Source organism: Mirounga angustirostris, unplaced genomic scaffold, assembly GCF_029215605.1.
Source record: "Mirounga angustirostris isolate CCGP_5_RB_7025 unplaced genomic scaffold, mMirAng1.0.hap1 SCAF_7, whole genome shotgun sequence".
Lineage (NCBI taxonomy): Eukaryota > Metazoa > Chordata > Mammalia > Carnivora > Phocidae > Mirounga > Mirounga angustirostris.
Window position 1 is genome coordinate 27,001,698 of NW_026991715.1, and position 141,174 is coordinate 27,142,871.

General features: G+C 49.1%; 3 protein-coding genes and 1 long non-coding RNA gene across 23 annotated transcripts; 2 read left to right on the forward strand and 2 right to left on the reverse strand.

The window, feature by feature from the left end:
- The first annotated feature begins 1,821 nt into the window (after window positions 1-1,821).
- Window positions 1,822-26,943, forward strand: SLC22A5 (solute carrier family 22 member 5). Its single transcript, XM_045892375.3, has 10 exons — window positions 1,822-2,379; window positions 9,279-9,382; window positions 15,661-15,815; window positions 16,764-16,935; window positions 18,104-18,230; window positions 20,142-20,242; window positions 21,951-22,165; window positions 23,624-23,806; window positions 25,074-25,209; window positions 25,539-26,943. Exons 1-10 carry the CDS (start codon window positions 1,987-1,989, stop codon window positions 25,624-25,626), a joined length of 1,674 nt encoding a protein of 557 aa, XP_045748331.1. The 5' UTR covers window positions 1,822-1,986; the 3' UTR covers window positions 25,627-26,943.
- LOC129046303 (uncharacterized) lies at window positions 9,918-40,124 on the reverse strand. 2 transcript variants are annotated; one of them, XR_008507342.2, is made up of 3 exons: window positions 39,801-40,124; window positions 14,713-17,051; window positions 9,918-10,234 (listed from the first exon to the last, which is right to left on the reverse strand). It is a non-coding gene; the product is annotated as an uncharacterized LOC129046303 (long non-coding RNA). The 2 variants fall into 2 exon arrangements; XR_010413008.1 differs by lacking the exon at window positions 9,918-10,234 and adding an exon at window positions 11,187-13,511.
- On the forward strand, window positions 38,567-93,522 carry LOC123854150 (uncharacterized). Of its 13 annotated transcripts, none has more exons than XR_010413006.1 (5): window positions 38,568-39,437; window positions 53,690-53,784; window positions 69,815-70,002; window positions 81,784-81,884; window positions 87,932-93,522. XR_010413006.1 is itself a non-coding variant. In XM_064595892.1 (5 exons), exons 1-4 carry the CDS (start codon window positions 39,318-39,320, stop codon window positions 81,837-81,839), a joined length of 366 nt encoding a protein of 121 aa, XP_064451962.1. In that variant the 5' UTR covers window positions 38,569-39,317; the 3' UTR covers window positions 81,840-81,884; window positions 87,932-93,522. The 13 variants fall into 13 exon arrangements, 6 of the variants coding, with proteins under 6 accessions (XP_064451962.1, XP_054366616.2, XP_064451958.1 ...); XR_010413007.1 differs by having other exon boundaries at window positions 81,784-81,824; XM_064595892.1 differs by lacking the exon at window positions 69,815-70,002 and adding an exon at window positions 63,472-63,566 and having other exon boundaries at window positions 38,569-39,437.
- An 18,803-nt stretch (window positions 93,523-112,325) lies between these two features.
- IRF1 (interferon regulatory factor 1) lies at window positions 112,326-119,782 on the reverse strand. Of its 7 annotated transcripts, none has more exons than XM_045892389.3 (10): window positions 119,529-119,782; window positions 118,413-118,504; window positions 117,016-117,115; window positions 116,042-116,218; window positions 115,879-115,928; window positions 115,639-115,771; window positions 115,327-115,449; window positions 114,891-114,940; window positions 113,640-113,775; window positions 112,326-113,319 (listed from the first exon to the last, which is right to left on the reverse strand). In XM_045892389.3, the coding sequence occupies exons 2-10, from the start codon at window positions 118,497-118,499 to the stop codon at window positions 113,207-113,209; spliced, it is 969 nt and encodes a 322-aa protein (XP_045748345.1). In that variant the 5' UTR covers window positions 118,500-118,504; window positions 119,529-119,782; the 3' UTR covers window positions 112,326-113,206. The 7 variants fall into 7 exon arrangements, 6 of the variants coding, with proteins under 6 accessions (XP_045748345.1, XP_064451953.1, XP_064451955.1 ...); XM_064595883.1 differs by lacking the exon at window positions 119,529-119,782 and adding an exon at window positions 119,045-119,517; XM_064595885.1 differs by lacking the exon at window positions 119,529-119,782 and adding an exon at window positions 118,998-119,026.
- Between the last annotated feature and the right edge of the window lie 21,392 nt (window positions 119,783-141,174).

The window sequence follows — 141,174 nt, forward strand, 5'->3', positions numbered from 1 at the left end:
GTTACTTGAGATAAGATGTTAGAAAGGATTAAGTGTATTTCTGAAGGCATAGTCAGCCATCTTCTGACGGCAGGAATACTGAACAGTAAGTATAAACAAAGTGACTAATACCTGTGTTAAGATTTTTATCTTAATTTTTAAAAAATTCTATTATGTTTTAAGGAAATGTTTGTATTTCCCCGCATAAAACATGCTGGCTTGCCCTTCTTTATTTTTATTTTCAATTTAGAATATAATCACTATTAAATAGTATTTATCCAATAGATCACATTTAAAAATGTACATTTAGTTCTCCATCACTAAGCCACTGTTGTTACAAAGAGGAATATGCTGCAATGTTCAATTTGGCAGCCCTCATTCTTTTTTTTTTTTTTTTTTTTTGACAGAGAGAAAGACAGCCAGAGAGGGAACACAAGCAGGGGGAGTGGGAGAGGGAGAGGCAGGCTTCCCGAGGAGCAGGCAGCCTGATGCGGGGCTGGATCCCAGGACTCTGGGATCAGGACCTGAGCTGAAGGCAGATGCTTAACGACTGAGCCACCCAGGCGCCCCGCCCTCATTCTTGAAGGCTTTATAACAGTGCTGTCCAATAATATAGCCACTAAAGCTACATGCGGCTACAGAGCACTTAAAATGTGGTTAATACAAACTGAAATGCGCTATAAAATACAAGCTGGATTCTTAAGATTAGTGGAAATGAAAAGGATATAAGACTAATGATTTTTTACATTAGAATGTAAAGTATCTCAAAAATTTCTATATTGATTACATGATGAAATGATAATGTTGGATATATTGGATTAAATATATTAACATTAATTTCATCCATTCCTCTTTACTTTCTTAATATGTAGGGTTTTGCCAGATAAAAATACAGGACACCCAGTTACATCTGAATGTCCTATGTCCCTGCTTATATTTTAATACAACAAAATTATTCCTTAACTGAAATTCACATTTTAACTGGGTTTTTTTATATTTTTATATTTTTATTTGCTAAATCTGGTAACTTTATCAATATGACTACTAGAAAAAATTAAATTACAAATGTATTCTCTTGGACAGTGAGGCTTTAGAATTATCTAGTTTTTTTGTTTTGTTTTTGTTTTACCAACTATTGAGTTAACTGTGCCGAAATGCATAATCTGAGGGAAACATTTAATCCTAGACTGGAATCGACAATGCTCTTGAGGTTAAATTTTTACCTTTGTTTTAACAAGTTAAAGGCCAACAAAGGGGATTTGTCGCAGACCAAAGTATGGAAAGCGCATTTGGATTAGAATTAAAAAATCAATGCTCCCAGCTTCTCCATTGGGGTAGTTAACGGTTCCGGTTTCAAAATAATCCCTGCCACTCTCACAAGGATGGGTGGTGTCGAGGGCAGCTAATTGGCAGGGAGACTCTGGGCCAGTCACAGCCTCTCAGTAAAAAGTTGGTGGGGGGGTGGGGGGACGGTATTTTTAATACTTGAGCCTCGCGCCCCGCTCTTCCACACCTCCCCTCCCCTGGCTCCGCGCTCGGCCAGCGACCTTGGTCTCAGACGCCGGGGCTCCGAGTCTCCCTGCCTTCCTTAGCCGAGCCAGGGCTACCTGGGCTGCAAGCTGGAGGCTGGGCTCGCCGAGGATCGTCCCGAGCCGGCCAGATCCCCCGCCAGCTGCCCCGCGCGAGTCCCAGGTGCGCGCGGCGGCCCGGCGCCCCCCCCCCCCGCCCGCCGTCACGCACAGCCCCAGCCCCGCCCCCCCGCCCGCGCTGCACAGCCCAGTCCCAGAGCCCGCCCCGGCCTTGAGCTCTATGTAAGGCCGGTCGCTGGGGCGGCGGGAGCTCGCGAGCCTGCTCTAAAGATCTTTCGGCGGGTCCTGCGTTCGGTCGCGAGGCGAGGGCCCGGCGCGCACGCGCACGCGCACGCGCACACCCTGCCTCTGCCCCCGCCCCCGCGCGGCGCCGCGTCCTTCGACCTCGGGCGGCGCGCCGCGGGCCGCTGCAGGCGGCATGCGGGACTACGACGAGGTGACCACGTTCCTGGGCGAGTGGGGGCCCTTCCAGCGCCTCATCTTCTTCCTGCTCAGCGCCAGCATCATCCCCAACGGCTTCAATGGAATGTCAGTCGTGTTCCTGGCCGCCACCCCGGAGCACCGCTGCCGGGTGCCGGACACGGCGAACCTGAGCGGCGCGTGGCGCAACCACAGTATCCCGCTGCGGCTGCAGGACGGCCGCGAGGTGCCTCACAGCTGCCGGCGCTACCGGCTCGCGGCGATCGCCAACTTCTCGGCGCTCGGGCTGGAGCCGGGGCGCGATGTGGACCTGGAGCAGCTGGAGCAGGAGGGCTGCGTGGACGGCTGGGAGTTCAGCCGGGACATCTACCTGTCCACCATCGTGACCGAGGTGGGTGTCAGTCCCCGCCCGGGGACCGGAACGTGGGGAGGACCTTCGCACTCCACCCCACAAGGTGCACGCTGGATGCTGCCCCTCTCTCCCCCAACACACTACCCACCTCCGAGTGGGCGTCCTGCAGGCACCACTTTGCGAAGTGACTTCTAACCAGACCGTGCCCCTCATAGCACGGGTGTCCTGCTGGCCACCTTGAAGAGGGAGTCAAAAAGGCCGTCGTGGCCCCTGGTAGCTATTCTACGACTCTGAATAGTCAGACTTTCTAGATGGAGGTGGGAGTGTTGAATGGAGCAGAGCCAGAGCTTGGGCCACCGGGCTGTCAGTTTTTCCTCTAGTCTCTTGGCATCTGTTCAGAGAGGGCAACACTCCTCTTCTTTCTTGAAGAACTTTTAAAGCTAAAGGAAGCATGTGTATAAAATTGTCACGGGCTCCCTTCTCCACTTACTCTTTCCTCACCCACCCCCACCCCAAAATGGCAATCTGGTCATACCCTATCAGGAATTGTTTACCTTTTGCTAATGGTTAATCATCAGAATTTTAGGGCCCATGCATCTGAAGAGCCATTCAGGGTGACTTGTTGGCCTGGGATGTTTTAGAGTATTCGAAGGCAGTGTCGTTGGTCAGATTTACTTAAAGCATACAACTTTTTTCATAGGAATTGTGTGTGTGGGGGGGAACTTCTCATTTCGCAACCCCTTGGATTTTCCTTTTTGGGTGGCTTTGTCTGTCCCCTGGTGACCCTGCAGCCATTGGAGCTACATGTATGGCTTATACATGTGCTTTGCATCTTACTCAGATGCTGGAACTCTCACTCTCTGGAGTCTCAGCAGAAATGAGCTAGCAGAACAGTGAAAAGAGTCCTCTACAGGCACCACTTTCTCGGAGTTCAGGATCAGAGATTCACGGATTGGGAAAGCTTCCTGGAGGTGGCAGCCTGTCTGAGTCTGGGGTGTTTAGCTCTTCAGATGCAAAGACGGGAGCAGCAGGCAACAACCTAGAAGGAGGGAAAGGGCTAACAGGTAGGGCACGCAGGTCCTGGTATGGCATCAAACCCTCCTGGAGACAGGGGTCCTGAGGCCCCTCTTATGTTTCTTCTGGGGGTGTCACCCTTCAGGAGAATCTCATCACTGCTCCAAGACTCGTGTGTGTGTGTGTGTGTGTGCACGTGCGCACACACGTGCATGCACACGTGCTCTCTCTCTGTGTGTTTGGACTAGCATGTGTCCCACACATACATGTAGTAGGAGTGTGATATGAGTCCCACTGGGATCTTTCAGCTGGTGACATCATTCCTGTGTCCTTAGGCATTGTTTTGCCTCACAAGCAAGTCTGTCACACTCCTGGAAGCCAGTGAGAGTTGTGGAAACAGAGACTGTCCCTCAGGTTGCTGGCAGAGGCCACCAAGGAGAAGTCATACTTCATGACACAGGAGTCCCTGCAAATTCTGCTTCCGGCTGCCCATGGAAGGGGAAGACAGTGAAGTCAGAAGAAGCTCATGGCATCTTTTTGGGTTTTACCCTGACTTCTAGGTTCCCTTGGCTTACCCTAGTCATTTGCTCTTGCTTCACCGCCCCCGTGCTGTCTTGGGCTGAGGCTGGTGGTGGCACTGATGAGCTCCTAGAGGTCGGCTCTAATGGAAGGGTCCTTGAGCAGTGACGACGTTGCTGCTAATGTCAGTGTTTCCTTTTTTGCATTTAGCCTATTTATTTAGCTGTCTTAGCAGTTTCATAAGAGCTGTGTGCCCTTTTACCTACTTATAGATTGTCAGCCTTTGCAGGGAGGCGAGGTTAATACATTACTTAGGCTTTTGTTTTGGGATGCCGGAATGCCTGACTCTTAAAAGTTCGAGGCTGCTTGTTCCTCCCAGGTGAATGGTCACCGTTGGAAGTTACTGCATTAACATTCTGATTTTCTTTCAACCCGGACCTGGCCCGCTGACCACTGCAGCTAGTCCTGTGTCTGCTGAATGTTCAAGCCTGCCTTCTGCTCCGGATCATAAATAGAGGTGTTTATAAGTACATTGGTATTGAATTCTTCTTTGTTTTTCAACAGAAGATGAAAACTATAGGTCTCCTGTTTGATTTATTTTTCTCTTTGTTGAAGTATGTACGTGTAGTACTAAACTTTGTGGTAGTTTTACGTCTTGGCATCTCCCTGACATCATGCCGGATAAAGACGGGGTTACCTAGGGAAATTTTTGTTGAATGTATTAATGAACAATTTAAGAAATGTTGTCTGAAGTTTGAGAGCTAAAGAAGGAAAGGACAGTTTAATTCATAGAAAAGAAACTTGGGCCTGGTCAAAAAGCATCGACTGAAATATTTTAAAGAAAATGTAACCACCCAGCCCACAAACTGTGCCTTGCCCCTAAATGGATCTGCAACAAGGTGTTGGGATTGGCGGAGAGGAGGTGACACTATGAGGTGAAAGGGAATGTTTTGGGAATAGTTTGGTGGTCCCCGTGCTTCTAGGCTGGCCTCTTCCCCAGCCCCTCATTCATGCCTGGAGTACTAGAGAATCAGCCATGCCACCTGGCTCCAATCCCTGAATGCTTCTTGGCCCAGGACTGTCCCCTCTTCAGAAACCTGGGTGATTTCTCAGGCTGCCTGGGCTGCCTGGTTTTAGGTGTCTCCCTCGCCCAGCTTGCAGCCAGAAAGATTCTTTTAAAAACTTAAAGCTCTTCTGGCACCCATGAGTTGGGGTCCCTTCATCTAAGACCTGGCAGTTGTCTGTGTCCCTTGCTTCTCTCCTTTCTATCCTTCTCTGAAGCCTCCTCCCCCAGCCCATAGCAATATTCTTACTCACTCCTTGTCCTGGAAAGCCTCTTTCTCTGGACTGTCTTTTCTGTCAGTCTTCTCTCATGTACAGATAATCTTGGAAGATAGGAGAGCTCCCACTGTGATTTCAAGCCCTCATGAAGGAACGTGGGAGGCAGGGCTGGGCTGACTTCTTGTGGAAAGACCTGGAGCTTGTGCCTCACTGTTAAGTCTTTGCTGACTGTCTCACCTAAGGGAAATGCAGACCCTTAAGGCCTTGCCTTTGGAGCTCATGGCAAGCCAGAGAAATCACTTGCGGGGTCCCTGAGGCCCCTGTGCACACACGGTCATAGCAGGCACATCTGGCCATGAATGGTCTGGCTAGCTGAGAACCAACGCCCTGGGTCAAGGTTCTTAGAGCTGACACAGGGAAGAGGGTGAAGGAGCAAAAAAATTAACAAATAAATAAAATCTATCCTAGAGATTGAAGTTCAGGGTTCATCTGTGTTTTGAGCAGCCAAGCCTAAGGTCCAAGCCCAAAGGATACTATAGTATTGAAAGTTAACAGCCCTTTTATTCATCTTTTCCCTCACTCACCTATGTACCAAACAGCCTCTCCTCTGCAGGGCTCTGCCAGGCATTCTAGAGGATATAGCAGCAAATTCTTTGTCTCCTTGCCCTGACCACCTTGGGGCAAGGATCTGCCATTAACTGCAGCAGCGGGCAGGACAAAATGTGGGTAGGAAGACATGGTATTCAGTCACAGCTGGTGCTTATCAGGGTGTTCGACCATCGATGCGGTCAGGCCAGGTACATCTCTGGGAAGAGCTTCTGCCCTATGGGCACAGACCCTATCTTTTTTCCTTCCAGCCAGTTCACAAGGAAGAACATTTAGTCCCAGGGAACTACATCATCTCTCTCCATCTCATAACTGAGAAGCAGCTCTAATTAGATAGCGTGTACAAGAGACACAATTCTCTCTCTTCTTAAAAATGTTAACAGTTTTATTGAGGTGTAACTGACATAAAATAAATGGCCCAGAAGTGAAGTGTACAATTTGAAAAGCTTTGAGAGAGAGAGAGAGAGAGAGTTCCATGAAATCATCACCACTAGAGAGGCACATTTCTGACCAGGAAGGATGGCAAGTAGAGGTTCCTTGCCAGAGTGGCTCCCAGATTTTTTTCAGGTTGTGCCCACTCTCAAAGCTCACCCAGCTGAGGGGTCACAATGCTAGACTCATGACTTGAATCCTAAACCCATATGTTTAGTTCTAACTCTGAGACTTGTTATCATCAGCCAGTACAGCCCACATAGTGAGTGGAAGCATCAGTGAGCTAGTCTGTAGCTGCTTTAGTCCTGTCTGGGGAGCCAGGAGCTCAGTGGAGGAACACTAGATTCCTTTGCCTATGCAGCAAGCCTTGGGTGCATAGCTTGGACTCCATGGGCTTCTCATCCTACCCCAAATCCTGGCCCCACTGCAATCCATTCGGTGGTTGACAGTAAATGAGTGTCTTGGCTGGGTAGGATGGTCTGTGCCTGCACTCATGTTCATTTTTTGAGACCTATTATCTCTCCTGGCCCTACCCACAGGCTCCCTGTGGCCAGTGGGAATGAAGTGTTAACTCACGTTGCTTTTGGAGGTCCCAAAACCAGGTCCTGAGGATTGTTAAGAATCACCAGTGGTGAGGGCACCTGAGTGGCTCCGTTGGTTAAGTGTCCGACTCTTGATTTCTACTGAGGTCATGATCTCAGGGTCATGAGATCAAGCCCCACGTTGGGCTCCACACTGGGCGTGGAGCCTGCTTAAGTTTCACTCCTTCCCTCTCCCTTTGCCCCTCCCTTTCAAAAACAAACAGACAAACAAAAAAACCCAATTGTCAGTGGTGGATAGAGAGCCCGGGTTACTCCAGAGAGTTACACGTTTGCCCAGACTAAGGACCGGCTGGACCCAGTGGCGGGATTGAGGCTGCCAGCCCTGGGGAGAGGCTCTGAAACCTACCCCAAGATGAGCGTGGCAGAGACCTTGTCTGCTGCAGAGCATAGTCTGTCCCGGTTTCAGGTAGCACCTGGCCTTGTCAGCCCAGAATTCCCTACCAGCCTGTACTGGGGGACCTGACGTCAGGGGAGGGGACTGTAGAAGCCCCTGTGGGTTTGTAGTCCGGCTGAGCTACATGAGTCCCCAGCCCTCGTGAGAGTCCTGATGAGAAGCTGGCCAATGAGAAGCAGCTACTGACCCTTTCTTCAGTTTTTCATCTCTGTTGCTACAAAAATTAATGCATGCTGGCTGGAAGTGGGTCTCCTCATAGTAGCTGTGGTAGCTGTAATCTGGCCCCGAAAGTTCTGCCTAACCCTCTACCTAACACCAGAGGCCGATAACCCCATCACCACGTCCTCCAGCTCTGACTCCCTGGCCACTCCCATCCTGACTTTATTTATTTATTTATTTATTTATTTGACAGAGAGGGAACACAAGCAGGGGGGAGGGGCAGAGGGAGAAGCAGGCTCCCCACTGAGCAGGGAGCCCGATGTGGGGCTCGATCCCAGGACCGTGGGATCATGACCTGAGCTGGAGGCAGACGCTTAACCCACTGAGCAACCCAGGCGTCCATCCCATCCTGACTCTAGCAGCCATGTCTGTATGGGGGCTGCCCTAGGAGCACTCACCCTTCTAGAAGGGAGTTGGTGTCTTCTTGCTAGCACCACCGAGGCTGCAGGGGGGGGGCGGCTGTAGCCTGAGTACTCAGGCATTGGTGCTCCAATGTTCTTGCCTCCTGCTAATCTGAACTTTCTCTAGATTTGAGTTTGAGATCTCTACCTCTTCCTTGTGGAGATTCTCAGCCCATCCAAGGTTTATTCCAGAGTGAAGAGCCAGCTGTGTGGCTAAGTGATCCTTACCGTTAGCTGCAGGGATTCTTCATGTCCACCCTGGGGACTGCTTCCCACCCCTCTGAGGTGCCCGGAGGCTCTGTGCGCATACCGCCCAGCAGGGAAGCAGATTTGTTTTTCTCTCTGTCACTGGCCTGGAAGAAATGCTTTCTTGGAAGCCACACATTCCCCCTGCCTCTGTGACTGGGGAGCCAGTAGGCTCCACAGAGTGTAGGCCAGCAGCCTGGCACCAGGCAGGCCAGGGTCTGAACTCTCTGGAGGGCAGCCTTCTTCGTGATTACTGAGCACCATCTCTCTGTTCTGGGAAACATTTTTCTGGGAACCACCAAGCTTCTTGTTTTGGCTTTTCTTCCCTTTTTTGGCTCCTTGTTAGGCTGGGGTGACCCAGCATCTGAATGTTCAGCTGCTTCCCCCCGCCTGCAGACCTCTTTTCATGGGAATTGCACATTGAGAGCTGGAAACTCGAGCAGTGCAGCCTGTTCCATACCCGCATCCCTGTTTTATACTTGGGGGAAAAGGCAAAATGGGGGGGAAATCTTGTCTGACGTTGGATAACCAGTTAACAGTGGAGTAGAAGCTAAACCCAGTTTCTTGACTCCAGCTCAGAGCTCTTGGCTGTAACTGGGCCTAGTGTTGTGGTCACAGCATCAGTGATCCCAGCTGTAAATGTCACCTGAGTGTCCCACGGCTCATTGGCTCAGAGTGGGGGCCCAAACAGAACCGCAAGAACAGATCCAGATGGTGCATCCCAGGCCCTCTGGCCTCAGTCCCTTGCTGGATGCCTGGACTCTTAGAGTCCCAGAGCCCTGCTCTAGAACCATTCCTGTACCATTCCTGTCAATGGTCTGAAGCCCACTGAAAGGGTACCCTGCCCCGTCCACAGCCCTGGGCTCCCCCTGGATTCTTAGAAGCAACCATGAAAGGCCTCACCTTCTCTTCTCCTGGATTGACAGATGGGCACTGTCCTTGCTCTCTACCTATCCTCCCTTCTCCAACTGGTAGCAAAACAATGGAGCTGAAAGCTATGAAAATCAGGATGGGAGGGGGCCCACTCTCCCTGTGAGGGGGAGAGCTCTCTGCTTTGCTGTCCACACAAGCCTTTCCCTGCCTGCATGAGCGCATGTACCCATGCGATAATATAAACAGAGCCTGCAGGGATATAGGATATTCTCATTTCATTTTCCAAGAGGCCATAAATTTAAAACATTTAACAAAAGAAGTGAGTGATACGTCTCTTTGCTCCCCTTACAGTGGAACCTGGTGTGTGAGGACGACTGGAAGGCCCCACTCACGGTCTCCTTGTTTTTCGTGGGTGTGCTGGTGGGCTCCCTCGTTTCGGGGCAGCTCTCGGACAGGTAAGGTGGGTGTCTCTCTGCTGCAGCTGCAGGGGACCACAGCACCAAGCACGGAGCACGTATGTGCCTGACTCTTGGCTTTAGATGGTAGTGCTCTCTCAGCATGGGGCCTTGTGTTTTAGAAGAAGAGGAAGCGGTGTCTATAGTGTAGATTCCATACCAAGTAAAGAGAGCCAACAACTTTTTCTCCCTCATTCTTGCTGAGCAGAACAACCTGAGCTAAGTGTATCCATCATCCAGTTGACCAGGAAATATATCATGATTCACTTCTTGTACCAGCCTGTTGGCCTTCCCTAGGTGACTCTTTCATGGGAGAGGTAGACACCACACACACGCAGATGAACTTTGTTGACGATCTTAAGGCCTCCCGTGAATGGCCACCTCTGTATTCCCCAAACCGTCATTCTCTCTGCATGATGAGAGGGGATCTTACTGGCCAGTAGTAGTGTAATGGGCAGAACTCTTGTGTTCACAGGGCTGCTGCCCCTTAGCTTACAGCTTGTAGCACCTACTTGACAGCAAGCAAGACATGTACTGTTTTGACTTATAAGCAGGTTATTTATATAATTCCAAGGCTTTTAACTCAAAAGTTCCTTTCATGGCTTAAGGAGTTCATCTACTCTTGAAATTATATGCAAAATTTTAGAGATTGTATATGAACATTTTTTTTTCTGGAGAAAGGTCCATAGTTTCCGTGAAGTTCTCAGAGGGGTCCATTATGTGGTATCTTCCTACCCCAGGGCTCCAGGGTCTGTTGGAGAAGCCCACGGTGAGAAGAGTAGCCTTCACCAAGGTCCTTGGCCGTACTGGATCACCCAGTGGAGTCCCAGCATCCTCCTAGCTGGTTGGGGTCTAATAGAGAAGTTCAGGATGAGAATGTCATCCTACTTTAAGAACAAACTTATATTATCCCGGAGCACAAACTCAGGTGATGTCCTGGCATGTTTATCTCTATAGATTATTGTCTTTACCTGAGAATCCATTCCTCATGAGAAATATATGCATTTCTCACTAGATTTGTGTTTCCCAAGTATCGTCTAGCCATTAGAAAAGTGACAAATTCTTGCAGTCACCAGTGAGCATTTAAGAGTCAAGTAGGCCATGACCACTGATTGACAGTTCTAGACAAGCCTGAGCCACGTGCCCTTTCAGGGGAAAGACCTTTGCTTCCCGAGATCCTTAATCTAGCAGCAAGCATCAGTTGATTACTTATATTTATCTAACAAACATATAGCACCTAACATATGCCAGCCACCCTCAATAAGCACTGTACAAATTTAAAAGAAAGAAAAATAATCCCATCATAACCCTATGAAGTAGGAAGTATTATTACTCTCATTTTACAGGTGGGGAAAATGAAACCCGGAGGAGTTAAATGACTTGCACAGTCCCAAAGCCAGCAAGTGGCAGAGGTAGGATTTAGGCCCAAAGAGTCTTGACCCTCTGTTCTCGGGCCATGCTCTCCTAGAACTTGCCTTCTAGCAAGGCAGAATGTATTAAACAACTAATTGAGGGGTATACTTGTCCTTCGTGGTGTATGCAATACAGAGAAGAAGTACAGGATGCTAAGAGAGGGTCTGATGGAGGAGGCCTGGAGAAGCCGCCATGAGAAGGTGAAGTATGTGCTGGGAGTGGAAAGAGGAATAGAAGTCAGCCAACAATAAAGGGGTAGAGAGAGGAAGAAGCATTGTGGGCAAAAAAAGCTGTACTTAAGTAAGCCTCAACTCAAGAAGAGGCAGCTCACTTTAGAAACTGGGAAAAAGTCCTCTGGGGTGGAGGTGTGGAGAGTGATAGAGAGGAAGCAGGTGAGGCAGGTGGAGGCCCAAGCAGAAGAGCAGGCCAGGCTTAGCTGATGATACGTAGGAGTCTGTGGTTTAGTCACAGAGCAGTGGGGAGCTACTGAGAGTTTTATAAAGCAGGAGTACAGCGTAATCAGATTTATATATTTTTAATGATTATCTGATAACTTTGCAGAGAAAGGATTAAAAGGGAGAAAGAGGGGTTGTGGAGAGACCAATTAAGAGGCTGTCACAATAATTTATGTGGGAAATGATGATGGTTTGGACTAGGCTGACAGTGGTAGAAATGGAGAAGAGAGGTAGGAGATCCAACCAACAGGACTTGGCTGTGGGTTGGATGTGGGAAGTGAGGGGAAATTTTGGGCCTATACAGCGGAGCTGATGACGATGCCATTCTCTAAGACAAGGAACTCTGGAAGAAGATCATGTTTGTAGGAGAAGATGCAGAGCTCAGTTTGAATGTACTGAATTTGGGGTGACTAAGAGTCCTAAATGGATGAAGTGAGCCTGCAGTTGGATGTGTGGCCCTGGTGTTCCATGAAAGGTGTAGGCTGGAGAAATACATTTGGGAATTGTCAGCTCCATAGGACCCTCAACAAAGCATCCGGAGCGTGGAAGAGATTGCCCAGAGCGAGTGTAGAATGGGAAGAGGGGCTGCCCAGGATGGAGCTTTGAGACCTTCCAGGTGGGCTGCTGGGAGATCCCTGTCACAGGGTTGAGTGGCAGCTGAAAGAGGAATTTCCTTGATGTGAAAATCAAGGAGGAGGTGCCCCAAGTTCAAAGTTGAAACTCAGTGCATTTTTCTGGGTCACCTCTGTCATGGGTTAAGCAGACCTTCGTGGGCTAGCCTGAGAACCTGATTACCATGAACACGGTGATTGTATGAGGAAAGTGTTTCATTTCCACAGATCTGATCCCAGGGAAACACTAGAAGCAAAATTAATGAGTATGTTGAGGACCACCTTAGTCTTCTGAAGGACAAGTACAGTGTTTTACAAACCCTCTAGAAATCTCATCAGCAGACTTCTTTTTTTTTTTTTTAAAGATATTATTTATTTATTTGAGAGAGAGAGAATGAGAGCACGAGAGGGAAGAGGGCAGAGGGAGAAGCAGACCCCCTGCTGAGCAGGGAGCCCGATGCGGGACTCGATCCCAGGACTCCAGGATCATGACCTGAGCCGAAGGCAGTCGCTTAACCAACTGAGCCACCCAGGCGCCCGCAGACTTCTTTTAAGTAGGGCATCTAAGTCAAGTAAATGAAGTAGCTAAAAGTGTGGCTGTTCTGGCTGAGGCCCTCCCTTCAGCTCCCAGCATCACCCCACAAGCTTGGCGACACCCCCTTGGAAGGCGCCGGGCTCCGTGGGATGGACAGTTTCTGATCTCATTATTTCTAAGTAAGCTGGCTCAAAAACCTAGGCCAAACAAATGACCTCAGCAGTAGATTCATACCTCAGCTTGTCTGGGATATCCACAGTCACTTTTCGTTTAGGGCAAAGATCAATAAGCCTGAAATTCAAGAGCGGTGAAAATAATCCTGGGCGGTCACCACATTTTATCTGACCTTACTGAATTGCCGTTTTGTGCATGAATTACAAGAGGAGCACAGCCCTGGGAAGAGGTAGACTGGTACTTACTGTTTTTGTAAGCACATGTGTGGTTGACATTTTGTTGACAGACTTTAAAAGTGAGCATTTCTGAGCCCAACCCCAGACTGGGTTGCTAAGGACTGTGCTCTGTAAGGATTTGCTGGGTCTTTCTCTTCCTTACCGTCCATCCCAGGGAGCCCGTGGGAAGGGAAGGCATGGGGAGCGGTCACGCCTGTCTCCCCTGTGGGAAGGGACCTTCCCTTGGCTGGCGTGTTGGGCGTGCTTGTTATAGAATAATGCAGGGCAACTTGGTCTCTTTCTGGACAGGGTTGCTCGGCCTTGGCACCGTGGACATTTTGAGCCAGAGAATTCTGTGTTACGGGACGCTATCCTGGACATTTTAGGATGTTTAGAACATCTCCAGCCTCTACCTGCTAGATGCTAGTAGCACCAAAAACAAGCGAAAAACCTGTTTCAGGGGAGAGAAGCACCAGACTCTTTAACATGGCAACAGGGCCTTCTGCAGCTTGGTCCCCACCCAACCCCTGCGGTCTCATGTTGAACGCCTGACGCCAGTGATGCCGGCTGCTATCTGCGCATGTCTTCATGCCCCCTCCAGCCGCGCTTGTGTGTGCTCTTCCCGGCATTCCCCAACCACTCCCGTGACCTTCCTTGACCGTGAAGGCCAACTCAGGGTCCCCGGTTTATATTGCCCTGCTTCCTTGTGCCTTTTCTTCGTAGCACCTGTCAGAAATTGGTAAATAAGAGGTGTTACCATAGGTAATGTTGGTCCCCTCCACTATACAGCGAATATCATCAGAAGCTTTGTCCCTATCGCCTACTCCCCCTCCTCAATAATGACTTCTTCTTTGGGCCTTATCTCAGTGTCTGGCCATCAGGGAGACCTTCCCTGAATGCCCACGTCCCCAGCCCCTACTCCCAGGCCAGGGTAGGTTCCTTGGTCGTGTCTCTTGTGAACCTGGGCACTGGTCCTCCAGTGTGCTTGTGTCAATGTGTGATTGCACGTTCAGTAGTCTGGTGGCTTGATGACAATATGATTCCTGTCTTACCACCTGTAGGCTCTAAGCCCCTTGTGGATAGAAACAAGAGTTTTGGTCTGTGTTTTATAATTCACCTGTATCCCTAGTGCCTAGTATATAACTGAGGTTCATATATACATTCATTGAGTGAAAATGGGTGTCAGCCAGCCCAGGCCACAGTAAGGCGGAACCTGCTGGGTTGAATGAAGTACATTGACTTGTTTCTCCCTATGACACTATCTTTAAAACAGATGAAACCCACAAAAAAGCCAACATTTGTTTTTTTTAAAGATTTGTATTTATTTCTTTGACAGAGAGAGATACAGCGAGAGAGGGAACACAGCATGGGGAGTGGGAGAGGGAGAAGCAGGCTTCCCGCGGAGCAGGGAGCCCAACGTGGGGCTCGATCCCAGGACCCTGGGATCATGACCTGAGCCGAAGGCAGACACTTAACGACTGAGCCACCCAGGTGCCCCAAAAACCAACATTTAAAAAAAATTTTTTTAGGGGCGCCTGGGTGGCTCAGTCGTTAAGCGTCTGCCTTCGGCTCAGGTCATGATCCCAGGGTCCTGGGATCGAGCCCCGCATCGGGCTCCCTGCTCCGCGGGAAGCCTGCTTCTCCCTCTCCCACTCTCCCTGTTTGTGTTCCCTCTCTCGCTGTGTCTCTCTGTCAAATAAATAAAATCTTTAAAAAAAAAAATTTTTAATGAACACATATAGAAAACCACACAGAACAAATGTGTGGGTTGATGAATTATTCCAGGGAAATAACCTTGTAACTACCACCAAGTCATGAAAAAGAACCTTGCTGGCCACCAAGGAGCCCTGTGCACATGTCCCATTCCAGGTACCACAGCCTTCCCTGCCCCCCCCCCCCCCCCCCCCGCCCATAATTAACCACCAACCTGGCTGTTACAGTAATCACTTGTGGGGTTTTTGCAGCTTTATTATCCAGATGTGTATCTTTAAACACAAGTTTAGTCTTGCCCACTTAAAAATTTTTGATAAGTTTTTGTGGGATTGATGAAGGGATTCTTCCTCCATCCTTTTCTTTGCCAGACACTTTATCTTTTGCACCCAGGGCTGTTCCACTGCAGAATTTCCCAGGCTGGATTTTGCTGGTTGCATACTCATGGTGCAGTTCAGTATCTTCCTCCTTTCTCTTCGTTTCCTGCAAATTGGTGGCTGGATCTGGAGATTTCATCAGATCCAGGCTCATACCCCTTAGCAAGACTAGGAATCATGTTAATTCAGTTGTCTCTTCAAGAAAAGACTGTTAGCAATCACTGAAACATAATGCCCCAACATAATGCCCATTTATTGAGGAATATAAAATGTTGATATTCTAATTTTATCACTTCTTTTTCATTTAATAGTTGGAATACTTTTATAAAATGATATTTTCCCTCATCCATTATTGGTTCCTGTTCAGATACTTTACATAGGAATTTCAGGACAAGTGTTTCTTTCCCTCTATTTACCAGTCTTCATTTAAAATGACTTGTTTCTTTATCATCCTCCAAAATAAACCAGTCCTTTAAAAAAAAAAACCATTATGAATATATGGATTTAAGTATAGTGAATGCATTTCGATGCCTTGCAGTCATTATCGTAATTCTGGCACTGTCATGAGGGCATCCTAGTGCCTGGGCTGCACACTGATCCTGGGGATGGCAGGGTGGGGGGGCGAGTAACAGGCCCAGTACTGGGGACGGGTACTGTCCGTGCCATGTGCCCTGGCAGCATCGTCCATGACTCCTCCCTGGATGGCTCTGGGGAAAATCCCTCTTGGTGGGGCCCATTTCTGCCACCTTCTCCCAGCTGGATCTCTGTCACTCTCTTTTCCTTCCCAGGTTTGGTCGGAAGAACGTGCTCTTTGTGACCATGGGCATGCAGACGGGCTTCAGCTTTCTGCAGGTCTTCTCGAAGAACTTTGAGATGTTTACTGTGCTGTTTGTCCTTGTGGGCATGGGCCAGATCTCCAACTACGTGGCAGCATTTGTCCTGGGTATGGCCAACAAGTTGGAGTTGAGTACTTGATCCTGTGTTTCACCGTCACCCCACCATCCACTCTCTAGAGATGGCCGTGGTATCCCTCAAGGGGAAGTGGTCGTTAGCAACACCAACCAGGGCTGTGTGGTGAACCCAGTTTGCCCAGCCTTGAGTCCCCAGGAGCACAACAGCCTGAGTTCCAGATCTTTTCTGGTCCCGTTAGTATTCAATAGCCATTTTACTAGAATTCACCCAAGATCATCAATGAAAAAACAGGACCTTCCCAGGGCTGAGGTTGTTAAGGAAAGATAAAGACATGATATGAGGAACAGGGACCACGAATGGCAGGCTCGTCAAGGAAGAAAGCTGCCTCTTCTGCAAAGCATTGTGTTCTCTGAAACTGGCAAGAATGAATTGATACGAATGGACTTGAGTCTCAAGACCTTAAGAGTTTTAATTCCGAGTACACACTGTGGGGCTTTGGCTTATTCTCACTCAACAGTCACCAGTCTCACTGTTTGGAGGAGTCTCACTCTAGCTTATTGGTCTTTGGGTTCCTTGGGTTGTATGTTGAAAGGACTATTTCTTTCTCTTCACATCCAGTAGAATAATCTTTTTAAAAGAATATTTCCTTGAGCCCGCATGTGTGTCCTTCATGATGGCTTCCCCTTTCATAAATTCTTCCTCACGTGAGGATTACACTTTGAGGCCTCACATGGCATCTTTAGCATATGGCTTGGGGAAAGTGATGAAATTTGCAAGGCGGAACCGTCCCTGGGAAGCCTAAGAGGTCCCAGGGGGGCACCCCCAGCAGGTGTTCAGCCTGCAGCAGGTTCAGAATCCCATCCCTCCCTAGGGCGGGGCTGCTCCCTTTCCTGTATGTTGAGAATCATACAAGAGAAGATGAGTGAGGAAATGACCTAAACGAAAGGACTAACATGCCTCCTCCCTTGTTTTCGAACAGGAACAGAAATTCTTGGCAAGCCGGTTCGTATTCTATTCTCCACGCTAGGAGTGTGCATATTTTACGCGTTTGGCTACATGCTGCTGCCGCTGTTTGCTTACTTCATCCGAGACTGGCGGATGCTGCTGCTGGCGCTCACGGCGCCCGGGGTGCTGTGTGTGGCCCTCTGGTGGTGAGTGTCGCCTGCGCCCAGCCGTGCCCAGCCGCGCCCACCAGCAGGTGTCTTCTGTTCGGCCTTCACTGGGGGGGCAGCAGCAAGCCGCAGAGCCGTACCCGGGCCTCCAGAGCCTGGAAGTAGAAATTCTTTGTAAGTCACTTCGGAACGCTGTCTCCACACTCAGAAGAGCCGAAAAGAAAACAGCACGCAATCCCCAGACATCAGCAGACTTGTTCTCAGGCCTGTGCTGGGCCGATCGACGTGCAGGGAGGGGAAGAAGTAGCAGCCGAGAGCTGATGGGGTCTAGCCTGACCTTCAGGAAGCTATGGGACTGACAAGACAGCTTAGGCCCCGGTTCTGGTTGTGTGTTCCTGAGGCCCCAGGCCACAGGTGCTGAGAGAAGAGGGAGAGCACTGGAAGTGAGAGTCCTCTGGCTAGCTTCACAGAGGAAGCCAGGCTCCACAGGGGCCTCCAAGATAGAGGAGTTAGGCAGGCAGAGAGGAGGCCTTCCTTACCAAGAGAGGGAACACAGCAGAGGGGCTGAGGTGGGAATCACACCTTGCAGGTGGGGTTGTTGAAATCACAGCTCCCCTCAGAGCTGAGAGCATTTCAGAGCATAATGGGAGAGGACACAGAGCACAGCATGGGTCCTGGTCATGACCAAAGGGCAGGGGCCATCGAGTGAAGTAGAAAATAAAGATCCACAAAGTCTCTAAGTCCCAGGGGCTTTGATAAACATATGTAGGGGGTCTGACAAGTCACTTGGGTGGATCCGGGATCGGGGAGTGAGGAAAAACTACAGGCTAAGAGGCCAGTGCAGAAGCTTCTGTGGATGCTGGGGCCAAGCAGGAGAGTACAGCGGGGCAAGAGAATGGGCTGGCCTCCACCCACCGCAGAAGCCAGGCGTCAGGAGCCCAGCTTGTGCCTGTCTCTTCAGAGTCCAGCAGGTGGCACCACCACTCTTCAGAAATGGAGGTGGCCAGCCTGAAGAGGAATCCCAACCTGGTGTACAGGCCCCTCTAAATTTTGTGCACTCCAGGGTACTCAGAAACTCACACGTTGGATCATTAGTGGGTATGGTGTGAACCATCTCTTTGTTTGGACATTCCCCAAACCCATGTTTGGTTCTAAAACCCCATTTCCCACCTCCACATAGGCTACACCTGGCTCCTTGTACTTCCAGGTTCATCCCTGAGTCCCCCCGATGGCTCATCTCTCAGGGACGACTTAAAGAGGCAGAGGTGATCATCCGCAACGCTGCCAAAATGAACGGGATTGTTGCACCCTCAACTATCTTCGAGTCAAGTGAGGTAAGCACTGCAAGGGAGCTGGTGGGAGGGTCTCAGTGACGATGATTTTAGGACAGCACCATGCAGGAGCCCAGCCCTCTCCATGCCCAAGCCCCAGCTGCCCCCGAGCAGGCCCTGTTAAAATTCACAAGTTGGGAAGAAGGCACCAACTGTCTAACTCTTCACCTTTCCCGTGGGTTTTAAGTTGTCATACTTTATGTAATTCTTTTTTTTTTTTTTTAAGATTTTATTTATTTGAGAGAGAAGGAACAAGAGACAGAGAGCACGAGAGGGAGGAGGGTCAGAGGGAGGAGCAGACTCCCTGCCGAGCAGGGAGCCCGATGTGGGACTCGATCCCGGGACTCCAGGATCATGACCTGAGCCGAAGGCAGTCGCTTAACCGACTGAGCCACCCAGGCGCCCTATGTAATTCTTTTCTAGGCAATCTTATTATAGTTTAACAATTAATTTGAATAACACTCTTTCTGAGTAATAGGCCTTTCGTGAAGTTGGCATTGTGGGAAATCACTGTTTCTTATGTCTTATGTGGTTTCTCATCTTAAAGAAAGAGAGTACGTAAAATATGAAGCAGAAATAGATTTGGGGTTAGAAATGTTCAGTCTCCTTCCACTCACCAATCGTTAATCATTGCATATGCTCTTGAAACCAGGTCCTTCTGATATCTGCCCCTTCCCCCACCCCATGCCTCTTGCAAACCCTGTTCTCATGCACCATGAGTAATTTCCTGGCTCTGCCTGATTCCTGGGTCTTGCTTCTCCTTCCTGTTCCCTCTCCCTCCACCCGCTACAGGAGGCAGTTTTCCTTAGTCTCCTGACTACCACAGGAGGTTAGAAGTTGTAATTGCTGGCTGATGGGCCTTTGGAATGTGTCTCTGATCTGATGGGAAGACAAGGGACCGGCTGTGAGAACGGCCACCAGCCGTCGTACTGAAGTATGTGTGCAGAAGGAACATGAGAGATGCTTGGGACTCGGGATGCAGACCCAGGGCGTAGGAGAGGGAGCCCAGTTACTAGAGGCATCAGAGAAGCTGTGGCTTGGGCCCTGCTGGCCTCACAGTTAAGTGCTGGCTCGGCAACAGCTCCCACTCAGCATGTCCTGGAAGGGGCTTTAAAGCACAGACATCAGGGTGAGGAGGAGGTAGCAGGGAGGGCTTTTAAGTGTGGTGGCCTTGGTGGCTTTTCAGTGGGGGGTCAGTCTGGGTGAACCCAGAACCCCACTGGCGTCTTTGAGGAAATGAGGCTATTTCAGGGACTCCATTAAGTCAAAAGGTGACCTCCTGTTGAACTGCTAACTCGAGAAAAACAAACTCCAAAGCTGGGTTTGCTTAAGAAAGCAACATCAGTGTGTTTAGACGTGTGGTTTATTAATGTTCTTGGCTGTGCCAGATTTCATAGGAAGTTACTCTGGGTGAAGCTGAGGTCAATTTTCCTGTTTTTCTATCTGAAATTTTTTTCCTTGGAAGTAGACCAGTAACTACATGGTATGAGGACTCAAAACATAAATTCTTTTAAAATATCAGATCAATAAACTACACAGCCAGTTTCTCTCTCTGACCCAGAGGGCAGGGAGCCAGCCTTGGGAAGGAATGCTCAGAGGCCTCCCTGGAATGTGGACACTGATGGAGGCTGGAGGTGGGGCCGAGAGGGAGCTGTCGGCTTGGGCCTGCATCCACCTTGGCTGCCTCCCCTGAGGGACTGGTCACCTACTTTTCCTCCTTATTCTCGTTCACTAATGGGTCATTGACATGTCCTGGGGAAGCCTTCCGCAGCTCAAGATACACTCACCGTACTTTTCTTTTCAAGAAAGAAACAAAACACTCGCCAACTCGGAGACGCAGGGTTTTGGGTATATTATGGGATCCCCGAGTCTCCAACCTCTCCCTCCCATGCCCTTGTCATATCGTTCGTGCAGCTGCAAGACCTGAGTTCTGAGAAGCAGCCGTCCCACAGCATTCTGGATCTGCTCCGAACCCGGAATATCCGAATGGTCACCGTCATGTCCATAATTCTGTGGTGCGTAAGTGAGACCTACCTGAAGCTTCCAGACAAAGCATCTGGCAGTGGCTGCCAGGCCTCTCCTTTGCAGATGTGTCTCAGACCAAAACTGAGAGCGTGTGTCATCAAAAAGTAGAAAGGATCTTCCTTGCAGTGAAAGAAGTGGGCATATCATAATCTGAGCTAGTTGGAATCTCAGAAAAGGAGTATGAAATCTGTTGGATTTGGGGGAAGCTATGGAGTCTTTGGGGAATCCTTCCAGGTCCCGAGGCAGATCCTTGGTCACTGTGGGCCCTAGTTTGTTTCTGTCCCCTGTTCCTCAGACAGTGACTGAAGAAGACAGGGAGGCTTTTAAGAAGGATCTAAGTGAAGCCATTATGTCCTTTCCACTACAGAGACTGCTAAGTACTGTCTGGAAATGTGGAAGCAGGACATCCTCCCTCTGGGATGTTCACAGACTGTCCTGGAGGCAGGGCCATGGCCTAGACGTCCTCCTCAGGCTCCTTCTAATGAGGCATTTTGCCAAGTGTGTCAGGAGGACGCTTGTGAGTTACCAGAGAGAGGGGACAGAGCCTAGTGCCTCAGTAGCATTTGCTCAGTGGCCAGACCCTTGGGATTCTACAAGAATACCTGAGCCTGCTGGGTGACAAAAGCAGATTTCATCTCCGAGTCCTTATTACTAGAGTCATCCAGCTTTGGGGCAGCCAGCTCTTTGTCTCACCGGGGGATACTGTGAGTCACCCATTTCTAAGGAATGGCCCAGGATCCCTCCGGGCAGTGCATCACCCTTGCGTTGCCCTCAGACAGGACCAGCATTCAGCCTGCACCACAGACTGGCAAGCCTGCGATGAGTCACCTGTTCTGTGGTTCACCCAGGTGCTCCTCCAGCTCTGGATTCCCCAGGGACTCCTGGACATTCCCTTTCCCCTGATGGTACCAGCTGTGGTTTCAATGTGCAGATGAACTCAAAGCCTTCTAATCCATAAAGGTCTGGTTTGCCAAAGAGGGCTGGTCATCAGCAGAGAGAATGCCTGGTAGGGACAGGGTCCAGGCCTGGGACGCCGGGAAGCATGCAGATGAGAGATGACATGTCCCCACCATTGGGAGCCCCTCCTCTTCTTCACGAGTACAGTGGGGTTGGGGTCCGCCGCCTCTGTCCAGCCTCCTCCTGGCTGGTTGCCACAGACTGAAGGTCTGCTGGGGGGGTCTTTCTTCAAATGTTTGACCTAATTACTGTTCCTTATTTTATCCTATGCCTCCAGTCCTGTCACACTCCACTCGATACCGGCCTCTGCGCTCATTCCCTCCCTCCTTCTGCAGTTGCTGGATTTGGGGAGGGTCAGAGGGTAGGGAAGTAGCTTTTGTAGGTGCTTCAGTTAGGGTTTTTAAAGCCAGAAGGCAGGTTGGAGGCTGTTACTGGGCTTGCGGGGTGGTTTTCAACAAAGTAAATCTGTCTGAACTATATAAGCCTTTTTGCTGGGACACTGTGTTGGGAATGCTCTGATACTGCTCTGGCCCAGAGTTAACATGGGGTTGGGAGGAAATTCTCAAGAAGACTTCTTGAGAAACTCTCAAGAAGTCTTCCCAAGAAGACTCGGGGTTAAATCTGCTCTCCTCCTGGTAAGGATAGTTTTGAATTTCCTGCAGTAATTGTATTTTAAAAGTTGTTCCGGTTGGGAGGCACAGGGCTGCCGCCTCTCCAGCTTCTCCCTGTGCTCTCTTTCAGGATGACCATATCAGTGGGCTATTTCGGGCTCTCCCTCGACACTCCGAACTTGCACGGGGACATCTACGTGAACTGCTTCCTTTTGGCAGTGGTTGAGGTCCCTGCGTACGTGCTGGCCTGGTTGCTGCTGCAGCACCTGCCCCGGCGCTACTCCATGGCCACGGCCCTCTTCCTGGGCGGCAGCGTTCTCCTCTCCGTGCAGCTGGTGCCCCCAGGTAGGCACGCTGTGCATCTGCGGCCTGGGGCTTTCGCGAGCCCCTCATCCTCTACCAGGCCGTCTCCCCCAATTCATAAAGAAAATAAAATCATGCTATGACAGCTCACTTGCATATCTGCATCCCTCACCCCCAAAAAATAAATAAATAAAATAATCAAGAGAAAGTGTCTCCTGGGACCAGACACAGGTCATGGTCAGGGCTTTGGGGGAGTGGGGAGAGCAACCATATAGGGCTGGTGGTTAATGTTACTCTCTGCCCAAGTTAATGAGTGTGTACGTGTTTTTCTCTGCAGGGGAAGGGGGAAGAAAGAGAGCCAAAGCCATGGCATTTTAACCTGGCCCTACTTTAGTCATGTATATATTCAGCGAGTAGCTCCAGAGTGCCTCTCTGGGCTAGGCACTGTGCTTGGGGCATGAAGTAATGACGCAGAAGTAAACAAGTCGGGCAGAACCCCAGGCCCTCCTGGAGCTCACACTCTAGTTGAGAAGACAACAGACAAGTAAATAAAATGCTTAATATGGTGCAGACTGGGTCACCTTTTATCATACCAGTAAAGGAAGTTTATATAGAGCGGTCACGGACAGTGGCCCTGAAGAGGGGGCAGCGGAGCAGAAACATAGATGAAATAAGGGGGAAAGCCACGAAAGGTCTCCAAGTAGAACGTTTCAGGCCGAAGAAACAGCAGAAGCAGAGAGCCTGAGGAGGAAGTGTCTGGCGTGTCTAAGGAGGAAGAGGGAGCAGGAAGAGATGAAGGAAGGGAGAAGGGAGGGGCCGGGAACAGCATGGTTCTCACAGGCCACAGATGGGTGGGAGGTGGCCCTTTTCCACAGTTCATAGGACAGCGGGTGGACCCTCCTATTCCATCATGGTGCCCAGAGCTGTCGTACACATGGGTTTGGGGGTGATCGTGTGTGGGCCCCTGAGCCTGGCAGCCCTGTGCCTGGGAACAGCCCCCACTGCAGCCTGGCAGGGGAGTCCATCAGGGTACACACAGAGAGGTTCACCCCAGAGCAGGGCAGCTCGGAGGATCGTTCCTGGGGATCTGCTGGCCTATGACTTGTTGAGGTCTGAGTAGAGGGAAACTCCCATTCATCCACAGGTCCTTCATTAATTCCACAGTGCATGCAGAGTGCGGTTCTGGGATGCCACCTGACCCCTTGACAGGCATGTCTTTAATGACTTGGGGCCTGGGACAGCTTTACTTGGGCTGTTGAGGGCTCACCTTGGTGGTCTGTAGGCTGAGGAGAAGGACGTGTCCTCACATAGCTGCGGGTCCCAGCCTCCTCTCAGTAATCAACTTGGAGGGACATCTTGGCTACAGCCACTTATCCCACAGTAGGACATCAGACTGTCCCCCACATCCCAGAAAGGAGAAAGTATGTTTGCTTCGGGCACCCCCTGGTAGCAGCGTAGCGTGAGTTGGTGCCTTCTACTCTCTTCCCTTTTCCTCTCCAGATTTGTATTACTTGGCCACCGTCCTGGTGATGTTGGGCAAGTTTGGAGTCACTGCTGCCTTTTCCATGGTGTACGTGTACACGGCTGAGCTGTACCCCACCGTGGTGAGAAACATGGGCGTGGGGGTCAGCTCCACCGCGTCCCGCCTGGGCAGCATCCTGTCTCCCTACTTCGTTTACTTCGGTGAGTGTTGGGGGCTGAGGGCACATAGGAGGGTGAGGTGCAAGCACTGAAGGCCCTTACTGTGAGCCATGGGGGCCCGTTACCAGCAAAGCCGGCACCCACAGCAAACGGGACCCGTCTGGGACCAAATCTGTGCCTGGAGAGGCACGTGTCCAGGCACACTGTGGAGGACGCACTCACTTGGACGTGGAACACAACTTACAGACCAGCTGGAAATGGAGGAGATAAGCAAGCAGAGAGTTGCGTTTCCGTTTTAGCCATCCCAGGCCTTCCGCCAGAGGATTTGGTTTCTTTATCCTAAGAAACTGCATGGTGGTATCGGGAGCCCGTGTACTTAATTGGAGAAATTTCTTCTTGGAATCAGAGTATAAAAGGAACACGGAGGGAAAGATGGCTACTCAAGAGGTCTAATGGGCTGAGGATTATTGTCATTTGGAGCACTTTGGTTTTATACTGTGTATAAATCCACCTTGTGCCCTTTTTTTTGAAGATTTTATTTATTTATTTATTTATTTATTTATTTATTTATTTATTTATTTATTTATTTGAGAGTGAGAGAGGGCAAGAGTGCAAAGCAGGGGGAGTGGCAGGCAGAGGGAGAGGGAGAAGCAGACTCCCTGCTGAGCAGGGAGCCCGATGTGGGGCTCGATCCCAGGATCCTTGGATCATGACCTGAGCCGAAGGCAGACGCTTAACAGACTGAGCCACCCGAGCACCCCTGCCTTGTGCCATTTTTATTCTTACTTGAAATTGTTTCCTTGTGGCAGCTGATGTTCCTGGCACGTCCCTCGCCAGCACATCTTTGGGGTGGGCTGGCAGCCACCTTGAGAGTACCCAGAGTGTGTTGTGAACATATTACATGGATCTGACAAGCAGAAACACCATATCTGGCCTAAAGGCAAATTGAGCAGGTTGTGACCCAGCTGGAGAGGTGGAGGAGTTATTCCTGTCCCTGGATGAGAACCTTGAGTTCCGTGGAAACCCAGCATTGGGAAATAGGAATAGTAATCACAGCTCAGCCCCATCCCCCCCAGTCTGCACCCCTTCCCTGCACCGTGAGGCGCTGCCTGACCTCTGGGCACCTCTGTGCCAGGTCTGTTCTGAGACCTGTCCTGGTGCCAGAGTCCAGTCTGGCAGCTCGGACTGTGGGAGAAGCCAAGGCCTAGGAGGCACGTGGTCTCTTTAGAGTCCTGGGAGCACGGAGGGAGGGAGGGAGACCAAGTCTGACTGCATCCCTGGCGGGGTGGTTCTGTCTACTTTGCCATAGGTGCCTACGACCGCTTCCTGCCCTACATTCTCATGGGGAGTCTGACCATCCTGACAGCCATTCTCACCTTGTTCCTCCCAGAGAGCTTCAGCACTCCCCTCCCGGACACCATTGACCAGATGCTAAGGGTCAAAGGGTAAGGTCGCTCTGGGTCGCAGTGTTGACGCCCGGGGTCCGGGCCTGGCTGAGGATTCCCCACAAACTCACAGACATCGGTCAGGAATGGCAAGGTGCTTACAGACTGTCCCGTCTGGTCTGACGCAGGCCACCGTGTCAGGGTGAACCTCACAACCACTACACCTGCTCTCGGGTGGGAGAGACCAGGAGAAGCCTTTCAGAATCTGCTCCAAGATGTTTTTTTCCCTTAGTGAGATAACCTCAGGTCTGGGTTTTGTTTGTCTGTTTAGAGACTGGTAGACATCTTTAAAGATTTGTTACTAACATTGGTTTTGCTTGTTTTTATAGCATAAAATACAGGCAAACTCCAGGCCACACAAGGATGTTAAGAGATGATGAAGAAAGCTCCACAGTCCTTAAAAGCACAGCCTTATAACACAACCTCCAGTGGGTGGGGTGAGGAGGGAAGACTGTCCTGTCAAGAAGCAGTTGTGTAGACACTGAGTCCTTCAGCAGGGGGTGCGGAGGGGGGGTCTCTGCTGTTCATTATGTTGCCCCTGTGTCTGACTTGCTCCTGGCTGGACAGCCGGACTCGGGCCGCCTCTACTCCTGGAACACAACCTTCCCTCCAGACTGACAACTTGAGATACACCCTGACGTACGGACTTGGTGAACGGTGGATGGGCGCTTCCTAAGAAGTTAACTGTTCACCAGGACCTGTGGGGCCTGGAAGAATAGGAGAGGCACCTGCTAAACTTACATGTTAATTTCAGACCTCCTGAGAAGACTGGAGGTCTCAGCTCCCACCTAACCTCCTCCTTTTTCCCTCTCGTGGTGCACTTTAGAGGAAAAGACAGAATCGCACAGGGAATGTGATTTCTCACCCTTTCTTAGTCACAGGGCACATTAACTGGGATTGTTGCTTCCCCAGGCAGGAGAGCACAGATCTGCGGAAACCTAAAGGTAATTACTGTGGAGGGAACCGAGCAGATTCAGAACAAGGGCAAGTGCATTGATTTGTGAGCTCTTGGACCACTCAGTGTGACTGCTGGGTAGACTTGTTTACATCTGATCCAAGCACTGGGCTTGTTCAGGCCCAAACAGATGCATCACCAAGTCTCCTCTTCTCGTTTTCCACCGTGGTGTAAATCCCATCATCTAGCTACTGTGGTTTCTGATGTATGGCTGAAGGAAGTCTGTCAGTGAGAAAGGGAGACAAGCAAACTCATCTCTTTTCTCAAAACTATAACGTAGAATCTACTGTGTTTTGTTTGTTTGTTTGTTATGTCTTTTTCTGCTTAAGTTATTTGCCCTTCAGAATAGATTTAGGAAGGGCTGGTTCCCAGCCTCCTGGTCTGTGTCTTTGTGTTTTTGTGTTTTTCAACCCAGGATCCCTCTGGCGAAGGTGTGCGCTTGCTGTTCGTGCAAGGCCTTATCAGCCTCAGCCGCTAGCACCTTCTCTGAGTGCCAACAATGCCGTCATTTTCTGTGCTTCTTTTGTGATACCTAATCATGGGGAAAAATTACAGAGAAGAAAGTCAAACTGTGTTCACAGTCTTTCAGCGCTGCTCACTTCAGTCGCGTCACGTTGGGAGATATTTTGTGTTCGGTGTAACTGTCTTTTATGATTATGTTACCATGGTACTCCTAAAGCATATGCCTCACCAGGATAAAAACCGTATTTTGTGAAAGCTCCTGAAGTGCCTTGGGAAATGAAGATGTTTTCATAAATAAAATGATTTTTTAAATAATAGCAACTGCCTACCACCTTTATTTCCACAATTTGGTGAGTCAGGCCGCACCATCGCCTGACTTTGGTCTGTGTCAGCTTGGGCTAATTCTAGCCGGGATTGGTGCTTAGTGCCTAAGGCTCAGATTTAATCCCCGTGTGCTAGAAACCTTCGCTCTGTGAATCGACTATGGACAGAGCCAGCCTTCTTACACAAGTGTCTTAGCCTGGGTTCCCCCGAAAGCAGGGCCTCAGGCCAGCGCTTCTGTGCAGGTAGGTAGTATATTTGGGAACAGGATTCCAGGGAGCAGGAATAAGGATGGGGGGAGCAGGAGAGAGGGAGACCCAACCCGAGGATGCACTATCAGTGCTATGGGCACTGCTCCAGCCAGCCAGAACCTCCGAGGAGCCTTCTGCAATGTATCTCAAAACTGATCTGCCTCCTGGGTAAAAGGGGAAGCATTTATATGTTGTCCCCGCCTTCCCCATCCATCAAAGGCAGCCCCACAGGCGTCCGCTCCCCACATTTCCAGGTTGCCCCTGTGTGAGTTCCGAGCCAGGTCTTCCCTCTGGGTAGAAAGCAGGAGGTGCTCTATCGCAGACCAGAGGTGAGGCCCTGTCAGGTTGCGCATCAGGGAACATGGTCAAAGCTTGTGTGAACTGGGTCACTGCAGCAGCGGCTGGAGTAAGTGGTGGAACTGGGAAGACTGTGGTTTGGACACAGTCCACAAAAGATGTATATATAAAATGTGCCACAGGGCAATTTGAGGTAGAACATACAGATGGACCCGGGTAAACAGCTCCAGTGTCGGACAGATAAGTCAAAAGGCCTGTTGCATAATATAACACGCAGCGTCTAACTCAGGTGGGAAGGAAGGAAGCTCATCTTCTGTAACCCTGTTGGCTTCTCCACTCTCCTCCAACCTGGTTCTGTGCCAGGTTCCCGATTAACTGCCTTCACGGTGACTCCAGAATATAAATTACCATCCTGCCTGCCCTTTCTCCTGTTGCATGAATGAACAGTTTCTGAGTTTTCTCTCTTATTCTCAGTGCTACTGATGTCAATCATTTGTGGCCTTCTGGGGGCCAAAATCATAACTACCTGAACACTGAGAGCTCTTCTTTTGGCAAGGCAATAGCCCATGTCACTGCTTCTGGGGCTGAACCAAGTAGCTGAAAACGCATGCCCTCTGTCTGGACCTGCTGGGCCTGTTTCTAGCAGAGCCATGGCTTTGGGAAGACTAACCAAGTTATCCTGACCAGGGATCTCCTCTCAGGGAGAGAGGGGTGAATAACCTGTAGTCACAGGGGTCACTTGTGCTCAGTTAATACCCTTCAGAATTAGAAACCAGGCTACCCACAGAAATACAAAGGGCAAAGCAAATGAAGTGAAGGAACAATTCAGATTTAAAAAATATTAAGTGTTCTGCCACAGATAAAGATGAAAGCAAGAGTATACCCTCTGATCTTTTCCTTTTCCTGGCAACTAGCTCCTCTCTCCCTCAGAGTTCTCTGAACACTCTCATGAATTTCCAGAAGGGCTGGTATTTGCCAAAGAGAATTATTCTACTTAACACCTAGTTTAAGTGATGGTGAATGAGTTGGGTGGAGAGCCCTGTTTTCTGTCAAGTAGTAAGTCGCCCAACAAATCTTTCCCCTGGGTGTTTTATCATCTAATTGCTTTTCCTAAAGGGCTTTTAGGCTGACAGAGGCTGGAAGCAACACAATATTAGCAATACCTTATGTTGTGTGTGCCATTGCTGTACAAGTAATTTGGAAAAATACAGGCCTAACTTGTTTCATTGCACTTCACTTTGTTGTGCTTTTTACCAGTTGAAGGTTCAAGATGTTAGCAGAGGAAGTGATGGAGGATGTGGTGCATCATGTGGTGCAAAGAGCAAGAGAACTAGACTTAGGCGTGGAACCCGAAGGTGTGACTCAATCACTCCCAACTCATGGTAGAACTTGAATGGATGAGGAGCTGCTTCCTGTGGACGAGTAGAGAACGTGGTTTCTCAAGACAGAAGCTACTCCTGGTGGAGAGGCTGTGACAGTTGTTGAAATGACAACAAAAGGATTTAGAATAGGATTTAAACTTAGTTGATTAAGCAGCAGCAGAGTTTGAGAGGATTGACTCTAATTTCAAAAGACGTTCTACTGTGGGCAAAATGATATCAAATAGCCTCACATGCTACAGAGAGAGAATATGGGAAGGAAGAGGCATTCAATGCGGCAGACTTCATTGTTGTCCTATTTTAAGAAATTGCCACAGCCCCCCAGCCTACGGCAACCTCCACACTGATCAACATCTGTCATCAATAGCAAAAAGATTGCCACTAGCTGAAAGCTCAAAGGATGTTTAGCATTTTGTAGTGACAAAGTGTTTTTATTTATTTTTTTTTATTATTTTTTTTAAAGATTTTATTTATTTATTTGAGAGAGAGAGAATGAGAGAGAGCACATGAGAGGGGGGAGGGTCAGAGGGAGAAGCAGACCCCCTGCCGAGCAGGGAGCCCGATGCGGGACTCGATCCCGGGACTCCAGGATCATGACCTGAGCTGAAGGCAGTTGCTTAACCAACTGAGCCACCCAGGCGCCCCGACAAAGTGTTTTTAAATTAAGGTGTATACATTGGTTTTTTTACATATAATTCTATTGCACACTTAATAGACTATAGTGTAAACATAACTTTTTTTAAAGATTTTATTTATTTATTTGACAGAGAGCGATAACGAGAGAGAGTACAAGTAGGGGGAGTGGCAGGCAGAGGCAGAGGGAGAAGCAGACTCCCTGCCGAGCAGGGAGCCCAACGCGGGGCTCGATCCCAGGACCCTGGGATCATGACCTGAGCCGAAGGCAGACGCTTAACCAACTGAGCCACCCAGGTGCCCCTAAACATAACTTTTATATGCACCAAGAAACCAAAAAGTTCATTTGACTTGCTTTTTTTGTGTGATATTTGCTTTATTGCAGGGGTCTGGACCGAACCTGCAGTATCTCCAATGTATGCCTATTCCCCTGTTTGTTCGTTTGATCCTTATACAAATCCTATGAGATTGATAAACGATGCCCAGGATGACAAAGTCAGAGGTTCCTCAGCAGAAGGCGCATGTCTTCCTGGAGTCTCAGAAGGACCCACCCTGAAAGGTCTCACCTTGGGAGGAAGAGGTTTAACTCAAGAACGGTTGTGCAAGAAGTTGCCAGAGACACTGGAACATCATCTTTCTGATGGGCCAGCCAGGGGGCAGCAGTCAGGCACCTGATACAGAAGAAGTCTCACATGAGAAACTCTTCTCATGACTGTGTAGAGGTGTGGGCATAGACTGTACACATCAAGGACAGGTGCTAAGTGCATGCAGGGGTATGAGTATTTCACAGAGCCAGTCTCCTGAGGAGATCTGAAATATTTAATTATCATGTAACCTTCGATCAGTTTTGAAAATTCCAAATGTCCTCATAGAACGACACTCCCTTATACCAATCAAATGAGTATTAAAAAAGTACAAACCTATAAAATGTTTTCACCAACATCAATCAAACAAGCAAGCAGCATGATGTAAAACATACACTTCAAAAATTGGTGAGGGGTGCCTGGGTGGCTCAGTTGTTAAGCGTCTGCCTTCAGCTCAGGTCATCTGGGATCGAGTCCCACATCGGGCTTCTTGCTCGGCAGGGAGTCTGTCTCTCCCTCTACCTGCTGCTCCCCCTGCTTGTACTCACTTTCTCTCTCCCTCCCTCTTTCTCTCTGTCAAATAAATAAAATCTTGAAAAAATTAAAAATAAAAATTGGTGAAAGGAAAGAGAAGATTCTAACTGTATTTAGAACATTCTATGTACATTCTAGCAATGTAATACAACCTAATAACTCCTAAACTCCTTAGCCATAATAAAAAGTCATCAATATCTGGAACAATCTCCCTAATACTCCCAAATCTGGGTGACAGCAGACTAGATGAAGGCTTCTATTTACTTCCCTCTTCAAAGATTTTTGGAAACTACTATAGAAAACAAATACATGCAATGGAGAAAAAGGACAATGGGGCTAATCACTGAAAGAAGTGAGACCTGTCCTATAAGAAATGTTCAAGGGAGTCCTTCAGGCTGAAATGAAAGGATACTAGACAGCAACCCAACTCCGCATGAAGGAATAAAGCACATGGATAAAGGGAACAACCTAAATAAATATAAAAGAATTAATGAAAGTGAGGAAATTATTGCCAACCTTACAGAAATAATAAGGATTATAAGAGAACACTATAAACAATTGTGTGCCAACAAATTAGACAACCTAGAAGAACTGGACAAATTCCTAGAAACACAACAATTACCAAAACTGACTCAGGAAGAAACAGAAAATCGGAATAGACTTAAGTAGAGAGATTGAATTAATAATCAAACACCTCCCAAAAAAGAAAAGCCCAGAACCAGATGACTACACTGGTGAATTCTACCAAACATTTAAAGAAGAATTAATACCAGTCTGTCTAAATTCTTTACACAAATAAAAGAGGAGAAAACACTTCCTGACTCATTCTGTGAGGCCAGCATTACCCTGAGACCAAATCCAGACAAAGACATCAAAAGGAAACCATAGATCAATATCTCTTATAAACATAGATGTGAAGTATTCCATAAAATACTAGCAACCCAAATCCAGGAGCATACTGAGAGGATTATATATTGTGACCTAGCAGGATTTATCCCAGGAACACAAATGTAGTTCAGTTTGAAAATATTAAAAATGTAATACAACACATGAATCGAATGAGTTTAAATACAGATTCTATCAATTGATGCAGAAAATCATTTGACAATATTCAACACATTCTCATGATAAAAAACATTCAGTAAACTAGAAATAGAAGGGAACTTCCTCAACATGATAAATGACATCTATGAAAACACCACAGCTAACATTATACTCAATGTTGAAACTGAAACTCACTCCCTAAGATCAGTAACAAGACAAGGATACCACTTGCCACTTCTGGGACTATGCTGGAAGTTCTGGCCATAGCAATTAGGCAAGAAAAAGAAATAAAAGATATCCAAGTTGAGAATTAAGAAGTAAAGCTACAGTAATCAAAACAGTGCAGTACTGGGGCGCCTGGGTGGCTCAGTCGTTAAGCATCTGCCTTCGGCTCAGGTCATGATCTCAGGGTTCTGGGATCGAGCCCCGCATCGGGCTCCCTGCTCGGCAGGAAGCCTGCTTCTCCCTCTCCCACTCCCCCTGCTTGTGTTCCCTCTCTGGCTGTCTCTCTCTCTCTGTCAAATAAATAAAATCTTAAAAAAATAAAAAACAGTGCAGTACTGGCAGAATGACAGATAAAAAGATCAATGAAAGAGAATAGAGTCCAGAAGTAAACATTCACAGATATGGTCAAAAAAGGTGATTTTCAAAAAAGGTGCCAAGACCATTCAAGGGGAAAGGACGGTCTTTTCATCAAATGAGGCTTGGAAAACTGGATGTCCACATGCAAAATAATGAAGGTGGACCCTTATACCATATGCAAAAATTAACTCAGTATAGATCAAAAACTAAACATAAGAGCTAAAATCCTAATACTTTTTAGAAGAAAACAGAGGGGAGAAAGTTTCATTGGATTTAGCAGTCATTTCTTGGATATGACACCAAAAGCACAAGCAAAAAGAGAAAAAAAATTGGACTTCATCAAAATTAAAAACTTTTGTTATATGTCAATTATATATCAATAAAGCTGGGGGAAAATGAAAAACTTTTGTGCATCAAAGGACACTATCGAGAGTGAAGAGGCAACCCAGAAAATGGGAGGAATCATGTATCTACTAAGGTGTTAATATCCAAAATATATAAAGAATTCCTACAGCCCAACAATGTAAGAAAAAATGGGCAAAGGATTTAAGTAGACTCTATAGTAGCTCTATAACTTTAGGCAAGTCACTTAATCTTTCTGAGACTCAGTTCCCTCATCTATAAAATAAATCACATATCTCACTGGGGTATTAAAGATTTTATTTTTTAAGTAATCTCTACACCCGGCGTGGAGCTCAAACACACAACCCTGAGATCAAGAGTCACACACTCCACTGACTGAGCCAGCCAGCCACTCCTCAATGGCGTTTTAAAAGGATTAAATTAGGGGCGCCTGGGTGGCTCAGTCAGTTAAGCGTCCGCCTTCGGCTCAGGTCATGATCCTGGAGTCCCGGGATCGAGTCCCGCATCAGGCTCCCTGCTCAGCGGGGAGTCTGCTTCTCCCTCTGACCCTCCCCTCTCTCATTCTCTCTCTCAAATAAATAAATAAAAATCTTTAAAAAAAAAAAAAAGGATTAAATTAGCATGTAAAGTCCTTAACAGTACTAAATTTGTGTTGACAATAATATTGCTATCCCTCCGGACCTCCCTAAGGCAATTATTAACTCTACAAATAATTAGTCCTTATTATGTTCTGTTTGGTTCCATCAGGGAAATTATAGCTACCTTTGGGAGAAATCTTTTTACTCATTCATCCCTTAATGAAAGCCAGAGCCCTCAGGAAAACATCCTTCCTGATGTCCACACATGCTCCTTTCTCTTTTTAGTCCAAGCAGGCTAATGGGATCTAGACTTCTTGTAAACTCACCTACTGTCAGCCTCCACACTTCACAGGGAGATGGGTATGGACTGTCTGGGGTCTGCAACTAGTGAAAGAAATGTTGTTTGACTTATGAGAGAGGTCAGTGTTCAAATAGTAGTCATGACGTGTCTCCAAGCCTGATTTAGGAGGATGAACCACTGTTGGACTTGAACATATCTGTCCTCTCACAGGTGATTCACTCAGACAGGCTCCTGGGGACTGCGATCTTCATGACAGGGCCCTCCTCTGCCAGCCTCTCAAAGGACACCTTGCTCAGGGAGACACACATCAAAGCAAGAGTGCCTTTTGGAGTACTAGCTTCTTTCCCCCACAGAAAGACAGATTTCCATCTGTGTTGCCAAATATGTAAGTCTTTTCCTTTAGGAACACTTATGAGAGACTACTCCTTTTCACAGGAAACCAAGACCACCCAAAGCAAAATTACTTTCCTTTGTTCAAGAACAATTGCTCACTCATTTTCTATTTGTTTACTTTTTCTTCCCCCTTAAGAAAGTTAAAGGATATTTTTGCTATTGATAGGTTGTATTTTTCTAGAAGCAAAGAGTTTTAGTTTTGAGTTCTAAACTGAGGTTTGGAGATTGTCCATGGAACAAACACTTTACAAAGAAGACCAGGCCCTAGCTCACACAGAGGACATAGTTGATAGTTTAGCAGTAAAGCACAAACACATCTTATGAGCGGGAAAGTGAACATGAGATTCCCTGCCCACCTGACATCTCACCCAAAATGTGTAGAATCAAAACCCCGCAAAATGTGATCCTCTCCCCAAATTCTCCAGCTCACGGAAGGGTAGCATTGTGTCAGTCTGGGTCCTCTTTGAGCATATGCCAAGATGGAATTCAACATGCAAGAGCTTCTTGAGGAAAATGCTCATGAAGGCTAAAGGGGAGAAGGAGCTAGAATAGGCAGAGAGAGACTCAGATTATGACGCAGGTCTGTCCCCTCTGGAAAGGGAGAGGGAAGGGAAGAGAACTGGGCAGGAAGAGCTTCAGACTGCAGATTAGTTCTGAGAAATTGTTGACCACACCGTTGGGAAGCTCCACAGTACTGATTGCCTGTTAGATGAGTCCCAGCTTGGGCAGAAATGACCTGGCTCTGGTACCCCCACTGAGTTCATTCACTGTCTGGGAGCAGCCAGAGAGTACGCAGCCTTGTCCGTTTGCTACAGCAAATCTAAAGGGGCGGCAGCTGGGGGCTCTCAGCTCTGTTCTCTGTAGAAGATTCTCTTGAAGAATGATCTGAGTTGCTATACGTCTGCCACAATCGTTCATCCAATTATGCAGCCTGGGAGTCATGCCTGATATCTTCTTTTCCCTTATCTTTAAGACCCAGTCCACTGGCAAGATCCTAACCATTTCACCTCCTAAATATCTCTCACATCTGTCTGTTTTTCTTATCTCCACCACTACCACCATCATCTTGCTCCTAACTGACGACCATCTTTCCATCTATTCACCACACAACATGTAGAGCAGGCTTTTTATCTTTTTTTTTTTTTAAGATTTTATTTATTTATTTGACAGAGAGAGACACAGCGAGAGAGGGAACACAAGCAGGGGAAGTGGGAGAGGGAGAAGCAGGCTCCCCGCAGAGCAGGGAGCCCGATGCGGGACTTGATCCCAGGACCCTGGGATCATGACCTGAGCTGAAGGCAGTCGCTTAACCAACTGAGCCACCCAGGCGCCTGCAGGCTTTTTATCTTTAAAAAAAAATTTAAGATTTTAAGTTATCTCCACACCTGACGTGGGGCTCAAACTTATCACCCTGAGGTCAAGAGTCACAGGCTCTACTGACTGAGCCAGCCAGGGGCCCCAGAGCCATCTTTTTTTAAAACACAAGTCAGATCTGCTTAAACAACATCAGAGCTCATAGGTTAAGGATCTTGAAGGTCCTCAGCATGACCTTCAAGGCTCTGCCTGTTGTGACTTTTGCCTTATTCTCCAGTCTTCTGTGGACTTGGGTTGTCCTTACTCTCTCTGCTCCATTGACCCTCTGAGCATCAGGTAGATAATGGTTCAAATCTAGCCTCCTTCCAGTTCCCCAAATGCTCTAAGTTCTTTGCTGCCTCAGGACCCTTGCACATGTTGTTCCCTCTACCAATTATCTCTTCTCCAATCCCATGCCCCTTTACCCAGTTAACTAACCCTCATTCCTTAGCTACCAATTCAAATATCATTTCTTCAGGGAAGCCTTCTCTGACCCTCACACAAGTTTGAATCCTTTGTAATTCCGTCTTATAGTGAATTAAATGCACTCTGTAGCATTTAGGATGATATTCTGTATTTGACTAATTATCTGATTGACTGCTATTGTATATTGACACTATACAATGTGTTTCCTGATGGCAGAGACTATATCCATTTTTGCTCATTACTGCATCTCAAGCATTAGCAGAGTGGCTGCATTTTGTAGTTGCAACAAAATATTTGTTGAATAAAGGAAGTATCTGAAAGGGGTATTTGATATTTTTTTTCCTTTTTATTTGAGTCACACTCCAAATGTTTTCTTTTCTAACCAATGAATTGTATTTCTTTCTATTTATATTGTTCTCCAGCAGCATGATCTCCCCTCCCACCCTTCACCCATGGTAAAATCTGTGAGGGCTGGCCTTGGACTTGGGATTTTTCGAGCCTTCCTTGACGAGCACAAGATTTTATTCTAGAGTTAGAAGGTCAGGGAGGTAGGAAGGAAAAGAAAGTGAGTTGCCTCCAAAGAGTTGGGATACAAAGTTGATCTTTGAAAGTTAAATTAGAAATCAAACCAATCAGAGCAAAGATAGGCAACATGCCTCCTTAAAGAGCAATAAGGACTCCAGGACCTACAAGGCTCAACGGTACTGTTACTCAGTAAGGCCTGGCTCTATCTAAAAAAGAAATGTGTTCATCTGAGGAGGGACAGCCCTGGTACATTAATAAGGAGAACCTAGGTAACAGAGAGTGTCCACCGGCCACCAACCCCAAGAGAAGGGTTGGCCAGGACAGCAGGAATGAGTGGCCAATCCTCCCAGCAGCTTGTTTGACCTCTGGTGTGGAGGAAGATGCACCAAGCTCCCCAAGGCTGATATCAGTAAACATCTAAGTCAGATAATTCACTCTTCTGATTCTGGCTTCGAGCTCGCCAAGCCACCTTCTGACAATTAGGTTCCAAATTGTACAGTTTTAAGAAGAGAGTGCACTTACCAGCCAACCTCAAGAGTCTCATGTTCCTGACCGTTTTGCTTCTAACAGTAATGGTTAAGCTCCAGGTTTGGGTATCACACAGCCTTCATCTGAACCCTGACTCTACCATTTACATACTGAACATACTAACCTTGGAAATTCCCTTTATCTTTTTTTACCCCAACTGAAAAAAAGATCACAACATACCACATGATTACAGGGAGAATTAAAGGAAGCAATACATGTAATGTACTTAGCATAGAGTTTAACAAATAGTGAATGAAATCAGTAAGTTCGCCTTCTGATTTTATATAACATGGATTTTTAATCAACACTGGAACATTGGAAAGACGGAATGTCAGGTCCCACAGGGTCAAAGACCAAATCTGGACTATGGGAAATCACCAAGATGATAGACTACAGGCTAGCCTTTTACCTCCTGGCACCTCTCCGGTCACACAGGTTAACATCTATAAAAGGTAACCAGGACGTGGCTTTAAAATCTTGCATCTCTACCTCTCTTTACCTAACTCTCATCTCCCACACATACTTTTTATGCAGAAACAGATTTTCAAATTTACCTCTACTTTGCTCTCATGGAATTAAGAATGATTGTCCTATCACAAGGAAGAGCTCCAAGGCTTCCCTTGATAATTTTGTTTTGTTTTGTTTTGTTTTTCCTTCATGCTACAGACCAAAAGCGTCATCTCCCGGAGGGGGAAACATGGGCTCTTGTTTTTCTAAGGTCCCCATTTGGCCTGCCCCACTTCCCCAGGTGCTCTTGAGGGAATACTGCAATGACACTTAGAAAGCCACAACACTAGTCACAGATCAAGGCTTCCATCACGCAGGGAACGTGCCTGAATTTCAAACAGGCAAACCAAAGTGACACTGCCAGATTAGACAGTTAATTTTTTCTGTTCCAGTTATCAGACTGCTCTATGACAAAAATGAACAAACACACACACGGCAAATTTGGTTTGGAGTATGGAGTCTTCTCAGTGTTTTCCAAGTAGCAATGCTTCCTTACAAAAGTATTTTCAGATCTCAGTGACCCATGCTGGGCAGAGCTGTAGGGCCTTTCCTGAAACTTCAGGTGTAGCAGCGCTCTAATTAACAGGACTGATCCAGGGGCTAATTGTCAGGTGAGGTGTGAGGAGCCTTCCAAAAAGACTGCAGTGCCTCCTCGGTCCTTCTAAATCAAGAGAACACAGTCTAAACTTTGAAAACTGTCTTATTATCATGGGGATCTCCAATTTTATCAACTGACATTAGAGAATGTCTGTCGGGCATCCAGAAAAACAATGACCTCAAAGAACCCATCTAGAGCTTCACAGAAAATGCCAAGTATTTTCTCCCTCACACCGTTTCATTTAACCCCTACAACCTTGAGGTAGGTATGGTGACCATCCTCGTCCTACCAGCAAAGAAACTAAGGCTAAGGGATTCTGCCCCAAATCACACAGCCACTAAGTGACAGGCCAGGGCTCACTAAACCCTTGGGTATTGATGGGCACCAATTAGAGCAGGGAGTCCAAATCCTAAGCTTGCTGTGCACTGTTTCTTATCAAATGACGAGTCCCCCATTTCACTGATACCATTGACTTTGGATTTCTCCGCGGACCCAGGATGAAGAGCCTGGTACCTCACGGTCGCCACCAGGCTGTTCGAGGCCACGGGGCCGCCAGCTCGGCAGAGGGTCCAGGGCGCATGCCTGGGCCTGGGGCACCGGCCGACCCCTGGGGGTCTGCGAACGCAACCTGCCCCAGCCGGCTCAGCGCCCCAACCCGGGACCCCTCAGAGGCTCGCTCCGGCCGCCCAGGCCAGACCCGCCTCCTGAGGCCAGCAACCCACGAAGCGCTGCCGGCACGTCCGCCGTCAGCCCCGAGGCCCCAGCAGACGCTGACCGAGGGGCTGGCGGGGGAAGCGGCCCCCGAGGCCCCAGCAGACGCTGACCGAGGGGCTGGCGGGGGAAGCGGCCCCCGAGGCCCCAGCAGACGCTGACCGAGGGGCTGGCGGGGGAAGCGGCCCCCGAGGCCCCAGCAGACGCTGACCGAGGGGCTGGCGGGGGAAGCGGCCCCCGAGGCCCCAGCAGACGCTGACCGAGGGGCTGGCGGGGGAAGCGGCCCCCGAGGCCCCAGCAGACGCTGACCGAGGGGCTGGCGGGGGAAGCGGCCCCCGAGGCCCCAGCAGACGCTGACCGAGGGGCTGGCGGGGGAAGCGGCCCCCGAGGCCCCAGCAGACGCTGACCGAGGGGCTGGCGGGGGAAGCGGCCCCCGAGGCCCCAGCAGACGCTGACCGAGGGGCTGGCGGGGGAAGCGGCCCCCACGGGCCGAGGCGCGCTGCGGGGCCGAACGAGGGCGCGCTGCGGGGCCTCTCCGCTGGCGGCCGGGCTGCCCGCCCTCCGGCCCGGCCCCGGCCCGGGCCTCGCGCCGCGGAGCTGTGCGCACCGGGCTCGCTGGCGGCCCCTCGGGCGCACGGGCTCCGGCCGGCCGCCCGCGTGCAGGCCCGAGGCCCGAGCCCCCGCCTCTGGCTGCCAGCCCGCGCTCCGCGTTCACCGCGCTCGGCCCGGGCCCGCCTCTCGGCCGTTTTCGCTTTCGCTTTCCTGCCGCCCTCGTCGAGGAAAATGAAAGTGCCCGTGGCCGTGGCCCGGGCCCGCGCAGCAGCCGTCGAAGCGAGGGGCGAGGAGAGCAGCGGCGGCCGGCGTGGAGCCTGCGAGCTGCGGCCGCTGCCCGCACCAGGCGAGGTAAGCGCGGCCCCTCGACGGCCGCCTCGCGGGCTCCGCCTTGCGGACGGGCGGGCGGGACGCCGGGAGGCCCCGTGACGCGGAGCCGGCCGGGCCGGGGGCTCCTGCGGCCGGGCGGGGGGAAGAGCCGGGGGGACTCAGACGAGCGCGCCAAGGGCCTGGCGGCCTGGGGCCGAGGTCGCGCGGCGGCAAGGCAGGTCGCGCACCGGTCCCGTCCCGCGTTTCCCTTTTGCACACCACCACCGGTCCCCACCCCCGACCGGCTTTCAGTCAAAGTCAAAGTGGGAGAATGTTTGTAAAATGCTGAGCAGAGTGCCTCCCCTGAGCTCGGCTGGGAGGAACCCATCATTTGCCCCTGCTTACCTTTTAGACTCCTCTTCTTCCCCATTTGGCTCCACTCCTCGTGCCGTTTGCCTTTCTACGTTTTACAGATAGGGCGCACTTGGGCGACCCTGGGGTGCCTTCCAAGCGTTCCCTGAACTGGCAAGCCTGCAGCCCGCCTCTCTTGGCCAGAGGCATGGACCTAGGCTAGTCCAGAATGTCGCCCCCTCCCTGAGGCCCTGCCCACGAGAAGACAGGGGCTTACTCCGCAGAGACTCCAACCCCCCGGGGCTGGCGAAAACCGTCAGGGATGGGTGCGCTCGGGGACCGCGTCCTTCCCAGACCAGGAAACCTCCAGTCCGCTGCATCTGCCAGCAGAGGGGTGAAACATAAGTGCTCTGGTCTTGGCCATTTTGTCACATATACACTAATTCGATCGTGGTATCGAGAATTGGGCTCCACCGCAGGGCTGTGGAGCCAACCCCTGGCCGGGGAAAAAAAAAATCTATCGCTAGCTCTATCTTATATCTGTATCTATAGCTACACACACACAAGTTGCCCGCATGGCCAGTTGTGTGGGATGAGCATACAGGGTAGAAGGCACTAAGTGTTGGAAGTAAAGGGACTAAATCTGCAGGCACTTGATGTACATTTGAGTGATGACACTCTTTGTAGCCAATACCAAGAACCCCCTTTTAATCAACTTTTGTCTCAATAAAAGTGAATTCAGCCTAATCACACGGATCAGATCATACGGCCCGTTACTGAAATAAACCCCGTTGACCTTAACTTTGAAAATAGCCATCTGAATTTGACAAACGATAACATAAGATCCTATTTTTTAAAACACGGAGTCCGTCCTCTGCCCTGCTTCAGGGCTGTGTTGAGTATTCATTGCTTTTAGAAAATGCTGCCTTTATCATGAGCCAGAAAAATCAGAGTCTTTGATTCAATGAGCTATTCCTTCTCTGCTGAATTCCCTAATGTCCTCTTCTCTCTTCCTCCTGTTAACTAAATTTGAACCGTAGTGGATGGTTCTCTCCTTTTGCTCCCCTAGCTTCAGTCTGCAGGGGGAAGAAGAGGGGGAGTAGGAGACACCCTGCCCTGCATTTCTACCACCCTGTGTTCTTGCTTCCATGTTCCAGAAAACGGAAGACCAAGCAAGCCCCTGCCTTTCCCCCCTACCTTCTTGGCTCCATAGCTTTATGATTCATTGAGTTAGCCACCAGCATGTGATGGACTTTCTTACATTTTTCATTAAAAAGTAATGCGTGGGATTTTGTGTGTTTTCCTTAGTATCTAAGGTCTACCAAATTTAATTGCTCACACACCTTAGTTCCTGGCACACCAATCCTTGCTCCATCTAGAGTCTCTCGCGTTATCTTATGTTGTTATTTCCTCCCTTGATACTCCAGTTCTCTGTCAGCGCCCTCCTCCCGGTGCACACACGAACACGCCGCCATGCTGTTGTATTTGTTCTTCCCAACTCCCTTTCCTTATATCTTCTTAGAGCATGTGTATCTTTGAAACCTATGTCACGTTTTGCTTTTGATGCACTTACCTAAATAAGTACTTTTAGGCTAAGGGCGCCTGGGTAGCTCAGTCGGTTAAGGTTAAACGTCTGACTTTTGCTTAGGTCATGATCTCAGAGTCCTTGGTTGGGGCCCCGCATCAGTCTCCGTGCTCCACGGGGAGCCTGTTTCTCCCTCTCCCTCTGCCTGCCACTCCCCCCTGCGCCTGTTCTCTCTCACACAAATAAACAAAATCTTTAAAAAAAAAAACAAAAATAAAAATAGCGGCGCCTGAGTAGCTCAGTCAGTTAAGCATCTGCCTTCGGCTCAGGTCATGATCTCAGGGTCCTGGGATCAAGCCCTGCTCAGCAGGGAGTCTGCTTCTCTCTCTCCCTCTGCCCCTAATTCCGCTCATGCTCGCTCATGCTCGCTCACACTCTCTCTCTCAAATAAATAAATAAAATTTTCAAAAAAAAGAAAAAACTTTCATGCTATAAATCTCTTACTAGTTCTTTTCCTCCCTACATTATGTTTTTGAGTCAAACCATATTGCTATATGTAAGTCTGATTTATTACTCCTGGCTGTTGCATAGTTTTGTATGGAAAGTATACACCACAAGAACTTAACCAGCCTCCTGGGAATAGACATGAGGTGGCCTGTGACTCCTTGCTTGCACGAACAGTGCTACACCAAACATCCTTTTGGGTGTCTCCCTGTGTCTTGTGCAAGAATTTTTTTTGAGATAGATATGAGATTGCTGGTTCTAGGATACTTGTGGGATGTCTTTTACTAAAAACTGCTACTTTGTGCTGCAGAATGGCTTCTTCAGTTTCCTCCCACCAGGAGTGCATCAAGGGTCCCTTTTCCAACATCTGCTGGCATTTACTGTTAGCTCATTTATGAATTTCGGTCCAAACTGGTAGGTTAAAGCAGTACTCCATTTCTTTTTTTTTTTTTTTTAATTTTATTTATTTATTTGACAGAGAGAGAGACAGCGAGAGAGGGAACACAAGCAGGGGGAGTGGGAGAGGGAAAAGCAGGCTTCCCGCTGAGCAGGGAGCCTGATTCGGGGCTCGATCCCAGGACCCTGGGATCATGATCTGAGCCGAAGGCAGACGGTTAACGACTGAACCACCCAGGCGCCCCTCCATTTCTGTTTTAATTGAGCATCTCATCATATTGTTTTGCCATTGGTGAACTGCTTACCCATCTATCCATCTAATCTGCCCCTCTCTTCTTTCAGATTTCTGATATTTTTCTATATGTGGTTTGCATTTTGTTCCTTTTTGGCATCCTTACATGTTAAAATGTTAGTTCTTTGTCAGATGTGGATGTTTTAAGTCTTCCCCTAATCTTGTCACCTGTCTGTTAACCTCATTTATGGTCTCCTTTTTATTATGACTAATAACTTTATTATTAAAGTAAGTAAATATAACTAAATTAAATAAATGTAACTAAAGTAAATAAAAATAAATTTATATATCATAAAATTCACCTATTTAAATTATACAATTCAGTGGTTTGTAGTCTATTTACAGAGTGGGCAACTATCACCATAATCTAATTTTAGAATATTTTTATTACTCCATTAGCAGTCACTCTCCACTTTTCCCTCAATATGCCCCTCCCCTGCCCTAGGCAAGCACTAATCTACTTCCTGTCTCTTTGCATTTGCCTGCTTCTGAACATCTCATACAAATATGTGTTTGTTGTGCCTGGTTTCTTTCACTTAGCGTAGTGTTTTGTAGGTTTATCCACATTACAGCATATATCAGTAGTTTGTTCCCTGTTAATGCCCAATAATATTCCATCACGTGGGTATACCGCATTTTGTTTATCCATTCGTCAGTTGATGCACATTTAGGTTGTTTCTACTTTTGGGCCATTATGAATAATGCTTCTGTGAACATTCATGTACAATTTCTGAGTGAACATATATTTTCATTTCTCTGGGGTATATGCCTAGAAGTGGAATGACTGGATTCATGTAGTATCTTGATGTTTAAACTTTTGAGGAACTCCCAAACTGTTTTCCAAAGCAGCTGTGACATTTTCTGGTCTTACCAGCAGTGCATGATGGTTCCATTTTCTTCAAATCCTCACCATGGCGTGTTGCCTGTCATTTGGGTTAGAGCCGTCCCACCCTAGCAGGTACAAAGTTGTAGCGCATGGTGGTTTTGATTCGCACGTCCCTGATGGTTAATGATGTTGAACATATTTTCATGCGCTTATTAACCATTTGTGTATCTTCTCTAGAGAAATGTCTATTCAGAACTATTTTTTAAATTGTTGTCTGGGTGGCTCAGTCAGTTAAGCGACTGCCTTCAGCTCAGGTCATGATCCCAGGGTCCTGGGATCGAGCCCCGCATCGGGCTCCCTGCTCAGTGGGAAGCCTGCTTCTCCCTCTCCCACTCCCCCTGCTTGTGTTCCCTCTCTCGCTGTGTCTCTGTCAAATAAATAAATAAAATCTTAAAAATAAAATAAAATAAATTGTTGTCTTTTATTATTGAATTGTAATGGTTCTTTATATATATTTAGGTATATATAAATATATAAATATATATATATATTTAGTTGTCCTTTTATTAGATATATGAGTTGCAAATAGTTTCCCCTTTTCTGTGACTTGTCTTTTCACTTTCTTAATGGTGTTCTTTGAGGCAAAAAATTTTTCAATTTTGTTGACGTCCAACTGGTCAATCTTCTGTCTTACCTCTTGTGTTTTTGGTGTCATATCTAACAAATCCTTGCCTCACTCAAGGTTTTGAAGAGTCACTCTTATGTTTTCATCTAAGAGATTTGTAGCTTATCTTAGGTCTATGGTCTACTTTTTTTTAAACATAAATCTTTAAATTTTGTGTAGTCATATCCATCATTTTTCTCCTTATAGCCTAGGCTATTTACGTCTTATTTAAGAAATCCTCACCTACCTGAAGATCATAATTTTTTTCTATATTTTCTCCTATTAACTTTATCTTTTCTTCTTCTACAGTTACATCTTTAATCCAATTGGATTTTGTTTTTATTATGGCTTTGTAATATGTCTTAATATCTACCTTTTTTTTTTCAAACTTTTTCTTATCTTTTCATGGACTTGTTCTTCCATAAACATTTTTAAATCCGTCTGTGAAGTACACAGAAGTCTTCCTGAAGTTTTGATTGGAAATTAATTGAAATCATAGGTTGATCTGGGAGGAATTGATACCTTTTAATGCCAAGTCATTTCACCCATGAATATGGTCTGTTCTTAATGTCAAGTCATTTCACCCATGAATATGGTCTGTTCTCTCCATTTATTCATATTTTCACTCAGATGTACTTTAATAGAGTTTTTCAGATTTTCTCCACAAGTCTCTTGCATTTTTTATTAAGATAATTCCTAGCTTCAATAATATTACTAATATAAGTGGTTTCTTATTTTGTCACATTGTTGCCGTTTAGACTGTTATATATCTCCTCTCTCTCTCTCTCTCTCTCTCTCTGATTGGTTACTGTTGGTGTGGAGAAATGCAATCAGTTGTTTTTAGGTTGGTTTCATTTCTAACTACCTTTTTGAACTCCGATTAATTCTAATGGCTTTTCTGTGGATTTTCTGTGAGTTCTATGTGAAATAATTATACGAGTTGCAAACACTGACATTTGTCTCTTTCCTTCTAATTTTATACTTTGTTTTAGTTTTTATTATTTCTTGTAGTGGCTACTTTTTCTATAATTCTGTTACATGGTGGTGGGAATAGCTGCATCCTTGTCTTGTTCCATTCCTTAAAGAGAATACAGTTTTCTATTAAGTATGATGTTAGCTCTAGGTTTGTAGGTGATAGTCTTTGTTAAGGAAAGGAAGTCCTTTTCCTTAGGATCTGAGGTACCAAGGAAAATAGATAAAATCCATGCATTACTTCCTAATGAAAAAATTTTATAAGAAAGTGTATCACATGTGGTGGCTAAACCAATTAATAATCAAGCTGTGAAGAAAAGACAGTGATGGGGAAGACAGGGGCTTGGTCTCTTAATTCTGCTTAAGACCTAGGTTTTGTGTTTTTTATTTTTGTTTTTGTTTTTAAGACAAATTAGTATTGAACTTTGTCAAATGCTCTCTCTGTACCTGCTGAGATGATCATCTGTTTCCCCCATCCCAATTTTCCATGTATTATTAGGGTGTATAATCTTAGCTGTTATAACAGTCCCAACATTTCAAAGGCTTACACCAGGAATGCTACGTATTTATCACTCTTGACACAGTCCAGGGATGTTGGTGATACAGTGGACTCTCCATTACTTAGTAGTTCAGGAACCCAGGCTCTTTCTCACCAGTTGCTTCCCCATCTCCTTGGACCTAGGTCCTTCACCGGGTTCTCCATGATGGCCAGAGATGACACAGATCACTGCTCCTCAGATTCCATTGATAGGGACTAGTCACATTATCCCACCTATTGTAAGGCGGCTGGAAGTTTTGTGGGGTTTTGTTTTATTTTATTTTATTTTATTTTATTTATTTGAGAGAGAGTGAGTGAGAGAGAGAGCATGAGTGGGGGGAGGAGCAGAGGGAGAGGGAGAAGCAGACTCCCCACTGAGCAGGGAGCCCGATGTGGGGCTCAGTCCCAGGACTCCGGGATCATGACCTGAGCCGAAGGCAGACACACGACCGACTGAGCCACGCAGGTGCCCCATGGTGGCTGGGAAGTTTAATGGCATTCCCAGGAGGAAAAGGAGAACAGAGAGATGGTGGGCAGTAGTAACTTCTTCCATAATCCATTAATGTAGTGAATTACCTTGAGAGGTTTGCTGACTTCGAATCATTATTTATTACTTTATCATGACATAGTCTTAATACTTTTTTGGATTTGACTAGATAATATTTTATTTAGGTGTTTGGCATCCGTATTTAGAAGTTAAACTGGCCTGTATTTTTCTTTTTTTAGACAATCCATATTCCAAATTTCAAAATTATAGTAACTTTAGGTTGGGCAGTGTTTCCTCTTTTTTTATTTTCTAAAGTAACACTTTAAGTAAAGATTGTCTGTTCCTTGGAAGTTAGTAAAATGCTCTTGTAAAACCTTCTGGAACTGAGACTTTATGGGGAAGAAGTGTCTTAAATTACTTTAAATGGCTGTTCACATTTGCTATCATTTTTGTGCCAATTTTGGCAATTTTTCTAGAAATTTATTGATTTCTTCTGTGTTTTCAAAATGTATTGTCATATGGTTATTTATAGTTATATAGTTATTTATAGTTATATAGAATAATATAATCATATTATTCTTTTTAAGTTTTTAAATGTTGGCTATATTTGTCATTTCCTCTTTTTCTTCTTTAGTCTTTTCTTTCCATCTTCTGTCAGTTATTCTTGTTCAGTCTCCCTGTGTTCAAAGAAATACCTTGATCATGGGCGCCTAGGTGGCTCAGTTCGTTAAGCAACTGCCTTTGGCTCAGGTCATGATCCTGGAGTCCTGGGATCGAGTCCCACATCGGGCTCCCTGCTCAACAGGGAGTCTGCTTCTCCCTCTGACCCTCTTACCTCTCATGCTATCTCTCATTCTCTCTCACTCAAATAAATTAAAAAAAAAAAAGAAATACCTTGATCATGATTAGCAATGAGTAATGATGTATAGAATTATTGAATCACTATGTAGTACACCTGAAACTAATATAACAGTGTATGTTAACTATACTGGAATTAAAATAAAAAACTTAAAATGAAATTTTAAAAACTTAATTTTAAAATAAATTAAAATTAAAATTAAAAAAACTCAAAGAAATACTTTGGGTTTTGTTAATCACCTTTGTTTTTAGTCCTCTATATCTTCTGTTTCAGTGATTCTGCCCTTATATTTATTATTTCATTTCTTCTTGTTTCTTTGGTTATACACTATTTGTAAAAGTTTCAAACAATGTAGACACTTGTAAAGTGAGATAGGAAAGCCCACTCCTTTCTCTTATAATCTCACTCTTTATAGGCAACCACCATTACCAAATTGGTGTTTTTCTGGACCCTTTTCTCTGCTTATGCTTTTGCCTACAACTTTTCTTTCTTTTTTTTTTTTTTTTAAAGATTTTTATTTATTTACTTGACAGAGCTAGCGGGAGAGGGAACACCAGCAGGGGGAGTGGGAGAGGGAGAAGCAGGCTTCCCGCTGAGCAGGGAGCACAATGTGGGCTCGATCCCAGGACCCTAGGATCATGACCTGAGCCGAAGGCAGATGATTAACCGACTGAGCCACCCAGGCGCCCTTGCCTACAACTTTTCTAAACTATGTAAGTCATGGGTCTCTTTCTCTGGCATACACACACATCCATTAAAATGGCCTGTCATAATTTACTTATCTGTTTTACACTGATGGGCAGTTAGATTGAAAGTCTTATTTTTTTTAATAGTGGAATTTAATTGATTTGTATTTATTTTGATCACTGATAAGTGTGGCCTTATTTCTGCCACCTTGTTTTGCCAAATATTGATCATGAGTTCTTCTTTTTCTTTTTTTCTTATGACTTCTTCTGTATTAATCAAGGTGTCTATTTCCATTCCTTCCTTCCTTCTTTTTATTTAGTGACTTGGAATTCTATCTCTTATGAGGAGCCCTCTTAAATTTCTAAGCATAGATAAACTTATGTTTCCTATAAATACCAAAAATTAATCAGAATCTCTAACATCCTCCCAAACATAAGGAACTTTTTTTATGGTTTTATTTATTTATTTGAGAGAGAGAGAGAGAGAGCAAACACAAGCAGGAGGAGGGGCAGAGGGAGAGGGAGAAATAGACTCCCCGTTGAACAGGAGCCAGATGCGGGACTTGAGCCGAGGACCCCAGGATCATGACCTGAGCTGAAGGCAGATGATTAACTGATTGAGCCACCCAGGCACCCTAAGAAACTTTTTAGTATGTTTTTAATTCTCTTCTCTCCCACTTTCCCTCATAGGCACATACACACATAAGTGTCTGCCCAGGAATTATAATCTGGAAGCTTCCTGTTGTTATTAATTCTTCATGCTTCAAAATACACTTTTCTTTTTCTACTTAGAAATCTTTTGTTAACAATTGCATTAATCCGTAACCTATTTGTGCAGTTGCCTACCATATCAGGATAGGAAGGCTCACACATATGCTTCTTTTAGAGTTTTTATTGACTTCTTGAATATTTATAGTGATTGGTGTGTCATGAGTAATGCTTCTCTGGCTTCCTTATTTCTCACAAGTCTACTTTGGAATCCATGCAGTTCTGATCCTCATTTGACCTTTGCTGGCACAAAAACATTCTGAAGTATTTGCAAATGCTAGTCACTTCCTTGTGTTTTACTGAGTTTACTTTAGCTTGGTTAAACCAAGAGCAGTATCAGTTTGTGTAAACTTACCACTAACTGAAGGTTCATGTAATGGCCCTGCTGCAGGGTCAGAGACTGGCTAGAGAAATATGAAAATCGCTTTGAAAATTCAGCTGCTGAATATCTTATGCTGAAAAGCTTAACATTTTAACATTTACTTTATAATACTTAACTATTTGAAGGTGAAGTAAAATGGGTACTCTCAGGAAACTATGGTAAAACTAACTTGGATGTGTTTATCAAAAGCTTTTTTTTTACTTTTTTAAATTTATTTTTTTAAAGATTTTATTTTAAAAAAATTTTTTTAAAGATTTATTTATTAGAGAGAGAGAGAGAGAGTGTGTGAGTACACCGAGCAGGGAGAAGGGCAGAGAGAGACGGAGAGAAATCCTCAAGCAGACTCCCCACTGAGCACAGATCCAGACACACGGCTCAATCCCAGGACCTAAGCCAAAATCAAGAGCCCGATGCTTAACCGACTGAGCCACCCACTCACCCTTAAAGATTTTATTTTTAAGTAATCTCTACAGCCACTGTGGGGCTCAAACTCACAACCCCAAAATCAAGAGTCTCAGGCTCTTCTGACTGGGCCAGCCAGGCCTCCCTATCAAAAGCTTTTTAAAGTGTCCATACATTTTATCTCAAAAATTCTACTTCCAGGACTGTGTCTTAAGACATGTTTCCAGGCGCCTGGATGGCTTCAGCTCAGGTCGTGATCCCAGGGTCCTGGGATGGAGCCCCGTGTCATGCTCCCTGCTCAGCGAGGAGTCTGCTTCTCTCTCTCTCCCTGCCGCTGCCCTGCCCCCCTGGCTTGTGCTCGATTCTTCTCTCAAATAAATAAATAAAATCTTAAAAAAAAAAAAAAAAAGACATGTTTTCTATGCGAAGTGACTTTAGGTGATGGAGGGTAATTCTAGGTGGAACACATCTGTGGCATTGTCTGACATGATGCACATAGTGAGAAAGTCATTCCTGTCAGTTTCTTTTCAGTCTTCTGGTCAAGGGAAGGAGAAAGCTGTCAGTTTGATGCTGGTATGTCTTTAACACCTCTCTACACCTTTCCAATCTCCCTTTCGATATAAAAGAATGAGCAAAGGAATAGCCATATCTTAATTCCATTTTTACACCGTTTTGTTTTCCATTGTATTTGTCTTTATGATTGCCTTTCTTTATGACATAAGATGCTGGTTTTCCATTTATAATAGTAAATAAAGTTTGCTTTTAAGACTCATTTAAGGACAGAAATGAATTGATTTAAAGAGAAAGGCTAAGTATAGGACAGATGGTATTTAATTATGGTGAAATAGTTATGGTGATGTATGGATAACTGAAATGTGTGGAACCTGACCCTAAGAATAATCAGAGCTTCAAATACAGATTTTAAATGGGGTGGGGGGGGTTCTTATATATAAAGCTGTTCCTCTCAGTGAGACTTCTGCTATCAGAAAGTTAGAAACCACTCAGGTGTCCAGCAGTAAGGCATTGGTTAAATTAATTTGATATCTTCCTATGATATGATCCTGCCAGCTATTTAAAAAGTATATTTAATGACATGGGAAAATTATATACTGTTAGGTAAAACAAAACTGGTTGCAAAAGAAAAATATATACAGTATCCCATTATTGTTAAAAAGAAACTATATATATAAGTATATTTGTTATATATAAAACTATGTATATATTTGTTTTATATATATGTGTGTGTATATATACACACACACTAAAATTATTGGAAAAAGGAGTAGAAAAAAATAATTCCAAATAAGCTATGTCTGGATGGTTGGACTACAGACTTTTGTGTTTTCCTTTAATAAACATCTATCACTTTGTTACCAGAAAAACAATGTATACATATATCTATATATTTTTTTTACATATATCTATTTTTTAATTAAGCTGTTCCAACTCTTAACAGGACTGCTTGGCATTCCACCATCTGTAGGCACTCTTGAGTCCTTACATGCTCCTGGAATCCAGTTAGGTCCCCATAGCCTGCTGCAGAGCCAAAGGGGAATAATGCCCTCAAGACTTCCTTGTCACCTCTCAGTATACTCCAGGATACTTGGTCTTGGTGGGTGTATATTTATACTTTTGGAGTAAAACGGAGGAGTATATACAAAACTGTTTGAAATCATTTTTGTTGCCTTTTCTTCTCAACAGTCCTATTAGGCAGGCTCACATCAGGAACCCTCTTTTTTCAGTGGATTTGGATCATTAAATAGGAGTAGAGTAGCTGATGAAAGGGCATCTCCTAGTTTCTCATTTATTCTTTTCCTGTAATTTCCGCATTATTCTACTGGCCATAATTTTTTTTTTTTTTTGCTTCTTAAATTTTTATTTGGAAATAATTTCAAACTTACAGAAAAGTGGCAAAAATAAAAATAATAAAAAGAATATCCAATAGTAAAAAGAATAGTTAAAAAGTAAAAGTAGTAAAAAGAATCTTTACCCAGATTCACCTATTAACATTTTACCCCATTTGCTTTATTTATATCTATATATACAAATATTTATATTTTTCTAATTTCAATATATAAAGTATATACTCCCAACATATAATACATACTTTACATATTTAAATTAGAAATACATATATATATTTCCTGTACCATTTTGGCCATGAAATTTCTATATGTGAGATATAATCATGGTTCTTCATCACCTGGGTTGGAGGTGCATATATTTAAATTTGGATGCCTTCTTTCCAGGATTACAAAATCTCTGTTGGGAAGAAAAGTAATGTTCACTGGAAGGCCTAATGCTTGGCAGAAACAATTTGCTACCTTTTGCCTTCTAGAAATTCCTAGGATGTTACTTCTTAGAGCTGGTTCCTGGAAACCCCTGGATTCCATTGTGGGAATGGAGTTGGCAGGTCCCTGTTGAGTGACTAAATGCTGTCTCTCTCGGAGAGAGGTCTTACAGCCCTGGTGCAAGCTTCCTTCTTTTACAAGGGTGCTGGGCTCTGCCTAGGGCCAGTTAGCCAGGTCCTGAGCCTAACAGAAGCCTGTTGTGGCATTCCAGTAACATCTGCCAGGTTGTAGCAAGACCTTTGACTAGGCAACTGCCCGCCCCCCCCGCCCCCCCCCCCCGGGGTCCTTCAACTCCTCTCCACCCCCCTGCCACCATTGCTGTGATTCAGGCTGTCACATCTCTTGCCTGGATAACACAGTGACCTTTGACTGGTAACTACCTCCCCTTACCTCTTGCCTATGTTTTTCACAGAAGCCAATGTGTGTTAGTCTCCTATTGCTGCTGTAACAAAGTACCACAAACCTAGCGGCTTGAAACAATACAAATTTATTATCTTACAGGGGCGCCTGGGTGGCTCAGTCGGTTAAGCGTCTGCCTTCAGCTCAGGTCATGATCCCAGGGTCCTGGGATCGAGCCCGACGTCGGGCTCCCTGCTCAGCAGGGAGTCTGCTTCTCCCTCTCCCTCTTCCCCTCCTCCCCCACTTATGCTCACGCACTCTCTCTCTCTCTCTGTCAAATAAATAAATAAAATATTTTTAAAAAATTATTATTTTACAGCTCTGGAGGTCAGAGTCCTAAAATCAAAGTTTTAGCAGGGCTGTGTTCCTCCTGGAGGCTCTGGAGGAAACTCATTTCATTGCCTCTTCCAGCTGCTTGAGGCTTCCTGCAGTCCTTGGCTCATGGCGCCTTCCTCCATCTTTAAAACCAGCAAGTCTTTCTCACGCCTGCCTGCTCTGCTGCTCCTCTTCTGTAGTCAAATCTCCTCTGCCTCCCTCTTCTAAGGACACTTGTGATTACACTGAGCCCACCTGGAGACTCCAGGATTATCTTCCCATCTCAAGATCCATAATTTAATTACATTCTGCAACATGCCTTTTGCCATGTTGGAGAACATCCAACCTCCAGGGATCCAGACATCAACGTCTTTGGCAGGGCCATTATTCAGCCTACCACACAGTGTAGTCTTTTAGAAACACACACATCCAGCCACATTATTCTTCTGCCTGAAATCCTCATGTGGTGCCCCAGGCCTCAGAGGATGAGGGCCTCTCGGGCCTGGGGGAGCTGTGCGATGGCTGCTCACACCCCTTCTCCACCTCCCCTTACCTCGTCTCTCTCTCCTCGGCCTCTGGCTTGCTGTCCGTGATCCAGCCTTTGTGCATGGTGTGCTTCTTACCAAGGATGTTTCTCCTCCCCACACTCCATTCCAGGCCTTGGTGAGGCTCCAGACAAGGTCAGGCCTCCCTAGGCTGCTCTCATAGTGACCTCCTGTGTCATTCTGCTCTCACACTTCCCTGCGTTGTTATACCCTGGCATTTATTAAAGTGATCATTTGATTCATATATGCTTCTCCTATGTGAGTAAGTACCCCATACAGGCCGGGACCGTGTCTGGTTTTTGCCCACTGTTGCATCCCAGCACAGTGTCTGGCTTGTGGTAGATGGTTAGTAAGTACATGAGGATAAATGAATGAGTGAATGAATATTCACTTGATTCACCACAGCATGGTCATCACCCTCTGTCCCCTTTACACCGTTGCTGCTTCAGCCCAGCATTTATTGCCTCTTCTCTTGTCACCTCCCTCCACCAGAACAGAAGCCCACAAGAGGAGGGACTTCATCTTTTGGGTGCGTGCCAGCTCCCAGAGCAGTGTCTGGTCCATAACAGGGACTTGGAAAAGGGAGGCTGCACGGCATGCAGGATGCTCAGAACCTCTTACGGAGGTTTCATGTCTGACCCGTCTTTGAAATTGGCTATTATCAAGTTCTTCATTTTAATTATTCATCCTAACTCAAATAATCAGGCAGATCAGCAGAGACCTTTAAAATGTTCAATTTTTTGGTGAAGATTAAATGAGTTAATAAGTGTGAATCGTTTAGAGCAGTGTCGGGCCCACGGTGAGCCCTGTGTGAGTTTGCCGGTTGTTGCTGTTAAGAGATGCTCAAGTCCTTGATAGTCTAGAATTTTTACTGACTATGTCTGTCGCAACCCTGTCGTGGAATCACAAACACAGAACTGAGCGGGTTCTCTTGGCTGTTGCACCTGGATGGACCCAGCTGTTCCAGTTGCCTGGCGCTTAAGGTGGGTGATCCTGTCCGTCACTTTGTGCTTTTTCTCATTTTGCCTGCAGGTGGCAGCACGCCCTGGACTTCTCTACCCGGCAAAGCAGTCCCCAGGCTGGACCGCAGAGAACAAGAAAATGGACTCCCAGCTGCAGTCTGCAATGTGAGCATTTGTGGAAGGATTGTTTACATTCTATTTCGATCCCATTTGCCCTCAACAGGCAATAATTCTAAGTTGCATATTTGGGAAGAAGCGTACTTTCTGTCGGTGAAGCTAAGGGCAATGCACCACTTCTTGGCATTGTAATGAGAAGTCTAGGAAAGACCCTCCCTGATTTTCAGCACCTGCTTCCTTCGACGATGTTTTGTCCTTCTTTGCAACCCCTTTAGGGCCCTGCCTGACATGGACTCTCTGACATCTTCCTTCAGTGTCACTAACTTTATTTGTAGGGAGCTTGATGAACCCTCTCTTTTATCCTTCCCTATTCCAGCTTTGCCCCGAGCCTCTGTGGGTTGGGTGCTGTACTGTGCAGTTTCCACCTCATTCAGTCCCCACAAAAACATGGCCAAATAGGGAATATTACTCCTTTGTAACAAATGTGGAACCAAAGCTCAGAGGTTACATTATGTACAGAGCTCAGATGCAGCAAGGCAGGGTGGCAGCCCAAGGTCTCTGGAACTCTTGCCTTTATCAGAAAATGAGGCTGGGCACCTTTGGGTAGAAGATGAATCATATTTGTTCTTGTAGACCTGAAAAAGGAACAAAGTAAAACTAATGGAAAACAAAATTATAATCCCTAAATAACCTCCCCCTCTAAATTTACCCTCTTAACTTCACATAATCCTATTTTTCTTTCTGATTTCTTTTAACCTGAATTGTTGGCTCACTAGTAAAATTCGTCTTTGTTGCTCTTTGCCCTATGCAAATCCTTATGTGCATTATTCTGTGTACCACTTGATGCAAGGTAGTTTTGTGGTTCATCTGGAGGACCTGTAACCTCCATAAATTGGTGGAGTTTGAAAAGTGGCAAAGTGTGAAGGGTCTTCTGTGCCCAGGAGGTTGGGCGACCCATCTGAGGCTCCACACACCGACATCCCTGAGCGCCCCAAGCAGGACTCTGTCTCAGCTTAGCTCTGATGACTGGTGCAACCTAAATCTTAAGTGTTGTCACAATCAGCTATTTTATAAACCAGGGTGCTCTTAAGTGCCTGCCGATATCCGAACATTTTAAAATGCTACAGTTAAAACTGTGGTCAGTGAAAGAAAAGTTGTCTTTTGTCCCTCGGGGGTACCTTCCTGAGTGCTACTTTGGGGCCCTTCATTTCCAGCCACTCAGGACAAATAGCCTGGGACACATTCACTGTGGATGTTTCAAACTGATAGATTTACACAACAGTCACTTGCACAAGCAACAGTCACTAACTTGTGACTATGAGATATTTTTTCCTTGTCTTTTTTTTTTAAATAGCAGCTTTATTGGGCTATAATTCTCATACCACACAGTTTGTCCACTTAAAATGTATGATTGAATGGCTTTTGATATATTCACAGAGTTGCATGTCCATCACCAGAGTTAATTTTAGAACATTTTCCTTACTCCAAAAGAAACTCTGCACCCCTGGATGGTCACCCACCTCTTCTACTCTGCCTGTTTCCCCCAGCACTCCACAATGGCTCATCTACTGTAGATTTCCTATACTGGGCATTATGGAGATAGCGCCACACCCCCTGTGGTCTTCTGTGTCTGGCTTTTTCCACTTTGCATGATGTTTTCAAGGTTCGTCCATATCACAGCACATGTCAGTACTCCATTCCTTTTCTTTTTTTTTTTTTTTTTTTAAGATTTTATTTATTTGACAGAGAGAGACACAGCGAGAGAGGGAACACAAGCAGGGGGGAGTGGGAGAGGGAGAAGCAGGCTTCCCGCTGAGCAGGGAGCCCGATGCGGGGCTCGATCCCAGGACCCTGGGATCAGGACCTGAGCCGAAGGCAGACGCTTAACGACTGAGCCACCCAGGCGCCCATCCGTTCCTTTTCTTTGCGAAATAATATTCCACTGTATTGTTAACTTTTGTTTATTCATTCATCATTTGATGGACGTTTGGGGTTGTTTCCAGTTTGGGCTTTTGTGAACAATGTGAATATTTTGGAGTGCAGGTTTCTGTGCAGGCCGTGATTGTGTTTTTTAACTCTGTAAGATGTAATGAGCAAGTCCAGTTTCTAAGCATTTGAGAGAGGAATAGAACCACGCTGAATTTGTTTGAGATTTAAAGGGACAGTTGCTTTGTGTAGACGTAGATTTGCACTCAAAGAGATTAACTATATGAGACAAGGTTAAAACCAAAAGGTATTTAGATCTAATTCTTCTCACTTGAGTTTTCTAAGTTCTATGTTTTGCTATTCTTTGTTTAAAAAAAAAAAAAAGGACAGGAAAGAAATATGTGTTGGTCCTGAGGTCTCACTTGAAATAACGTGGAATTCATTTGGGTGGGAGGTGGCACAAGGACTTTTTTCCGGGTACATTTGGCAGCTGGGAGGTTGAGGTGGAGGCAGGGGCCAGAGAGAGGAACAAGGGGGGAGGAGAATGTGGGGTGTTGTGGGCCACCCATCCGCCTCATGGCCACGGGGCACTGACGGGTCAAACTTGGTGTGGCTCTTGCTTGTTCTCTGGGTGACGTGCTTCACGGCTGAGTACCTGTGGGTCTAGTTTCACTCTGCTTCTGACTCACAGAGCTCTGGTGTTGGGCTGTTGGTTTTTAGTAAAAGCAGGTGTTAGGAAGATTATGTTGAAGGACAAATCAAGCCCTTAAGGGACTCTGATAGATGCAGTACTAAAAACATTTCCGGTGTGTTTGTTGTTGTGTGTGTCTATGTGTTTGTTTTTAATACCACTTAACAGTTTTCAGTTTAACTGTGTTTTCCTTCCTGAAATCTTGAAGTGAGGCTAGTCCTTGTGATTTATTCTATGCATTTTTTTTAGGGAGTCCCTCCCCTTCTTACGTCTGGGTTGGAGTTAGAGACCTTTTATTTTTCTTTTCACACTGACCAAGCATGCAGAAATAGGAGTGATTCGAGTTTGCCTCCAATTTAACTTACTTCTTTATCTTTATTTTCCTTCCCTTGGGACATGAGGGAGTATGGGGGTGGGGCGTTTTAACTGAATTCTGACTTTAGGTGAGTCAGCAGGAATTTTTATGTATTATTTAATGCCTGATGGGAGACACATCATAAGAGAAGAAACAGGCACCCTTCTGATTTGAGAATCAAAACTTCTGTTTACGTGCAATCTCGATGCCACCAAGTGCCCAGTTGTGAGCGCCCAGGAAAGCCCAAGCCAGGGAAGGCTTTGTGAGGTGGCCCCAGAGCCTTAGTAAATGGGAGAGAGAAGGTGGGTGGTAGTTGCAGGCACACAGGCATGAAGGGAACAGGAGCATCAGGAGGAGTCCAGGGGGGTCATGATTAGGTAGGTTGGGTTGACAGGATTTGTATGGTGGTTGGATTTGATTATCAAGCCAAGTGCTTTGGCTTTAATACCATAAAGATTAGGAAGTAAAGGGGCACCTGGCCAGCCCAGTTGGTAGAGCTTGCAACTCTTCATCTCAGGGCTGTGAGTTTGAGTCCCACGTTGGGTGTAGAGATGACTTAAAAAATAAAATCTTTAAAAAAAAAAAAAAAGAATAGGAAGTAAAGACTTTTGAACAGGAACACAAGCTTACTGTTTAAAGCAGAGACTGTTATTTCCATTTTACACCTGAGAAAACCAGTGCTTTTCAAATATTTTCTTTTCAAATAATTCTCCAAGACCCCGTGGCCAGTGGAGGTTGGATCCCGCCGACCCCAGAGTACATATAGGTGTGCCCTGGCCTGAGTCTGGGGATCACCAGGGCTTCAGCCAGCTCCACCCTGCGTGGCCCTGTGAGTCTGTAGTGACTGCATCTGTTTGTCAGCGGGCCTCCCTCGGCGGAACCGGTTCAGGGCAGAAGGGGGACTTTGAGTAAGTCACTTCCCAGCCTCTCCGAAGCCCTGGGAAAGCAGGGGGGCAGGCACCCTGCCAGGCCTCCCCCCTGGGCGCAGCAACAGTCCAGGCAGTTCCCAGAGCTGCAGAGACCTGCGGGGCGTGTTTGGGAGCTGTAGGTCCCGGGGCAAGTCTCTCCTCCCCAGTGGGAGCTGCAGGGCTGAGGCGGTCCGGGCAGGCTGAGGGCACAGCTGCAGCCGCATTGCACGTTGCCTTTCTCAAGGCCCTGATGCTCCAGTGCTCTCGGTTTGTACCGAAGTTTCCCAGCCGTTCCTTCGCTCGCGCCTCCAGAGAGTATTCGGCAAATAGTTAAGCACCTGAAATGCACCGGCTGAGCTCGTGGCAATGAACAGGACAACCCAAGGCCGTGGAGCCCCCTTGCTTGACCCTTCTGGTCTCACTTGTAGACTTCGGCTAGGCATAGCATTCCGGCCCAAAGGGAGGGAGGAAGGAAAGAAAACGACTTGTTGAGGGTCTCTCCCTTCTTGGCGGTCTCTGATTCTATGGACAGATTCCACAGAACATTCTTTTTTTTTTTTTTAAAGATTTTGTTTATTTATCTGACAGATAGAGAGACAGTGAGAGAGGGAACACAAGCAGGGGGAGCGGGAGAGGGAGAAGCAGGCTTCCCGCGGAGCAGGAAGCCCGATGTGGGGCTCGATCCCAGGACCCTGGGATCATGACCTGAGCAGAAGGCAGATGCTTAATGACTGAGCCACCCAGGCGACCCTCCACAGAACATTCTTAAAGGGATTAGGAATATCCCTTAAATCATGTCCAGGCGTTTGTGATTTATATTTGTATTATGCAACCCCCGTCCTACCCCGCGCCTTTTTATTTGTTTTCAAAACACTTTTACTTCTGTCCTTGATCTTTATAAAGTAACTCTGTATGTCACGGTGGACATGGTACTGAGACCCAGGACTGCAGGCCTTTACTAACCATGGACTGCAGGCATGTTCCCTAATTTCCCTGTTCCTCCACAGTTTCCTTGTCTGAAAGTGGGTATGAAAACTGTACTTACCTCTAAGGGCACTCTGAGGATAAATGTGACAATGTTTCTAGCACAGGGCCCAGCTCAGAGTAAAACCTCAGTGAATGGTGGTTACAATGATGATTATATGTAATTATTCCCATTTAACAGGAAGGAAAGCCTTAGACCAGGGAAGTTAAGTGACTTGCTTAAGGTCATGTGGAGAGTTAGAGGCAAAACTGGAAATAGGCGCCAGGGCTCATGGTGTCCCTGGCTAGTGCTCTCTCTCTCCCTGGGATTCGTTTGGTCTCAGGAGAAAATGTTAGTACACATGGACAGTTCTGTCTGAGCCTAATCGTCTGGTAGCTGGTTCTGGCTTTTGTAGGGGATTGCAGGACAGGGCTTCCTCAGCACACAGCACTCTTGATCCTGGGTATTAGGAGCCCCTCAGGGAGGGACACCTGTGGGACTAGCGGACAGGGAGCCTCCCTCTGTTTTCTGAGAAGCGAAGGGGCCTTGAAGGCAGTGGGCTTCCAGTGCTCCCCTGTTTCTCCCTTGCCTGGTGTGGCCAGATCCTACGGGATCCCCCTGAGGCTTCACAGAGACCCAGCCTGGTCTGGAGTGGGCACTGGGACGGGCATGCAGGTAGCAGGTTGGTACTCTAGAATTCTCTCTCCCTGAGCAGAGCTGGGCCCTTACTACTGTGGGAGGACTCTTACTTAGGCTTAGGCCTAGGAACTGGGTAAGGGTGGAGTCTCTTTAAAACCCTTTGGAAAAAGAAACCTGACTTTTGCCGTATGGGGCAGGGGTGGCAGATGCCCTTTGCAGCTGCCCCGGTCCCCCTGTCACCAGAGGACTGTTCCCAGTGGTCTTAGGTACACAGTGGTGGCCCCTGCTCCTGGTGAAGGAGAGTTAAGGACTGCCCAGATGGGTTTTCCCAGGAAATGGATAGCCCTCCGAATTTCGTTCCAGGTGGTCTAGCACAGTGGAGAAGTCCACAGGCAGGCAGGCATGGATTTGAATCCCAGCTCTGCTTCTCTGTGTGTGGGGGTGGGTGGGCGGGTGGGGCATGCTTGGAAAGTCATGCAACCTCTTCGGCTCTCAGTTTCTACATTTGTAAAATGGGAATGAGAATACCTACCTCACACACATGCAGTATGAAATAAATAAAGTAACCTATGCACATGCTTGGCCTGTGGGGGCTCTCATTCTTGTCATTATTACTAAACCCATCACTGGGCCCCACTGGTATGCGGGTGGAAACAGCTTCCACGTGTGGCTCAGCCTCCTGGAGCCGGCGCCTCTGCCATGTCTTGGGCGCCTCAAGCGAGCCGAGGTGCTCAAACCTCTCTGTGCTCGATGGTTATTTGCAGCCGTTTCTGTTATCCTGCGGGTCATTCACTTTCTGCTGATGTGTAATGCCATGTCATCGTTCGCCGTTTCTTTTCTGTTTAGTTTGGAGTTTTTGAAAGGAAAAAAGTAGTTATATAGTTAAAACGTATTGAGGGTTTACTCTAATAAAGTTTTACTGATATGATCTTCTTTAACTCATGTAACAAGCAAATGAAGAAACAGAGGTTAAATGACGGGCAAGGCTGCGCTGTTTTCAGGCAGCAGACCCCAGCTTCACAGGCCGATCCCAGAGTCCACACAGGGACCCCGCCTCACCTCCCTAAACAGGGGAGCTCAGGTGCTCTGGCCTGTTCCCCAGCCCCTCTCTGGACATCTGCCCTACCTTAGAAACTTCTCTGGGGACGCCGCAAATCCTCCTTTGGTAGCCGTTTCGGGGTCTTTAGGGACAGTGGCTTCTTCCTCATTCCCTTGGCAGTGTCCCTTTCAGGCCATCCGTCCATCCTCAAGAGTCGGTAGGGCCTCACTTGGGCAGTGTGCCCAGCGCGTGGGGTGGACAGGCAGACAGCAAAGTTGACGTTCCAGTGCATGTGGACGGTGGGCCTTCTGCCACTGTGACTGTGGGATGTGGCATCCAGGGCCAATGTAGCCAGACAGCCTCCCCGCCTGCCCCCCAGCTCGGCTGCCAGGCCGCGGCAGACTCCTTCCTCACGGGTCTGTGTCTGCTCGGCTCTGGGTGCAGAGAAGTGGCCCGGGGGCCACCTGGATCGCTGGAGGAGCTGAGTGGCTATAGCTGGCCTGGCCTGCAGTCCCTGGGGTGACTGGGGTGTTGGGTAAGGGTGGATCTGCTCCAACCACAGCGGCCACTGAGCGGCTGTTGAGGGACCTTGAGGCCTGAGAACAAACATAGCCCCTGGAGGTGCCTTCATACAATGAGCATTTATTGAGCACCCACTGTGCGCCTCAGGAAACCGTGTGAAAGAGCCTCAGAGGTGTGAGTTGGTCTGGAGCTGCCGCCAGCCCAGCGGGCAGGGCCGCCGGTGGCCACCAGGGAGCTCCACTGCTCTCAGAAGGATCCGCAGCTGACCGAGGGGCCAGGTTGGCTGAGTTGCTGTTTATCTGAGCAGCTTCCATGACAACCAGGAGATAAATACCTGAGGTCAAGAAAAGCCTGGAGCAAGATTAGGTGTCTGGGTAGGGTGGGGCCTGTACTGTGATTTGGAGACCCTGAAGTGACCAGAATGTTCCAGGTGGCCTCTTCAACATGCCTAATTAGGTTTTTAGTTAATTAATTAATTAATGCCCCACCCACTTCCAGAGAAGATTCAAAGTGGCTCATTCAGCAGGTGCCTTCGAGGGAAGAAGGTGTCCAAAGTTTGCTCTCAGTGAAACGTTGGGGTTTAGGCCCTAAGTGGGTCGTTTCCCAGCTTCCAGTCTAGCTCCATACTCGCAGGTCTGGCTCCCTGAGAAGCACAGCCTTTGCAGCTTCTGTAATCACCTCCAGGTCCCTTTGCAACAAATGGCTCAGACACCTTCCTGCCTTGAGGCAAATCATGTGACTTAAGAGAAGCAAATCTGACCTCAATTACCAGGTGCAAGTATCAGTCACTGGGAGTAACCAGGAGGCCAGCGTCCCTGGTTGTTCAGCCTCTGGCGTTAGATATTAAGAGTGCACTGTTGAGGGTGTGATAAAGGCTGTCTCTAACAGTTTATGATTTCCAGTAAACCCGAGCGCTTCAAGGAAGGGCCGGGGGCAGGTGAGAGACTCCGGCCTGGCCCTCCGCTGAGCTGGCAGAGCTGTTCCTGCAGGAATGGGAGGGGCAGGGGCAAGGCTACAGCTTCTCCTGGCTCGCCCTGCTCCACCGCAGAGCCCGAGAGAGCAGAGCCCAAGCGTGCGCCGCGGGGCCGGTTTCTGCACCCAGCCGGGCAGCTCTGTGCATTCTCCCGCGCCTCTAGGGGGGAAGGAAGACGTCTGTCAGCAGCCGCGGTGCCTGCTTCCTGCCGGGTGCCGGGCCAGCTGCGGAGCCGTGGACGCAGTCCTCTGTCCGTCTGCGTAGTGGGCCCCTGGGGGAGCGTTTCCAGCACGTGGGAGCTGCCGACGCTGGGCTGAGATTCCTCAGCATCTGGCCATGAGGAAGCTGGAGGCAGACAGCATATCCCGCGTGGGCCTAGGAAGGGACCTGAGGTCCCCCTCCCACCTTCCAGTGCCACGAGGGAGGCCCCTGAGTTTCTCTGGAGCGTCTAATCCAACAGCAGGGATAGAGGGCGTACAGCAAATTAAATCAGAATACAGTAACTGTAGCTCGCATTCATTTAACAAACATTTAATGAACACTTGGCTGTGTGGGATCCACTGTGCTAGATGCTGGGCATAAAACCATGAACAGCCATCCCCGCTCAAATGGAGCTGACAGTCTAGTGGGTGAAGACTGGAAATAATTAAACACATAAATAAAATGTTCACAGTGGCAATAAGTGGTGTGTAGCAAATTAAAATGCACTAATGTGTAATCAAGTGACCAAGTGGCTACTTCAGATAGGGTGGTCGTGGCATTTTAGAGAATACCTGAAAAAGAAGAGAGAGAGGACAGAGGAGGTGAGCAGTCATAAGGTTACCTGTCCTGATTGCTGTTGGGGCAGGAGAGCCAGGGTGACAGCAGGAGACAAGGATGTTCTAGAATACATAGCCGAGTTGACTCGATGCTTTGGGACTTGTAACATTTCTTATTTTCTGAATTCTTGCCCTACGCATCGGGCAGTGTCCCTGCGTGCCAGGCGATCTCCTAGACGTGGTGAGAGCAAGATGGACATGTCAGCGTCCCAAGAGAGTGGGGAGGAGCTGTGGGTGAGGGAACCAAGGAGGGGCTTCCCAATCCCTGTGGGCCTGGAGGGAAGAAGACACCGCATGTGAGGCTCCCTGGAGGAGGTGACCCCTCCCTGAGGGGTCCTGGGGGATGAGGATAGCCAGGCAGAGAGAGCTCGTCTGCTCCAGGCAGAGGGGGTGACCTTTTCGAAGGGGCTTCCCAATCCCTGTGGACCTGGAGGGAAGAAGACACCGCATGTGAGGCTCCCTGGAGGAGGTGACCCCTCCCCGAGGGGTCCTGGGGGATGAGGATAGCCAGGCAGAGAGAGCTCGTCTGCTCCAGGCAGAGGGGGTGACCTTTTCGAAGGGGCTTCCCAATCCCTGTGGACCTGGAGGGAGGAAGACAGCACATGTGAGGCTCCCTGGAGGAGGTGACCCCTCCCCGAGGGGTCCTGGGATCTGAGGTTAGCCAGGCAGAGAGAGCTCGTCCGCTCCAGGCAGAGGGAGTAACCTGTTTGAAGGCCCAGAAGGGAGGGTAAGCAGCTGTGAGGAGAATGCCCCAGAGCCTCTACCACACCTTTGAAAGCAGCTTGTGAAGTGAAGACAGGTTCCGAGGGCACCAAGTGAGCGGCAGCGGGCAAAGGCTTGAGGAAAGGGCGGCTGAGGTTCACGAGCTCAGACCACTCTCCGGGCCTCCCTTCCCTCCAGAAGCCATCCCATGGGAGGACCAGCTCCCTCTGTAGCCATTCACCAAATCAGAACAGAGGAGTCACCTGAAGAGCCACCCAGATGGGAGCAGGCAAGTATGTGCACATCCAGGTGAGCACATTGGACTGCTGGGGCCTTTGGAGGGAAGGGAGCACTGGGAGAAAATCTGTTCATCTAAAAGTAGGAATGAAGTTTTGAGCTGAGGGCAGGAAGGCCTTTGCGAGTCTTATTAGGCTTTCTGGCGAGTCTCGCTAGACTGTAAAATTGCAAAGACTGTTATCGTATCCCAATAAATGCAAATATGATCATAAAGTAGATAATGCTGTGTTTATTCTAGCCTGATAGGGAACATTGGGCTTTCTCTCCTCCTTTCCCCCTTTCTCCCCTGCTTTTGTTTCCTTCTCTCATTTCTAGCCCCCAGAGCCCCTGGGAATCTTTTTTACACACTCATTACTCCCTCAAAACCCTCCAACATAGATAACCACACTTGATTCTTGGGAACTCATCTCAACCTGTTGAAAACCAGGAAGTAAACAGTAAGTAAAAAAAGGTAGCCAGAAAGAGAATGAGAGGGCGAGAGAGACCAAAGTCCAAAATTAATCAGTATTTATTGAGGATTTGTGGACTTACTATGTTCAAGCACTGTGCTAAGCTCATCACATTCTCTGTTTCATTTAATGTTCCCCAAACCTCTTCCATTTGCCCCATCAGATCTGCTCTCCTCTCTCTCCCCCTGCTCTGTGCCCTGGGAAGCTGCCCTGTCTGCAGTGCATCACCGTGTACCTTGTCTCTGGCTTTGGGCTTTGACTGATGGGGACCACCGGCAGAAAATCAGTGGATACAGGAAAATTAGGTCAAGAATTTATTCCCCTGGGTCCACATCAGGCCATTACAGTCCAGCTGCATCCTCCACGGGAGCCCACAGCTCCTGCCTGGCACGCATCCTGATGGCTGCCTCCTCTGGGCTCCGTTACCGCTTCCCTCCCTTCACCCCCTTAGGCTGGAGGTAGTAACAGCTCCCCACTGTTGCTAACACTAAAATGCCCCTCTACCCCTTGTTGGTTTCCTTAAACCCTTCCAGTGTGAGTAGGCCCTCTGTTTCCTATAGGATCCTGACAGTAGGATAGGCTTTATGAGGTAAGCGCTGTATTCACCCCATTGTAAGACAAGGAACGTGAGGCTCAGAGAAGTTTAATAATTTGTCCAAGGGCATACAGGGTAAAGGGTAGAACTAAGACTCAAATCCAGGTGTTCCTGAAACTATATTCCTGATGTGACTAAGCATGTGTCTGTTTAGTCATTACATCCCCATTGCTTCCCAGGCACTGGAGACCGTCTCCCCAGACTCCACTAAATATCTCTTTGCTCTTTTATTTTTTTTCCTGATCCACAACCATTTAAAAAGAACAGACATTCGAAGTGGGTGCTAAAGGCAGGCTTTCTAGTAAATAATGAGAAGGACCTGGTGACCATCTGCAATCGAGAAAGGCCTAGTAACGATTAAAAATAGGCCTAAGAACTTAAGAAGGCTTCAGACTCCACCCTGGCCTCGTCTTCTGTGTGTTCTGAGGGATGGCGGCATTGACATTTACGAGGCTCTGGAGCCGGAAGTAAAGTTCCGAATTTGCCAAAAGAGTGAACTTGGGGTTGCCTAATTCTCCCTGACACTGGTTTTAATTTTAGTGGTCAGTTTTCATGCTTAGTTTGTAACACCCCTAGGATAGGGCAGAGGTTCTTTTTAGTTCTGAAACTGCTGATTCAGTTTGCATGAGGATATTACTTTTTAAGGAACTTTCAAAAACACCTAAAATTTAATTGTAGCCATAGTTTAGTTAGAGAATCCCTGGGTGAAGAATTTTCTCCACTTCTTAGCATTTACAGAGTCTGACATCACTCGGGTTGGAAGGAGACTCTGGGGAGAAGGGCCAGGAGCCATTCAGTAGGTGGCAGGGCCTTTACCCTGGGTCTCTGTCCACGGGCAGCTATATGGGGGTTATGAGGACATCACATCCTGGCTGTCCCCGTCGATGGCTTGTCTAGCCAGTCCTTCAAGATCATAGCTGGACGAAACCATAAGAGGGCTGCTTTACGTTTATTTGATTATTAGTAAGGTCGACCCTTTAAAAATCTTTTACATTTGTATTTATTTTGGTAATTCTGTTCACATGTATGCTAGAACTTGCTAGTTGCTTTCCAATATGCATTCTCCCCTTCTTTCGTAGTAACAAACCGAGTTTTTAGCTGAGCCCTTTGCCAGCCAACTAAAAGATGATGTGTCCCGGGCTTCCTTGCGGCCAGGTATGGCCATGTTACTGAGTTCTGGCCAGTGAGATGTAAGTGAAAATATCTTCTGGGACTTCCAAGAAGTCGCCTGAAAAGGAGAGGGGTACCCTTCTATTCATTCTCCCTTTCTCCAGCCCACTTTCTTAAATGAGGGCACAATGACTAGAACTCAAGCAACCAACGTGGACTGTGAGAACTGTGCCCTAGGGATGGGGCAGAATGAGCTAGAAGAAGCGTATGTCCCTAATGACTCCTGGAGCCACCATACCAGCCCTGGACTGACACCTCTGGATTTCTTTTCTTTTCTTTCTTTCTTTCTTTTTTTGTTAATGTGAGAGAGAAATACACTTCCATCTTGTTTAAGCCAGTGTTGTCTGTTATATATAACTGAACTAAATTCTAACTAACACAAAATGCTCTGTTTTTCTTCTGGAGCATGTTTTTTTCATTACTGATCTGTATTCTTTACATAGGAAGGATATTTTCTCTGTAAATGTAGTGATTATTCTCCCCATTTTTGCTTGCCTTTTGATTTTGTGTATGAGTTTTGTTTTTAAAGCATAGTTTTTTTAATGCTAAAATCTCTAGAGTTTTAAAATGCTATTGCTCTCATATTTGAAGTCTTTCTCCATTCAGATCAGATAAATATCCACCCATGTTTTTCTAGAATTTTTTTTTCAATGATTCACTGTTTATACTTAACATTTCATCCATTGGTGAGTGCTTTTGGTCAGTTTTGAATCTCTTGTAGGTCGTGAGTTTCTAGCCCCAAGTACTCTCCTGAGCTATAGGACAGGAACCAGTGTTACCTCTCGTGTCCACCATCTGTCCTGGCCTGAGCCTCCTGAAGGCCAACACACTCAGCACACACACTCCCTCCTGTGCTTTCTCCCACTCTGGGCTGCTTCTGGGACTTCGGTCTTCACCATCCTATGTTCAGCTCTATTCCAGCTCATCTCAAATTCTTGTTTACCGAGACCAGGCCATTGGTAGATTTCCTAACTATCCCACTTTTTAAAATTATTTTTTTCTCTGGAAAGGCCATATGAAGAATTTTTATATCTTTTTCTAAGTAGATGTGGAGCTTTTTAAATTAAAATTTTTTTTCTGATAAGAGAAATGAAACATGTGCATCATCTAGAAAATCAGAAAATATGGAAAAGCCCCCAAACAAAATAAAAATAAAAGCCAGAAACTCTCTATTACTGCTGCTTTATAAAAACACAAAACATAGCCTTGTATGATGACAGATGGTAGCTACACTTGTGGTGAGCCTAGCACAACACAGAGTTATTGAATTACTGTGTTGTATCCCTGAAACTAATGTAATACTCTTTGTCGACTCTACTCCAGTTAAAAATAATGCATCGAGTAAAAAGTGAAATTCCTACCACCTCAAGAAGTAACTTCCATCAACAGTTGGAAGTATCTCTCTCTTTCCAGGCTTATTTATACAAACAAATGTAAAAGATACATATGTGCGCAGTCTTGTTCATGAAAATTCCATCATGCTGTATACTTACTTGTTCAGCAGCTGGCTTTTTAAAAATAGCAATATACTGTGTACCTCTTTCTCAGATAGGACAGAGAGACCTACTGCCTACATTCCAAAGGCTCCATGGGATTATTTCACTACATGGACGCACCATTATTTCCTCTCCTCTCCTGTGATGAACTTGGAGTTTTCCAATGTCGTGTAACTAACTGTATGTGAGGCCGCTATAAACATCCTCATCCTTATACTTTTACGCATTTGTGCCACTGTTCCTATCGGATTTCTAAAATTGAGACTGTTGAGTAAGAGGGTACCTACATAGTAAATGACACAGGCCGCCAAAACCTTGTACCAATAAACACAGTATCCATTGAAATGGCTCTTTCACCACCACACTTCCGCCCCTCTTGTTGGCTCCTCACCCTGCTGCTGGATTACTATTGTGAAATTCCGATCTGCTCCCACCCTCCGCTGTTGAAGAAGCCCCGATGGCCCCTCACTGCCTACAAGACAGAGGCCAGACGCTGAGCATTCATCCAGGGACCTCCTCAGTCAGTTTGGGTCCTCCGGGAGGCACATGCCCAGATGGAATTTGGGGTGCAGGAGACTCATGGGGGTGCCACCTGTGAAAGATAAAGGGAAGGGGACAGGGGGAGGCAGGCAGACTGCAGTAGAGGTCTAAGTCCTGAGACGCGGGGAGGAAGGTCCTCCAACCGGGATGCAGCGTGGAGAATGTCTCCGCCAGCCCAGGGGGAAGCTCCGGCACAAAGATTGCCCACGAGAGGAATCACACTCTGAGTAGAAATAGGCCCTAGCATCATCTGCCACTGGCTGGGGGTTTCCCAGGAGAAAAGGTGGCCTTGACCTGAATGGTTTGGCAGATCCTGAAGTTGCAAGCTGTCTCTCTGGGCAGCAGCTTCTCTGAGTGGCATTTGTCTGCGCCTGTCATGAACCACAGCCTGCCTTTTCTTTCCTGCTCCCACACCCCATGCTCTGGCACCACCGGCCTGACTACCTGCCATACCCCACATGGCCAACTGTCTGTAACCCCCCAACCCCCACCCCAAACCTGACCTTTGCTCACCCAGTTCTTTCTGCCTGGTATGCCACTCCTCCCCAGTCATTCCAGTCTAAATCCTAATGTGTTTTCAAAGCCCAACTTAAATGTCACCCCTCTGGTCACCTTCCCTGGTCCCACCATGCAGAATTAATTGTTCCTTGCACCTGTGGTGCTATTTGTAGGTTAATATGTACCAGACTTGGAGTATTCTTAGCTACTCTTTTCTCAGAATCTTGTCCCCTCAAACCTCAAAACATAGCACAGCAAATGTTGACTGAGGTATTTGCCTGCCCCTCTCACGGCACCTCAAGGCTGTGGACCTCCACCTCCTGGAAGGGTTGGAAGCACACAGTCAGTCGTCCATAAATGTTGAATTTACTGGCCTCATATGGGCAGGGCAAGGTGGGCAGAGGGTCTTGGTGAGAAGGTGGGGTGTTTACTGTCGTTGGGCATCACCTAGCTTGGTACCAAATCAGAGTTTCAAAACTAGAGCACATCTTCCTCCATGATTTGGAAAGACCCCAAATTTTTTAAGTCATCATTTTATTGCCTCTGGTCAACAGATGGGAACTTTTGGGGGGCTTCCCTCTTTCAACCACATTTTTAGGAGTTGGGATTTTGCATTTCTTCATCACTCATTCTCCTTATCAGTGTAAGAAGAACCATTATAAGACCTGGGATGAAATCTCCAGGTCAGATGAATAATCATTTTTTGATTGGGTGTTTGTGGAGTGGAGGGAGCTGGGAGGGATGGAAAGATTTTTTCCTCTTCTTCTTTCCCACATCCACCATTTAAACAACTCCTCTGGGAGGGGACTTGTGGGAAATGGCTGAGGGTCTCTGGAGCGGGCATAGTTGGGCCAACATCAGAGCTTGGTGAGGATGAGGGTGGGTGGAGAGAACAGAGGAAGAAATCCTGGCCCAGACTCTCTACCGCCCTTTAGATGTCCTTTGGCCGCTGTCCCTCAGCTGCAGGAGGCTGGGGCTGGGGTGGCCAGACCCTCCATTCTCCCCTCAAGGGACACCTAGGGTTTTCTTATCAAAGTGAGGGCCATGTGCCTCTGCCTTCTCCAGTACCGCACTCAGTGCAAGTACCAGTGAGGAGATCCTAGGCTGAGGCCTTGGCTGTTGGCGCTGATTTGGCAGTGGTTAGGAATTCTTAGAGCTTTATAGTGTTAGGAAGCCCGCTGTAAGCCCAAGGTTCTTATCTCTGGGTTCACAGGCTTATCTTCAGGGGTTGTTGGACCCACCCTCTCTCCTCAAATGGTATCAAATTATACATTTGGTGGAGGCAGAGTTCTCATCAAATTCTTTTTTTTTTACCAGTAAAGTCCATGATCCAAACCACTTCTTTAATCCAAAGAAGATTAGTCTTTCTAATTAAGAAAAAAAAAAAAAAAAGGATGCTTCCCTACGAGAGGCAGATTCTAGTTGGATGGTGGGCACTGAGTAATGGAGACATCAGGGTGATTCTAGAAATCTTCATACTGTGATTGTCCCCCCAGGAGCTTTGCATCCCCTTCATAATCAGAATATGTGGTTTGGGGACCGTATGGATTCAGCTGGCATGGATCCGAGCTGAACCCCTGAGAGTTGACCCGAGTAGTCTGATGCCCACCTCCAAGGAGGACGACCCAGAGACAGCAGACCCTGCGGGTGTGTGGAGGGGGGAAAGAGAGCTGTGTTGACCCCGGTAAGTATGGAATATCCGTGAGAAGAGACTGTTCCTAGGCTTTTTAAATGAATTCCAGCATCGTCGTTCTTACACCCCTACAAACCTGAGTTCTGGGCAGATTCTGGTCTCTGGGGTGACAGTTTCAATGTTCCCAGAAACTGTCAGGAGTGTTTGGGGCACAGCAGCAGACCATGAAGGAAAAGGAAGCCAGAAAAGGGCGAAAGTGCATGAAAAGAGACTTCGCAAAGTAGAACAAAATATTGAACTGGGTTAAGAAAGCACAGAACTTTAACGTGACAGCCTCTCTGGTTTTGACAGCCCCTCTCCTCGATTTTTTAAGTCCTGGCCACAGTTACAAACAGAGGGCCCTATCTGTTGAGACTTCCCGAGGGTTACGTAAACAGTTTGGATGGTTCTATATTTTTTTTAAACAACAAGTTTCTGAAAACACTGAAAAAACTCCCACTTGTTTAACAGTCTGATGTCTGAGCCAGCCCTGGGAGTCCCTGGGATACCTTACAGAATCACTTCCTCCTGACTGTAGTGGGGGCAGGGCCCCGGCTAAGTCAGAAAGTTCAGTGAGAGACCAGAGGAACAAGAGCTGGGTCTTCAGATTGTTCCTTGTAAGGACAGCTGTGACTTGTCACCAGCGGAGAGTGGGGACGCAGGATGCAGCAGACATGGGGCTTCTGGGGACATGGTCCTTGCAGGAGGGAAAGTATGCTCCAGGCATGCCCTGCCCACTTGACATCTGGTATGAGGGCGGAAGCACGGTTCCTGGGCCCCTAAGTCAGGGTGGGATTCTTCTCTTGCTTGTCACGGTCTTAGCAGCCTCAGTGGCTCTTCTCCTCCCCCACTCAGATTTCAACTGTACCTCAAGTTTGCCATTAGAAATGTATTTTCAGGGTGCCTGGGTGGCTCAGTTGGTTAAGCGACTGCCTTCGGCTCAGGTCATGATCCTGGAGTCCCGGGATCGAGTCCCGCATCGGGCTCCCTGCTCAGCGGGGAGTCTGCTTCTCCCTCTGACCCTCCCCCCTCTCATGTGCTCTCTGTCTCTCTCATTCTCTCTGTCTCAAATAAATAAATAAAATCTTTAAAAAAAATAAAAAAAAAAAGAAATGTATTTTCAGTTAAGTATTCTCCTTCCCCAGGTGTTATTTTAGAAATGCAGTTAGCTGAAGATGCATAACTCATCAATGCAAATTAACTTTATCAAATTGATGCATTCTATTTATTTATTTTTTTTAATTGATGCATTCTATTTAAAGAGGGCCTGGACCAGTGGTTCTAAGCCTTACTGAAGCCACGCACCCCTTCCAGAATCAGAGGAAATAGATGGACAAACATCCAGAATTTTACACACTATGTGTGGATTTCAATGACCCTTTTATTGACCCTACCCTCGACCTCTGAGTTCTGTGAGAAATGGTAAATGAGAAGAGGTGGTGGGGAAAGGTGGGGAACAGGCTCAAACAAGGAACCCGGGCGCTGCTAGAGATCACTTGTGGTTTTCCCCAAAGCTAGTAATGTGAGCATGTTAGAAATGAATGTCTGTCACCCAGCTGTGGTCACTGCCCGCCCTAGAGAGGAGGTGTGCTTCCGTCAGCTCATGATGTTGGGGACTTGTACGCCATGTCTCTGAGCTCCCCAGGCCATGTGCAGTATATCTCCATTAAACTGGATGGGGAGAAAGATGCCCCAGGAACCCTAGAGCTGGCTTTCTGCTGGAGGAGACAGAAGGAGGCTTGTGTCCATCTGTCGGGTTGGGGTCCTCTTGGCAAGGGGACAGGGGCCACCAGCCTTCTACTACCACCCCCAGCAGAAGAAGTGAGGGGCTTGATCCCTCCAGACTACATATTAGAACCCTGAGTCTGAGATCTGTTTTATTTTCTTTGGGGAAGTCAATTTTACAAGTCAGCTTGTGATTCCCTGGGTATTGTTCTGTTCAAACTGGGGGAAACATGGGGAAAGTTTTTGGATCCAGACTTCATTCGAAAGCATCACAGGGGATTTTGGAAGTGATACAGCATAGTGATCATTTGTCGTCCCGTGCTTGTTATGTGAAGCTCCTTCTGCCCGTGGTGACTCAGGGAGGGGAGAATTTCCCCTTCTTGAGCCAGCTGGACGAGTGTCAACACTTGTGTCTCTGCAGGCTCTGGCACAGAGGAGGAGGAGCAGGGCCTGGGTTAGGGGGAGCCCGCAGGGTTTGGGGGGCTGAGCCCAGTCGAACACACATGAAAATAGGGGGTCCTTCTCTTGAGTCAGTCAGTCAGGGGCTCCCTGCCCCCGCCCAGAGCCATCCTCAGCCCCTGGCACAGCACCCTGTCCAAACTGGACACCGGCTGGTGTGTGCTGAACTGATCAGAGACTCACCTATCACCTCCATCCCGTCCCAGAACTAAGCCCAGGCTTTGCACGTCACACTCAAGCAGGCACACCCTCATGAGCAGAGCCAGTGTTTTTCCCCACACTCACGGTCAGGCTTTCTCCATTTCTTGTGTTTTTTCTAGTATTAGTAATTTTTGTCATTATTTCTGTGTCCACTGGATTTCTTAATATTAAAACAAAGATTTCTTAAATAGTATCCAAAAAAAAACCCACTAGTCATAGATGAACACATAGATAAACTGACCTTTCATGAACTTCCCTTCATCAAAAGTTACCACTGAAAGAGTGAAAAGGCAAATCACAGGCCGATATTTTCAGTAATGTCCCTGATGGGGGCCTTCTATTTAGAATGCACAAAGAACTCCTGCAGGTCAATAAGAAAAAAGACAAAATAGGCAAACATCTTTTTTTAAGATGTATTTATTTGAGAGAGAGAGAGAGGGGGAGAGAAAGTGCCCGCAAGAGCAGGGGAGGGGCAGAGGGAGAGAACCTCGAGCAGACTCCAGCTGATCTCACCACCCATGAGATCATGACCTGAGCCGAAACCAAGATTCAGTCACTCAACCAACTGAGCCACCCAGGCGTCCCCAAAATAGGCAAAAGTCTTGATCAGCAACATCTTAAAAGTGGATATCTATATAGCCAGTAAGCAAATTAAAACTTACAAGATATACACTCACCCAAAGGACTAAGACTCAAAAGATTGATAATACCAAATACTGCCAAACCCTCATGCGCTCCTGGCAGAAGTGCCAGTTGGTATAATCACCTTGGAAAAATGTTTAGCAGTACCAACCAAAGCTAAGATTATACCCATTTCATAGGCCATGAATTCCATTCTGGTATATGCTCAAGAGGAGTGACTGCATATGTCCACCCATGTTTGTAGTATTTTTATTCACAGAAGTCCCAAACTGGAAACAGCCCAAATGTCCACTCGTAATAGAATGGATAAATAAATTGCGTCATATCCGTGCTGTGGATGGAATACACCATGAAAATTATACGATTCTGTGCTCCTGGAGGATGGGACCACACCTCTCACCTGGGAATCCCCAGGGCCTGGCACAGCCTCTGCCCCATACGCAGGCCCTCAGCTGATGTTGGTGGACGGTGAGCGAAGGGAGGCCCTTACTGCTGAAGGTGCCTTCGGAGCAACGTGGGTGTCCGCGTTAGCGTGGAGTCCGTCTGGGAGGCAGCGAGCAAACGCTCACAGCTCCACTGAACAACGAAGCAGAACCTGTGTGCTGTGAAGAGGAGCAGAAATGAAGCCTTGTCACCAGATGGGGAGGGGAGAGGGGGAGAGGCTGTGTTTCTGGGAAGAGACACTCACAGGTGCACAGGGGACTAGGAGGGCTTCCCGAAAGGGATAGTATGGTGCTGAGAGGACAACAGGCAGAAGAGGCCTGAGAAGGGCAGCCCAGGCTCAGGGAGCCACATAACCAGGTGGTTCCTGAGCCTTATAGCGCGGCCGAATTGCCTGGAGGCCTTCTGAAAACACAGATGGCTGGGCCCCACCCCAGAGGTTCTGACTGAGCAGGTGTGGGGTAGGGCCTGAGAGTTTGCATTTCTAACAAGTCCCCGGTGATGTTGATGCTCCTGGTCTAGAAGGCCCACTTTGAGAACCACTGGCTTAAGCCAAAGCCCGCTAGTTCACCCAGTTGCATCTCACAGCCGCGGTGTGAGGTAAGCCAACCACAAGATGAGAGGGGGGGTGTGGACCGGTGAAGTGGACCGTGACCTGGAGGCTGTCTGAGGAATTTAGACATAATTCTACAGACTTAATTTAAGGCCCCATGGATGGACATGAGTAATGGCTGTTCTCTGGGATGTCCCTACCCCATGATCTTGGTACCCTCAGCCTGAAGCTTAAAGCTATACAGATATGCAGGTGATAAATGCGTACTGCTTTTGGCCTTGTAGAGATAAGCTCGGCACGAACCACATCTACGGAGGGAGATTCCATTTACACTGGTGGGCAAACAAGGATTTTAAAAAGGCATCATTTTATTTTCAATTTTTTCTAAATGTAATTTTTAAAATTTAATTCCAGGATAGTTAACATACAGTATTATATCAGTTTCAGGTGTACAATATAGCGATTCAACAATTCCAACAAGTGCGCTCCTTAACCCCGTCACCTATCTCACCCATCCCCCCACCCACTTCCCCTCTGGTCACCATCAGTTTGTTCTCTAAGTTTTTTGTTGTTGTTAAAGATTTTATTTATTTATTTATTTGACAGAGAGAGACACAGCGAGAGAGGGAACACAAGCAGGGGGAGTGGGAGAAGCAGGCCTCCCGCTGAGCAGGGAGCCGGATGCAGGGCTTGATCTCAGGACCCTGGGATCATGACCTGAGCCGAAGGCAGACGCTTAACCAACTGAGCCACCCAGGCGCCCATGTTTCTCTCTCTCTTTTCGTTTTTCCTTTGCTCATTCGTTTTGTTTCTTAAATTCCACATATGAGTGAAATCATATGGTAACTGTCTGTCTCTGGTCTATTTCACTTAGCATTATACTCTCTAGCTCCATCCATGATGCTGCAAATGGCAGATTTCATTCTTTTTTTATGGCTGAATAATATTCCATGGTGTGTGTGTGTATATATGTATATATATATACCACATCTTCTTTATCCATTCATCTTTCCATGGACACTTGGGCAGCTTCTAAAATTCAGCTATTGTCAATAATGCTGCTATAAACATAGGGGTGCATGTATTCCTTCGAATTAGTGTTTTGGTATTTTTGGGGTAAATACTCGCTAGTGCGATTACTGGATCATAGGATAATTCTATTTTTAACTTTTGGAAGAACCACAGTGGCTGCACCCGGTTGCATTCCCACCAACACCACAGGATGGTTCCCCTTTCTCCACATCCTCACCAACACTTGTTTCTTGTGTTGTTGATTTTAGTCATTCTGACAGGTGTGAGATGGTATCTCATTGTAGTTTTGATTTGCATTTCCCTGATGATGAGTGATGTTAAGCATCTTTTCAGGTGTCTCTTGGCCATCTGGATGTAAAAAGGTGTCACTTTAAATGTGCAAAATCAAGATTATATGTAGCCGTGCAGTACATGCATGCTGGGGGGATGGCAGGTGGAAAAAGAAACTGCTCATCTGACCATTCAGGCAAATGCAGCAGTTTTACTCTCAATATTAAGAGATAATTGCTCTAGATTTTTCTTTCTCGTGGCCCTCAGCCCTCCCAGGTTCCCAGGGACAAAGGTGTTAACATCGCACACTCAGTCCATTTCTATCACCAGAGAGACACGTGGATCCTGGAGGTTTCTCCCAAAAGGTCTCTCTTTGGCTAAAGACCGGAGAGATAGTCACTTGGGTGGGGCTTGGGGAGGGGGTCGACTCTGAGTGCCTCAGGTGAAGAGTCCCTGCCCCTCCCCAGGATTGTCCTGGTCAGGACACCAGACGAGCAAGACAGGCCCTTCCCTGGATGACCCAGGTACAGAAAGCAGATGCCATCTGTCGTCCTGGGTACTGGCTTCCAATAAGCTACGCTGAGTACCAACTCTCTGCCAAGAAATCTCCTGGGTGTGGTAGAGACAGAGATGAATCAGCCATAGACCTGCCCTCCAGAAACACACAATTTAATAGCAGGGAGGGAGACCGAGGCCATTCCTGGTCATTAAAAACCCTTCTTCCCAGGGGCGCCTGGGTGGCCCAGTCAGTTAAACATTTGCCTTCAGCTCAGGTCATGATCTTGGGATCTTGGGATTGAGCCCCATGTCCAGCTCCCTGCTCAGCGGGGACTCTGCTTCTCCCTCTCCCTCTGCCCCTCCCCCCCCATGTGTGCTCACACTCTCTCTCTCAAATAAATAAATAAAATCTTTAAAAACCCTCCTTCCTGGTCTCTTGTTCCCTCCCTTCACATCCCTGGACTAGGTCTAGCTGCCTTCTCACCCTCACTCCCCAGCGTTGGAAGCTGGGGGCTGTCACAATTCAGCAGGATCCTGGGGTCACAGAGATGAGTAAATCAAGATGCTTTTGGTTTGGTGGGAAGCCCTTCCTGCCCCATACCTGGGGATAGGGCAGTTCTGAGCAGGTGCCCTCCAGCCACTCCCCGTGATGCTTGGGCCATGACCATCAACTCTGGGCTGGGGAAACCCAAGTCCCCTTGCTGGCTGGGCTCCACATTGACAAAGGGAGCCCAGGGACCTCTGCCTTTGCATCAATCTGCCCCAGACCAGTCCAATCTCAGGTCTCTGGGGATTACAGCTGCTGCATATAGGATTATCCACAGGAAGATGAAATGGGGCTCAGGTGACTCTCAGTGCCCTGCTGACTTCCTGAGGACGTCCTTTTTCTTGAACTCCTACCTCCCTTTTCCCTCAGGGACAGGGAAACTGGCTTGCTCCTCCTCACCCTACGCCCCCTCTGCCAATGCCATTTGCAAGAGAATCACCTACAAGAGAGCAGGGACCCAGAAATGGGAAGCAGATTTAGATCTTGCTCTGTGACTCCCTTGGTCTGTGACTAGGGCAAAGCACCTAACCTTTCTGAACCTCAGCTTCCTTGATAAATCTGTAGAATGGTGATAATGACCTTGCTTACTTCATAGTATTGTTCAGAGGCACAGAGGATACAGAAGCAAAATTCTTGTCCTTAAACTGCCTTGAAGCCTAACAAGGGAGGTGGACAAGCACACACACTGTATGATCTGTACCAGCCAGGAGGCTTGTTTGGGGTGCAAATAGTGAGCAGAGTGGAGGCAAACGAGTTCTATCTAATAATGGGAATCTGTAGAGCTGCCATGGGGTTGGGAGCATGGAAGCAACTTTCCAGGGCTTTGGACTGGTGCTTGTTGAACACCAGACACTATCTATGTTAAATATTTTACCCATGGGGCACCTGGGTGGCTCAGATGGTTAAGCGTCTGCCTTCGGCTCAGGTCATGATCCCAGGGTCCGGGGATCGAGTCCCGCATCGGGCTCCCTGCTAGGCGGGGAGCCTGCTTCTCTCCCTCTGCCTCTGCCTCTCTCTCTCTCTCTCTGACTTTCATGAATAAATAAATTTAAAAAAATTTTTTTTAAATAAATAAATAAAAATAAATATTTTACCCATGTTTTCTTTAGTCCTCACAACGAGCCTATGAGATAGGTTTAATCATCCTCATTTTATAGATAAGCAAACTGAGGGTCAGAAAGGATCATGCACTGCCTTGGCATAGTATTAATTGAGCATCTACTACATGTTAAGTGTTGCAAATATAACAGTACACAGAACAGACCCAAGTTCCCTGCTTCTGGAGCTTGCATTCCATAGGTGAATTCACTTGCCCAAAATGGGACTGGAATGTGCCAGAGCTGGGACTCAAACCCAGGTCTGGTGGCCTCCTGGGCTTGTGCTTTTCCCACCTCACCCCAGAACTCCCTGCTCCCCAGGACACTCCTCTCATGTGGGGCACAGACTGCCCCTGCCAGCCCTTCTGGGGAATTCGGGGATTCTGGAGCAAGGCTGGGTCAGAGAGAGGAGAGGAGTTGCTATTTCTGTAGAACCCTCTGTGTCCCCAACCCTCCCTGGCAGCCCTGCCCCCCAAAAGGCTGAATGCCTGACCACTTGGATATTTTCCCCAGGAAGGGATGGAAAGGGGGAGCTTCCCCAGGGAGATTTCAAGGGAAGATGGAGGTGCTCTTTATGCTCCTGTCAGAGGGAGACGCCCTCTTCCTGGCTCAGGTGGGGAATCCCTTTGGATTTCACTGGGTTTAAGAGAGGGGCCTATTGTTTTCCTATTGTTTAGGTCCTCAAGGGAGGAAAACTCAGGACCAGGGTATATCTAAGGATAAAATCAGCCTCTGGCATCCGAGTGAACTCCGGCTCCTTGGTACAAGGCTCAGCTCTGCTCTTCCTCTGTCCTCAGCTTCAGACTGCTTCTTGATGCCATGAGACCCGAGGCACTCCCACTGGGCAGCGACGGTTTCCTCGACCCCAAGAAAACAATCAGGGATTTGCAAACCTACCCCACTAAGAAGAAAAGATGCAGGATTGTTTATTATTGCATTTACTCCTAGTGGCAGTCCCTTGGAAACAATCTAAATGGCCAATGTTTGGGGTTTACATAAAGTATGGTAAAAGTATGCATTCAGTAGAATACTGTGGGTCATTAAAATCATCACGTGGACGAAAATTAAACGGCATCAGAAGAGTGCTTATGATAGGTTCAGTCAAAATTCATGACTAAAACAGTGTACACAGAACAGAATGGACAACCCAATCTCGTTTTTTTCAAGATATATTTATTTGAGAGAGTGAGAGAAAGAGAGAGAGAGCGAGAGCGTGCATGTGAGTGTGGGGAGGGGTAGAGGGAGAGAAGCAGACTCCGCACTGAGGGCAGAGCCCCACTCGACTCCAACCCCCCTGACGCTGGATCTTGACCCCGAGATCATGACCTGAGCTGAAATCAAGAGTCGACGCTCAACTGACTGAGCCACCCAGGCGCCCCAACCCGATCTCATTTTTAAAAACTCTGTGTATATATGCATAGAAAAATGTCTACAAGGATGCATACCAAGTGTGAGCAGTAGTCGCCTCTGGGTAGTAGAATTGTAAATGATTTTTTTTTCCTCCTCTTTTCAATATTTTCCAATTCCTTCAGTGAAAATGCATGTTTCTTGTAATCACGGAGAGAGAATCCCACGGTATATATTAAAGAGAGAAGAGGAAGAGAATGTGTCCTTTTGGCACTGTACTTAGATGACCGCAGGCCCCGGCCAGCTCTGGGAGACTTGGAAGCCCGAGAGTGATGGGGCAGGGGCCGGCGTGTGGAGAACTAGCCCGGGCACCGGCTCCCAGACAGCCCACCTGACCCCACAGCCTGGCCGAAGGAGGCCCCTCCCACACTTTTCTCCCCCTCCCACCCCATCTCCTCGTCTTCGCTTCCTTTGTCGGCATCTGTCTCTTGGCGATCACCTCCTCCACGAGGCAGGCTCCATTGCCTATCCTGTTCCCTCTGACTTCCCATCGGGAGAAGGGGCCCGAGTGAGATCTTGGTCTGCAAGCAGCAGAGGACATACTCAGCTGCCCCAGGCTCTGGGCATTGATCCTAAAGCGACAGGAGCCAGTGAGAAAATGGGAACTCCTTCATGGAAGTCTAGAAATGGGCAGATAGCTGGCTCACGGGGCCAGACGCTGGCTGAAGCTCAGCAACCTGCAGACCCAGGTCCGGCTTGGTAACCACGGCTGCCACTGACGCGGGCTGTGGAGATGTCAGCTTGGTGCGCCACGTTTTATACAGGAGGGAAGTGCAGGTAGAAGCAGTTAATCTGATCATCCCTTCCCGCTTCGCTCCCAGGGCTCACTCTGCCGCCAGGCTGATGCCTTCAGCTCTTCTCTTTTGAACCTGTTGCAGTCAGGTTGTCATCCCAACCCTTCCACTGAATCTGCCCTTGACCAAGATCACCCGGGACTCTAAGATGCCAAATTCGGTGATTAATTCTGTGTTCTCACACGACTTGACCTATCACAGTGGATTGCTCCATCCTCCTTGAAACCCTTTCTCCTGGTTTCCCTCCTGTTGTACTTGCTACTCCTTCTCAGTCTCCTTTACTGTCTCTCAGTCCTTAGGCAGTTTCCCTATTGACAGTCACCCCCTTGGTGACCTCATCCCTTGTCATTGCTTTAAAGAGCTACATGCTGAGCACTTGCAAATCTTCATGTCTAGCCTGGACCTCTCCCCTGAACTCATATATCCACCTGCCTACAGGCCTCTCCAGCTGAGTGTCTAAAAGGCATCTCCTACTTAACATGTCCAAAAGTAAGTTCCTTATCTTCCCCCCAAACATGCTCCATCAGCATGGAGATAATGCAAGCCAGATAGTGGCAATTCTAGTCTCCTATTGGCTCAAGCCAAAAATCTCAGAGTCCTGTTTGAATTATTTATTTCAAATCCACTTCTATCAGTGAATCCGGTTGGCTCTACTTTCTAGAATCTGACCATATATTAATACCTCTGTGCTGCCTCACTAGTCCAAGCCACTGTCATCTCTTGCCAGAATTTCTGCAGTAGCCTCCTAACTGGTTCTACCTGTGCTCCCCAATTTATTCTCAACAAAGCGTCTGAGTGATACTGTTTTTTTTTAAGAGGTGGGGGAGGGGCAGAGGGAGAGGGAGAGAGAGAATCTTAAACAGGCTCCATGCCCAGCGTGGAACCTGACACAGGGATGGATCTCACGACCCTGAGATCATGACCTGAGCCGAAATCAAGAGTCAGATGCTTAACCAGCTGAGCCACCCAGGCGCCCATAGAGTGATATTGTTAAGATGTGAGTCACATCGTACCACTTTTCTGTGTAAAACTCTCTAGTGGCTTCCATCTGAGTCAAAGCTCAAGTTCATACAAGGGTCTTCTTTTGGTGCCATGCATGCTCAGAACCTCACTGCCTCTCTCATCCCCTCTCTTACGTCCCCTTCACTCACTCTGCTCTGGCCACACCACCCTCCCCAGTGATCTTTACCACGTCAGGCAGCCTCTCTCACCTCTGGGACTTTGCACGTGCTGTTCCCTCCACCTGGACAGTTTCTTCCCCATTAAATGTCAGGGTTCACGCCCTCATTTCTTTCAGGTCTTTGTTCATAATTCACTTTCCCTGGCTATACTATTTAGAATTTTGGTACTCCTGCCCACCTGCTCCAACACTCCCTTCCCCTGTCTCCTGTTTGTTTCTTCCTCCAGAACACTTTCCTCTTCTGACTCCTATATATTGTATGTTTTTCTTTCTCTGATTGTTGGTCTCCCCTTGTAGAATGCAAGCTCCATGAGGGCAGGGTTTTTGTCTCTTTTGTCTACTGCTGTATCTCCAGAGCCTGTGGACAGTGCCTGGCATGTAGTTGGTGTTCAGTAAATACCTGGCGAATGGCTCTATGACTCAAAATACATGAAAGGATGATCTACTGTTTACAAAAGACCTTGAGACATGGGGGCACCTGGGTGGCTCAGTCAGTTAAGCATCTGCCTTCGGCTCAGGTCACGATCCCGGGGTCCTGGGATCGAGCCCCACATCGGGCTCCCTGCTCTGCGGGGAGCCTGCTTCTCCCTCTTCCACTCTCCCTGCTTGTACTCTCTCTCTCTCTCAATAAATAAATAAAATCTTAAAAAAAAAAAAAAAAGACCTTGAGACATGGTGGAAAGAGCCCTGGGGTTACTGCCAGCATAGGAGCATGAATAGACCGAGTGAGAAAGAAATGCCCCCAGTGGAGAATGTCCGTGTGTGGAAGTCATAGTGCCCGCATCTGACATGGGCCAGCATGCCACCAGCTCACACCTCGGTGGCTTCTGAAGAACTCACCACAGATGAGAGGGTCCCCACTTAACTTCCATCCAGGCCTCTTTTTTTGCCCCAAGGCCTGCCCTCAGGGCTCTGTCTCAATCACTTACTTTCCTTTTCTTCTCCAGGTGCCAAAATTTACAGCCTGTTGGAGGAAGACAGCATCAACGTAAGAGAACAATAAGACTGTGTCTAGTTTGGGACTTCCCAACTTACAAGGCCTTGAAAGGTATTCAAGGAAGACCAGGGTGTTGAAAGGGTTGGCACCTGGATGAAGTGAAGGTCCAGAGGACTCGTCTTGACTTCCTGGATAGAGTGTGGGCACTGGGACAGTGAGGACAGCTCAGTATTCAGCAGTGGATCATCAGCGGTGGCTGCAGGGTCTTTAGACCCAAGAAGACTGTGCATCCTTTGGGAAAACAGGGCAACCTCCCCCAAGCCAGTTGGCTGCGCCCATAGCCTGGCCCTCCTGCTCTGCATTCCCGACTTCTCTCCAGGCCTCTCTCCTTCACCCCTTGCTCTTCTGCCAGACCTGCTGAAGTCAGGGTGTCCTGGGCATTTTTTCTTTTTTAAAGCAAGGATGGTTTGGGTCTAGATCTAGAGAAATACAGGATGTTTCCTGCATAGGGATTCTCTGATTCTGTGTTAAATCACAGTCCAGATTTTGGAGAGTGAAAACACTCAGTAAAAAATGGATGTGGGGAATTGTGTAGCTATGTGTACTGCTGATGTAATTTGAAAAGAGGCAGTGTTAAAAATGTGTCCAGCCTTGGACCAAGCAATTCCACTTTCTGGAATTTATCCTAAGAAAATAATCACGGTTGTGCAAAGATATGTGTACAAAGATAATTTGTCACTGCACTGTGTTATAATACAAAAAAAAGAAAGAAAGAAAAGGAAAGGAAAGAAAGGAAAGAAAGAAAAGGAAGGAAGGAAGGGAAAGAAAGGAAGGAAGGAAGAAAAGAAAAGAAAAAAGAAAACAGTGGAAAGCCCAAGAAAAAGGAATTGGTCCCTTAAAATCTGGCATATCCACACAAGGGCATGTCATACAGCAGAATGACCTAGGTGTATACTTACAGGCAAGAAAGATGTTTGCATATATTGCTAAGTTAAAGAAAAAAAGGGAAAAAGAAATGTAGAAGGCTCAGCAAACATGCAAAGCAAGTGGCTTGGGACACAGGCTGGAGGGTTGAAATCCAGGTCAGTCTCTTAACCCGTGTGAGAGTCAGGCAAGTGAGATCTCCCTAGGCTCCTACTTCTTTCCAGTAAAATGGGCATAATAACACAAGTCTTGCAGAGGTGCAAGAATTGGTAGGCATTAACACATCTAAAGGCCTGGGCACAGGGTCCCGCCTGTGTTGAGTGCTCAGCAGATGGGTGCCCGGATGAGGTGCGAACCAGTAGTATTTCTACTTGTGTATAAGCCTGGACACGTTCTAGAAATTCATAGTCAAGTAGTGGTTTTATTTGGCTGGTAGAATGGTGGGTGATTTTCAAAATTTTCTTATTTTTCTACAAGGAATACATGTTACTTATTTTCATCGTGATGTAATTTTTAAAAGGAAGTAACAATTGAAAAGGTTAAAAGAAAAAAAAAAAAACCTGCCGGGCATTTGGCAGGCAAACCAACTGTGCAGCCCCCAGGGCAGGGGAGGATGGGGGGAGGCAGGAAGGGGGGGAAGAGGAAGGGCAGTGGGTGAAGGAAAGAACTGGAAGGTAAGGCTCAAGCCCCTACAGGCATGTTCCCCACTGTGGCCCCTCCTGGGGAGCTCCTGGCAGGAGACATGGTGACTCAAGGCCCATCTGTCCTGGGAGATGAGGATGAGTGTGTGTAGCCCCCTCTGGCCGCTGAGCACATCAGCAGAGGGGCCCTGGGCCTTCAGAAACCCAGCATCTTGTCCAGGCCCAGAGTAGGAGAGGCAGGAAGTCCTCGTGAGTCCCTCAGTTCCTCAAAGGATGACCAGCTCCTCTCTTCTTTGGCTCCCTGGCCGGATCCACACTCAAGAGCAGGGTCTCCCAAGCCAATACAGCCAGCTGGGAAAGGGAGCCAGTGACGGTGACCGCTCTGGGGTTGCTGTGCCAGCTCCGGCCCCGCCCCCACCCCACGCACCAACTGCCTTCCCTGGCCAATGAGGTTGGGAGAAACCCCCCATGTTAACGGGGTGCCAGTTTATTGAGCATTCTTGGGGCATGGCTCATCCATGCAAGTGACTTCTCCAAATAATCAAACTTAATCCCATTGCATTGCAATTTTTTTTTTTTAAGATTTTATTTATTTATTCATGAGAGACAGAGAGAGAGAGGCAGAGGGAGAAGCAGGCTCCCAAGGAGCAGGGAGCCCGATGCGGGACTCGATCCCAGGACCCTGGGATCATGACCTGAGCCGAAGGCAGACGCTTAACCATCTGAGCCACCCAGGCGCCCTGCATTGCAATTTTTAACTGTACTCATTTTAAATTAATTTCTGTTTTATCACATTGATCAAAATAATGCCTGCATATGGTTTCTATATCAACAGTACGAGAGGCTCATAATAAAAACCCCCTCCCTTAGCTTCCTCAGTCCCGCTCTCTCTGGAGCTAGCCTCTTCTTTCAATTCTTTCATTAGTTTCTATTTCTGCTTATATTATTATTTCTTGATTTACCAATTTTAGACATCTGTTCACTTCTTGGGGGAGACAAAAATTGAGTTTTCCTACGAAGCCACTTCCAGTTCTCCCCCCCCCCCCCATTTCCCAGTAAGAATATAACCCAGTAGTGAATGTAGAGGTATTCTTCACTGCTGAGCTAAGTAGTGTGTTGTGTGTCCTTGAGCGCTGGAGGAAAAAAATTTTGCATCTTTGATAATTTTCTCCCCTTTATTTTACCCATTGGACCTACTGGATTTACTCGTTCTGATTTTCTTGGATTTTCTCTATTTCCCTGCCCTTTGCCCTTGGGTCTCCTTTCTTGGGCAACTTGACTTGACTTTATCCTCCAACCCTGCTGCTGGTGTTGTTTTAATTTTGGCTTTCATATTTTTAATATACAATTATTCATTCTTGTCTTCCATGCCTTTTTTCATAGGACCATATTCTTGTTTTATCGATATACCCTTGCCCTCTTACCTTTCTGAAGAGGCATTGTTTATTTTTCTTCTATTTGTTTTGTTTTAATATTCTTCTATTCTCTTTTATTATCTTTGTTTCCACCTAGCTGCCTTTTGCATGTTTGTTTTCTCTCTTTCATGTTGGAGGCTTTTCTCGAATGCCAAATATCCTGGCTGTCTGTTGATACTTATGAATGAAGCAATAAAAACCTGAATTAAACTGTATGTTTGGGGACAACATATCAGCTGGGGTTTTGCTACAGGGAGCAAGCCAGTCTTTTCGTTAACAAGCCTCTAAATGTCAAACTCTGTTCTCTAGAGCTAGGTTTCTCAACCTTGGTGCTATTGATATTTTAGTACAGATAATTGCTTGTTGTCAGGGGCTCTTGTGCATGGTAGAATGCTTAGCAGCATCACTGAACCTCCAGATGCCTTTCCTAGACTTGTGATAACCAAAAATGTCTATAAACATTGCCAAATGTCCCCTGGGGGGCAAGATCACCCCATTGAGAACTGCTACTCAAGCCATTCCCCTTCTCAAGAGAAGCATTCTGACTCCTTGTTCCCGTTACTTATTACTGCATAACAAACCACCCCAGAACTTAGCAGCATAAACAACAGCCATTTTATTATTCTACAAGTCAGGAATTCAGAAAAGGCACAGCTCCACAATGTCTGGAGCCCAGGTTGGGGTGACGGAGATGACCAAAGGCTCAAGTGGCTGGGATTTGGACCAGCTGGAGCTGAAGGATCCACTTCCCAGATGGTTCTTCACTTGGCAGCGATAGCCGGAAGCCGGGGCTCAGCTGGGACTGGTGACCGGAGAGACGGCACACAGCGTCTCTAGCATCCAGCCCGGTAGTTGGATCTCTGATGTGGTAGCTCAGAGCTCCAGTGTGAATGCTCCGGCCAGCAATATGGGCCCTGCATGGTCTTTTATGGCCTGGTCTTGGAAGTCACATGGCATCACTTACCACTGTAGTCACAAGGCCCACCCACCGTCAGGGAAGGAGACCGACACCCACTTCTCAATGGAAGATGTGTCCAAAAAACTCGCAGCCATGTTTTAAATTCCCCACACTCCAGAACAGGGTGATATATGCCTGGGGCAGCGTGGGGTGTGAGGCATGGAGACGTTGAAGCTCACTGTTCAGTCTTCAGACTTTGCCCTCGCCCCCCATTTGCATCCTTGCATTCATCCGCCGTCTCTTCTGCCTCCATCTCTCCTGTTCAGGATCTTTAGTCTTGTGCTTCATGGGGCAGAGCGTGGGGTGGGTCCGAGAAGGATTTCCCTGATTCCTTACCCCACTGCCTCCTATGCCTGACCCCCACCATCATAATCCCAAATTTCCCTGAGGTCTGAGCTCCTCCAGGGTCCCGGGGGTGAAGGGGCTGGCCTCCTGTCAGCATCCCCGTCCGCAGGCCCTAGGAGACTAGCTTCCTCCATGGCAGCCATCATTCCTCCATCTGCTTTCCAGCTTCCTGGAGTCTACTCAAATCTCATCCACCCGTGTCTCCTTCACCATTCTCTTTGCTCTTGAGGGTTGATACCGTTTTCTTCCTTTTTTCTTTCTTTTTTAATTTGTTATTTATTTTTTAAGTTTTTATTTAAATTCCAGTCAGGTAACATACGGTGTGACATTAGTTTCAGGTGTACAATGTAGTGACTCAACACTTCCATAAGTCACCCCGTGCTCATCACAAGTGCCCTCCTTAATCCCCATCACCTGTTTCACCCCTCTCCCCAATATACCATTTTATCTCCTGACTGGCATTTCAGTGGCACTTCAGGAGAGAAAGAAGACGGGGACATGTGAGTGACCTGATGTCTTTAACTGGAAGCCCTGTTGTGCTTCTTTCGGAAGGAGGCACGTCTCTCAAGTGTGTTATGATCTTCCCTGCCCAGTTAAAGCTCTATTAAGTAGTGCAGTGGCTGCATTTAACCCTTGGCTGGTAATTCAGCGTCATCTTTATGAGTGTACATGTTTACCTTGGAATTATGAAGCTAAGTAGAGCAATTTGTCCCTCCACGATGGGGACTGGGATCACGGTGCTAAAACCCCGTAAGCCTTTCCTCCTGGTCGCTCTGTCTCGGGCCGCCTCTCGTCCCATTCATTTGTGGGGACGGTGCCACATTACAGCACATTAACTTCCAATCTACTCCTCCTGAAGTGACTAAACCAGACGACTGTGCAGGGTATCCCCCCCCACTGCCCCGTCCCCACCCATTTCCTACCCTTCCTCACTCCTTCCCACATTTGACGTTCATGGATTGCATCAACCAGGCTCCATGGCGTCTTGCTTCCAGTTGGGCTTGGCCAACGGAAGACCCCTTCAGCAGGTTGGAGAATAATGGCGGGGTGCTTTAGGGGGCTTTATCCCCCTAGTTCCCTCTCTTGCTACGCCTCGGGTCAGCAGGGTCTGTGTTCTTCACCCTAAAGCCACAAGCCCCACAGCAGCCCTCTCCTCCAGCCCTGCGTAGGTTGCTCTAACCTCTCCCTTGCCCTCCTCCCTTCAGGCTGCGGGTACCAGCTCCCCCATGTTGCTGGCTCAGAGGGCTTCTCTTGCCCTTGTCCTTTCCCTTCGTGTTGCTCACCCTGTACACAGTCCTTCCTTGAGCTCTCCTCGGTTACTTGTGCAGCATGTATCTGTTTCCCACTGGGACTCTGACGATACAGAAACTTTTTCTCATTTGCATCTAAAACAAGAATAGTCCCTGAGAGAAACCCTCCCAGTTCTTTGTATGAGCTTTGTGACATCTCTGGACTACACAGGGGCTTTTAAAAAATTCACTTTCGAGTTTTTAACTATAATGCAAGATAGAAGGTACTGGATTAGTGACTTCTCCATATGGGGGAATATTACTTACTGGTGTTTTGAGGAGGAAAATAAGCCTGTCAATAAAAGGAAACCAGGAGACAGAGTATATAATGACTTTCAGAAATCATATGACCAGAAAACGTCCACAGTTTCAGAAAATGAAGAAATACCTTCCTGAACAACAGATCCTTCTTGGGTCTTTAAGGTGAAGTGTAGGTTTGGGGGACATCCAGGCCATGTCTGGGTGGGATTCCCCTAGGTCTGACATTAGGAGTCCCTTAGGTCAAACCCACGAAGCCTGTGTGTTTCCAGCTCAGGGGCCTCCTTGATGCTTTTGCTCCGAGGAGTATCGTGTGCTTGTTCCCTAGATGCGGATAACTCGGAGCCTAGAGAGGCCCACAGCCTAGGCCCTGATCACATCTCACGCCCAGGAGGAGCGCCCGAAGCCCAGCTGTCCTCCAGCCACCTCCAAGATCGGCCTGCACGACTCCCCTGCTGGGAACACTCTATGGATTCTCTTGCCTCCTCGCTCTCCCGGCCTAGTCAGACCTCAGTTTTGGTTTAATTTGTGCAGCCCTTTGAAGCATGCGTACCTCTAGGGAAAAAGCAGAATCAAGTACTCTTCTTGGCCACCCATTTCCTGAAGCGTGAAAAGGAAACATTTCATCAGTGCTTTGTCAAGGAGACAACAGGAAGGGGTAGCGGCTCTCTGGCTGGCAGGGCGAGCCGCCTGGCGTTTCACAGAGGAGGGAGGTGAGATGGCACATGGGCGCCGAGGCCCCAGCCAGGGGCAGCATGGACACAGCCCTGGGCACAGTGTCCCACGGGCCACTCCGGCAGAGCCACGAACCCTCAGCCCTCCTGGGCAGGGAGGAAAGGCCTGGGGCATCACCCCCATTGCCCAGGGGGGAGACGAGAGCCAGAGAAGTGGAAAGTGACAGCTTCGGTGGAGAGACACTCCTGTCTTTACACCCTGGCTTCCTTATTCATGCTTCTTTCACTCCTCGGGATTTTTTTTTTTTTTTTTTTTTTAGTTTGGGGAATGGGGACTAGACAGTTGAAGACAGGTTTGTTTCTAACCTGGCTACCTTCCAGTGATGTAGCCTTTATCAGTTTAGCTTGTCCTCTTCCAGCCCACGCTACTCTGTGTCCCTCGGCCAAGGGAGCTCAGCCAAGGCCCCCCCAGCGTCCCACCCAGCAGAGTTGCAAGAGGCCCCAGGCCCCTTCCTGTTCACTCCTGCTCTGCAGACATGATGCCATGAGGCAGACATGTAGGGACATGGACGCAAGGGGCAGCCCGTGGCTGGATAGTGGAGGGCCCTGAAGGGCTGGGGAAGCTTCTAAGGGAAGCAGAGTCCTTCCCACAGCAGCAGGTTCATGGTCTGTGCACATGGGGGATGAGGCCCGGGAGGGCAGAGCTCCTGGGTAGCACGTAAACCCGTGTCTTGTCTTCTCCCATCCAAGCTGCCTGTTGTGGGCCAGAGTACGCCGGCGGTGGCCATTGCTGGGGTGGCTGCCTCTAACCACAAAGAGAGGAAGGAACATTCTCAGCCTGGGCACTTGAACCCAGCACATTGCCATCCTCAGCAAGATGTTGCAAGTTCCTAATCTGGACCCAGAGGCCAGGGAGTCGAGGTGTCATCTGGAGCCCAGAGTTGACTGTTACCCACAAACACAGACATCCGTGGGGCCTACAACACCCTCTCCCCGGTTGTCACATCCTCAGCAGTGCCTCCGGCCTGGGTGGTATCCTGGGGAAGCCCAGCTGCCACCTCTCTAAAAACGGCCCCAGCTGTGCCAACAAAGCCACTCGCCTGGGGCGGGGCTGGGGTCCACCTTGCTGTCATTTCACACCATTATGGACTGATGCAACCAGGTTTCATCAGACACCACCGGGGAAGAAGCACATTACAACAGCGTGCTCAGCACTTCCCCTGCCCGTGCGCAAGGCTTGCTCACCTCAGCCAGGATGGACCTCTTCCCGCCCTGGTATCTCACCCCGCCAGGCTGCGAAGCACCTTCTGCGGCGGACCAGAGCAGATCGCCTCCTCCCAAGAAATTAAGCCAGTGGCTTTCGATCCTGGCGGGGCACCGCTGTCATCAAGGATATTAAAAAGATATGGATGCCTGTCCCTCACTCTCACCCCAAAGATACCAACTGAATTGATCTGGGCTAAAAAACAAAAACAAAAACCTAAGTGTGTATTGAAGGATCACATACAAGCAACACCACCACCACCACAAACCTGAGGTGTAAATCTCAGTGAATTTTCACTCGGCGAACCCCGGGTTACCCGAAGTAACCAGCGTCCAGGTCAAGAAGCAGAACATCACCAACGTCCCCTGGTGCCCTGAAGGGTAACCACCATTCTCACTTCTAAAGGTAGAAATGAGTCTTGCCTGTTTTCAAGCTTTATATTATATAAAGGGAATCATACAGTATTTGGGGTTTTGTGTCTGGTTTCTTCCACTCAACATTGTGTGTGTGAGATTCACGCAAGCTGCTGCTTATAGTTGCTGTAGTCCGTTCGTTCTCATTGATATAGAGTATTCCACCGTGTGGATATCACGGTTGCTGGGTATTTGGGTATTTGGGGTTTTGGGGGCGGGTTGGGGTAGTTATGACTACTACTGCGATGAGCATTCCCGTGGCGTCTTTCAGAGCACATTTGTATGCATGTCCGTTGGGTGCATACTGAGGAGTGGGATTGCCAGGGCAGGTATGGATATGAATGCGTTCAACTTTCGTACCTTGTGCCTAATGATCTCCCAAGGTGGCCGTACCCATCTGCACCCCTCCAGCAACGGGTGAGAGTGCTGGTTGCTTCACATCTTTGCTGGTGATTGGTATTTGACATCTTTTTCATGTTAGCCATTCTGGTGGGTGTGTAATGGTATGGCAGTGTGGTTTTAATTTGCATTTCCCTGATGACTAATACAGTTGAGCACCTTTTCATATGTTTCTTAGCCATTTAGATCCCCTCTTTGCAAAGTGCCTGTTGAAGTATTTGGACACGAATATTTTTAAGAAGCTCCTTAGGTGGTTCTTATGTGCAGCCAAGGTTGAAAACCATTGAACTAAACCACAAGTTAGTATCTGCTGCTCTGTTGCTCAATGTCCTGCCCTTGAACTCGGAGTATTTTGGATCTGAGGGAACCTCATGGACCTGGGGCAGTTGCAACTCTCTGGGAACGTAGCTCCCCCTCCAAAGGGCCCAGAGAGGGCCTGTGGTGTCCACAGCTGCCACAGACATTTCCTGACCACAAAAATGATCCCTTGCTGATCCCCTCAGAGCCCTAGGCAATCATGTGGAGGAAGTGGAGGGGCCACATGCCAGGTACTTCCCGGTTTCTAGGCCAGCACGAACAGGACACAGCTCATGTGGGGGTTGTGGTCAGCCTGGGGACAGTGGAACATGTGTGACAGGGGCCTGGGTGGGGCTGAGCGAGGCCTGCCATCTGTGGCCTTTCTCCTGGGTGAAAGGGCAGCCAGTGAGGCTCTCCCACGTGGGTCCAAGCCTGGCCAGGTCTAGAGTTCTGCATGTTTGCATAGAGGTCCCCGTTGTTGCTTCTCTTACCTGTGACGGTCTCCTCTGTCCTCTGCTCCCCACCGTGGGGGCCCTGCTCTGGGACCTTCCCTGGCTACCCCACCCCTGCAGGGCCCCCTCACCCTGCTGAGCTCGTGCAGCACTTAGAGTGAGACCATGCAGTGGGGCTTCTGTTTGTACACTGCTTTGTACCGGGTCCAGGCTGCATCATCGGGTTCATCTCATCCCCCACCCTGGACTGCACTCTCACCCCGGGGACTGCTGAGCACCTGTCTCCGCTCCCCAACAGTGGGTAGAATGGCATTTGGTAACTCAGTGACAACAAGCCCCGACTTGAAAAGGAAGATGCAGTAAAAATACAGACCACACACCAAGTCAGCATTTTCCTTCCCTCAGACTGGAGCTGTGCAGGTGTCAAGCAGAGCTACCCTTTGTGGGCTCCCTGTTGGCATGTGCCCCACATCTAGTAGGTGAGGAGCTCTATGCAGTGAGTCCGGAGTCGGACCACCAGCAGGGGACTAGGATGCTGGTGCCTGGCTGGGTGTGCAGAAAGGCCCCTTAGGCAGAGGGGCTCCCAACACCCTGATGGAATTCACCATGGTGTCCAGGGCTTGGGAAGCAGGGGGACAACCTTGTCAGTGCCTGTCCACATGTTCTTTGAAAAGAGCATGGTCCACCTTCTGTGGACTCAAGTCTTCTAGCGGTGTGACGTGAGATGGAGGCACATGGGCAAAGTTGACCTTTGGGAGACTGGTGAGCACGGAACCAGCTCTGGACTCCTCGTTGTGCCATGTTCCATGGATTCAGGCCCATCTTGGAAATTACTCTGGACATAGAACCTCTCGTGTCTGGTGGTCTAAGTACAGATCTCGGTGTTCTCTTGATTGGCACAAATGGTAGTCTGCACCAAGCAGCGATCAGAGTGCTATCTGAAGCCTGGGATGGTAATGGGGAGAAGCCCCTCTAGCAGTGCAAGGGCTCCAGTTGCTTCCCATCCTTGCCAACAACTGGCATGTTCTGTCTTTGGCCCTCTGAGTCTCATAAAAAGAGAGACCCCTCTACTCCCCTTGAGCGTGCATCCCAGCCTCTCCCCTTTCACATTCTACTCCACTGGCTGCCATGGTGCAGTGTTTGACGTGCTCCCACCAACATTGTCTGTGTCATGCTTCCCCCCGCCCCTTCCCCATGCAGTCCGCCACGTTGTCTGCCTCTCCCAGCCGAGACTCTGGACAGAGACAGCGCCTCTCTCCTCCTCCTCCTCAGGACTTACTCAGCAGGTATTCCTTTTACCCCTGCCTGTGCTGAGCTTCACACACAAGACCCCTGGCCCTGCTCTCATGAAGCTTCCAGCTGAGGAGGGAAGACAAAGTATTAACAAGGCCTTATGTAATGGCGGTGGGGATAAGCGCAGCCGTAGCCAACAGCATGGGCCACGTCCTCTCTGCACCTGCAAACGCCCGCGTGTCCTTCAAGGCCTCAGCCCACGTGTCACCACATCTGTGCCACCTACCCCACCTTGCATCGCCCGACAGGGTAGCCCTTTCGGCCCAGAACAGCCTTGGTTATAACTGCTCTGCACAGAGGATGAAATCCAAGGGCAGAACCCAGATCACACTCCCCTCAGAGTCCCCTGCCCAGCACAGAGCCCTGAGCGCTCATCACAGGTACTTAGTTGATGAATGTAAACTCTCGCCAAGACTGAGCTGAAGTGTGTGAATGTCTCCGTGGGCTGAGAATCATTGCTTGCTTGCTTGTTTCTTTTTTTTTTTTTAAAATAGACTTTTGTTTCTTTTTATCATGATGAAAGTAATTTGGATTACGTCATAACAATGTGAATTTACTTAAGAATACTGAACGATATGCTTACAAACGGTTAAGATGGTAAAATTTATGTTACGTGTATTTTACCACACTTTAAAAGAATAGAAAGAATGCAAAGAATAAATACAGACAAGGGGAATAAGAGAGAAAGGTCCATATTATCAAGAAATAAAGGACAAAGGCTTTGATTCAGGATTTGATTCAGACAGAATTAGATTAAAAAATAAGTAATTTGGATTAGGGAAGTGCAAATCAAAACCATAATGAGATATGACTTCATACCCTTTAGGTGTGTGAAAATAACGAGTGTGGGCCAGTGTGGAGAAATTAGAACTCAGTGCATTGCTGGTGGGAATGTAAAATGGTGTAGTTGCTGTGGAAAATGGTATGGTGTTTCCTGAAAAAAATTAAACATAGAGGGGCACCTGGGTGACTCCGCTGGTTGTGTCTGCCTTCGGCTCAGTCATGATCCCAGAGTTCCAGGATCGAGCCCTTCGTCCGTCTGTCCGGCTCCCTGCTCAGTGGGGAGCCTGCTTCTCCCTCTGCCTGCCACTCCCCCTGCTTGTGCTATCTCACTCACTCTTTCTCTCTCTCTCAAATAAATAAATAAAATATTTTTAAAAAATTTAACATAGAATCACCATATGATCCAGCAAGTCCAATTCTAGAAATATACCCAAAGAATTGAAAGCAGGAACTCAGAGGTGTTTTTATACTCATGTTCATATAAGCATTATTTATAATAGCCAAAAAGGAAAAATAATCCAAATGTCCATTGACAGATGACTGGATAAACAAAATGTAGTATATACACAAAATGGAATATTACTCAGTCTTAAAAAGGAATGAAATTCTCTCACATGGTACAGCATGGATAAACCTTGAAAACATCATGCTAAGAAGTGAAATAAGCTGGACACAAAAGGACAAATATTGTATTGCCTCTCATTTATAGGGAGTAGCTAGAGTGGTCAAATGCCTAGAAATAGAGAGTGAAATGGTGGCTGTCGGCGCCTGGTAGTCGGAGGGGGAGAGGGAATTAGTTTGATGAGTTTGGTGTTTATGTTGAGGACGACAGAAAAATATTGGAGCTGAATGGTAGTGACGACTACATGACAATGTGAATGTACTTATCTCCATTAAATTGCACACTTAACACTGGTTGAAATGGGGGCACCTGGCTGGCTTAGTTGGAGGAGCATGTGACTTAATCGCAGGATTATGAGTTCAAGCCCCACCACGGGTGTAGAGATTATTTGAATAAATAAAACTTTTTATTTATTTATTTATTTATTTATTTATTTATTTATTCATTCATTCATTCATTCATTCATTCATTTATGTTAGAGATTTTATTTATTTATTTGACAGAGAGAGAGACAGTGAGAGCAGGAACACAAGCAGGGGGAGGGGGAGTGGGAGAAGCAGGCTTCCCGCGGAGCAGGGAGCCCGATGCGGGGCTCGATCCCAGGACCCTGGGATCATGACCCGAGCTGAAGGCAGACGCTTAACGACTGAGCCACCCAGGTGCCCCTAAATAAAACTTTTTAGAAAACAATGGTTAAAATGGTAAATTTTATGTGTGTATGTTTTACCACATTAAAAAGAAAGTAATTTGGGTGTATTATGAACATTTTAGAAACTGTTGGTAAGGGGCGCCTGGGTGGCTCAGTCGTTGGGCGTCTGCCTTCGGCTCAGGTCATGATCTCAGGGTCCTGGGATCGAGCCCCGCATCGTTCTCCCTGCTCCTCGGAGAGCTTGTTTCTCCCTCCCCTACTCCCCCTGCTGTGTTCCCTCTCTCGCTGTATCTCTCTCTGTCAAATAAATAAATAAAACCTTAAAAAAAAAAAAAAAACTGTTGGTAAGCACAAGGGGAAAAAATTTAAATCATACCAGCTAGAGATAGCTACTGTTAAAATTGAGGTGTGTACCTTTCTATTCCTCTCTTTCCTTTCTCTCTCTCTCTCTCAAAAAAAAAAAAAAAGTGTGTGTGTGTATATCTATCTGTCTATCTTTGGAGACCACATTCCACCCATGGGAAGTCTCTTCCTCACATGCATCTCTCAGCTGTTCCCATTGATGCTGCTTCCTCCCTTTGTACTACCCAGGACAAGTCTATTCCTGTTCTGGTCATCAGTTCTTGGAATAATTTCTCACACCTGATTTCACCACCCCCTGCACCTCCAGGGTGACACTTCTCTGAAAATGCCCATTTCCTCTGTGTTCCTGAAAACATGGTACGAGAGTGGGACCAGTCATGTGTTGGGAGGGGTCGGAGAGAACGGCAAGTGCCTCTCCCCCCTTCTCAGCTTCCACACACTTGTTGCGAGTCCCGTGAAAGCCGCCGGCTGCTGAAGCCCTGAGTCTGGTGGTCCAGGCTGCACTTGCCCAGGGCCCCATGCTCTGCCTTGTTGTCCTTGCTTCTTGGACCTGGGGCTGGGCCTCACGTTATCCCTGTTGATTCTAGCCCGTAGATCTGACTTCGGCAGCCTGCCAGGAACCTGTGACCTCGTGCCCCAAAGAGCACATCCCCCCTCTCCACTGTGAGGAGCTGCAAGAGGAGTGAGGGCCCCACAGCCTTGGGCCCTGGCGGGGCCCTGTGGAGGAGCAGCTGCTTCCTGTCTTCCTCCCACGAGAAGTGGGCCTCCAGCTCCAAGCCAGGCACCACGGTGCCCTGCGGCTCTAAGTGCACAGGGAAGAACGCAGCTAGCGGGCAAGAGGGGCTCCCTCCACCATGTGGGCTAGTGGGCGGGCCACGGTGGCTGCGCTGCTTCCCCTGCCATTGGCCTGGCCCCAGAGCTGTCACATCCTAGGGATGTGCCCCCAAGCCCCCACATTTGGGCCCAGCGGCAGCCTCCTTCCCTACCTTTGCCACCTGGTCTAGGAGCCGGGGCTTGGCCAGCTTCATGAGCAGTGAAAAATGAAGCAAGAGGCCCCAGCCACTCAGGTGACTGAAGTTCATGTCTGTACCCCCTGATTAGAGATGGCGACTTCATCGCCTCCAAATGCAGCCCCAGACATAAGACCGTTCTTTCTTCGCTTTGGGGCTTCCACCGAAGGGTTTATTTAAGGTTTCGGCCAGGATCTTTACAGCCCAGTCCTGAGAAGATTATCTTTTTATTGCAACTTTGATTAATGATTGATCAAAAACTGATACTAGAAACACTGAAGAACAAATTTGCCCTAGAGATTAGGAAAGGTCTACATCTGCCAGACTTGGGGAGTTCACCACCTGCTCCCTCCGAGGTCAAACCAGGGCAAGGGTACATTAGAAGGCCCACCTCACATACGGTCACACACACACACGTGCGCGCGCACACACACACACACTAAGGAGGCGGAAAAAAAAACCCCAGATATGTGTCCTTACAGCCTTTTTGGAATTAAATAGGCTATAAATTGCAAATAAATGGAGCAAAGGACAGAACGAAAGAACCTAAAGGCTCTTAATAGAATTTTTCTTGCTTGCTTGGTTTCTATTAATGCCTATCACAAATTAGCATCTTCAAGAGGAATTTGGAATATGGGGAAGAGAGGCGCTTGTGTGAAGACCATAAGCTGGGCTTCCTATAGGCCTCTAGTCCTAGAAAACGGACATCCGAAATGTGTTGAACAGCAACTAGGGAAGGGGAGGCCCCCCGCCAGGAGGAGCCTTCGAGAGGGAATGCACCTCAGCCGTGCTCCCACCTCAGAGACTGGGGAGCCAGGAATCTGAATTTTAACAACCTCCAGTACAGGGGTTTCGGCCAGTCCCCGCCCCCTGGCAGCCCCAGGGAGTAGGTGCTGGTAGGAACACGTTTCTTCCCCCCGCCCTCCGCCCCCCCGTGGTGACCTGGGGCATGGGGAGTGGAAACTGGAAAATGAAACTGGAAATCACAGCCTCGCCACCCCGAGTGCTGGGGTTTCTTTTCCACAGGGAGAGTCCCCGATGCGGCAGAAGCATGTTGAGCGAAGGCAACGAGGGTGTTCCAGAAGCAGCCTGGTAGTGGGCAAGCAGCGCACACCGCCTTGGCCGCCTGCGGGCCAGGTGGCACCCACGTAGGGAGGGCTGCGGCCGGTGTCACCAGCGTCCTCGGGAGCGGGCAGGTTGGCCTCAGCCCTTCTAGGGTTTCCTCGCTAGGAAAAGGTAATTTCACGATTTATGTTCAAAACCTCTGTTCAGAGGTGCTTTGCGAAGGACCCTGGCTCTTGGTCAATCTGAAAATGTTTCATTCCGAAACCGTTTCTCGGAATGACACATGTCCTACCAGCAGCTTCTTGCCCCGGCGGCTTCCTTCACCCCGTGGCCTGCCAGGGCTCGCCCGCATGCACAACGCAGGACCCTGACGAGGAATGGAGCTGAGGACCAGAGATGCAGAACCCAGGGCCCCTCCCTCCCGTCTCCCCCAGCCCTAGAAGCAGGCACTGGCCAGGGGCAACTGTGACGACATCTTGAGCGGCTTTCATGGCAGCAGGTTCCCTCAAGGAGGGCTGTGGGGTGGGGCCAAGGACCACTCCACACCACCCCTCCCTTCCTCCACTCCGCTCGCCTCAGGGGATGGCTGCCCTAACCCCCAGCCCCACACACTCCTTCTTTGATTAAGACCCTGGGTGGCTCAGTCGTTAAGCGTCTGCCTTTGGCTCAGGTCATGATCCCAGGGTCCTGGGATCGAGTCCCGCATGGGGCTCCTTGCTTAGTGGGGAGCCTGCTTCTCTCTCCCTCTGCACCCCGCCCCCCGCTCTCTGTGCTCTCCGTCACTATCTTTGTCTCTCTCTCGCTCAAATAAATAAATAAAATCTTAAAAAAACCCAAAAAGACCCTGAGGTTGTGCCCTCGCCTAGAGCCCCGTGCTCCTCAGATGTCTGGCCACTGTTTGCCCAATGTCTGTCTCCCTATAGGGAACTGCACTCTGCCAGGCCCGGAATTTGGTCTGCATCGCTCACTGTTGCGTCCCCAGTGCCTGGAATAGTGCCTGACACATTGGAGGTGCACAAGGTGTGCTCGATGCATGAGGGCAGCCTGAAGAGCCCAAGGAAAGGACAACGCTCCAGGGAAGGGTCTGCACTGGCGTCCCTCAGTGTCCAGACCCCACCCCAGCCCCTCAGAGTGCCATCAGTCGAGGATGCTGTGAACAGATGCCCCGGCTTTGCCGCCCCTGGTCCCCGGACCCCAGTCAGTGGAATGCGTTGGCCGTCCTGGTGTGTGCAGGAGGTTTCTGGGCGCTGCGGGCAGGGGCATCCCCTATGGCACCTCCTCCAAAGGGCCTGGCAGATGGACTCACATAGCCTCTTCCAGATAGGCCGGGACACTTGGCTCCCTGGGCTACCCAGCAAAGAAAGGCCACTTTTAGCCTGGGCGTCAGGAGGTGGGGGTGGGGGCAGACGCAGGATGCCAGTGGACAGCCCTCGGGGAGTAGATGTGGACAGGGCAAGCAGCTCTGACTTCAGGCCGCACACCCTTTCAGTCTTCTCGGCCTCACTTTGTCACCTGTAAATGGGATCTGGTTCTTGTGCATGTGCTTTGAAAAGCAGTACAACAGAAGATAATAGGGCAGACTTTGGAGCTGAGCTCTCTGGGATAGAATCCCAGCTCTGTCCTTCACAGGCTATGTGAGCTTGAGCCGGTTACGAAGCCCTCTTTGCCTTTTTCCCCTCTCCTGTAAAGTGGGAACGAGGATAGTGGATCCTATGAGTTACGTCATGTTCCTGACACATGGTGAGGCCTCAGTCATCGCTAACTATTGTTACCTTAGCCGGGCTCCTGAGGATCCAACCAGATGGCATACGTGAGCACAGTCCTCTCGACTCAAAGGTGCTGTACAAACAGGAGGCAAGAGTATTGTTTTGGAAATATTGAAGGCACAGCTTCTCTCCCACATTTGTCTGGGGTGGGGCAACAGTTTCCCTTATTTAATGTTAGACTCGAGATGCACAAAAGGGAGGTGAAAAACAGAAACCGCCGACCGTTTGAGCTGTAGGCTGCACCAGAGCAGTGTGGCCGGTGGAGATGGTGAGGGCCCGGGCAGGCCCACTTCCTCCCTGCGTGCCCTGGGCCTTCCTCATACCAGCCGCTTCCCAAAGCTGCAGGAAGTGGGGCCAGGAACTCTTCAGGGTGTGTGCAGGGAGGCCTGGGCAGAGGGGTCAGCAGCAGCCGGGGTGAGAACAGAAACCCTCGAGGTCCTGGCTGGGTCCTAGGGCCCCTGGGGCCGTGGCCCCTGGCCTCTCTCTGCCCCGCATGGGTTTGTAGAAGACGCATCTCTGGCGCGCTTTGCAAGCGATCGAACGAGAGGCGCCCAACCCGTGAGAGGCAGGCTAGAGAGGAGAGCCGAATCTTTTCTCAAAGGAAATGCAGTTGTGGTTTGGAGATGTTCATTTCATATCTGTGGTTGGCGTTTCCCAGGGTTCTAAGAGGTGAATGCAGGGTCAGCCCCAAGTCGCCAAATAAGGTTCACCAGTGACCTTAGCAACAGGCTTTGCTGCCCATTGGCTGCCACGGGCCACCGCCTGCCAGTGTGGCTTCCCGGAGGCCAGCCCCGAAGCTGGGCCGAAGCTTCCACGTGCCCAGGGAGCCAGATGCCCCCTGTCAGGAATCGGTGCCCTTTGAAGCAACCACAGGTAGGGGGAAAGCTCTGGGCAAAGGTGCCTGGGTGCCTGGGTGCCTGTGTTTCAGAGTCCAGCCTGCTAGCACGACCGTTCGCACACAGCCCCGGGTCAGCTCCCGCAGCTGGGTGGCCTGGTCCCCGCTTGCCAGGACGAGCTGTTCCCTCCCGCTCCCCGCCCACCCCCTGTGCCCGCTGTCCGGCTCGGGAACTCCACAGGTCCCATTCCATAGTGCTGCGCGTGCCTCCTTTGTGCGGGCACTCTGCTAAGCTCCTTCACATCATCACTTCACCCGGGAGCCCAGTGAGTCCAGTTAGCCCCCTTTTACGGAGGGGGGAAACTAAGACCAGAGGAAGCCAGCTGACTGGCCCCAGACTGCATCAGTAAGTAGGGAAGCCACGAGTTAAGCCCGATTTACACAGGCCCAGATCCCACACTATGAACCGCTGTCCCATGTCGCCACTCAGTGTCTCTGTGCCTCAGTGCATTCATCTGTGATATGGGCGTGATTGCATGTACCTCTCAGTGTTGATACACAGCGAAGGCTGCGTGCAGTGACCTACGTGCAGGAATCTAGGGCAAAGTGCGCTTTGTTTGGCAGTCCACCTTGGCACCAGTGGGCTTGGCGCCTGCAAAGGCTACTGCAAAGGCAGCTTGCATGTCTCTCTCCCACGGAGCATGCTGCGGAAACACTGAGGTTTCTGAACCGGACTTCTCTGTGGCCCTCGTATTTGGTTTCCACTTCCTCATTCTCAGCCTCCTCCCACCCCCACCCAACTGCATCACTGAGGTAGGGGGGCCGGAGCCAAGCCTGCTGCCAAGGGGCCCCGACCTGTGGGTACCGGAGGGCACAGGGTGGCTGGCGGGGCTGGAGGGGACGACATACGGAGGACGGAAGGTGGGCTGATCAAGCCGCAAGGGCAGGCACAAAGAAGAAGATACACGTCCCCTGTAACCCAGCAGCTCCACTCCTCAGAATCTGCTCTGACCAAACTTTTACCCATCCTGTGCACGAGAATGTCCACACAGCGCCAGGAAGGGTCCAAATGCCCATCAGCATTTGAGAATGCACAGAAATTGTGCAACATGCCTGCAGTGAAAATGAATGAACTACAGTGACTTGCAAGAGCTGTAATATTGGATAATAATATTGTAATAATGAATAACTCTCACCAACATAATATTGAGTAAAACACACAAAAGAACGCATCCAGTATAATTCCTTTCAGGAAAAGTGTAACCACTGGCAAAGCCGGACTGTATTGTTTAAGGATACATGCAGAAGAGGTAAAACTATAAAAACCACAGAAATGGGCGCCTAGGTGGCTCAGTTGGTTAAGCGACTGCCTTCGGCTCAGGTCAAGATCCTGGAGTCCCGGGATCGAGTCCCGCATCGGGCTCCCTGCTCGGGAGGGAGTCTGCTTCTCCCTCTGACCCTCCTCCCTCTCATGCTCTCTGTCTCTCATTCTCTCTCTCTCAAATAAATAAATAAAATCTTTAAAAAAAAAAAAAAACCACAGAAATTACTGTCACAAAAGTCAACGTAGACATGACCACAGGGGAGGGTGGGGGTTGTGATGAGGAGGGGCCCACGGGGGTCTTGGGAAGGGGGTTGGCATTGTTTCATCCCTTGACCTGGTGGCGGTTATAAAAATATTTGCTTTATATTTTATACTTGTTAAATTGAACGTATGTTATTAAAAACACTGAACATACATGTTGTGCATTTTTCTGCATGATTATTGTTTCTCGATGAGAAATAAAGGTATACGTGAGTCCATTCCAGCCCCGAACAGTGCGGTGAGTGGAGGCTGTTCCCGCGGGAGCCTCTCTTGGATCAGCTCCTCAAGAGGGCCACACTGGTTGCCGAATTGTAACTCTTACTGCAGACTGAGGGGTCTTGGCGGGAGTGGAAGACAAAGACTGGTAGGCAGTGTAGGATTGGAGGACATCCTTCGACATGTCACCACCGCTGGGGAAAGTCAACCGGGGGTTCCTGACTCTGTCGCCTTAGGGGCTGGCATTTCCTAAGGTTGTCACTTGTTTTATTCATCCTTATTTTTCTAGACTGGAATAGGCCAGGGATGACAGTCAATAAATGTTTGTTGTGTCAGCAAGTGTGTAGAGTATATGCCGTGGAAAGTAAGGCCTCATCAGGTCCCAGAGAGGCAGCCCGCCAGGCCCCCTGCTTCTCTGATCCGTCCGCAGACAGCCCAGGCAGCTAGAGCGGGCCTCCTCGGGGGGCGCTCAGGGCTGATGCCCACTGGCCGTGAGCTCGTCCGGTGTTACAGACGACCCTCCTCTGTCTTTCCAAGCTAAACATCACCAGTTTCTACAGCTGTTTGTCTTCTAGCCCTCAGCATTCTAGTTGTCCAGCCTGGAGAGGCAAAGAGTATCCAGATGTAGTCTGAACATGGATGCAAATGGCCAATTCAGGTTTGTGAGCTTTGGCAGTCGCTGTGGTCAAGCTGTGATGGTAGGGCCTCTGACATGGTAGAAAGGTTTAGGGTTGCTGCTCATCATTTTTCTTTCTGTGGTGTTCTCATGGCCTTTACGTGGACACTTTTGTGAGCTGATACCCCATGCTGTATGGTCCCTGTCACCAGTGTTGTATTTTCCCTCAGCTCACCTGGAGTCTCCCTGAGAGCTGGCTGTGGTAGGCACTCCGTAGATATTAGCTCATATTATTTATTTTGTTGGTTTCTTCTTTGAATGAACAGTCGTGGATTCCGTGTCATTTATTGAGCATGTACGAGGTGTCAGGCGTCGCTGGGTGCCGGAATATCACAGTGGACAGAATAGTAGGCCCGCTCTGGGAAGACTTGGTTATTGAATGATGACGCCCGGTGTAGCTCACTGTGATCAACACTTCTACCAGCAGACATTCACGGGGTGCCCTCTGTGTGTTCCACTCACAACCCCCTCCCCCCAGTGCATGAATGTGGCAGTTGTTGTGGAGGACACCACGGGTGGAGGGGAGGAGCAGAGAGGGGCTGGACAAGGCCTTTGGCTCCCCAAGTACTAGAGGTCAAGTCCTAGCTCTGCCACGCATGGACCATGTGACCGTGGGTGAGTTCGCTTGGCCTCTCCGAGGTTCAGTTATATTATCTTTGAACTAGGGATGACACTGCACCCCTCGGAGGCCGGGGAGGATCAGATAGGGTCCCCACACTGCACAACTCCAGGGGGTGCTATTCCCATTTTCATCTCTGCTGTGGGTGGTGGCTGGGGATTAAATGAGAGCGCATTGGCTGTGTGGGCTGAAATTAAGGGCCGACAAATGGGAGCTGTTGTTATGCACAAATCAGAGGGAAGCAGGGGTTACTGCGGGCCAGCAGGCTGCACAGGGCCCGCCAGGCTTTGTTCTTCAAGGAAGGGCAGGGCTCTGAGAAGTGCAGCCTGCGAGGTAGGCACATGCCAGCAGGCAGGGACTCCCAGGGCGAGTCTGGGAGAGGCAGACTGCTGAGGGAGGTGGTTTCTACCTCAAGGCCTGAGGAAGGAATTCTCTAGGCAAGGGGGAGCCCCTGGAAGCTGGGCAGGGAGCAGGCGTGGGCGAGAGGAAGGTGCCGTCTCTTCATCATTGGGTTGCAAAGGACGCTCCAGAGCATCCCGTCCAGCCTCTTGTTTCACCAGGCCCTCGGGGGCCCGGCAGGGGAAGTCCTGAGTCTCCAGGGTCCCACGGCAGGGATCCGGGCCGACTCCCACCTGTGCAGAACCGGGTTCAACCCCGGCTTGTGGCCCTATAAAAGGTAGTCCTGGCATTTTTTATATATACATGTATGTAAGGGTTTTTCTGACTGTGGAAGTAACTATAAGTCATTGTAGAGCACTTTTAAGTTACAGAAATAGTAAATAAATAAATAAATAAATACAATCACCTATAATCCCACCACCCAAACACAATCACCATTAGTATTCTGACCCGTTCCTTCCAGTAGGTAGTCCACATAAAATTATATGTTATATATTCATTAGATTGGAATTGTATTGTGTATGATTTCATGGTCTCCTTTTTCCCTATTAAAGATGTGAGTGTTTTTATGAGAAGGAGGGACTGTTTTTAACGTAAAAGAAACTCTAGAAAATTTTTTTTCTTTGGGAAGGAAAAAAAAAAAAGCACAAAGCCGTCGTCCGTGGTGGTTGGGAGGACACCGTGCCGGCCGCAGAGTGTGGCTACGTCTCATCTCTGCTGGGAGCTCTGAGGCAGGGGCTCCGACAGACACAAGTGTTCTTCTTTTCTCCAGGCCGGGCCGCGTGCAGCCTGTGGGCAAAGCAGAGCAGAGCTGATGAACGTGCCTTCCCTTCCGTCCCCAACACAGGATGTGTGATTACCCACTCCATCCAGAGGCACATGTGGTTTATTGCTATTGTTTCTTAATAAAAACAGCATCTCCGTCGGTGCAGTATGTTTTCTCTTGTGTTACCACCCCCTGTGAGACGAAAGCTGTTACACCCATTGTATAGATGAAGAAACAGAGGCTACGGGAGGTCTCATCTGAGGCCACGCGGCTAGTAAGCGGCAGAGTGGGGACTTGATGCAGATCTGGCTGACTTCCAAGTGAGTGATTTTTCCCTTGAAACTTTTTTCCTCCTGGTCCTAGCTTTTTCTGAGCTCAGTTGGATTCCCTGAATGAAGCCAAAGGCTGAGAGTGCTGTCAGTGTAATGGGTGTGTGGAAAGGACAGAACCCCACGCTGGGAGGACAGCTCAGAGCCAGCGCCGCCGGAGAGCAGGGGAGTGGGTTCAAGGAAGCAGCTGTTCCCTGGAGACATGTCCCGCAGAGCCACTCTTCTTGACCCACCCAGGCCGCGGAGGCCCGTTCTCTGCCCAGCGCTCTAGAGGCCCAGTGACTCCCAGAACGGAGTAGGGTCTTCCGCAGGGAGACTCGGGGGCTCTGTGAGACTGACTCTAACCAAGGGACGTGGGGTGGCTGCCTCCCTCAGCTGGTTTCCTCTATTGCTGCCTTCACAGGGTACCCTAAACTAAGTGGCTTAAAACAACACAAATTACAGTTCTGTAGGTCAGAAGTCCAAAACTGGTCTCACTGGACTAAACTCACAGTGTCAGCCGGGGTCCATGCCTTTCCCAGAGGCTCTAGTAGAGAATCTGTTTCCTTGCCCCTTCCAACCTTCAGAGGCCACCTGCAGTCCTTGGCTTGTGGCCCCTTCCTCCATCTTCAAAGCCAGCAATGGCTTTCACATAATGCCGCCTCTCTGCTTCTGCTTCTCCTCCCTCCTTCTTCCCCACTTAAGGACCCTCACGTAACTACGTTGGATCCATCCAGGTAATCCAGGGTAATCCCTTTTTTTTTTTTTAATTTATTTATTTGAGAGAGAGAGAATGAGAGAGAGTACATGAGGGGGGGAGGGGCAGAGGGAGAAGCAGACTCCCCGCTGAGCAGGGAGCCCGATGTGGGACTCGATCCCAGGACTCCAGGATCATGACCTGAGCCGAAGGCAGTGGCTTAACCAACTGAGCCACCCAGGTGCCCTCAGGGTAATCTCTTTTAAGTAGCTGATTGCAACCTTATTTCTACTACCTGCAACCTTAATTCGCTGTTGCCATTGAGATAACATATTCACAGATTACACACAGGATGTGGACATCTTTATTCCACCGTGGACCATAATTCTGCCTACTCCTCTGGGTCTCCAAGGACCTCATCTTTAGGCATAGACAGCCAGACCACAATCAGGATGTGCCCACCTGTGTCAGAGAGGTCCTTTCTGCCCAGGTCCACTCCCACCTGCCTGCTTCTCGCTCAGTTCAACCTGTCCTGGACTCCTCTGTTCCCAGTCTTAGGTAGAGAGAAGCGAGGCAGGCAACACGCGCAGGTGTGGACACGGAGGAGGAGGAATGAGGCCAGGTGCACCAGTGCAATGGAAAGCCCCAGGGGGCTGAGCACTTCCCACCCAGAGACCCCGAACTTTCTAAGAACTAGGGCCAGAGCCTAGCCTGTGAGGTCTCAGACCCTGAGGTCTAAGGGCAGCTCTTGGACAGGAGGGGTAGCTGGCCAAGTATCGGAGCCCCTCCACCTCTGCATCCGGGCTGCTCTGGACAGCCAGAGTTCACCTGGCCGTCCTCCCTCAGGGGAGGATGCCTGTCTGCCCTTACTCATTCCCTTTCCCCTCTCCTTCCCTGGGCCTCAGGCTGGAACACTTGGAGGGGGCTGCCCAGAGGGAGCCTCTGTCCCAGAGCTGCTTGGTGAACGCCTGGGGGTTCCGAGACCCAACAGGATGGCCGGTGGGCAGTGCACAGAGAGAGGGGCTGGACAAGGCCTTTGGCTCCCCAAGTACAGTGACCACCTCGCCCCAGTTTACCCAGGACTCTCTCAGTGGTAGCATTGAAAATCCCTCGCCTCGGTCCTCAGCAAACTGGGACCGTTGGTTACCCTACATCCAAGGCCCTTTGTACCTCCTAATCTACTCTAGATTACCTCTGCTGCCTGGACAGCCGGGTCTTTGGACTTTTAGATGCCAAGCTCTGCACATTATGTGGGCGTGGAGAGACCTGTGGCTGAGGAGGGGCCCCAGGCCAGACTCCTGCTTGCAGCGTTGCCAGGGGACGTGTCCCACGCATGGAGACCATGCCTGTGTCTGCACGGGACGGAGCTTCTAGATACCTGCATGGGGGCTGTGAGCAATTGTGTTTGCGCCTGAGCCTCTCAAACTGTAAAAGCCTGATTACCTGGGTGGGGTATTGCAGGTGGTTTTCATGAATGTGTCTCTTCACTCATCTGTGTTTCTTTTTCTGTACAATCAAACTTCTTACTCGTGTACATTGTTAATAAAAGAAAGTAACGAGTGACTGCCTTCACATGTCCAGCAGTCCGGCTGAGGGACGTGCCACCACATGGCGGAACACAGCGGCCCTGGCGCTGGAGCCTGTGGCCCTGGCCGCTGGTTGGTCACAGTCCGAGGCTCTACTGCAGGGGTAGAGCCAGCTACCGACTGTCCTCCCTGCCCGTCAGCCTGCTTCCCTGCACTCCAGAGTCCAGCCTGGCTTGTCCCGCAAGGGAGGGCTCAGAGAAGCCAGGTGGGCGGTGGACAGAGCAGGTAAGCAGATGCTGACCCACGGTTTTCCAGGAGATGCTCTCGAGGGTCAGTCCTGCCTCAACCCTGTGGGACTACAGACGAGATGAGCTGCTTGCTCCCGGGGAGCTTCCAGTCTGGTCGGAGAGACTGAGCTCCCCACAGACCACAAGGGGAATGGCAGACAGGAAGGGGACAGGCACTGGATGGTGAGGCTGTGCTCGTGGGGGCCATCAGATAAGGGCGGGCCCCCGGGTCACCTTGTACGTGTCTTAGGATGGCCAGAGACCAAAAATGGGGTCCTACTGAGTGACCTGAGGCAGCCCCCACCCCCAACAGGGGTAGATGGTCTCCGGAGCCGAGAACTCTGGCTGCTGGCCAGTTAATGACAGCAGGGTGGTGATGAATGGTCACCAGCCTTGGAAAGTTTGGCACCCCTTCTGGGTGCCGTGCCCTGCCCTGCCCCCCACGTATTAGGGAGTGCCAGGCTCCATACCTAGAAGACAGCCCTCACCTCTGGCTCTCCTCCCCATCCTGGAAAGCCCAGAAGGAGCATTTGGAGGGGAGCTCTGGGTCCCCAGCAGAGGCAGTTACCCTTCACCTCCCACAGGCAAGGTCAACAGTGCCCACCGAAGTCCACCATCACCCTGGTGTGGCTAAAGTGACATGACTTCTAGATTGTTCTTAGTTTTAGGAAAGCGACTGCTATTCTGGCCTAATAATTCCCTCCCTCTCCCTGCCTGATCTCCCCACCCCAACTCTGTATCCATACGATACCCTCATTCCATGAAGTCAAATTTCTCAGAAAAGCCTGGCACACAATTCCCACCACCCACATCCCGGGACTCCTATGGCCTTGGGCACTTCCGTTGCTCCTGAGCTAAGATCCCAGGCATATCCCTTCACCTCTCTTCACAAAGATGCGGCTGAGTATTTGTAATTGCTGTGGAAGAACTCACTGCGCCTACCCTCATGCTGGGCCGATTCAGGATTGACCATGTGAGTGGGAAGTAGTAGGGCAGAGACAGAGAAGGAGACCCAGGCCAGGCCAAGGCATTTGTCCAGAAATGGAAGTGAGGACCCCACCGTCTAGGCTGGCGTCGGGAGGGCGGGGAAGGGCTTTGCCTGAAGGAAGCCTGCAAGTGAGTCTGAGAGCCCCCCCAGTGTAGGGTAGCAACCAGCCGGTTGCCAGGGGTGCTGGACTTTCTCAGGGACCGAGAAGCCAGCTGAGACTCAGGACAGCCATAGCGTGACCCCGGTCTCACGGCTGGAAGCGAGGATACACCTGGGAGTTCAGATTTCGGAGCACCCCAGGCAGGACCTAGCAGAGGGTCTGGTTTCAAGCAGGAGAACAGGAGAGTTCTCGTTGCCTTGCTCCCACAGAAGTGCAGCGGAAACATCCTCTTTGATCCCTAGAGCAGCTGAGATAAGACCTAGCAGGCCAGAGTCCCCTGCGGTTGGCAGGTTGGCAGCACGGTCACAAACACGCTGGGGTGGCTCTGTTACAGGCCTGTCTGTGTCCCATCCCCCTGGGGCCCCACCCCTGGAAACCGCAGGTGGCCTCCAGGCCATAGGTGAGGCATCCCTCCCTCGAGGACCAGGCCAAACCCCGCCCCACTGGGGCCCAAGGGCCGGGAGCAGCAGAGCCATGTTGCCTAGGAAGAGGGGGAGCAGGGGAGCTGAAGGCAGGGGCCGAGTCCCACGGTGTCCAGAGCGGATGTGGCTTTTGTTGCCTTCGCTCCGTGTCCCCACATGCTCTCTTGGCATGAAGTGCTAGTGCCCTGCCCCAGGCAGCCTCTCCCGAACGTCCTTCCCAGGCCTCAGTTTCCTGCTCTGCTGACAGTCTGATACTGTGGGACCCATCTGGGTTCTGGGCACAGACGGGTGTGGATTGGAATCCAAGCTCCATGCTTTTTAGCTGAGTCATCAGGGGCAAGCGCCCTGTACCAACTGAGCTTTGCTCACCTGGTCTGCAGACAAGGTGCTGTGGTGGGTAGTGGGGGGGGGCGGCGGTTGGCACAGCCCTTGCTGCGGAGTGAGCACCTGAGACCGTAGTTGTCATTACCTAGCCAGACTTTGAGGTTCTTCCCAGTTCTTCCCTTTTGTGAGTTTGTGGAACTGGAGGAGGGATGGCAGGCTGGATGTCCGCTTCTCCTCTTGTACTCAGTCCCTGTATCCTTGCCTCATTACCTCTAGTGTCTCCCCAGCTGAAATTAAACTGTTAGCATGGACTTCTTAGGCCTGCCTCCCCCCTGAGCCTATGGAAGTGGGGGCTGCTTCTACCATTCCCTGCCCCCCAGAATATCAGCAGAAATGGTTTTCTTGGGAGCTGCCTAGAGCTAGGAAAACCACATGGCCAGCCAGCTATGCCCTTGCACTGCCTTAGACTTGGCCTCACAAGAGATCCCTGGTGGGCAAAGACAAACGTCACTCTGCCCAGTAGGTTTAATCCTGGCAGAGGGAGTGCGCCAGTTCCCCGTTCTCCTGCCCTTGTGACCACTGGCGTAAGTGGGGAGAGGTCAGTGCCAGGGTCCAATGACTTTCATGCATCCTCACCGTGGAGGGTTAGTCATGTCCAAGTTAAGTGAGGGCATTACATCTGAAAGAGACAAAGGCTCCCTGGGTGTTTCCACAGGGCTGCTGAGGAAATCTGTACCCTGCAAACATGACAACTTGGGAATCTGTGCAAATGGTGTGAAAGAAGACCAAACGGTCCCAGAGGATGACAGCCTGGGCATGACCCAACCCCACCAACCCACGGGATTCACTCCCAGAGGAAAGGACTCCACCTCTAACCAGGCCCAGGACTTTTTCTTGTCTTTGGCCGTCCCTGCCTAAAACTTCCAGAGACCTGAGGAAGCTCTTATCTTGCGCACAGCCCACTGACAGATGTTGAAGACTGATATATCAAGAAGGGACGGTTTGCATCTGTCTTCCCTGAAGATTTTCTGCCGCCATGACCCTCTCTATGGGCAGCTGACATATTAGCCTCTCTCTTTCTTCCTATTGTCAAGGGAGCTAAATGAATAAACCAGCCCAATCAAAGTGACACCTTTGGAGTAAGGCAACGAAATGCCTATGACTAACCAGAAATGCCCCCAAATGTCCATAAATTTAAAGGAGATCTAGCTGGTATGACCAAGCCCCAATTTGCCACTTTAGCCCAATGGAAAGTGGTCCCTAATGACGGTATTATCACAACTCCAACAAAGCAGTTCTTTCATTGACTTCCTAGCTTCCTTGGCCAAGAGTTTCCACCATTAGTGCTTAGACTGAAACTCTTGGGAATGAGCCACAAAAGCATTGGCAGACCCTAAGAATGACCTTAAACTGTTATGCCCAAATTTGGCTCCCATTATACTGATGTTGCTCTGTTCGGCCACTGACTGGCTAATGAGTTAGTATCAGCTGCCGTGGCAGTTACTGTCTCCCCGTCAGGCCTGGGCCGAGGTCCATGGCGGGGTGTGATGGGACAGCTCGGAAGGTCTGGTTCTATCCCACACTGCTTCTCCAGGCCTGGTCCCCAGAACCCAGCTCCCTTGTGATGGGGAGTGGGTAGAATTTGGGAGTTCCTCCCTAGACATTTCAAGCAGTTGGTCCCAACTGTTTAGGACTCCTGGGATAAGAGGAGCTAGAAGAGGTCAGGACTCCGCCTTGGCTTTGGAGACTGGAAGCTAATGGATGGAATTCCTCTCCCATTTTGATAGCTTTTAAGTGATGAGCTAACTTCACATATTAGAACTTGCAAGATTGCCACAGCTACCTGGGACTTCGGCAAACCTGCTGCGTACTGTCAGGGGTTAGGCTGAAGGACAAGAGGAGAGCAGAGGGGCGCCTGGGTGGCTCAGTCGTTAAGCGTCTGCCTTCGGCTCAGGTCATGGTCCCAGGGTCCTGGGATCGAGCCCCGCATCGGGCTCCCTGCTCGGCAGGAAGCCTGCTTCTCCCTCTCCCACTCCCCCTGCTTGTGTTCCCTCTCTCGCTGTGTCTCTCTCTGTCAAATAAATAAATAAAATCTTTAAAAAAATAAGAAAATTAAAAAAAAAGAGGAGAGCAGAAAAGTCAGAAGCAGTCCCTCCCATCCCTCCTCAGTGTGCTGTACCTGGTTTCACGCCACATCCAGACATCCTTAGCTAGAGGAGCCACCCGCTTAAAGACCTTGCCAAGCCCCCATTTAGAAGCCACAGAAGGCTAGCCACCTTAATCCAATTCTCCTCAGTAAGGGCTGGGCCTTGGAGGAGCTGGGAAAGGTCATCTCAGCCATCCCTGCACTCCCAGGTGAGGCTACCCTTGAAAAATCCAGGTGGATCTTTTAATGGGCAGGGCTTGAGATTGGGGTCTCTCCGGGCATCCACAAGCAAAAGGCCCACCTGGCAGGAGGCCACCTGCTACTCACAGGACATGTCCAAGATCAGGCAACAAAACTTCCTGAGCTTGGCAGGATATGGCAGGCTGATCCTTGCCCATTTTCTAGTTTTTTCATCATTTTCTCACTCAGCCTTCCCCTCCCCACCAGGGGCCCACACATCCTTTCAGAGGGCTGGGCCCAGGGAGGGGATCTAAGTCCAGGCGGTTTCTGGGACTAAAACTGTGGAGAAGTATCCACAGGGCTTGGCTTCCCTGAGTAACCCCCGTACCTGCCATGACCTCACTGCCTAGATGATGCTAGGGCTATCAGCTGATTTCCCTGGGCCAGCCTGCCGACTGTGGGCTACTGTTTATGCCTCAGGGCCAGGGACTGGGAGTGGGGGAGACATGAACTCTCACCCTCAGTCATTCCCTTGGCTTAGGCCTCATCTGAAGAAGGCATTGTCATATGGCGGCCGTTCCCAACCTGCGGGTTTCCAAACACCCTTCTGATCAAATATACTCCCTCACAGACTTGGTGTGTGTCAGCTCAGCCAGAGCCCTGAAGAGAAATGGAGGAAGGAAACCTGCTCCATGTGAGGTCATCCAAGGTTTTCCTAACACTTTTGTGCATAGACCTGTTGTATAGTACCCAGCAGGGCTTGTTTTCAGCACCAGTGTAGTTGGCCATCAAAATAGCAAAATACTCTTGGATGGGCAGGTAAAGAGGCCCGAGTCCATCCCTAGTGTCCTCCAGCCACCCCAACCTCTGCCTCTCAGATCTGTCCCCAGGCCAGTATCTACCTATACTGTCCAGTATTGTAGCCACTGACCACATGGGGGTATTTGCATGTTAACGAATTAAGAATTCAGCTCCTCCATTGCACTGGCCACATTTCAAGTGCTCAGTTGGCACATGGGACTCTGCCCCTGCCTTCTATAGTGGGCAGTACAGAGAGAGGTCATGTCCATCACTGCAGAAACTGGGCAGGTCAGGCCCAGCACAGCAGGCCTCAGGAACCGCTTTGGGGCTGGTGTCTGTGGTGATTGCCCATGACCGTGCTGTACCAGGTGTGAACTTTCCGAAGTAGCATCTGAGCACACCTGGATTTGGGGTTAGCAGGACATTCAGTCTATGGCACGTTACTCAGAACTCAAAACCTAACACTCTGCAGGCCTCGGAGCCCCAGTTCAACTCACAGCCTGGTTATAAAGCCCGGGGCAAGTGACTGCATCTGTATGAGCATGTCTCTGTGCTAGGATTGTCCCCTCTTCCTGTCATCTTCTCTGTGAACATAACTACAAGGCTTCTGCAATAGGTGCATGTCACTGTGCACCCCTCAGTCAAGTTCAGGCAGGACGCCCCGAATGAGTCCATCAAAATGTCTCTATCAAAAGTAAAACCATCTGCAGTTTATCTCTAAATAAAAGGCCACACCCTTTATAAACAATTAACTTTTTATAAAAAGACAAATGTACATATTTACACACATGTACGTATGTGGTCACACATGACTTAGTGATTAGATGGCATTTCCAATTTTAAAAATCACACCAAGACGCTCACACTTCCCTCCCAGGGCCTGCTGAGGGCTGCCGGGGCCTGCCTGAGGGGGCAGGTGGGCGCGGGGCAAGGCACGATATAAATAAATGGAAAGACTGAGAGCTTGGGGGAGACGTTAGTGTACACCTCTGATCAGAAAAGTGGCAAGGTCCACCAGAAAAAGTGCCATGTTTCTTCCCAAGCCCCTCAGCCCGAGCAGGGCGGAGCTCCTCTGAGGCTGAGGGAGCACTGTCCTGCAGGGCCCCATTTCCCTTCACATTTCGCTGGCTTTGGAACAGGCCCCAGGGCTCAGCTGGGAAGGCGGGAAGGGGGGGGAGGTTCTTTGGGAACAGGATTCACTTAGTGCAATTGTCTCTTAGTGCAGAGCTGGCCCTGGGGTCGGCGCTGTGCTTTACTGAGGTCACTGGTCTGTTCCCTTGGGCCACCTCAGTGACAGCGAGACCCTCTCTCGGCAGCTGGGCTTAGAGGGAAAAGCTGGAGGCTGACTCCTCTCTGAGACCTCCACCTGACACGTCCATCTCAGAACCCCATCTTCCCAGGAGGCAGGGCCAGCTTTACCCCACAAGATGAGCCCAGACCCTGGCCTGACAGACCCCAAGAGGTCACAGTCCTAAGGAGGGAGGCCTCATCCCTGCTCAGCAATGGAGTCATACTCTGCCATGTCAAGCAGCCCACAGGAGTCCTGTTTCTTTGCATCACAGCTACCGTGATGCCAGGTCCTGCTCGCCTAGGGGAGTAGCAGGGGGCCGGGGCCCAGCTATGGCGCACAAGGAATGGCCTGGATGGAGGGCAGCCTGACTGGGGGCAACAGGCTGTCCAGCCAGCTGGTGTCCATGTTCTTCAGATCTGAAGATATCAGTCCAATATACCCTAGAAGATGTGAAGAAGGTTGTATGAGGACGGAGGGTGAAGGCAGGTGTGTTCTCCCGCCCCCTCAGCCCCATCCCAGCAGGCCACAGTCACAGCTGCCTGTGCTGCCCACACCGCGCCCCCCAACGTTAAGACCCCTCATCTTTAGGCAAACCTGAGTGCTTGGGAGCAGCAGCTGGTTCACAAGCTCTCTGTACCAAGAAGGTCTTAAGAAAGATGCTTTGCCTCTGCTGCTCCCTGGCCCAGTCCCCCAGCCCTTTCCCACCCCTTGCAAGGTTCTCCCTTGTCGGAGAAATCCTATGGCTCCAGGAACTTCCTACCTCCAGGGCTGTCAACTTCTGGCTCCTCCTTGCAGCTGAAGTCTCCGTAGAGAGAGGCGGGCTGAGCCCCGGGTTCATTGAGCAGGTACCCCTTCCCATCCACGTTTGTCGGCTGCCACCCCGTCTGCTCCAAGAGCTGCGGACAGAGGAGGAAGAAAGCCATCAGCTTACTTCCAGTGCAGACTCATCCTCTGGCCCTGCCTTCAATGGGCCAACGCTTCCCTGCCAGCCTCATACCCTTGGCCCCTTGCACATTCTCAGATGGATGCAGACGTGGAATGCGGTTATGACGGGGGCCTGGGAAGGGAGGCTCTGCCCTGGACTCCCACTCCCACATCTACCCTCCGGCACAGAATCTCCCAAGACTTTCCCCCTCCACTGGGGGAGGACAGACCGACTGGGAATGTGGCTTAATGCAACGGTTAGCATCCTGAGTCAAGAAAACATGTCTAGAAAAGCTCGAGATAAAGAGCTGCGGCTAGGTCTCAAGTTTTCTATGCTGAAGAAACAGAGCCTGGGTACAACTACGTCAGAAACGTTTTTATATTCACTTTTAAAAGTGAAACAGGAGGGGCGCCTGGGTGGCTCAGTCGTTGGGCGTCTGCCTTCGGCTCAGGTCATGATCTCAGGTTCCTGGGATCGAGCCCCACATCGGGCTCCCTGCTCGGCGGGAAGCCTGTTTCTCCCTCTCCCACTCCCCCTGCTGTGTTCCTTCTCTCGCTATGTCTCTCTCTGTCAAATAAATAAATAAATAAAATCTTTAAAAAAAAAGTGAAACAGGAAAAAAAGAAAAAAAAAAAAAAAACCTGGAGAATAATTTGCTTTAAAAAAAAAAAAAAAGGGAAAAAAACCCCCATCAGATTGCAGATCCCAAAGGCTGAATATGAACACCTGATGTGCACTCCCTAACCAGCCCTAACCAGCGGGGCAGCAGGCCTGGGCCGTGCCGGGGCAGAGGACGCAGGTCAGGGACCCGGCAAGGCTGGCGGCTGACTCGGCGCCGTTTCAGGCCCTGGGGCTCTGCTCCGGGACAGCCGGTCTGAGAGCAGGCCTCGCTCCTGCCCTCACTTCCATGGTGTCTCTCCCAGCAGCCAAGGAGGGCACCGTGCATGCGGCATCCGTCGGACCCGCCAGCAGCCCGGTCATAGGAGCGGCTGCTTACGCCCCCCGATTGTCGGCTCTGAGTGGGTCTCTCTCTCCTAAGCAGCACCCACTTCGAAAGAGTGCCCAGGGAGGGGGACCAGGCTTTACCTTCATGATGTCCTCCGTTAACTTCCCTTCTTCATCCTCATCCGTCGTGGCTGTGGGTGGGGGAGAGCAGAGAGGTTGGCTGGGCCCTGCGGCTCCCGCACCACCAGCCCCCCGGCCCTTCACGCGCGCACACCCACGGCCTCGCAGCAGACAACTGCCGGCCCCGGCGAGGCCAGAACAGGACACGGTGCTGGTGACTCGGCCTCCCGAACCCTCGAGCCACACCTCTTCCCACCAGCCCCCTGCTTCCTTCCTCACCCCCGGAGCCTGGGCTTGCAGAGGAGCCGGGGAAACGAGCAGTCTTAGAGCAAAGTGCAGCCCCTGGCCCCTGACCTCTTTTCTCCGGCACAACACAGTCAGCTCCATGGGCGCCCGGTGGAGCTCTGAGCCTCTTCTCTCCCTCAGGAAGCCCCTCCCAGGCCCCCAAAGCACATACCTTCCGAAGTGGAGGGCATGGGTGACACCTGGAAGTTGTACAGGTCACTGGTGCTATCGGGCACAATCTCCACTGGGATGCGCCAGTCGGGGAGAGTACTAGTAACAGTACACGGGGACAGTGCTGAAGGACAGCAGAAACCTCCGGTCAGAACCGTGGGCTTTCTTAGTTTGCAGGACACCCAGCCGCCCCGGCCCTGCTTCCTGCTCCAACGGGCCACCATCCACAAGCACGGGGCCCCCCTCCTAGACCCAAGAGAAGGAGCCGTCCCCCTGACCTGTGTGCTCTCCTGCCAGACCCGGCCCGCCTCACCTGGAGTTAGGTCCCGCTCAGCCTCCAACTCCTGCCCTAGGTAGCCCTGGGTGGTGTAGTTGCTGTGGTCATCGGGCAGGGTGGAGCTGCTGAGTCCATCGGAGAAGGTATCGGGACTGGAGTCACCGCATGACTGCAGCAGGAGAAAGGAGCTTAGGCCCAGGCTTGCTGTGGCACTTCTTCTCCTGCCCGCCCGGACTCCCAGGTGACCAAAGACTAGCAGCTCGGGACCACACTCACCTTCCTCTTGGCCTTGCTCTTAGCATCTCGGCTGGACTTGGACTTCCTCTCTGTGAGGCAGATAGGCTGTCAGTCTTGGGACAGGCACACCAGCCCCAGCTGCCCTTCTTACTTCCTCCTTCCCTCCCTCAGAACTTCCCAAGGACCCAGAGCCCTTGGATACCTTTCCTCTGGTTCTTGGTGAGGGGCGGGAGCATCCGGTACACCCGCACAGCTGAGCTGCCTTTGTTCCTGCTCTGGTCCTTCACTTCCTCAATGTCTGGCAGGGAGTTCATGGCACAGCGGAAGTTGGCCTTCCATGTCTTGGGATCTGGCTCCTTTTCCCCTGCTTTGTATCGGCCTAGTGGGCAAAAGAGGGAAGACGACTGTCAGGGCCATGGGTGGGGATCCTCAGCTGCCCCCTGGCCTGGGAGGAGGAAGCTCTCATGCTGCCAGAGACCCACACTGGCCAAACCACTGGCATTCCTGGGTGACCCTCTGCAGGCCCCGGGGCTTCTCAAATGCCCGGGCTTGGCTCAAGACACATCCAGCAGGCCTTTCTGAAGGGCCCAGCCAGAAGCACTAGAGGGCCCATATGTCCCAAAGTGCTGCATTGGTGCTAGACCGTGACCAGTCTCCCTGCTTGGGCTGTCAGTAGCCAGAGAGCAAGTAGGGGCTAGGGTTTATCTGATATTTCCAAACACAGGAGTGGACAAAGAGTAGGCACCAAAGAACAGTTACGGATGGGTGTGCTGACTGATCTGAGATGGACCAACAGCCCCAACCCTCAAGGATAAAAGGAGGCTGCTAACCAGATGGGCCTTGGGCCAGGACCTTGGTGAACATCAAGAAAATGAAAGGCCTGGGTCTCTTTCAGTATCCAGGCTCACAAGTGCTCTTGCCAGGGGGAGCTTTCATCCAGCCACCAGCTCCCTGAAATCATACTTTCTAAGATACTGACTTCACAAGTTCCTTTAAGAACTTGCTGAAATGATGGACCTTTCCCCCAGAAATACAAGTCTGCCCCCTGCTCACCCCCAAATTCTGTACACAGTATCAGGGAACTCAGAGACCCCAATAAAGAACCTTTGTGTTAACAGAAGTGACTCCCCTGGTCTCCTCCCTGCCCCCTCCAGGGCTAGAGACCAGGGCACACACCTGTGTGAATGGCCCAGCTTCGGAACAGACAGGCATCCTTGTTGATGTCCCAGCCATGCTTGGCAGCATGCTTCCATGGAATCTGGAAGATCATCTCCTCCTGGACGGCACACACACATACACACACACACACACACACACAAAGCCTGTGTCAGCTCAGAGGCCACAGGCTTTTTGCATGAGTCTGCCCAGCCCCCCAGGTCTGGGAAAAGGCTGACTTCCCCTTTTCACCCTGACATCTGGCTTGGGTTGACCCATCCTGAGAATGGCTTAAACAGACTACTCTATCGCTCTCGATCTCTCAGAAGGAGCTCTGGGTTCTGAGGAGCTATGGCAACACCAGCTCAGCAAAGACCTCTGTCTGCCTGTTACAGTTGTGCTGGGACCCATACAGGGCACCTTGGGATGCTCTCTGGCTTTCAGCACCAACAATCAGGTAAGAACTCCATCCATTCTACGGGGCTGCTTAGGACACCTGGGGCCGCTGGCTCCTACACAAGGGCTCCTGGCCATATACCCGAGGGAGCCCCGGGCCAGCCTTGGATGCTGACTACCTGTGTGATGTCGGCACCGTCACTATACCTCCTGGTCCCTCACTGGTTTCTGTGAAACAAGAAATCACAGTGACACATATAAAGACTAAGTCTCACTGTTATTATTACTGGTGGTTAACACTCTGGATCTTTGAGTCTGACTGTTCAGGTTCAAATCTTGGCTTTCTCACTTCTTGTGTGATCTCATTGTCTACCTCTCAGTGCCTCAGTTTCCTTATCAGAAAATGGAGCTATTAACGGGATCTACCTCACAGGGCTACTGTGACGATTCAATGACACAGTGTAACAGACTTAGCACAGTGTCACACTCGCTCATAGGGAATGCACAGTAAGCATGAGCTATCGTTACGAATGTTATTATTACTTCCAAGTCTGCAGGGTCTGTGTTGCCCTTTGTGCACCAGCATGAGGTTTCCTGGGCCTGGGCCAACAGTGCGAGGTTAATTCTTGGGTCCCTTGCTGAACCAGCCATTCTTCTTGCCGGTAGAGCCCAGTTCCCTGTCTCCTGTCTGACTGGGACCCTGTAGGATGCTGTGTGTTTGTAGGGGTCTCCCTCAGAAGAGATCAGAACCCTGGCTCTGCAGATGCCAGGAGGGTCCTGCTGCTAGAAACGGTCAGTGCCCTCAGGAGAGTGCCCTGTCCATGCGGAAGAAGGAAGGAAGGCAGAAGTTGGCCAAGTGCGGTCCAAGGCTGGGCCTTGCATACTCCCTGCATGCAGGACCCACTGGGAAACACATCTGCCTCCTCCCCATCACTTCCCTTTTTGAGCCGCATCTGAAGCTTTGGTCCCCCAAAGAACATGTGTTAAAATAGTGGCAGAAAAACCCAAAAGGTTACACTCACTTTATTGATCCAGATCAACCCTGGGATTTGGTTGGAATTAATCTGCATCTCTAGCCAGGGTCTCATGCGCATCCGAGTGATGGGCATGTTGGCTGTAAAGAGAAAACAGAGGCTCCTGTTTGGAGTCTGTAGAGCAGCCCCTTAGGCACTACCTGCCGGCCATCCCTCACCACCCCCACCACCCCCTCCCAGTTACTTTCCTCTGCCTTCCACCAGGTACCAAGTACTACAATCATGGGGGAAGGGGCTTTTACTCTTACAAAACTGCCCTCCAAACATTTTCATCTCGGGCAAAAACACTTAAGCCCCTTCCCCCACACTCCTCTAAACGCTCTTGGGAGGAGACAGGCATGCAAGTGATAGTTTCAGGATTTATGTGCAGGAAAAACAGATAAAATACACAGATATCTTAATACCAGAACTTTCCTCCCCAAATTCAGATCTTTGGGGAAGGGAGAGGCTTCTTTCGGTTGATGCCAATAAATTCCCGTACTTGAGCTGCTGCCACTACCACTAGCTGTCACCCTGCACTCTCCCCGTCACCCCCCGCCCCCATCTATTCTACACTGCTCCCAGACAAGGTACCCCTCCCGGCCTGGCTCCCCTCCTCCGCGAAGTAGCCGAAGGAACACCTGTGGCGCCTCTTCCCGTAGCCCCAGCAGGTCCGCCAGCCATCCCCGGCAGCAGGTCCCAGCCCCCCAACACCTGCACACACAGCCTGAAACCTAAGGCCTGGGCGCGGAGCTGGGATCGCCCAAAGCCCGCGCGGGGAGCACGGGGCGCCCACGCGCGGCCGTACACTCGAGTCCCCGGCAGCGCTCACGGATGCGCGCGACAAGCCCACCGAGCCACCCAGAGGCCCGGGCGGCTCCGCGCACGGAGATCTGCGACAGCGGCCGGGCGCCGGCAACCTCCGCTCGTGGGCGGTCCACGCCGCGCGGCCCGCCCTCCCCGCGCTGCCGCTCCTCCGGCGCCCTCCCGAGCCCGCGCGGGGGCCCCGGCGACGCCGCGCGCCCGCGACTCTCCCGCTGGGGCGAGTCGGCCCCCACTTCCTGGTGCCCCGCGCGCCTTTGTTCGACGCCACCGGCCCCCCCCCCGCGGCGAAGGCGGGCTCACCTCCGCAGCGGGCGCGATCCAGCGGCGGCCCCCGGAGGTCCCCGCGCGGCTGGGGCAGCGGTGTCGGCGCTGGGAGCGCAATTCCGGGAGGCGGCGGCGGGAAGGCAGAGGATGCGCGGGTCGAGGGGCCGTTGGGCACGGCTGGCCTTGGCTTGGCACGGCTCCCGCTGGCCTCTGCTCGGGCCGGCTCGGGCGCACGTCCTGCCTCGACGAAGGAGTGGCGCGCTCTGCCGGGGCAGCGGCGCCGGCGAGAAATCTAAACACTTAGCGGGATTCCCCCAACCCAGGCCCGGCCCCGCCTCTTAAAGAGCCGCGAGGGCGCCCATTGGTCGGTGCCGCCCCATCATTTCGGGGAAATCAGGCTGTTGTAGAGCTAGCGGCGAAGGGGAAGTACAGGGCGGCTGCTCCTCCCCACCCCCTCCGGCCCGGCGCCGCCGCCCTGGGGCGACCGCGGGCCCGCCCCGTCCGCTCCCACTCCACCCCCACACCAGCTAGCCCGGGAGAAAGCCGTCCTGGAAAGCCGAACGCCCCCGGCCCGCAGTTACTGCCCTCACTCCGCATTCTCCCAGCCTGCTCGGTCCTGCGGCCATCTCCTCACCCTCCTCTCCCGGGATGCGTGGCTTCTGAGCGCAGGTGAGGAGGTCACCCGGGCACCTGCCGTCCGCTTCAGAGTGAACATACCGGGATTGACTCTCCGTAAACTAGTCTGGTTCCTCAAGCCTGCTAATGGAGTGCCGAGGAGGAAGGGTCTGGGCCCTCATACTCCGCCCCCCTCTTGTTGAGGGGTGACCAACCTCCGGGCACTCACCTGCCTTGGGGAAGGAAGGGAAAGCCTACTCCGCCTGGGGTGCCGCCTGGGGCTGCCGGAGGAGAGGAAATCTCGGTCTGGCTGCTGTTGGTGCACCTGACATGGGACTGGGAACCTCAGTCTCCTCAGCTATAGAAGAAGAAGCCCTATCTTGCTGGTTTCCAGGGACAGAGAAATGATGTCCGTAAAGCACCGTGCCGCACCTGGGGACAGAGATGCTGCGTGGTTTTCGAGGTCCCTGCCCAGAGCCTAACAATGACCGAGAAGCACTTCCCCGTCTTCTGGGTCTACATCCTTTGGGACTGCCATACAGCTGATCTTAGGGAAAAAGAGGATTTCAGAGAAGCCCCCACTGCTGAGTTGGGGTAGGGCTTGGGTAGCCTTGTTCCTCCTAGCACTCCTGCCTTAGGCCACCTCCACAGCCTCACAGGGCCCTTGCGTGGGAGCGCCTTAGTAGCAGCATTGGTGTTGCCTGGGGTCCTCAGCGCCGGGCCCAGAGAGGTTCTGGACAGCATGGGGGAAGTTGCTTGCGGATGGCCAAGGCCATGGATGTGGCCAAAGAGTTGAGGAACCCAGGTCCCAGTCTCTTGGGAAGGGCAGCTACTTAACTCTTGTGCTTTAACGTAGACCTTGCCCCACTTGTGCTCCTAGAGACCGGGCTGAGTGTTCATTTTCCATCCAGAACTCTGGCCCAGCAGGTTCCTTCCTTCACCTTCCCCAAAGCTGCTGACTCAGAAGTAAATTGCTCCTCCAGGCCGGGCTGGTCATGTCATTCCCCTCACCCAGCTCTCCCTTCACAGCCTCAGCACCCAGTTGCAATGGTGCAGGCTATAAATAGACACACTGATGCAGCATTCTACCTGTCAGTCACTCTACTGCCTCCCTCCCACAGAGGAAATGGATGGGTTAATCCAATTCTGGTGCACCAGAATCTGATGCTGGGACTAACACGAAGCTTGGTTCCCAAGAGACCTACAAGAATGGGTCAGAGCTGTCTCCCAGAGAGTGGTGGGTGCAGTTGCTTAGAGAGGCAAAGAGGCAGGAGGAACTGCGAGGAAGGAGCCTAGCTGGCTGTTAAGAAAAGTGGAAGGTGCTGAAGCCCAGGAAGGGGGAGAAGGGTTGGGGTGCTTTAAATGGCAGATGGAGCGGGAACCCACTACAGAAATCAAGACCTTCGGAGCGAGAAGAGCAGAAAGCAAGTGGCTCCTGAGTTGTGCAGTCTGTTCTGTGTGCAGCAAACGGATGCTTGTCCTGTCTCAATAGCCACTGGAAAATTCAAAATGAGATCAGGGAAAGGAAGTGCATCTCATGTGGTCTCAGAAATTGACCAAAATGACCCTTTAAAGGCAATAGGAGCCTGTAAAAAGTGCCTTAGAACAAGAACTTTATTTTAATTCACAGATAATCATCTGTATCTGTATATCTTTCCATGTCATGAAATGTACTTCTACAATATAATGGTATATATTATTCTCTAATAAGGATAAATAAAAACTTACCGATTAATCTCCTATTGTAGGACATTTAGGTTATTTCCATATTTTCCTAATACAGACAACAGTGTAGCTAAATCTTACCCATATCAATTTTTTTTTGCTTAGGAGAAATTCCCCAGAGTTAGAATTTACTGATGAAATTGCCATTTAGACCTTTGAAGGGGTGTTTGACTTTTTTTTTTTTTTTAAGTCTAGGGATTCTTATTTTATCTTGAAGCCTGTAAGAATCTGCTTATCATGATTGGGGGTGCTATACTACCAATCAGTGAAATAAAACTATACCCTGGTTAAGTACTTCCAATTTTTATTGTAATAGCTCTTGAATCCATTTTAAAATGTATCACACATTCCCTATGATGCTAAGCAAAACAGAGCCTCCCCTAGGTTTTTCTTAGTAATTCAGGGCCAGCCCTTTAGTCCTCTCTGACTCAAAATACTCATCTTCTGTCATTCCAGCCATCCCCTGGGGACAAGTAGCCTCCAAACACAAGCTCTAGTTGCCTCCTGGACCCTCCACTACAACCCTATCCACAGATTCACATAGACACAAGCAGAACTCTTGGCCTCCCCTTTCTACATGGCCCCCAGCAGCTTTCTCTCATCCTAATTCCAGCTCCTTCCCAGCTGAAGTCTTTCCTATCCTCCTCCCATCTTTGCCTCACCTGGTCCTCCGGGTCTTCCCTGCATCCTCGTGTTTCCAGATACCAGAACCAGACTGTTACTGCCACAGCCTCCCCTCCGGCCTCCCCTCCTCCCTGGCAGGCTGGCCCCTCTAGGCGCCTCTGCGCTAGGATGATCTGCCTAACTCTGTTGATCCCCTAAACATTCAGGTCCACCAGGAGCTTCTGAGTTTCCCCAGACTCCTTAGCCCCACATTCAAGTCGCTGCTCACTCTGATTCCAGGGGTCCTATTGCAACCTGATCTCCCCCACCTCCCTTACCCTTGGCAGGAACTAGAGGGCAGTGGAGAGAATACAGGATTTGGGTCTGAAAGCATGGGTTTGTGTGTTTTTGCCACTTGCTATGTGGCCCTAGGCAAGTTACCATCCCTCTCTGGGCCTCTGCGTTCTCTGTAAAAAAGAGATAGTCTGCCCATCTCTCCTAATTATTATGAAGATGAAATTAGACTATCAAACTTTCTAAATGGTAAAACATGAGCAAAATGACATGTATTTACAGTAGTACAGGGTGGCTCAGTCGTTAAGCGTCTGCCTTCGGCTCAGGTCATAGTCCCAGGGTCCTGGGATCGAGCCCCGCATCGGGCTCCCTGCTCAGAGGGAAGCCTGCTTCTCCCTCTTCCATGCCCCCTGCTTGTGTTCCCTCTCTCGCTGTGTCTCTGTCAAATAAGTAAATAAAATCTTTAAAAAAACAAAAACAAAACAGTAGTGCATAGACCTCTCACTGCATTTCTGTTCTCTCAACACACTATTTTTCCCTTCATGTCTTTGCTCCTTCCATTTGTTCCTCATCCCTATCTTCCTCTGGTGTTTGGCAAAACTCACACCCCCCTCTCTCTCAATCTCATTCTCCCCCTTCCTCTTCCCACCCGACACACTTCAGTGTCAGTCTCCATGTTAAGGCCCAGAGGAAATGCCTGGTCCTCTAGGAAGTACCCCCAAAGCTGCCAAACCAAATTCCTTCCCTTCCTCAGAAACCCCTGGCACTTAACTTTCATGCTGCCTTTTCTGCACTTATCACCTGGGTGGTGACCTTCTAGAGAACAAAGTCTGCATTTTTCTGCAGGTGACCTACCTGAGCAGGATCCTCACACCCGCAGGTGGAGTTAGCTGAGGGTTAGCTCTGGTCTCCCCCACAGCACACCTCCCATCTATACCATTACTTAATAAGGGTAATTTTCTCTGTATTAGGCCCTGGAGTTTTCTAGGCTGGCAGAGCCTCCTTTGAGGTGATTTCTGCAATAGGGATGCAGGGGGCAGGATCACCTCTATAGGAGCCTCTTCCCTGATGAGCAATCCAGCCCGTAGCTCCCTCCCTTAGGCTCTCAGAACACAATGTTCACCCTGTGGGGAGGTGGGGCTCCAGTTAGTTCTGAAGTGCAGAACTCAGCCACGCTTTCACCAGGTTTTTGAGAGTAGGGGAGCCCTGGGCCCCTGTGGGGCAGGCTACCCAGAGAGAAAGCCATGGTCCCCAAAGCAGAGGAACCCACAGCATGCCTTCTAGTCTTCCAGGTCGGAAAGGGAGGGCTTTCTGGGAGATGCTCAAAAGCCCTTCCAACCACCATCTCTATTTTCACAGCAAACCTGGAGGCAGGCAGTCCTAAACTGTGAAGTGCCGAGCCCAAGTCAGGCATAAAATCATCAGAAAGCATCCAAAAACTTGAAGAATCCGGCCGTCATCACTCTGCCTGAAAGTCATTTCTTAATTCATTCAACAAATACGAATCGCACTCCTGCTCGGGGTCAGCGCGGGGTTTGGCTCAAGACTAGCCCCTCCCCTCTCACAACTCTGGCAAAAATGCTGTATGACACAGCAGATTAAGCGTTGCGCTCTTACAAAAATCCTAAACACAGAGTGGGAGGCTGCAGCTGACTGCAGCTAGGGGGTCCTGCGATGGAAGAGTGGGCCAGGAATCGCTCCAGCGCTGTGGACTGTTCCGGAACCTCGCAGGGGGAGCGGGTGTCAGTGTGGGCTGCCGCTGATGCCCTGTGCAGTTTCATTTCTTATAAACACTGGGTTGGGAGGAAAGAGGCCTCCGCTCTCCATCCGCCCCGTGGGGCCCGGGGCCGGGGGCGGAGGGTGCTCTGGGGCCAGGCCTGGCGGCCAAGTCCCACACTCACTCTCCATGGAAGCAGCATCCTCCCCGCCCCCTACGCGAATGGGTCCTGCAGTACCGCCTGCGCCCACTATCGTTCGCCCAGAGCGTCCCTGGCAGAATTCTAGGCTTTCCTGGGGGTAGCAGCACCCCTACTTCGCCCTGGGGAACCCGAGTCCTGATCTGGAGTCCCTCGCCTCCAGGTGACCCACGCTTGCGCTGCCCCAACCTGCTCTGAGTGTGTGTGTGTGTGTGTGTGTGTGTGTGTGTGTAGGGGAGGGGGCACAAGCCTTTCGGGCGAACTTCCACATTCCTGCTCGGCCCCGGCGGGGGGTGAGTCCGGGTAAGCGGCCGCTTCCTGGAAAGGGAGGAAGGGCGGAGAAAAGCAAAGCCTCCCCGCCGTGCCTCCCGGGTGGCTGCCTGGGACCGCCCCTCCACCCCCAGCTGGCTGCCCTGCCCGTGCCAGGCAGCTCACCTGCCCGCAGCCCAGGGCACTTCCTTCTCCACCCCCTCCCGGCCTCCCGCTGCGGGCGAAGCGTTTTCAGCCAGCTCCGCAGCGCCGGGCCGTGTGAGCTCGGGCAAGCTGCTCAACTGCTCTCTGGCCGTTATCACCGCCCCCCCCACTTCCGCGTGACGAAGCTAGCAACACTCGGGGTGCAGAGCGCTTTGTAAATGCGCCTGCCCTTCCTTCTCGCCACCCCGTGGGTGGCGGGCACACAGTAGGCGCACAGAAATGGCGCCCACCTCTAGACGGCTGCCCGGGAAGGCCGCGTTGCGCGCCCCCTCCCCACCCGCGCGGGGGCACTCGGCAGCCCGCCGCAGCCCCGGCGACTCGCGCTGGACTCGAAGCTCGCCCGCGGGAGGCGTGGGGTGCTGAGCCGCCGGCTCCGCGGGTGGGGGAGGGGCGGGCCCGGCCGCCCAGTCGGGATCGGCCCCCCCGCGCGCGCCCCAGCCCCCACGCGGGCTCCTGCGGGGCCGCGCCGGAGGGGCGGGGCCTGGGTTTCGGTTTCTTGCAAACGCGGCGGCCACAGGGAACGCGAGGAGTTTCCGGGAACCGCGCCGGGAGCGCTGAGGTTCGTGCTGCAGCGGGGGACGGGCGGCCGTCCGGTGTCGCGAGCCAGTGGCCCTCTGGAAGTTCCAAGAGGAGCTGGGGAAAACCGGCCCCGGAAAAGCCCCACCTAAATGCACCTGCCCCAGCCCCCACCCAGAAGGGGCGGTGGGGGAGTGTGTGAGGGGGCTGTGCATGGGCAGGTGGAGTCTGAGGAATCCGGAGGCCCCTCACACGGCTGAGCTCCCCAGTTGTACCCCTCAGTGTATGGCACATCTCGTTTTGTTGTCTTCATAGCTCTTATCATCGCTGAAATCATGCTCTCTATGTACTTAATTTATTTATTGGAGGATTCCTCCTATATGACCTGGAGCCCCTGGAGCGCGCAGCCCTGCCCCGCCTAGGGCCTAGAACAGGGTTAACCACAAGGAGGGTCTCGGTGGTTATTGAATGAGTGAAGAAATGGAGTGAGAAGCATCTAGGGCGGGCCTTGTGGCCCTCTGACCTGCTTGCTTCCAGGAGACCTCTGGGCCCAGCTCTCCTGGCTCCCTACCCCATGCAGGTCCTGATGTCCCCAGCCACCGAAGACCCCTGCTCTGTAGGAGAGGCCTAGCCTCTTTGTGGGGGAGTCCCCTGTAGCTTCCTGAGAACTGCCCTCCAGATGGGGTGGTTGGGCAGTGAGCAGACTGTAGTCATCACAGAGGAATGCTGGCTGTGGGGGTCGGCCACTTCCTTCCCTCCCCAGGGCTTGCAACTCAGACCAGGGATGATTGTGGGTTGGGCCTGGATCTGAGCCAGGAAGGATGCAAGTTTGGAATGGTGAGATGGAGTCCTGGACCTGGACCCTCCCTGGCCTCTTCAGACCAAAGTAATGCCTGGAGTCTGGGTGGGCAGGGTCACCTAAATTCTTGCTCTTGAGACCCCAAGTCTGTGACAGGGGTCTCCTTTCCGATAGCCTGAAGACCATGACTCTTGGAAAGACAAACAAGTGGAGCTCTCTCAGTCCAAAAGAGCTGGGGGTGGGGCAGGTGGCACAGGACCACTTGGAAGCAGCCCGCCAGCCAGTGGAGGGACGGGCAGATGAACCCTCTAGCATCCCTTGTCCAGGCCATCACTCACTTCTCCTGGCCCAGGCTAAGGATCAGGGTGGCTGTCCTGGGAGAGAGCCAGGGAAACTCCAAATGCTGCAAGAGTAGAGCTTGTGCTCTGAGCACAGCCCCTGGTGACCTGGTGACTCATTCTGGGAATCCCAACTCCAGGGGCTGCCCTAGGAATAAGGTTTAGGACAGAGAGGGGGTGCCCCTAAGGGGATCAGCGACCATGATAGCAGTTTAGTGAAGCCCCAGACCAATAGGTTATTGTCCCCTCCTTCTCTTTCCCACTGCCTAGTCCAAATAGGATTTTTGAGGCAGGGAGCCAAACCCTCATCCTTGCCAATAAAATTTGACATGGAGAGGACCTGGTTTTCAGAGTGTCTGTGTTGGGCTCCATTCGAGGTCACATTTCAGAAACAGTAGGTGTACCAGCTCCTCTTGGAACTTCCAGAGGGCCACTGGCCCGTGACACCGGACACAGCAAGTGCTGAGTTACAGGTATATTCATATAAGGAAAGCAGGGATGAGGCAAGGTGTGTGGCCCCGTGGGTGCCCTCTCTCGTTCACTGCTGTAGCCCCAGGATCTGGCCTTGGCTGAGCACAGAAGGTGCCCTGTGACCCAGTGTGGTGTGGATGGGCAATGGATGGATGGAGGATGTATTCAGATCGTCTCAGCAGCGTGCACACTTCCCCTGAGGTGGTCTTGGTAACAAGACAATTTCTACAGAAAGTCTTGGATGGCCCAAAGGGAGGAAGGATGGAGGGATGTGGCTTCCCTGAGCAGCACTGGGGCCATTTCTGTCTGGTCCTGTCCTTCCAAGGAGACCTTTGCTCCCTTTGCCATCGTCCTGTTCCCCTGTGTGCCCTCTAAGCCCTGCAGAGAGTCTGGGAATACAGTGACAAGGGCCAGCCAGACACAGAACAAGAGGAAGGGACTGCTAAAAGCAGGTGGGTGCTCTTTCCTCTCTTAGAAGGTAGGTCCACAGGGCGCCTGGGTGGCTCCGTCGGTTTAGTGTCCGTCTCTTCATTTCAGCTCACGTCATGATCGTGGATCGAGCCCTGCAGTCGGGCTCTGTGCGCTTATCGTGGAATCTGCTTGTCCTTCTCCCGCTGCTCCTCACCCCTCTTGTGCACACACTCTCTGTCTCTAAAATAAATAAGATCTTTAAAAGAAGGTAGGTCCACAAAGGAGCTCAATTTAGGTAGGACGTCAGTCATGTGGGAGAGGTTCCAGTGCTTTATGTTGACTGACCAACCAGCTGACTTGTAGGAGGAGTGAAGAGTCAGCAGAGACCCACCCACCTGGATGGTCCAGGAGGAAGCATGACAGTCTGGTGTCCAGTTTGGCCCATGACAAACCACAATGAGTGTGTCACTGTGTCAGATATCCAACATGAAATGTTGCTCTGGAAGTATTTGAGAGGACTGGGTCCATACTGGGGGGCAAAATGGACCAGCCTGTGCTGGGAGAAGGAGCTCTGGGCACCCCAGGAAACAAAAGCCATTCTTCCTTCCTGGAGACGGCTTTCCACAGGGGCTGGAGGGCACATGCAGTACCTTGCTTGTGGTGGAACAGTAACTTCAGAAGGGTGAAGACTTAGGGGCATCTGAAAGTCATGGAATGTTGCTCAGCCCTCTGCCTGTGCTGGCCTTGTGGGGGACTTAGAAGTGAGCAGCCGTGGTCCCCACCACTAACCTGGCTGTTCTTCTAGGGCAGAGGATGCAGATGTTAACAGTCAGAGCAAGCTCTCCGGCACCCAGCACACTCCTCACAAACAGTAGGTGCTTAATAAATGCACTGCTGACTGCAGAATGACAGATGTATGTAATACCTGGAGTATTAGACAAAGGAGCAGAGATGCTGGAGTATTGAGATGGGAGCGGTTGATCTCAGCAGGGTCAGATGGCTACTCTGAGGAGGTGGCATTCATGAGGGCCTTGAAGGATGAGTCACAGTTTAATAGGCCAGCCATGGGAGAGGGCATTCCAGGATGCCGGAACAGCCCAAGGAAAAGCTTGGAGGCCCAGAAGTGCAGACAGATCCTGCTCGCAGTATGGCTTTGTTTGGCTTTGTGTGGCTGCCCCAGGCCCTGAGGCTGGACCAGCCCAGGGGGCCACACTGCGAAGAAACTCAAAGGTCATACTCAATAGTCCGGACTTTGTCTTGGCAGACAGGGGCTCAAGAGGGCAGGACCTGTGGTTCCTCTCCTTCTAGAGAACCAGGGTCTGTCATCAGATGTTTGTTTAAGTAAATTCGAGGGCAGGCCCTGTGAGGGTAACTGGGAGTGACCGATGCTTTAGAAGACTTCACGTGGCTGCCGTGAAGGATGAGGCGTGGGCACACCAGGGGGACTTGGGTGTGGCAAACAAAACGTGGGGAGGCAGCCACTCTCAGGAGCCAGCACTGTACTCGCATCACTGTGAGGCTGAGTGCCTCCTGACCTTTGGCACGCTAGGCACCTACCTGCTCCCTTCTAGTCTGGGAGCCGGCTGTGACTGGAGGCAGGGCAGTGGACAGGAGGCAGCTCAGTTGATCCGGGTGGATTAGGTCTATGGCCATAGACGATGGAGAGAAGTGGGCCTACTTGAGAGCAGGATCAGAGGACAGGATTTGGAGATGGCCAGGATGTGGAACAGGTTGAAGCAGGACCCTTCTTCTCCTTCTCCTTCTTCTTTTTAAGATTTTATTTATTTATTTGAGAGAGAGAGAGAGCATGAGCGGGCGGTGGGACAGAGGGAGAGGGAGAAGCAGACTCCCTGCTGAGCAGGGAGCCTGATGTGGGGGCTCCATCCCAGGACCCAGGGATCATGACCTGAGCCAAAAGTAGACACTTAACTGACTGAGCCACCCAGGCGCCCCGAAGCAGGACCCTTCTGATGCCCTCCATAATTCCCCATTCTGGGAAAAGAATAGAGAGGCCCCCACTCTGCTAACACAGTTTGTATGCCTGTATTTGGGGCCAAGGCCAGACTCTGGGCCTTGGCTTTGTCTAGATTATGAGTTTGGGGAGCTGAAGGTGTTGAGCTAAAGAGAGTAGGGCAGGAGGTTAAAAAGGTCACAACCTGCCCCGGGAACGCCCAGTCACCATTGCCCATAGCTAGAACCTGAAACAGTACATCCAAGACTCCTGGGCCCTGCCCTTTGGACCCTGGGTGTGTGGGCGCAACACGCAGGGAAGGCTGGATAAGGGTGCCTCCACTGCTGGGTGGGGTGTGTCTATCAAACCATCATCCATCTCTTGTCCAGCAGGACGAGAGTCCACCCTGAGGGCCACCTGTGTTCCCAGGGGATTAGTGAGTGGTCCCACTCCCCAGTCCTCACCCCTGGGAGCTCTGACCCTGGGGCAGCAGTGCCCCCTGCTGGCTAACAGGGAGACTCCCCCTTCTCCTGCTTTTGGCAAAGGGGGTGGAGGGGTCCAGGGGTGAAGGGTCAATGCAGGTTTAAAGGGCGGGGTCAGGAATTGAGGAGGGACTTTGGCTAGGGCAGATAGGCAGGTGCCACCTGGTAAACGAAGCACCTGCTTCCTGGTCAGTTGCCTTTGAGAGGGTGCCAGAGAGCAGGGACCCAAGCAAAGACAGAGATGGCATTTTCTAAGATGCCTACGGAGGGAGGCCAGAGAGCAAGGGCCCTGTCATGTAGCCACCCTCCCCCGCACCCTGGCATCATGGCCCAGGAAGGCCCATGTCCTGTACTGAGCACATGTCTCCCCAGGAGGACCCTGGCAGCCCCTCAGATTCCCCTAGAACAAACGCTCTGGGCCCCACAGAGGATTTGTCCTGGTGCTCAGGGCCCCACGACAGGCCCGTGAGAGGGCAGTGCCCTGGGCTCTCTAAAAAGAGGAAGAGTCATCATCCCCTGACAGAATTCCTGCCTCAACTATCCAGTCCAGGCTGGAATGAAGGTGGTGACGCATCAACAGAACAAAATCAGAGAGAGCCCGCAAGCAGCTGCATGGCTCCTCTGATTCAGCCTCCTCTAGACTCACTCCCTCCTGAGCTCCAGACTGGGGCCTCAGGACATAGGGACCAGGTTGGAGTGCAGGGTGAGATGTCCAGTGGACAGAGGAGTGAGAGGACCCTGTGCAGCCTCTGAGCTGGGAAGTCCACAAACAGGGCCACACCCTGGACAGCCATGTCCCCGAAGTTTCTGCCACCAAAAAAAAAAAAGAGGGTGGCTTTCCCCAGTGAGCCCTGCCCACCCATGGCCCCATGGGCATTTCCACATTGGAAATGATCCAGTGTGGTGGCTACACCCATGGGCATCTGGAGTCCCCACCTCAGAGAAGCAGCTTATGGGAATTTGTTTACGTCATGACTCTTGGTTGCATAGAAGTCTGAGGCTTCTTCACCTGACTCCTGGGAGTCCAGGCAGGGGTCTTGACTCCAGGGAAACTTCTCTCCCAAGCCAAGACAGGGTGGGTGTCTGCTGTTCTCTTAGGACTCAGACAGGGCCCAGTGTTCAAGAAAGCTGCTCCTCACTGAGCCCCAGGAGCGGCCTTAGCAGGCATCTTGATTCACCAGAACAGTGTCAGCTCTTCACAGAAGCTCCTCAGACTGCTCACCTACCAGGTTCTCAGGGAGGGGTGAGAAGAAACCGGAACCGCCCATGCTCCCCTAGATGCCACGCTCAGCCAGCAGGCCTGGTGCCTTGTGGCCCGAGGGAGGGTGGGAGCAAAGAGCTGTCACTGGTTCATGGGACAGCTGACCCACTGGCCTAAGGATTGTGGGATGGGAAAATCAAGTTGCAGACACCAGGAGGACAGGAGCAGAGTAACAACAGATGAAGTCAAAGAGTCTAATTTCGTTGATAAGCAGGCCTTGTGGAAGCTTTCGGGCTGCGCCTGCCACTGCAACATGGCCTCATGAGCATCCTATGTGGGCCTAACAGTCCCCGCAACCAAGGTAAGGCTGCTCCTGGGTGGGAGCCCACGCCAGAGCTGGAAACATGGCAACTCTGTCACAAAGTTCCCAAAATACTTCTAGAGGAATTGATCTCTTTTAGGCTTCTCTGCAAACGTTCTCTTGTCACTTTCCTGCATGTGTATCTTTTCTCTCCCTCTTCGAGCTCAGGGATGCTTTTTGACCGTTGGTGCCATGGGGATGGATTACTTGACAAATTCAGACAGCAAACATCTGCAATATGGCCAGCTGTCAGGTACAGAGGTAGATGCTGTGGTGCGGACATTCAATGAGAACTTACTGACCCTACAGGACGTGCTAGGCATGGGTCTAGATACTAGGGATATAGAAGCGAACAAGACAAAGTTTCTGCTATCATGAAACTCATATTCTAGTGAAGGCAGGCTAACAGTGGGGGAAAATATCATATGGTGATAACTATTCTGCAGAGAAATAAAATAGTATGGTGTCACAGAGATTATGGAGATAGGTACTTTAGATTTGGTGTTCAAGGAATGTCTGTCTAAAGCAGTGACATGTTCTTTTAAAGATTTATTTATTTCAGAGAGAGAGAGAGAATGAGAGCAGGAGGAGGAGGGGCAGAGGGAGCGGGAGAATCCCAAGCAGACTCCATGCTGAGTGTGGAGCCCCATTCGGGGCTCGATCCCATGACCATGAGATCACGACCTGACCCGAAATCAAGGGTCGGACGCTTAACCAACTGCACTACCTGGGCACCACTAACGCAATGACATTTTAACTTTGTAAATGATGGAAGGGGTAGCAATGTGCAGAACAGGGCAAAGAGCCCTCGAAGCAGAGGGAGGAGCTAATGTGAAGGCCTGGGGATAAGCACAAGCTCAGTGTTTTGAGGGATAAGCACAAGATCACTGTGGCTGCAGCATGATGGGTAAGGAGGACAACGATAGAAGATGGGAACAGTAAGATCAACAGGGGTCAGATGATGCGGGGCATCTTGGGCCCGCTGTCAGGGGCTGGGGCTTAATGCGAAAGGTATGGAGGGCCTTTGAAGGATGTGGTACATGGGGAGGAAATGATCCAATGTCCTTTTTAAATGCTCACTAGCTGCTGTTTGCAGACTGGACTGTTGTCCAGTCTAAGTCTTTCTACAAGTGGAAGCAAGACCATGGGGCAGGGCAGAGTGGGGGGGATGATCCAGGAGAGATCAACCAGGGTGGTGGTGCTATCAGTAGAAAGAACAGGGGACGGAACCCAGGCAGAGTTTGGAGGGGAAGCCAAACAGAGATGAATGAAATGTGGTGGCTACAGAATGGGAGAAAATAGTTGCAAATTATATATTGAACATATATCCGACAATGGGCTTACATGTAGAATGTAGTAGTCACCTGTTACCTGCAGTTTCGCTTTCTGTGTTTTCAGGTACCTGCGGTCTAGTGTGGTCCAGAAGCAGATGGTCCTCCTGATATATCGTCAGAAGGTCAGTGGTAGCCTAAAGCTATATCACATTACAGTGCCTATATCATTCACCTCACTTTATCTTATCACATAGGCATTTTATTATCTCACATCATCACAAGAAGAAAAATGGTGTATAATTATGATATATAGTAATATATATGCAATATAAAAATATAGATAATATAATAGATAATATATATTGCAGAAAAAGAGATACATTATTTATAGGGTAGTACATTTTTTTCCTTCAAATTTCTATTTAAATTCTAGTTAGTTAACATACAGTGCAATGATGGTTTTGGGAGTAGAAGTCAGACTCATCACTTACATACAACACCAGTGCTCATCATAACAAGTGCCCTCCTTAACACCCATCACCCATCTAGCCCATCCTCCACCCACCTCTCTCCATCAACCCTCAGTTTGTTCTCTATCATTAAGAGTCACTTATGGCTTGTTTCCCTCTCTCCTTCTTTTTCTTTTCCCCCTTCCCATATGTTCATCTGTTTTGTTTCTTAAATTCCATATATGAGTGAGATCATACAGTATTTGTCTTTCTCTGACTGACTTATTTCGCTTAGCATAACACCCTCTAGCTCCATTTCACTATTTGCAGATGACATGATACTCTTCGTGGAAAACCTGAAAGACTCCACCAAAAAATTGCTAGAACTAATACATGAATTCAGCAAAGTTGCAGGATATGAAATCAACATACAGAAATCTGTTGCATTTCTATACATCAATAATGAAGCAGCTGAAAAAGAAATCAAGGAATCGATCCCATTTACAGTTGCACCAAAAACTGTAAAATAGCTAGGAATAAACCTAACCAAAGAGGTAAAAGATCTGTACTCTGAAAACTATAGAACACTTATGAAGGGAATCGAAGAGGACACCAAGAAAAGGGAAAACATTCCATGCTCATGGATTGGAAGAACAAACATTGTTAAAATGTCTACTACCCAAGGCAATCTACACATTCAAGGCAATCCTTATCAAAATACCACCAGCATTTTTCACAGAGCTAGGACAAACAATCCTAAAATTTGTATGGAACCACAAAAGACCCCAAATAGCCAAAGCAATCTTGAAAAAGAAAAGCTGGAGGCATCACAATTCCAGACTTCAAGCTATATGACAAAGCTATATCATCAAGACAGTATGGTATTGGCACAAAAACAGACACATAGACCAATGGAACGGAATAGAAAACCCAGAAATGGACCCTCAACTCTATGGTCAACTAATCTTCGACAAAGCAGGAAAGAATACCCAATGGAAAAAAGACAGTCTCTTCAACAAATGGTGCTGGGAAAACTGGACAGCAACATGCAGAAGAATGAAACTGGACCACTTTCTTACACCATACACAAAAGTAAATTCAAAATGGATAAAAGACCTAAATATGAGACAGGAAACCATTAAAATCCTATAGGAGAACACAGGCAGCAACCTCTCTGAGCTCAGCTATAGCAATTTCTTTCTAGACACGTCGCTGGAGGCAAGGAAACAAAAGCAAAAATGAACTGTTGGGACTTCATCAAGATAAAAAGCTTCTGCACAGCAAAGCAAACAATCAACAAAACTAAAAGGCAGCCTGCGGAGTGGGAAAAGATATTTGCAAATGACATATCTGATAAAGGTTAGTATCCAAAATCTAGAAAGAATTTATGAAACTCAATACCCAAAAACCAAATAATCCCATGTAGGGTAACACATTTAAATTACTTCAAATTTATCATCAGAAGGTGAGGAGGAAGTCTCATTGTGGAGACCAGAGGAAGAAGAATCATATCTTTAAGTGCTGGAGGAGAAAAACTATAGACCCACAGTTCTATAGCCAATAAAAATATCCTTCAGGAGTGAAGGTGAAATACATTCTCAGGTGAAGGAAGATGAGGAGAATTCCTTGACAGTTAACCTGCTCAAAAATAATTGCTAAAAGAAGTTCTTCAGGCAGAAGGGAAATGGTACCAGAAGTTAACTTGAAATATCAGGAATGAAGGAAGATCAGTAGAAATGGTAAAATCTGGGTTAATTTAATATTCTATTATTTATTATTTGACATGCCCTTGGGTTCTTTAAAATATGTTTTATGGTTGAAAAAATTATAACTTTTTTTGGTGTTTTCAGTATATGTTTATATAATAATGAAACTATAACATAAAGAAAGGAGAGTAAAGGACTCTGTATGGTGGTAAGGTTTTACATTCCACTTAAAATGATAAAATGTCTATCCTAAGCAGATCTGAAAAGGTAAATATATTATAATCTGTAGAGCAACCACTTAAAAAAAGATAGTTATAAACACAATAGATGCATTTAAATGGAATACTAAAAAAATGTTCAAATAACCCAAACATGCAGAAAAGAGGAAATGGAGGGAGGGTGAACAAAGAAACAAATAATAAAATAGCAGACATAAATTCAGTCACATCAATAATTATGTAAAATGTAAATGGTCTAGGAGTACCGTCAGCAAAAAATGGGCAAGTTGGGAATTCCAAAAGCCCATCCCTACACAAAAGCAGGAAATACAGTGGCAAAAACTGTCAGAATCAACTTTATTATAACTCTAGAAACTAATTAAAAGTTTACAGCAACACTAGGGAGATGTTTAATCAAGGGAAAAAAAACCCTACCTGAATCTTGGTAAAACTTTGTGGTGTTTTAACCACCCAAGCCCCATTGCCCTTTCTCCAGTTTGGTGAGAGCCTTGAAGACAACAGCTTGCATTCCCAGTATGGGTTCTTAGTACAAAAGGGAGCAGAATGGGCCTGTTCTTAAGCAATTGTGGTTGTTTTGACCTGTCCTCTCAAGTACACGGAACTTCCTCAAGGATAGATCATATGATAGGACACAAAACAAGTCTTAGCAAATTTAAGAAGAATGAAATCATACCCAGGATCTTTTCTGACCACAAAGGTGTGACACCAGAAATCAACAATGGGAGGAAAGCTGGAAAATCTACACAAATATGTAAAAGCCAAATAACACACTTCTGAAGAACCAATGGGCCAAAAAAGAAATCAAAAGGGAAGTCCAAGAATATCTCAAAGCAAATGAAAATAGAAACACAACTTACCCAAACCTATGGCATGCTGTAAAAGCAGTTCTTTCCTTTCTTTCTTTCTTTCTTTCTTTCTTTCTTTCTTTCTTTCTTCCTTTCTTTCTTTCTTTCTTTCTTTCTTTCTTTCTTTCTTTCTTTCTTTCTTTCTTTCTCTTTCTTTCTTTCTTTCTTTCTTTCTTTCTTTCTTTCTTTCTTTCTCTTTCTTTCTTTCTTTCTTTCTTTCTTTCTTTCTTTTTTTTTAGAGATTTATTTATTTGTTTTAGAGAGGTGGGGAGAGGCAGAGGGAGAGAATCACAGGCAGACTCCCGGCTGAGGGTGGACCTTAATGCAGGGCTGATCTCATGACCCTGAGACCATGATCTGAGCTGAAACCAAGAGTCGATGCTCAACAGATTGAGCCACCAAGGGGCCCCATTGTTAAAGCAGCTTTGAGAAGGCAGTGTAGAGCCTTAAATGCACATATAAAGAAATTAGAAAGATCACAAAGATTAAAAAGATAGAAATTTAAAAACTGACCTTCACACCTCCAGGAACTAGAAAAAGAAAAGCAAACTAAGCCCAACGTTAGTAGAAGAAAGGAAATAATAAAGGTCAGCGTGGAAATAAATGAAATAGAGACCAGAAGAACAACGGTAATCAACAAAACAAAAAGCTGGTTTTTTGAAAAGATAAACACAAGGGACAAACCCCTAGCAAGACTGAGAAAAAAGTGGAGAAGACTTAAATACATAAAATCAGAAATGAAAGAGAAATAATAACTGACACCACAGAAATACAGGGCATCATAAGAGACTATTTTGAACAATTATATGCCAACAAATTAGATAACCAAGAAGAAATGGATAATTTCCTAGAATCATACAACCTATCAAGACTGAGCCAGAAAGAAATAGCAAGTCTGAACAAACCGATATGAGTGAGGGGGTTGAATCAGTAATCAAAAACAAACCTTCCAACACAGAGAACGCCAGGACCAGATGGCTTCGTGGGCAAATTCTACCAAACATTTAAGGAAAAATTAATGCCAATCCTCAAACTTTTCCAAAAAAATTAAAGAGGAGAGAACACTCCCAAACTCATCCTATGAGGATAGCGTTACCCTGATACCAAACCCAGATAAGGACACTGCAAGAAAGGAAAACTGTAGACCAATACCCCTGATGAAAATAGATGTAAAAATTCTCAACAAAATATTAGAAAACTGAATTCAAGAATTCATTAAAAGGATTATACACCTTGACCAAGTGGGATTTATCCCTGAGATGCAAGGATGGTCCAACATACACACACCAATAAATGTGATATACCACATTAATAGAATGAAAGATAAAAATCATATGATCAGATCAATAGATGCAGAAAAGGTGTTTGACTAAATGCAACATACTTTCATGATGAAAACTCTCAGTAGATTGTTGGGTACATAGGAGGAACACACCTAAACATAATAAGGCCATATATGACAAGACCATGATACTTAACAGAGAAAAATGGAAAGCGTTCCCTCTAATGTCAGAATAAGCAAGAGTGTCCACTCTCACCACTGTTGTTAAATATGGTACTGGAAGTCCTAGCTAAAATAATCAGGCAAGACAAAGAAATAAAAGGGATCCAAATAGGAAAGAAAGACATAAAATTATTACTGCTTGTTGATGATATGATTTCATATATTGAAAAATCCAAAAGACTTGACAGAAAAACTTTTGGATCTAATCAATGAATTCAGTAAAGTTGCAGGGTATAAAATCAATGCACAGAAGTCAGTTGCTTTTCTATATACTGAAACATTTGAAAAAGAAATAAATAGTATCGGGCGCCTGGGTGGCTCAGTTGGTTAAGCGACTGCCTTCGGCTCAGGTCATGATCCTGGAGTCCCGGGATCGAGTCCCGCATCGGGCTCCCTGCTCAGCAGGGGGTCTGCTTCTCCCTCTGCCCTCTTCCCTCTCGTGCTCTCTGTCTCTCATTCTCTCTCTCTCAAATAAATTTTAAAAAAAAGAAAGAAAGAAATAGTATCAAAAACAATAAAATAGGAATAAGTTAACAAAGGAAATGAAGTATCTGTATAATAGGGGCGCCTGGGTGGCTCAGTCAGTTAAGCGTCTGCCTTTGGCTCAGGTCATGATCCCAGGGTCCTGGGATTGAGCCCCCATTGGGCTCCCTGCTCAGTGGGGAGACTGCTTCTCCTTCTCCCGCTCCCCCTGTTTGAGCACTCTCTCTCTAATAGATAAAATCTTAAAAAAAAAAAAAAAAGATCTGTATAACAAAAGCTATGAGACTTTGCTGAAAGAAATCAGAGAAGACACAAACAAAGGACATCCCGTGTTCATGGATTGGAAGACTGAATATTGTTAAAATGTCCGTGCTACCCAGAGCCATCTATAGATTCAGTGCAATCCCTATCAAAATTCCAAGGGCATTTTCACAAAAGTTGAAAAACAATCCTAAAATTTATATGGAACCGCAAAATATCCCAAGTAGACAAAGCAATCATGAGAAAGAAGAACAAAATTCTCCAAAGTGGAGGCATCACATTTCCTGATTTCCAACTATACTGCAAGTCTACAGTAATGAAAACAGGATGGTATTGGCATAAAAATAAACACATGGATCAACAGAACAGAATAGAAAGCCCAGAATTAAACATCTACATCTACATCTACAGTCAACTAATATGTGATAAGGGAGCCAGGAACATCCAGTGGGGAAAGGATAGTTTCTTCAGCAAATGGTAATGATAAACTGGATAACCACATGCAGAAAAATGAAACTGGATTCCTACCTAACACCACTCACAGAAATTAACTCAACATGGATCAAAGACTCAAACATAAGACATGAGGCCATAAAACTAGAAGAAAGCATAGGAAACAATCTCCTCAACACTGGTCTTGGCCATGTTTCTTTGGATATGACACCAAAAGCACAAACAACAAACGAAAAAAAAAAAGGTGGGACCACATCAAACTTAAATCTTCTGCACAGCAAGAGAAACAATCAACAAAATAACAAGACATCCTACAGGATGGGAGAAAATTTTTGCATACTACATATTGCATAAGGGGTTAATACCCAAAATTTATTAAAGAACTCATAGAATTCAATAATAACAAAAACTCCAATTAAAAACAGGCAGAGGAACTAAATAGACATTTCCCCGAAGATGACATTTAAATGGCCAACAGGTACATGAAAAGGTGTTCAACATCACTAATCATCTGGGAAATGCAAATGAGAATCATGATGAGATATCACCTCACACCTATCAAAGTGATGATCATCAAGAAGACAAGAGAACAAGTGTTGGGGAGGACATAGAGAAAAGGGAACCCTTGTTTGTTGGTGGGATTTTAAACTGGCTCGACTGCTATTGAGAACAATATGGAGGTTCCTCAAAAAATTGAAAATAGAGGGGTGCCTGGGTGGCTCAGTCATTGAGCGTGTCTGCCTTCGGCTTGGGTCATGATCCCAGGGTCCTGGGATCGAGTCCCACATCGGCCTCCCTGCTTCACGGGGAGCCTGCTTCTCCCTCTCCCACTCCCCCTGCTTGTGTTCCCTCTCTCGCTGTCTCTCTCTCTCTCTGTCAAATAAATAAATAAAATCTTAAAAAAAAATTTTTTTTAAATAGAACTACCATGTGATCCAGCAGTCCCGCTTCTGCATATATATCCAAAGGGAATAAATATAGGATATCCAAAAGATATCTGCAGCCCCATGTTCATTGCAGCATTATTCACAGTAGCCAGGATACAGAAACATCACAAGTGTCTGTCAACAGCTGAATGGATAAAGAAGATGTAGTGTATTTATACAATGGAGTCCTATTCAGCCATGAGAAAAAAAGGAAATTCTGCCATTTGCAACAACATGGGTGGACCTTGAGGACATCACGCTAAGTAAGTCAGAGAAAACCAAATACTGTATGACATCTCTTACATGTGGAATCCAAAAAAACTGAAATTGCAAAAGCATAGAGTGACATGGTGGTTACCAGGGGTTGGAGCATGGAGAAATGGGAGAGGTATTGTTTAAGTTACAAATTTGCAGCTAGTACATAAATAAGTCCTGGAGACGTATTATACAGTACGGTGGTTATAAATACCAAGACTGTATGATAAACATTAATAGATAGAAGTGCTGGCTAGTGCTGTTACAACACTCATATTGCAATATAAATGTATCAAACTTATATATACACCTTAAATGTACACAATGTTGCATTTCAAATGTAACTCAATAAAAAATACAAAATAATAAAAATAACAACTTACTCTACTGTTACAATAATCAAAACAGTCTGGCACTGTGACACACATACCTATCAGAATTGAGAGAACCACAGTAAACACTTACATTCACTGTAAATTCCTTCTCTCAATTCCTTCTCTCTTTTCTTTTTAAGGATTTATTTATTTATTTGAGAGAAAGAGAGTGTGGGGGTGGAGGGGCAAAGGAAGAGGGAGTCTCAGCACGCCTGTCTGAGAGTCTAAGCATGGAGCCCAACTCGGGGCTCGATCTCATGACCCTGAGATCAGGACCTGAAACAAAACCAAGAGTTGGATGTCTAACCCCCGCGCCACGCACGCACCCCAGTAATTGATTCATTTTCAATCAAGGTGTCAAGGTAATTCAGTTGTATTTTCTACAAAGGGTGTTGGGACAATTAAATATCCTCGTGCAAAATGAAGAATTTATACACTTGCCTCACATCACACACAAAAATTAACTCAAAATGGATAAAAGATCTGCATGTAAGAGCTAAAGCTGTGAAATGTTTAGAAGCAAACAAAGAAGAATATCTTTGTGACCTTGGATTAAGCAAAGATTTCTTAGTTATGACCCCAAAAGCACAATCCATAAATGAAAAGTTGACAAACTAGGCTTCAAAATGTAAAACTGCTTTTCAGAAGAGACATCATCAAGAAAATGGATAGTCAAGCCACAGACTTCAAAGTATTTGTAAAGCCTCTATTGAATAGGGATACCTGGGTGGCTCAGGTTAAGCGTCTGCCTTCGGC

Bases quoted from the DNA above. Each gene is read 5' to 3' on its own strand.
- LOC123854150 (XM_064595888.1), top strand. From the start codon at position 39,318: ATGAAAGTGCCCGTGGCCGTGGCCCGGGCCCGCGCAGCAGCCGTCGAA. The intron at 63,583-81,783 runs GTGAGCACATTG...TTTCTTCTCCAG, and splicing joins GCAAGTATGTGCACATCCAG to GTGCCAAAATTTACAGCCTG. The intron at 81,885-87,931 runs GTATTCAAGGAA...CTTGTTCCCTAG, and splicing joins AACTTACAAGGCCTTGAAAG to ATGCGGATAACTCGGAGCCT.
- IRF1 (XM_064595883.1), bottom strand. From the start codon at position 119,087: ATGGCTGGCGGACCTGCTGGGGCTACGGGAAGAGGCGCCACAG. The intron at 116,219-117,015 runs GTGTGTGCCCTG...TTTGCCCACTAG, and splicing joins AAGCTGGGCCATTCACACAG to GCCGATACAAAGCAGGGGAA. The intron at 114,941-115,326 runs GTATGTGCTTTG...CCCCACCCACAG, and splicing joins CATGCCCTCCACTTCGGAAG to CCACGACGGATGAGGATGAA.
- SLC22A5 (XM_045892375.3), top strand. From the start codon at position 1,987: ATGCGGGACTACGACGAGGTGACCACGTTCCTGGGCGAGTGGGGGCCC. The intron at 16,936-18,103 runs GTGAGTGTCGCC...TTGTACTTCCAG, and splicing joins CTGTGTGTGGCCCTCTGGTG to GTTCATCCCTGAGTCCCCCC. The intron at 22,166-23,623 runs GTAGGCACGCTG...TTTCCTCTCCAG, and splicing joins CGTGCAGCTGGTGCCCCCAG to ATTTGTATTACTTGGCCACC.